Source organism: Diadema setosum, chromosome 16 (assembly GCF_964275005.1).
Source record: "Diadema setosum chromosome 16, eeDiaSeto1, whole genome shotgun sequence".
Taxonomy (NCBI): domain Eukaryota; kingdom Metazoa; phylum Echinodermata; class Echinoidea; order Diadematoida; family Diadematidae; genus Diadema; species Diadema setosum.
In genome coordinates, this window is record NC_092700.1 from 32,847,213 (window position 1) to 32,991,391 (window position 144,179).

Genomic DNA, 144,179 nt, shown 5'->3' on the forward strand with positions numbered 1-144,179 from the left:
CTCATTGTTAAATGCATTCCAAGTGGCCACCTGCTGCTAGGGGTTTGGTCTTGTTTGGCAGTAACTGAATTGTATAGGATGGATTTTACATGTTATGAAAGGGTTGTATACCTAATGAAGAAAGCAGATGTATTTAGGAATTTTGGTTCATGTTTCAAACTAGGAGTTCGTAATTTGTTTTTGTCAGTTTCATTGAACTAGTTTTTTTTTTTTTTTTTTTTAACCTTTCACGAGTTTGGTTGTGTAGGCCATGTGGCCCTGTCATTGGCTGTTTCTACGCTGTGTTAGGCCATGTGGTCCTCTCATTGGCTGTTTCTGCATGCGCTGCCTTGGGTAGCGCGGAGACAGTCAGCCACGGAATATGTAAATTGGATGAATGTTTATCATTGAAGGCATAGTGGGTGACAGGTTAAACAAAGGAGTCGACTCCTATGGTATTTTTGTTGTGTCTTTGAATAGACGTTTGAAGTCTTGGGAATGCCTGGAGCAGTGCGGAGGCAGCCAGTGACGTAATGAGATGAGGGTTTCCCGTTTTAGGCATAATGGGGACATGTTAACCTGACGTTTTCCTTTGTTTGTTGTGGAGTCATTATGCTCCGAAGGAAAGATCATATTTTTAATTTACATAAAAATGTGATTTCATGCTGTCAAAGTGGCTATTTGCCACTACAGGTTTCGGTGAAGACATTGGTTTGCACAGGTTGATTTGTTTGTTTGGTAAGCCATGTCGTTATCTTTCTTTTTTTTTTTCCTTTTTTTTTTTTCATGAGATTGATTCTTCAAGATATTTTTGCTCCTTTAACTGGTTGTTTCCCGTGCTGTTTTGGGTAGAAAGAAAACGGCCACTCACTGTGGAGAGCGTAAATTTACAAGAACGACTTAGGAAAAAAAAAAAACTAGAAACAACTCGTGAATGAGGATTGTTTAAGTATATATATTATGTGCTTTTATTGCAACTTGAATGGGTAGAACGGATTAGTATGCCAAACGTTTCTTTTTTGTGGGTGTGGTTGTTGTTTTTATGTATCACATGTTGCAAATGAATGTTGTCGGTTTGAGTTTTGATTGTACAAGTACGTACAGATTTTGATTGCATTGAAGAGAGTCTATCTTTTTTTTTTTCTTCTTCTTCTTCTTCTTCTCTGCCATCTAGGTAAACTCAGGAATTTGTTAGTTTGTTTTTTTTTTCTTTGCTGAAGGTTTAGTTTGTGCTCAGTGTAATAGGAAGAAGAGTATTCTGTCTTTCCGATCCTTTCATGAGGATTGTTGTGTATACCAAATCACCCTCCAGTCTGATTGTTGTGTCAGATTGGTTTTCGAGTGTTGCCTTGGCAACGCGGAGGTAGCCATTAACGTGATTTTATATTGTTTATATCACGTGCGTATAACGTAGATTCCACTGTCATGTTTCTTTTTTTCCCCTCTTTTTTGGGGGGTTCAGACGGTTTAGATTGAATAAGCTTTCAACATTTTGTTTTAGGAATAGGAGGAGGGGATATAGAATATTTGTACTTTCATTATATTTATAATTGTCGGTTTTTTTTTTTTTTTTTTTTTTTTTTTTTTTTTTTTTTTTTAGTTTAGGAGGTTTTGGAAGACAAAGATCAATAATTAAGTGGGAGAGATAGGTGTGCGGGGAGTGGATGTCCTAGTTGTTTGTGTGAAGGGAAGCAGGTATACCATGCTTGGGATTATTCGTGACAGTACAATAGATGGGGTAACTTTGTGTGTGATAATTATTTGTGACGGGATAGAAAGTATAATGTGGGAGGGGAGCGGCTTCAGAAATGTGTAGGTGTTAATTTTTGACGGATGTGGGGTAGAATGAGGATGAATAGGATAAGTTTTGTGTTGTCGGGGGTGGGTCGGGTACGGGTGAGTGAGTGTGTATTGTGCTATGTGTGTGGTGGTGTGAAATGGAAGTGGTGTGTGGGATACCATCTTTTTTCTTGGTCTTTTAGACTTAGCTTCAGTAGGGTACGGGTGAGTGGGTGTGTGTTCTGTTGTGTGCGTGGTGGTGTGAAATTGAAGTGGTGTGTGGGATACCGTTTTTATCAATATCATGTAGGTAGGATTTTCCCTCTCGGTTACGTAGATACCGTTTATCATACATCATGGCGGGTCTGAATTTAATTTCACTTAATGTGAGGGGGGTACGGGATCGAGTAAAGAGAAAGATGATTTTTGATTGGGTTAGAATGAGAAAGGGGGATATGGTTATGTTACAGGAAACGTACAGTACCCCTGATATTGAGGGAGAGTGGGAAGGAGAATGGGGAGGACGTATCATTTTTAGTCATGGGTCAAATCATAGTAGGGGAGTAATGATTTTGTTAGCCCCTGGATTGAATTTTAAGATTGATCAGGTTATGAAAGATGATGAAGGGCGTTTTGTGGTTTTAAAAGGGGATTTGCTAGGTTACAAACTGCTTCTGGGAAATGTTTATTTCCCAACAAGGGATAGGGTGCAAAGACAAATTGATTTTCTTGTGAATTTTAATGATTGTTTGTCAAATTTATATTCTATGAATTATTCGTTAATTTTGGGTGGAGATTTTAATGTAGTAATGAATAAAGATTTGGATTATATGGGTGTAAGTACTAATTTGAGAATGAGTGGTAGTAAAGAATTAGAGGGTTTTTTAAAGAAAATGAATTTGATTGATATATGGCGGAAACGGAACCCAGTGTTAAAGCGATTTACTTTCAGGCAAATCGCTCCGCTGGTTCAAAGTCGTTTAGACTACTGGTTTATATCACAGGATTTGGAAAGTTCAGTAAGAACATGTGAGATTATATCATCAATAGCACCTGATCATTCTGGGATTTTTTTACAACTGAAATCTATTCGATATAATGAAAGTTATGGGAAGTCTTATTGGAAATTTAATAATAGTTTGTGTTTTGATAAGGAATTTGTACAGGGAATGAATGAAGAAATAAAAAGTATTGAATTACAATGGTTGACGGAGTTTGATACTAAATCTTCTTTCTGGGATTTTTTAAAGATGAAAATGAGAAATTTTGCAATGAAATTTTCGAAGAAAAAATCAAAGGAGAGAAGATTAAGTATACAGCAATTGGAATATGAAATAGATATTTTGGAGAAAAATCTTCTGTCGTCTCCTGATAGTGGTGGAATTTTAAAGGATATAGAGAGTAAAAAAACGGAATTGAAGAAATTGTATAATGTGTATACGGATGGATTAAAAGTTAGGTCAAGAGTGGTCTGGTATGAAGAGGGTGAACAGAATCAAGAGTATTTTGAGCAGTTGCTCAAGTCGAATAAACAGAAAACGGTTATACGGGAAATGTGCGATGATAAGGGAAATGTGATTAAAGAGAAGGATGTAATAATGCGATTAATTAGAAATTTTTATAGAAATCTGTATTCAGAAGATGAATCAGTGTGTGATGATTTCAGAGAAAGTGTATTTTGTAAAGACATTCCTCAATTAAGTGATGACAGTAAGAATTTTTGTGAAGGAAAAATTACTAAGGAGGAATGTTGGGAGTGTTTAAAAAGTATGAAATTAAATAAATCACCTGGGAATGATGGATTTACAGTTGAATTTTATCTTACATTTTGGCCACAAATAGGAAGTTTATTGGTTGAAGTTTTCAATGAAGCTTTTGAGAAAGGTTGTTTAGCAACGTCTCAAAAACAAGGTGTGATAACATTGATTGAAAAAGAGGGCAAAGATCCATTATTTATAAAGAATTATAGACCGATTACTTTGTTGAACACGGATTATAAGATGCTTTCTAAGATAATGGCAAAGCGAATAAAGGGAGTTTTATATGAGATTGTTCATCTGGATCAAGTTGGTTATATAGAAAACAGGTATATTGGTGAGGCTTTGCGTTTGATAGATGATATGATTTTCTATTGTAATAATTACTGCGAAGAAGAGGCATATTTGATAGCAGTTGATTTTGAAAAAGCGTTTGATTCAGTTTCGCACAAATTCTTATTTAAGGTGTTAGAATTATTTGGGTTTGGTGAGTCGTTTTGTTCTTGGGTGAAAATCATGTATAATGGAATAAGTAGTTGTGTTATGAACGGAGGTGTTTCGACAGGTTATTTTGATATAAAGCGAGGGGTGAGGCAAGGCGACCCATTATCACCATATTTGTTTTTATTGGTAATGGAAATTCTGGCGCAGGCGGTGAGAAGGGATAATGGGATTAGAGGTATTCAGTTTGAGAATTTTGAGGTTCGACAAGTTTTATATGCTGATGATATGACTTTATTTGTTAGACATAGGTCATCAATTATCAGAATACAGGAAATATTTAAGGATTTTATGAATTATGTGGTTTGAAGGTTAATATTGATAAAACAAAGGTAATGAGTATAGGGAAGAAAAAGGGAGAACGTGAAAGATTACCCATGGGTAATGTTGTAACTGAAATAAAGATTTTAGGAGTGTATTTTGCATTGGATATTAAGGTCAGAGAAGAAATGAATTATAAAGAGATACTGAGTAAGATTAAAAGACTTTTGGGATGGTGGAGACAAAGAGATTTGACTGTAATGGGAAAAATATTTTTGCTCAAAACATATGCTCTGTCTAAATTATATTATGTATCTTCATCAATAGAGGTTCCAAAGTGGGTAGTGGCAGATATCAATAAAATTTGTTTTGAATTTATATGGAATGGTAAAGATCGAATTAAAAGGGTTATTTGTTATCAGGATTATAGTGAGGGCGGTCTTAGAATGACAAATTTTGAATTGTTTGTTAAGAGTCAACGAATTATGTGGTTGAAGCGATTGTTATATGGTGAGAAGCTCATGGGATGGAAACTTTTCTTTGATTATATTTTTAAGACTGCGGGAGGAAGATTCATATTTTTGTGCAATTATGATATACGATTTCTAAAGTTTAATGTACCATGGTTTTATTTAGAAATTTTGAGGGCATGGCAAGAAATGGAGAATAACCGGAATTATCAAGAAGGTAAGATTAATCCAATTTTTTTTAATAATAAGGATTATTTGTGTAAAGGGAAAATGATTTTTTGTGAAAATTTATATAGGAAGAATATTTATTTAGTGAAGCAAATTATGGAAAAAGATCGTATGAGATCAGCAGTATATTTTCACAGGTTAGGATTAGATAGTGAAAATATAGTTAAAGTTTGGGAAATAGGGGAGGTTGTTGTAAGAAGCCAGAAATTTGAGGGAAATATATATGATTTTTATTCTGTTGATAAAGAGGAATATAATATTTCTTTGAAAATTTTTGAGAATGTAATTTTATTGAAAGATGTTTCATTTAGAACGGTGTATGAACTCTTTGTTACAAATTTACAGCAATTGTATGTTTTACGAATGAAAGATGGCCAAAATGATTATTTGTTTTCGAAAAAGGAAATTACACATATATTTTTAAGACCAAGAATGACAACACTTCTAACAAAACTTAGGGAATTTCAGTATAAATTATTACATGGAGTTGTTTATACAAAGGAAAATCTTTTTGAGTTTGGTTTTGTTGCAAATAACCGGTGTTCTTTTTGTGAGCAATCGGTAGAAACATATAAACATTTATTTTGGGATTGTGTGTATGTTAAGAATTTGTGGCAGGAAGTGATAGATAGGTTTGAGATGGCAGATCTTCGAAATATAGAGTGGAGAGACGTTCATTTTGGTGTTACGGGAAGGGATCCAAAAGTAAAATTTTATAATACAATAATTTTTATTTTGAAATATATTATTTTTAGATCTAGGTCGGAGGGAAAAATTCCTACTTTGGAGGAAATTTGTAAAAGAATAATAAGTTTTCGGGATGAAGAAAAAGAAATTGCTATAAAAAGAAATAAGTTGGGATTACATTTGCTGAAATGGGAAAATGTTTCTGAATTTGGAAGTCGTTTTTATTAGGAAGGAAGGTGGTATCGCTTCGGGTGTGTTTTGTGTGTGGGGTGTATGTGTGTATGTGCGTTTTTGGTGTTGGTGTGTATGTGTGTTGGTGTTTGGGGTGTATGTGTGTGGTGGTTGTGGATGTATGTGTTTGGGGTTGTGGTGGGGGTGTGGGATAGGTTTGAGTGCATCGGGGTTGGTGGGGGATGGGGATTTGATTTCAATGAAATGATTTCATTCTAGTTTGTATAACGTATTTTTGTTGCTTTTTTATGTATATACCCTTGTATATATATACCCTTACATACTCGATTTATAATCGAGTTGTTATGTTGAAGAGAGATGATTGGCAGTATAAGTATACCATAGTCAAAGATACATATATATATATATATATATATATATATATATATACATTTTTTTTTTTGTACAGGTCAATATTTTCTCGTGAAGAAATGGTCAGTAGGTTTGATTTATAATCGAGTTATGTTTGAAGGGAGATGATGGGCAGTATAAGTTGGTAATGGATTTGTCTTTTGAATGGCATTTGTACCGTTCTTATGTTCATGTTACACCCAGAATGGGTTGATTTATGATTAATTTGAATGAAATCAATAAAATATCATTGAAAAACAAAAAAAGTGTGTCTGTCTGTGCGGGTTTTTGTTTCTATACAAGTGTTGGCATGATAATCATAATAACTTGTTTCAATTCATCATGTTCAGTTCTTTTTTCAGGAAAGTAATAATCATTCAAATGCTTATCAAAATAATGTGAATAATGTGTGTTTTCTCCAATAACAGTATGACTTTAGATTTGTCAAAAAAGCACGGTCGGTCCCTTATTGTCGATAATGATATCATACCGGTTTCGCATTGGTGTTTTATGTACCGGTCCTAATTCACGTCTGCTTCGTTCTCGCTCTTTCCTGCGTCTGTCAGCACTTGGTTACGACAAGAGATTTTACATCTCCTGCTGCTAATAGCCATGTCGACAAAGCACGCGAATCGTGCGGGACAGAAATGACGTTCTGCCTTGAAGAGAAACATGATTATACGCCACCGACATTCTCCGTTCAATAACTTTTGTTTTTTTAATTTTTTTTTACTCAAATTTCGTTCAGTGCCACAAAATCCATTGAACAAAAACAAAACATGGTACAGAGATCACGCGTTGTGTCTGAAGTGAAGATACACACGCGCGCGCACACACACGCACACACATTAATGTGCTGATAAAATTAAATGATTCACCCCATTATAAACTGTTTTCCCCACACCTTCTTCATGCACTTCATCCGTTACTTTCCTTCACTTTCTCTGTTCATTGTTTCTCTGTCTTCCTCTCTCTACTCTCTATCAATTTACAATTTCTCTCTCTCTCTCTTTCCCTCCCCCTCTCTATTTACAATATATATGAAATACCAAAACATTGGCCAAAAATAATGACGACACCCCGACAGCAGTTAGCCAAAAAAAAACCAAACATATAAAAAAACAAACATATTATATATCTATATATATATATATATATATATATATATATATATATATATATACATATATATATATATATATATATATATATATATATGTATATATATATATATATATATATATATATATATATATATATATATATATATCCCTTCATATCTTCTTATTACTATTAAAGCTTCCCTCTCTCTCTCAGTCTCTAAAACTTCCCGCATTGTTTTCTTACCCCCATCCCCACCCCCACGTGTGTGTGTGTGTGTGTGTGTGTGTGTGTGTGTATTCTGTATATGTGTGTCACTCTGTTTTCTCCTTCTCTTTCTCATTTTCTTTCTCTCGCGAGAAGCGAAATCTCAAACTTTACGAGGGCCTCCTTAATCAATCAATAGCAGTTGTTGCAACGAACGTGCTGTGTTGCGTACAACCTTCATGGACTTGGAAATCACCACCGGCCCTAATCGCCTCGGCCGCAATCCAAAGAAAGCCTTGATTTGAGCCCGACAGGACGGACCTTTTAAGAGAACCCTGACAAAGAAATCATGAATGCACTATTAAACAACACCCAACACAATACAACTTTCTTAGAGGGTGTGACAGAGGAGCAAAGAAAGATATCAGAAGATAGAACAGTGTTGATGGTTCCAACATATTGATTACTCGGGTAGTATTTTGTCCAATTATCGTAATTCGCTTGAAACCACGGGTCGCTTTTGCAACAAGACGAAAATCAGATTCCTTTCATAAGCTGGTATATTATAGAGGAAGGCAATTCAGAACTCTTCTCGGTATGATAAAACTGGAAACTTCTTTATGATGAAGGTGGAATAAATGTTATTGGTTTCCAGTGAACTTATTCGAATTCCTGGAAAAAAAATCAGTCGTTATTTTTTGCACAAAATTACAAAAGGGAAGTGTATTCTTGAATGACAAGGGGTTATACTTTTTATTCCTAGAAACTATTACTCGTGAGGCGTATTATACCGTGTAAGATTTCACGTGATGTTGGAAACATTCTTCAACCATACAAACTTTTGTGATATTTGCAGAAAGGATATCGTAACCTATATATATATATATACACCATGAATCGAAGAGATTCGTATAAACGGACTATTATTGTATACACACAGCTTGATGTTAACGAAACTTCACTAACTGATGATAAATGTAAATGTAATGAAAATGAAATGAATCTTTGCCTAGAGTATAAAGTGTAGATTTTGCCGTCATCAATGGCATAAAGTCAAGAGATTCGCGTTTTGTTTTGCTTCTCGCATCGTTTGCAAGTAATTAATGGTATATAAGAGATTATTATGAGTTGAATGATGCCAGTGTATACTTGAATGTGTCTAATAATTACGATATGCGGATTTATTGATTTGGCAGAAGGAAATATCCGTCTATATCGAAGTCCTTTAAACTTCGCCAAATGGCTTTGGAAATTGATAACTTCCCACCACGGACAATCATTCTTTACACGTCACGATGAAATTGATATCAAGAAGCGCATTTGGCAGACCTTAATCGGTTTTCCACAAAATATCACACCTACGGCTGCAAATTGGCAACAATTATAGCTCCGTATACGTCAAATCCAATTTCATGTCATCTCGTATAGAGTAACGAAGAATGTAAAGATACAAACTACTTTGCCAGAGGGCCTTTAACACTATGAAGTCTCCTGCTTTAATAATGCACAATTATGTCATATTGGCATCATCGGCATCTAAAAAGGTGACATGAGCTCTCAGCCTTTGCCCCACCCAAGAAAACAAACAAACAAACAAACAAACAAACAAACCCAACAACAACGACGAATAAAGCAAATAATACTCATAAACGAATAAACATAGTATGCTATGATGCGCATTTTGTTTTTGTCTTTACTGATCTGCCCTTTTCGAATATGTTAAAATAATGCACCATTCAGTGGATGCATACAGTTCACTCTAAAACCATTCGGGTCAGATTTGACTAGGAAAAGGGTCCGTTGGGTGAGTCACACTCCGTTCCAGGTCAAAAATGACTTGGAATTTGGTCATGGAGATCCAGAATGGGGTCACCCTGACACAATTCATGACTCTGAATGGGGTCATATCTGACCGCATTCCCTTGTCATTTCTGACCCGGAACGGAGTGTGGCCCAACAGACCCTTTTCCGGGTCAGACTGACCCGGATATTTTTAGAGTGTTCAATTAAAAACTACAATATAGCACACACACGCATGACAATAATAAAAAACTATATTCATCATCATCACCATCATCATCACCAACCATCACCACCACCACCACCACCACCACCATCACCATCATCATCATGATCATCATCACCATCATCATCATCATCATCATCATCATCATCATCATCATCATCATCATCATCATCATCGTGAATTGGCTCTCGGAGTTGCTGCAAGACCCCGTCGTTCGAAACTCATACAGCGTTATCATCGCTCCTTGCGCGGTCTTTTTGTCGCTAACTAGCGACTGCTCAGTGCAACCGACGCCGACGGAACGGCGCAAGAGAGGCAGCATTTTCTGGCACTGGTTTACATTAATGCGTAACGTGGGGTAAAAACGGTATAACAGTTACATAATTATCTTTTTGTATTAAAAAATTTAATTCCGTCTCGAGCATAAACGTCTTCTGTGAAACACATGTAAAGATATGAAGCAAATCGTGATGTAACAAATAAGTGACGACACGAATTAATTTGTTCGTCCCTATTATGTTTATCATGTCGGTCGAAATCTATTTTCTTTTATTTTTCGAAGTCTATTTTTTTCTTTTATTTTTCTATTTTCTTTTATTTTTCTATTTTCTATTTTCTTTTATTTTTCTATTTTCTTCGTTATTTTTCGAATAAGTCGAAGTCTATTTTCTTCGTTATTTTAATAGATTACAATATTCATGCAATGTTGTTCTACCATAAGTTACCATACTTAATATTTCCAATTTCAACTGGACATTGAATTAGAAGCTAACATACCGTTTAGAGAGCTTAGAATTGTTTTCTGTGTATGCGTGCATGTATTGTATCATGCTTTGAAAACCTTTCATCTATGTATGTGTGAACCTTCTATCGCGTAAGGTCGATTTTGCCATTTCCCTAGGGGGAAAAAATCTTATCAATCCTTGGTACACCCCTAAGAAATAAAGGAAAATAAGCAAATGAATAAATTGAAACAAAGTGAAAGAAAAAATACATGAAACAAAACAATGTCCTATACTACCACGTACAGCTGTCGGACGGTACTAGTATGATTCACTGCAGTTTGTTTAAGGAGGAGACTAAATTTAGATTGATAATATCCGCTAAATCTCTAATCGCTAATGTTTCTTTCGTCGCTATTTATCTCTATGCACGTGGTCTGGCAGATTTCGAGTCTTTGTGTATAGCAACATACTCACCGCAGTTATTTTGAGTTTATTCGATTATTACCCGCTGATCCGTCAAGGTAACAATAGCGATTGTATTGATTGTATTCACAGTGATGACAAGCTTAAGCCCCTATGTGAAATCATGAGTTAATATTAGTGTAATAATGTTCATTCGTTTGATAATTATGTCCCATCTAATCTGTCCAAGGCAAAGCATTTTTATTCATTGATTTTTTGACTTGAATTGTTCTCCCAAACTAATTGTTCCTTCAGTCTTTTCGCATGATGTCAGGTAAATAACTATTCAGATTTGAGCCCGGGTGTTTACAGAACATTATCACTTACAATCGATTTGTCAATGCCCCCCCCCCCCCCTTCCAAACACATGAGGGTGAGGGGAGTGTCTTTTCAAGTCGTAATCGTGGTCAATTTTTATTCGAATTAAAACAAAAACCGCAGAAAGACACATTTTATACTTTTTCTATTACTGTTTGTCTGAGCTGTTTGTTGAGTGGAAGTTACGGAGCTTCATTTGCAGAATTTAGAGGTAAGACACCGCAACGCAAAGGCCCAAATTCACGAAGGTGGTACAAATAATGAAGCCATGGTTTAAACCATGGACAAAAACCATAGAGCGCCAAGTCTCACATGGAATATTTCGTCGCGAAATCAGTCATTTCGTCGATGAAATGATTATTTTATAACGAAACGACAACATTTTGTACCTAAATGAACATTTCGTCCACGAAATGATAATTTCGTTAACGAAACGGTCATTTTGTCGACGAAATGACCAATTTCGTAACGAAATATTCCATGCGACACTTGGCGCTCCATGGTCTTTGTCCATAGTTTAAACCATGGTTTCATTTGTACCACCTTCGTGAATTCGGGCTAAAGAGTTGAATACCGAATGCTGACCACGCGCGGTCATTGGCTATTCGGAATCGACCAATTAGAATCGAGGAGTTGGCGAATGGGGCAAGCACTTCTTCGCAGAAATAGGTATTTTTCACCTTGGAAACCCGCAAAAGCAACTTTGTGCATACTGATATAGGGTAAATCAAATGGAAATGGCGTTTGTATGTTCACCCTGAGCAACAGACCATTCTAAAAGGAACTTAACACAGAAGGAGATGTATTATTTTTGGAACACACTGTGAAGAGATTTTTCAATGCCCCCCCCCCCCCCTAACCCCCCGTCAACAAACTCAGCGGACAGTGAATTATTGCAGTCATTATCACAAAACTGTAACTATAACTTCGTACGTCTTCAGGCTCGAAGTGGCGAAGAAAGAAATATGTATTTAGATATTAAAAAAAAGACCTACATAACATTACATTGATTTGCGTTAATTGTCCGAACTTAACACTAATTAATCTAGTTAGTGATACTGTAGGCTACCACTCTAAACTTAGTAATACGAAATTCAAGTTTATTCAGTGATACCTGCTGTACGTCAGCTACGACGGATAGACGCATTATCTTTATCCCCCCCCCCCCCCGGGTTTGTCAAGTAGCTAATCATGATAGACAATTCTTAATCAAGATTAAGGACATGTTGTAATAGTGGTTCCATTATAGATTAACCACCTGTTGTCTCCGAGATGTGATAATTCGCTTTTAGCATACCCGGTTCCCGTATCATTGTCGGTGGTGGGTTTAGAAATCAACACCATTTATGAACGGCATATTTAACAGCATGCGAGATTAGCGGGGAAGTAATCTACAGCATAAGGGCAAGGGAAAGCAATTACATGTAGGTCTCTGCCATGCCATGGATTAATTCGTTAGACCAAGGAGCTATAGCTCCATGGTTAAACTATAGGTTTTCCCCGGCCACTTTCGGAAAACTATATTATCCATTTTCGTTTTACGCGCATTCAAATTGGTTACAGCTCGTTATTCCGAACGTTCGTTATTCCGAAGGCTCTTCAGTCCGAAGATTCGTTATTCCGAAGGTTCGTTATTCCGAATTTCATTTTCGGATTAACGAATCTCCGGAATAACGAGCCTTCGGAATAACGCCACAAATGTTCGGATTAACGAACCCTTTTTCATTTTCGGATTAATAACGAATCTCTAGGTATACGGAATTTGCGTGTTTCAAATTTACGAACCTTCGGAATAACGAACCTTCGGAATAGCGAACCTTCGGAATAACGAACAGCACCCTTCAAATTCGTGTTTGCAGCGGTGGAGTGACTTCGGTGCAACGATTTTACGTAGTGCTTTCAAGGCACCCAAATAAACGGTCACGGAGTTCAAATTCGGATGTGAACACTCGATTTCGTGTTTGGACACGACTTTCCAAATGTGTGCTTTCAAATTAATACGATTAAAATGGGTTAGCTCTTCAAAGCACTTTCAATTTCGTTTTTGAGCAATTGATTTTTTCACAACTGAGCATTTAACTTCGTAGGCCTATATAATATATGTATATAAGCAAGACTGATTTGTCCAGTTAATAATTGAATGCGACTTGTAAGTTTTTCTTAAATTTCATCATCATATTCAGCGTTTGTCTAGTTTTACATCCATTTTTTCTATTGCTCAACTTTTGATGTGAACTTCAATAAAATCATTCTTTTCAACACAATCATCACAACTTTTTTTTTCTACATCTTTAATTTACATTTTTATTTTCACCATGATCATCATGTTTTTTAGGTTACAGCTCGTTATTCCGAAGGTTCGTTATTCCGAAGGCTCTTTATTCCTAAGATTCGTTATTCCGAAGGTTCATTGTTCCGAATTTCATTTTCGGATTAACCAATCTTCGGAGTAAACGAACCTTCTGAATAACGCCACAAATTTTCGGATTAACGAACCCTTTTTCATTTTCGGATTAACGAACCTCTAGGTATAGGGAATTTGCGTGTTTCGGATTAACGACCCTTCGAAATAACGAACCTTCGAAATAGCGAACCTTCGGAATAACGAACAGCACTCATTTTTTACACCTCTATTTGAAGTCTTTATTTTCATAGGATCTTCAAATTGTTTTTATGATCTTCATTCTACATAATTGTTTTCTATCATCATGTGTGATTCACATACCGACGTTTTTAACATTCAAGTTAAAATACAGTTCAAGAAGTGTGCTTTTAATGGACATCGTACAGGTTTAATGTCAATGTTCCTTTTCTGAACTTGTTTGCCCATATAAGCGAATTTAAATATTTGGAATGAGCTTTTTTATGTAAAAATAAAGCACAATTTGTTCTTTCTATGGGTTTAGTGAAACATACAATAATGTTTTAAAATAATTATACACGCGTATGTTTAACGAAAAACGTGGTAAAGTAAAGTAGTTCTTTATCTATCGGTATCAGAATATGTACATTATATTTTCACACTTCTGTTCGATTGCATGTTCACTTGTGTGTGTGTGTGTGTGTGTGTGTGTGTGTGTTTTGTTTTTGCAGTGTCATTTATGTCGGGTCTCATATTACATCATATTGACCTCGGGTCGCATTTAACATTTTATTCCACGTCTGGCTGACGGCAAACCCCAACCTCTATGATAGTCACTGCAATGTAATACAGTAGTTTATTGCATGAGATATGCAGTGGTTGAGCACAATGGCAAAGTCAGATACAACGTCATGTATGTCATTGTCGCCGCTAAGTAATATTAATCAATAATTCTTACCCCATCCCCTTCTCTCCCCCTCTCTCTTTATATCTTTATCCATTGATATCTATCTATCTATCTATCTATCTATCTATCTATCTATCTATCTATCTATCTATCTATCTATATTATACCTTTCAGTTCAATGTGACTTTTTGAAATCTTTACAGCATTGCCTGCTGTGAAAACATTGTTTAGTTCACATCTTAAACTCTCTCTCAGTTCAAAGAACTTGTTTTGTTTTGTTTTTCTGTGACGCCGCCCAAATGAAATAATTTTCATTATGCTGTGACGTTATGCATGGGCATACATACAATACCATAATACAATTCCTGATCCTTCCCTTCTACCGCACACACACACACACTCACTCTCTTCACTTTACACTTTTCTTCCTTTTTCTTTCTTTCTTTCTTTTGCTCTAACTCTTTTTGACATTGCCTGCTGTGAAATTTTTCTCAATCACCTACTCTAAGGTTCACAAACTTTAAGGCCCTTACGCTTTATTTGCAATGACCCATGCATAACAGGTGCAGATATGTCCGATCCGATACACATATACTTCTGCACTTGTGTGTGTGCACACAAATGCATTGTGAAGTGATCACTTACAACTTTTTTTTTCCTCCCTGTGTATCTCTCATTTTCTTTCACCCAACAAATAAAACAATTCTTGCCAGTATTTTTTTTCTCTGTCTATAGTGCATTTAATTTGGCAGTGTGTATTAACACATCTATTTCATCATTTCAAAAAACTCTATGTTACATAATATTACCTGTACATGTACTATATCTCATTAGTCTAGACAAGAAAAAAAAAAGAAAAAAATAGTAAAAATTTCACCTCTTCATATCAATTCAGCTCCATTTTTTTTCATTGACCTTTTCCTGTAGGTCAACAGAAGAAAACATACAAGCACAGTGCTTGTCCTCATATGTTGCAATACCTATTGCAGATAAAAAATAATTATACCATCATCTGTTCAAAAAGTGATTTGTCTCAACAATCAAATTCATACTCAGCAGCTACGCAATCAACTAAAATGCATTTAAAAATTCCGTAGAACTTTGGAAAATTCCTATTTGGCTGTCACAAGATTTCTAAGCACATCTCGGTCAACTAAAAAGCATAATTATGCAACATGACAAAGCAAAATTAAAGAACTACAATACTTGACCAGAATTTTCACCGGACAGCTAGTCTACGCCTGGCACTGTGTGCAACAAAATCATTCTGAAAATGAAAGCTGTCAAAAATTCAACAAATCTCCCAAAACTGTAAGTCTGATGTGACATTCTGTTGCAAACTTGCTTTTCATTTCACCTTCAGCCCCTCTCTAACTGCTGCTATAAGGGCTGCTGCAGGAACATCAATGGTGTATGAATTTTAGAGTGAGACTAGCATACAGTGGAGGATTAGCAAAGTACAGGGAGATTTGAAGACACTGAGACATCCTTTGGTAGAGAACAGGGATGGATCTCAGTGCCAGACATCATCAGCTGTGAGTCAGGACCATTTTTTCAACTCCCCATCAGGTTTCTTTTCTGCCTCACCATGTACATCAACAGAAACATACACAAAATGTTGAGAGCATGTCGAGTTATAATACCCTTTGTTTTGTAACGGGACTTTGCTAAGCATGAAACCCTTCATTATCATGTCATCATCAATTTCATAAAGCTATGAAAAAACGCTTATACCCCCCCCCCCCCCCACCCCCGGGAAAATATAAACTTTATGGTATAAATACATCCAAAACTTAGAGCGAGAGAACTATATATATTTATATATGTATATATCTATAGATATATTTAACTTTCTCTCTCTCTAGGTTTCACATGTATTTAAAAGAACATGTGAGAGCTCATAACTTGTGTCAATATTCATCATGTCTTTGACAAAAGGTCCCCGAAGAAGGTCTCTTATACAGTTACAGTGCCCCCAAAACACACTGATAATATGATTAATTTGTCCAATGTACTATTACCCATTGCAGGTGCTTTTACAATCTTTGACAAAGTCTTAAAAAATAGAAATCGATGAATAGTTTTGATCTACTTGGGCCTGGTCACTTAATTTGAATTAAATTTCAGAATATATGAGTGATCACTTGCTGCACAGTCAGCCACTCAGATCACACGATTGTGCATATAATACTTTTTGAGCATTAATAGAACACTTTGCAAGTGCACAGAGATGCACAAAATTAAATGACTACAAACTCATTGACATTCTTTACTCCACATAACACTACATGCAGATTTCGACACTAACTTTTTTCTCAGTTGGCCCGTTTAGAACACTGAAAATCTATAAATCTGAAATTTTGCTGACCCAAAACTGCAATGTAGTGGCCTGAAATAAAAGGAAACATAGCAATCCATTTTGAATCTTAGCTGCCCTATCAGGCCATCAAAAGAACCTTTTTGAAAGTATGGTGGCCCCGATATCAATTTTCAGTGTCTATCGGGCCGCCCCTAATATTGAGCCCTGCTACACGACAAAGTGGTGCTATTAAGCTGCCAAGTAGATAGGCAGTTTAGGACATCCCTTCTTTCCTGTCTGTGTGCTTTTTGTTATTTTTTGAATGTTTGGCACGACAATCGAGAAAATGATGAATTCGTAGAGGTGTGATGGCAGAGATGCCTGTTAAATAACAACATCCAGTGTCCCATGATTGCTTTCATTCTGTCATCATTAAATACATTCCATAGTACACAATATGTCACATCATTACTAGGGGATTAACAGAGAATGAGTTTACATGTAACAGAGATGACTCGGTACTTGGGCAACATATACATGATGCAAACAATTGCCCAAACTGAGTTGAGATATGAGTCTGAGAAATTAAGAAACAGAACTATCAATAATGTGCTGTCATTATATCTCCTTCAAAAATCATTTACAATTTAACACAATTTAACATGAATAGAAAATAACTCAATGTCTGACAGTGCACCGTGCACTGAATAGGTATTACTGTAACTGTCCATATTGTGAATATGAACAAATAAAAAAAAGAAAAAGCTACACACACATTTAAATAATGTAAATAAATTAGATACTGTATTTCAGAGCAAATTATAAAATCTAAGAGTATTGAAATATAAGCTACGATCAGTGATTTTGAAACAGTTCAGAAACTAGGCCAAACCTAAGTTGGCAACCAAGCACCTTGTTACTACACTCTTAATTCATCCATCTAACGTAATTCAATTGTGCTCGCCATGTTGAGGTCTCCGCCCAGTTTAATCTGACCCACATATTAAATCATCAATACAGTACGAGAGACTCTGGTAGCACGTAGGACATAGCAGTCTCGCCCTTTTTAAACTGAAACCATTGTTAAACAGTATATTTCACAGCACAGATTAATCAAACCCACAGAAATTTAAATCTCGTAGCTCAGACTGCTGTGGAAATGCTTGCTCAGTGAATCAACAATGGACAATTGAATAAAATGACACTGTCAATCAAAAAACAGGGTCCCTCCCCATCCAGCCCCTGTCCCCTCCCCCCCCCCCCACCTCAACAGTCTCACCTCAAGCTTCTTCTCCAAATTACACAAAGTTACCTCCCCTTTACACACCACAAAGTTTAGTAATGTTAACTAGTCGCAATTTATACAGACATTATGGTCTAATGATCCTTGACCACCAAAAGCTTTGCGTAATAACCCTGTGCAGAGTGACAAAGACAAGCAACATAGATTTGGTCCACACTATACAAGCTGAGTAATTACAAACTAAAAACGTTCGCAAATGAGAGAAAATAAAAACTTTGAGGGATATTAAAAATCATGTTCACTTTTCTGGCTATTGCACCCACACTGAAGGCATCCAAACACAACTCTGACATACATGTAGTCTAGTTCAAGTGATGTGTATATCACATGGATTAGCCATGTCGAACGGGACTTCAAAAAAACAAAACAAAACAAACAAAAAAAAAACAAACAAAAAAACACTGTAAAATGTTAACATGCCCTTGAGCAGACACTCATGTGACTGATTGTACAGCAATCAAGCACCAAACTTGCCAAGATTTGGTGATTTTGGCACCTTATTCTGTGTAGCCTCTGTGATTATCCCAAGAACACGACCCCCCCCCCCCCCCAAAAAAAAAAAGAGATCCCAACAAGCATAAGTTTGGTAAAGTGCCAATGAGCAATTTCCTACTCATTTATCAGACTACTTTAAGCTGCCGCCGGTTAAGAACAATTGGATTCTCCACATCACCTACCCTTTCTAGATTTACAAACTTGCACACGTGAGAGGAAAAAAACGGAATGAATATCTTGAACTAAAATAGAAGTAACAAGAAGAAAAGGATTTGTGCACCATAATGACAGGTTAAGGTCTTTAATCTAAGGCTACTCTGATTGTACTAATTTCTATGAAGCATTGCATTCACATTTTAATCTGGAGACTACATGTGTACCATCCTGTTCCTGTAAACCAGTCATACAGACTAATGTTTTATTGTTGCCAGGCTTACACTACTTGTGGTTAGACCACAAGTGCAGGTATAACACAACAAACAAGTTTCTGAAGAAATACATGTCATAATTCTTTCACTGTGTTTATCATAGCAACTGCAGTTGTCATAGTGAATATGACCATGGCATGTTCTGACATTTTTTTTTTTTTTGCATTCTTGGTGTCATTTAAACAAAAAAACAAACAAAATACTGATATTCTTGCATTGTCTCCCCTCCAGATCACAGGAACTGAAAAAAAGTCAGTAAATATAAATTCTAATAGATTATAGCTTACAAAAAGTACCAAAACAGGCTAAAATAATCTGTACTTGCAAGTAATTTGTAGAAAATCCAAAGCAATTGATTTTTGTAAGTGTGAAGATTTTACTGTATTAGCAAAGTGAATTTTGATCATTAAAGTTACATTGTTAAAACTTGGTCACTGAAAATCTACATGACTCCCTCCCTCTGGAAGATGTAAGATGAACTTCTTCTTACTTAACAAAAGCTGCCACCACCACGAGCGAACAAGTCTTCGATGAAAATTAGCCGCAGATCAGATGACCACAAACCGAAGATTGCTGAATCCCGAAATAAAGCCGACGTGGTCAGCGCCGTGCGCATCCTCGTCAAATTTCAACACTCGATGCCTCGAACGAGATATCGGTTTTTGGCATCGGCACAGGGGCAGAATAGAGATTGTGTCACCAAAACTTGCTGCTTGATGGCTAATACACCAAAAAGTCACTTTCAGAAAAAAAGAAAAGACTGGTGCAGGCGGTCTTAATAGGAAAATCCACAGTAATGCGCTCTCCTGGAATTCGCTAATGACTTCTTTTGAGGGGCATAGCAAGGTTGGAAAATCAAATTTCGTTGATATCGCTTCCCATAATTAAACATCATTAATATCATTTGGCCACATTTATCCAACGAACAGATCTGCTTTCAGTCGCCCTCCACATGCTGCTAATTTGCAAGTTCATTCCCACTGTGCTACAGCTAATCGAAGAATAGGTTTTGTTTGTTTGTTTGTTTTTAGTGGAGAGTGAAATCATGACTTTAATCAAAAGATGAAAAACGCCTTTCAAGTTTTTGCTTCCAAGCATTATTGTTCTGAAAGTCAGGTCACACAAGTTATGAATTTAAAAGAAAAATGCACATCTTGTTCGAAGCGTAAAAATAAGCTTGACCAATCAGGTGACAACTCATACAGATGTGAAAAAAAAACTTCAGCTACAATTACAGTATTTTGAGCAAGTGAGAAATTAGTACTTATGAAAAAAAAAAAAAAAAAAAAAAAAAAAACCAAGGGTGTTTCACAACATATCTATCCATGGGAATGCAATGCCATGATAACTTTTCCTTCTCACATGGAGCAGATGCAGAAATGCAAAGTGTTTTGTTCTCTTCACAAGCTACCATGTCTCGGCAAAAAGACAAAACATAACTATCATATGCATACTGAATTAGGAAAAGTAGGAGTGTGCCAGACGTTGAAAAACACCTTGTGCATCATTTGAAGAAACATACACATGGAAATCCCCAGAAAAAACATCAACACAACCTTTGTTTTATTTTCTTGATTATCCATAATGAGAACATATCGAGAGGGAATTTCATATGAATGCACTAAAAATGGTCCAAGCATTTGACAGTTCATTTACGAACAAATTTCATTCATAGGCGTAAAGCAATATTAACAGTTGCACTGGAACCCATTTGCTCTTTGTAATTAATTGAATCTAGCTTTATATCTGTGGGATTTCAGAATTAAAGGGAAATCTGTCTGTGCAGAACAAATGGTGGCAAGATTTTCTCAAAGGAAATTTTGATTACAAACTTGTACCAGGTATGCAACAAACGATCTAAGTATAAGATGGATATTCACTGCGGTATACAGATATAATTTTGCTTGTTTGAATAATGTCATCCAGCAAATGTGTATTGCTGTATTAACAATGTTCTCCACTACAACAAAGAAGTGTTGTTCAGGAGGGTTACCATGGCAATGTGCCGCAGTCTTCTGATTTGATTGACACCTGGCCAATAGCGATCATTGCAAAGGAATATAAGGGTGTCAGTGCCAATCATATTTACTGGCTTACACCCATACACACATTAAAAAAAAAACAACAACCCAAATCAAACATGACAATGAATGAATAAGTCCAATCCATACAGTCAGTCTCAACTCTGACAAAAGCAATAGTTTCAGAAACAGAAATAGCTTCATGATTTTTTGGAAGTGCCTCAAAGAAAGAAGAGAAGTTAATGTTGGCTAAAGGTGTACTTTGAAAAAAACAATCATATGATACAAGGGGGCATTCCATCATTAATTCCCGAAAGGGTTTTCTATGATTGTCACAATGAATACAATAGCATTTCAAGTCATTACTAAAAATGAAAATGCATTTTCATTAAAACTTCAGGTGTGAAAATAGCCCTTGGCTGACAAAAGCTTATTCATCTGCTAAATACTGTGTGGTCATGATGATTGTGTGTGGGAAAAAAAAATCAACAGGAAAAAAAAAGGCTTGATAAAGAACATTGAGTGATAGACATTTCTTGCAAGATTCTAGATTTCTCCATGATTGGAGAATTCAATTGTTTCTTTGATACAATAGATATGAGTCACGACAGCTTATATCTAGCAAGACAGAAATAATCGTGTCCCAAGATTTGTAATACTCTCATATAGTGGGGGGAGGGGGGGGGGGCGGTAGAGAATGAGGAAAGATAGAAAGAGAGAGAGGGAAAGAACCAATGGCAGACTCATCCTAAATCCAAGAAGTACAATTCTGCAAGAGATCACATTAAAGACTTTCTCTCTTTTTTTTCTCCTTTCCTAATTGGAGTCATATACACTTACAACTTACTGCCAGCTCAGGAGGGCTGATCTACGAATTGGAGAGAGAGAGAGAAAAAAAAAGAACTGTTCATCGATGACAACTTGCAATGTGGGAGAACCTCAACGAGATTAGTTTGCAGAAAGGAAAATCTATCTTGTCTGGACTGCATTTTACTTGCTTTCTTTCCTGTTTTCTGTTTTTTTCTCCTCCAGCGAAACCTGTAATGCTGACGGGTTATGTGACCCCATCTGGTCTGGGATTAACATCGCTGTCGAGGCGCTACGCAAATCGCGATATCCAATAGCCTCTTCTTAATCTCTTGACTGAGGGCAGATATAAAATCAGAATATGTGTACACAGAAAAAAAAGAGGACATTTTTTCAAGACACAAGAGACTTCTGCGGATAATATTCAAATAATGAATCAGGACAGCATTAACTCAGACTGAAACCAAACAGAATTGTGCTACAGTGAATGAGATAAACCTGCACATGGGGACCCAAAAGGGGTAACAGAGAAGGCAGTCTTTACAAACAGGTGACCACAGTACACAGGTTGTCTGCTATCAGTATTCACAACTATTTGATTACATGACATGATATCTGTTAGATAAGTCAGGCCTATGTATCTGACACATGTACAATTGCAAAAGGGTTATTTCAGGCTTCATCTAAAACTGTCTATCCAAGAAATAAATCAAGAAAAAAATAACGATACAGGTATCTAAGATTTGCCTTTAACTCTCAGCTCCCAATTTGACTGATTGTTAAAAAAAAATAATAAAAAGAGGCATAAAAGAGAATAACAATGGTTGATATGTGAAATTCCCTCGCACTGGAAAAGGTGAAAACTAACTAAAATGGTGACATGTAGGGCTGCTTCTGCAGTCTGTGGCAGCTGTACACGATAAAATACTGTCCATGGGAGCAACAAATTCAGTGGCTGCATGGGCATGATATTCTTCAGGTGGCTGCTATACACATGGTTCTCAAAGCATTATGTTACTGATCCGGAGGAATTCATACTGGCTGCATGGGGCAGGTGACCACTACACACAGGTGGCAGCACTACGACGGGTCTGACTGAACTTGCAATGGGTCACATATTTAGGGGTCTTCTCAAGTGTATATAGGCATACATAAGTACATGGCACGGCTAAATGATTGTATGATGATTCAAATTTTGATTGTCATAGGAAGGGAGACATGGTTTCCGCTCAAAATGTGCCCCCCCTCCTCCAACCCCCCCCCCCCCCCGATATATTCATGACACTCTCCACTTGATATACTCACAAGGATCTTGATATCTAAAGGCAATGATGCATTAATCATGTCAAATACACACTTTGTGTACGATGAAATTTGTGTGGAAGAGTTTTGAAAATGCATGCCCCATCTGAACATCAAACTCAATGGCTGGCATTACTTTTTGAGTATGGGGGAAATTAGCTTTGTGAAACTGACAAAGTACAACAAAAACTATCATATAATCATGAAAATATATAATTCATGTCTTATAACTGCCTCAATGAGATGAGCCTCTCAATTCAGAAAGTCATCAAAAAAATTAAAACAAAACCCCCAATCCAAGTGACTACAGTTGCATTTAAAAATACAAAGAAATAAAGACAATACATTCAAAAAGTGTTAATCTCACGGTCTGAAAATGATGTAAAATTCTGAACATTACAAACTCATCATCACTGTCTACGCTCAGTGAAAACTGCAAACAAATAGCTAAAGTCATGACCCGACATGTTGTGTCAGCAACGGAAAAACTCATTTCCTGAAGGAGTAAAATTCGGAGAGCATGAAATCCTCGAAAAACTGCATTCATCACTGCCAGGTATTATTTCATTCTTCACCTTATGGTGTCATAAAATGTATCCTTTCTCACACAATTTCCTTCGTGTGTGCATAATATTTTTTTTCCCCTTCCCTAGGAATTCATCTGAAGTTGGTTTAATCCATAGCTTTCTCTCTCTGTGATTGTCTTGTCTCTCGACGCTTAATATTCACGATGCCACATCCCTATTGCCAATTTGAAGAGCGCTCTCAGAAGCATGACACGGGTAAAAATGTGACGAATACAAGTGTTCAGATGCGATGCATCATGAAACGTTCAACTGTCCACGCAATGGCGCTGCGGAACATGAACAAGCATGAAATCGCCTACTGAAGCCAACCTCTACATTGAATGTTTTATGAGATGCGACATATCATTATGATTTTAAAGCATCGGCTTTATTTCTTTCTTCCTTTTTTGGTTGCTAACTTTATTAAAAGTTTTGTCAGGGGAAGTAGAGATTAAACTAAAGAGTTTGAGCTATAATGGTCTCCAAGACAGAGCACTTGATAACTGCTGAAGACAAACTATGAGACAGTGCAGCATTATGGCATATAAAACAGAGTCTGCCAAACGGATTAGTGGAGAAAGGGAGTTGTAAATGGCGGAGCGCGATAAAGTATCCTCAAAACATTTCCCATCGCCGGCTAAAACAACAGGAAGAATCTCCAATGCCTCCCATACATCCTGCACTCGTCAACTAATAAGGGTCTAGTCATTTATATCCCCGATGAAAAATGCCACGGTGTGATTTGATGGGCTTTTTTTTATTCCTCCCAAGATTGGTGCTACACCAAAGAGGGAAAAGCGTGCTGAACAAGGCAGCCGGCTTCGCACTCCGAAAGCCGGCACTTCCTCCGCATAACGACACGCGTTTAGGCGCGCAGGAAGTTGTTTTTGATGTCGCACGAATCTGCACAAATCCCGGCCGATTTTCTTCACGTTCTCTTCTAGCGAGACGGGAGGAAAGGGAGAGAAAAAAAAAAGCAAAGAAGAAAGGGGTGGGGTAGGAGTTGAGGGGAAAAGAAAATGTTTATTTTGCAGAGCTCCCTAAATGCTTATCCTCGTTTCCTGCCGCTCTATTGTTTCATCAGCGCCGCAGGAAATCTCAGGGATCAACTCATCCCCCGTCGATGCCGCAACCGTTAAAGTAGCCGGCTCACAGCTCGAGCACATCCACTCCTCTCTTTCTGTTTTCGTTCCCGAAAGGCGGCCGTCTTTGACTGTCGCCATTTGTTGCGTCGAGCTCATGAAAGAATTAGCGAGGGGAAGCGAGGGGTGAAAAATGAGAGACAAGGTGCGTAGGTGTTCTCATCAGAGGCCAACTCTATCCCCCTTTCCAAAAACAACCTGCCTTTCTCAGACAAGATACATCGCTGCAATCTCAGAATCATCAAAAGCCCACAACTAGCTAGCCTTAGCAACTTCTGTGGCAGCATTAACTTGGCCAAGATAAAAGTAGAAAAAAATAAGAAGTGATACTTCAAGAGGGGAAGTAGTAGATTTCACCATGAGAGTATATCGTCCATGTGTGGCATAAATTCCAGACAGCTTAAAAAGCTTGACAATCAAGGGCTTCTCGGAGTTAAACCTTCCGGGGGGCACCACTTTCATAAGGATGACGAACAACACAATCTTAACCTCCTTCCAACCACTGATTTCAAACGTCTTAGCTACCATATCTGATGCATTTGCTCCTTGGCATGACAGGGTTAAAAGAACATGTGGTAAAGCCGCTAATCACTTTTTCTCCTGTATCCTCGTCTTCAAAGGGCATTTCCAAACGCTGCGATGAAATCTTAAAAAACATCTCGCCCACCATTACAGATTCCCTTGGCTCATTTATAGAAGAATTCACAACCTTCAAAACAGAGATGAAACGAGTACTCGAGAACGCATGCAGCAATACCCAGAAACACAAAAGCGTAGAGTTTCAGAACATAATCGCATCCACATCCAAATGGACTCCATTTTACTTTCCTCTTTATGACATTTGTTCTCCCATGGTTACCAGTCAATCACCTCGACCACTTCAAAGTTATTTGCCAAGTGGTATGCATGTGTGTTTGAGTAACATGAACATCGTTCGCCTGGGCTTCTATGAAGATGGGGGGGGGGGGGGGGAATGAGAGCTAAGAAACGTCCTGGGCTGCCAACGTTACCTCATCAATGTGCAGGGATGTTCCAGAGAGTATTCAGGTAGATGCTTGTTCAATTTATACATATATCGTTGGCCTAGAACCAGAAGGGCGTTATAACAATTTTGAAGGGTAATGAGTTATTGGTATCATGCTGTAGAGCTTGATCTCTTCATTATGGTGCCGATTTCAAATTAGTTTCATTTTCGGTAAAATGTTAAAAATCAAAACCACACGGGCACTGTTTTCCCCGATATATATGGAACAATGCTTATAAATCTCCCCACTTCTCATTAAGTTAACTTTTTATTTCATGAAAATGGATTATTTCGAATTTAGTCATGCTAAAACTCTTAGAACGCAATAGCGCCCTTTTGATTCTAAGCTGACGACATCTCAATATTCAAACCTAATTTCTGAATCAAAGAGGTTCTTCAAATCATACTTTTGTCAATACATCTAGAGATATCGAGGAGAATCAAGAAGACTTGGCAGCTCTATAACACTGTTTTCACATTTTCTTGTCAACTAGACCGTCATGCCCACACAATACGGTGATTGGAAGTAGTGCACCCAAGAAGATCCTCGCAAAAGCTAGAGGATGAACTGTTCTAGATTAATCCTTTCCGGTCCACCAGCCTAAACTCACAATGGCTTGTGTACATAGTTATGTTGACGATGGGAAGAGAAGAGTTAACTGAAAGATTTTAGACTTAGCAACATTGGCAGATACAAGCTTGTGTATACTCAATGAGGCCCAACTTGGGAATTGTGGATGAACAGTTAATCTGAACAACTAAGTCACATTCATGTATGATATCCCTTGAGGGAGAAAAGGTAACCGAATGAGTTGGGGGGGGGGGGGGGGTGGAGTGGGGTTTAGCAACATCCATTCTTTTAACTAGCTTTACAAACAGTTTAATCACTCAACATGCTGGTCTAGGTGTTAACTTCTCTAACCTTCTTCAAATAGAAGCATTAAGTGTAACCTAACATCAACCCATTCCCATTAAAAAAAAAAATACAAAAAAGAGAAGAAAAACATATATCTATGCTTATCCCACATGATGTAAAGTTACCAAATCTGGCATATGATTAAGCTCATGAAAAATCAGAAACATTAAAATTGCAAACATCTAGGAGCATATGTGCCTTCCTACACACTTTCATTTGCTTGAAATCAGAGACCTGTCAGAGAATGATGTCATTTCAAAGGTCCTATATCGCTCGATGAACGTTTGCACACTTTAAGACTTGCAAATCCATATGTGACTTGCAATATCCATAACGCTGATGACTTCAAGATAGCACCGGAGGCATCAACGGAATGCTTTACATAGACACTTGATGCTATTTAAGATGAGGCATCTATAGAGTTGTACAAGGACACTTAGTGAAGTATAAAACCTGCAACATATTAACTACCTTTGATAGTATCCTTTCATATTTCTTGTTTCTTGCTTCATTTGAAGACTATTCTACATGATTCATTGACAATAAAAAGGAAAAAAATATCAATGATATGTGAATGCCATTCGATGGCAAAGTTGCATTCATTTGCTTCTTCTCTTTGATACAGTGGTATCTTGTTTCAATTCCAAAAGTTTCTAATGATGACAATGGCTTAGTATCTAGAATACTCTAGCGATCATCTTTTACCATCCATCACATCAGACAATTTCCAAAATAGTGCACCTATGTGTAACATGTCACACATTAAGGATAAAATCAAAACTTCCAATACATTTTTCTTCCAAAATGTGCAGTGAAATAAAGAGCATAGCAAAAGTGATGGAACAGTGACAAGATCAACAAATTTTTTACAGGATCTACATAAACTACACATACATATGAAGAACACCTCTGCTTCAACAAAAAAAGAAAAAGAGGAAAAAAAAACACAGAAATAAAATATAATTCATTTGAGAAATGAAGTTAGGAAATTTATGACAGGAAAACCATCTGGAAACTAGAAAGTGCAGATAATGATTATGTTTCAGCACATAAAAATTGCACAAATAAATGCAATTCATTTGATTGTCCCCTTCAATTTGACCCATCAAACAAAGTTTGAGAGCAAACCAACACGCCACCTCAAATACTTTCACTTGGCATTGGATGACTTCGAGCTATTGACAAACTCCAAGCGAAAATGTTGCAGTACTTCTGAAGAAACGATTAGGTATACTCGGTGAGATGCTGGTTGGTGGCGCACACACGCCGCTCGCACATGGTACTGTAGAAATGAGATGTATCGCGCAAGTGGTCATAGATTATCAGACGTGGTATAAAAGGTACCAAGATATTAGTTCGTCTTCTACAAAATTCTTTCAAAAAATTGCTATTTCAAGACGACGAAATGTCTGCGTCTTCTTCTTTGTTTTACCAAAGGAAAGAAGAACTTGGCATGATGGACAAATTTCGAAAACCTAAGGCAAAAGTTCATGACATCTGGGCTTCGTGATGCATCCTGATTAGTTCTGAGCGCCTCCTTTCTGTCTCTGGGTCTGTGGCAATCGACTGCATCTTTGAATACTTGGCACGAGCATTTTTGAACCAGACATAGACCACTCGATTGTTGTACTTGGGCTGGTGGCGGCGCCACTCGCTGGAGTTCAGTTCCTGGACATAGCGTTCAATGGTTTGCCGGTCGGGCCGCGGGTCGATGGCAAACCATGATTGAAGTTTGGGCACCTCAAAGGTTGGGTCAATGGTGAAGCGCTTGCGGGGAATGCGCGCCGTGGGCGTCTGCGAGGTGGTCGTTTGCGGCGACTTGGCCTGCTTCGGGGAGGACTCTGACTGCGATTTGTGCGATTGGGGCGTTGACGTCCTGTGCTGCGATGCCGACGAAGTAGTCAGGGAGAGAGGAGTTGGTTTGGGAACGGACAGTGCTCCGTTGTGGTAGTCTATCCTCCCCGTGGGGCAATCCTTCTGCATCAGCTCCACCGCCTGCAGGTACTGGGAGTGGGCTATGGCGTTGACGGGCAGCCCATGTGCCGCTGCGGCCATTTCGGGGGTTAACGAGATTCCAAAACCTGACGCGATCTTCCGCAAGTCTGGCACCTGGAGGGCAGCCTCAGGCTGCTGGTAGCCATTTGGTAGCCGACTTGGGACGATCAGACCATTGCTGACAATACTGACAGGCTGGAGGTGTGGCTTGGCCTGCATGTGCAACAATGAGGGCAGTATGACAGGCTTGGGGACAGCCGCTTCCACGCGGCTCTCGCTGCGTTCCGAGTCCTCTGCCTCCACTATGGGCTCCTGCTTCAGTTGGAGAGGTCTCACAGGACTCTTTGCGGGGCTCCGTGCGGGACTTCTCGCGGGGCTCTTTGATGCATTCCTGGACGGTCCCTTGGTGGGTGGTCCCCGTTCCCTTTCCTTCTCTCTCTCCTCCACCTCCTCCTCATCCTCCTCATCCTCATCCTCTTTTTCCACAACCATTTCTTCTTCCTTCTCATCATCCCTCTCTTTGTCTTCATCCACCACCAGTTCCTCCGGTGATCGCATGGATGCGTATGTCATGTCTTCATGCATCTGGGCAATGGCACTGGAGCGGAGCAGGTGCCGGTACTTCACTCGGGCATTTTTGAACCAGATCATGATGGACGAGTACTGCAGGGGGGTGCCATTCTGGCGGAAGTCCGACGAGTTCAGCTCTGCCAGGTACACCTCCATCTCGGCGCGGCTCGGGCGGGGGTTCTGGCGGTACCAGCGCAAGAGGCGCGGGAGCTCCGTGCGCGGGTTGAAGAGGGTGCGGGGGCGCCGCCAGTGCCTGGAGCTGATGCGAGGCAGCGTGGCGCTGTCCACCTTGTCTGCTGGCAACATGGTGTTATCCGTCAGACCGTTGTAGATGTTGTACCACTGGTAGAAAGCTTGGATCTTCTCTATGGTCAACTGTTTGGTGTACTTGCCCTGCAGGATCTGCGAAACAGTAACCTGTGCATGACAAACCAAAAGAATTTAAGGATCGGATTAAGATAGCTATATAATAAATCAGAATGCTGGTGAATAATATCTCTTATGAAATGTGGGTAAATGGTAGCTAACCAGTAAAGTCTTGTATGATATGATAACAGCAACTTGTTGGAATGCAACATGTTTGCAGAGTGTTTGTTATCATGGAAAACTGCTTGTTGAACTGATTGTTGAACTGATTGTTCCTTCTTTATTGGATACAATAAGGCAAAAACAATCTTTATAAAAATGATTCTCCACAAGTGCAAAAATACAACTTGATAAAACTGACACATACACGCACAAATACACACACACACACTATCAATTGTAAACACACATTCACAAACACACACACACACACACACACAGACATAGAAAAAGTATCAAATGTTAATCATTCATCCAAACTAGTTATTCCAACTGGAGTCTTTGTGAGCAAAAAAATGCAATGCATGTTCAGAGTCTACCAACATTACCCTAGGATCTACACCCACCAAATACACATAGAGGTTCAGAACATGACGGAAGAATCAAGCAGATTATCTGCAAATTTTTTTAGAACAAAATTTTTCAAACTGCCCCTATAAGAAAGTTATCATCTGTGATAAAGCACCGAAAGTTATGACCATTCAAATGTCAATTAATCACCTAATACAGTGTCTTTGGGGTTCCTTAAAATAACCGTTCTAGTCATGTGATTGTGATGTTTGCAGCGCATGTGTCACACACTTCCCACAACCGGGATAACATCCGTTACTTTCATCAGAGCTTGTCGCATTCTTCATGAGTCAAACATTAATGTACTGCACTACATATTTTGCAGGCATTTAGGATTTTGCGCTTTGGAATCTATGCAAGACACTTTTGTAAGCAGCTAGATTCGCAATCAAGGACTCTAGCAGCTGAATGAGAAATTGGTCTTATGCCTTTGTAGGAAGTATATTCACTGATCTCCAACCTTACAGAAAATATACACAAGCCTCTGTGCTTTGGGAGGTGACGTCTTCTCAATTTCAGAAATATTGGTGGCATTACAAAATGTTGAAAAAAAAAACTACTACGAAATGTATATGTGAACGCTTCCTACTCAGTTCTTGGAGAGGAAGGGTCCACTCTGCAAATGAAAACATCCATCATTGGTAAAAAAGCACACAAGTGCAAGCTTGAACACATGTATCTAGACCCCCCAAATTTCTATTTTTGCTTCTATTGTTGCGTAGAGTGGCATAGTGTTAAGTCAACATACCATCCCTATCTTTAACATTTTAATATGATTTTGTTTTTGCTGAAGTCCCATAGCTTTATTTCACTTTGTTTTCAGTTTGGGGTTTGTTTGTTTGTTTGAATTCTTTTAAAGAAATGTTACTTAATCTTTGTCTTCTTGACTTTACATGGTACTGCTCGCTTACTCAAAGGAGCAACATTCTGTTTGTAAAAACGCGAAGTACAACTTTGTATGCATATTTGCATCGGCCTGCGCTTTTCGTCACCACATTTACCTTCAAGAGCTCTCTAAATCTGCAGGAACATCTCCCCAGGATCGTTAACAAAAAGGGGGGAAAAAGGCAAAAAAAAAAGTTTACCTAGAGACCCCGGCTTTCAACAGAGAGGAAACAATGATTCACGTCAAACGTCCAAGTAATTGACACATCCCAGCTCGGCAAAGCAATCCATCCACGTCGTATTGCCAATTTGGTGACTCACGACGCTATCAGAATAGGCAGTGGTTCTCCACAGATCGGCAAAAGCACGCCACTTTTCCCTCATTCTCGTTCTGCTTCTCGTCCACCGCAAACGTCTAAATTTAGATCAATCAAACCTAATCCGGATTTTTCCCCCCTCCCTCTTTATTTTTACGACTCTAAGCCTGTCATTTCAGCTTCAATTGGGATGCCATATACAGCATCCCATGTTCTTTGTCTTGTATGTATTTGCATTCAATTCACCCTTCTTATTTTTCCGTACCAAGGACGATGGTAAGACAATATCTCTAAAACATAGATGCTACTTATGAATATTCATGAACCATGACATCATGTGTTCAAAAGCGAACCTCATAAAACCGTATAACAGCTCCCGCCTCTGGTAGTTATTCTTAAAAATCTAAAATCTAAAATCTTAGAATCAATATTTTGCTCTGCAGAATGTTTTGTAACTTCTTAGTGTGTCATAATAGCAGTTCTTTAATGTAAGATATTAGATAACGTGACATTATCACTCATTCCACCAAACTCTTCACAACGCCCTGGCTACTCTGCTCTACTATAAACTCAACCCCCTCCCCCCCCCCCCCCCCAAAAAAAAAAAAAATGCATGGGTGGGACTATTACTAGAATGCTTGCAAGATATTTGGGAAAATCCCTCTCTGACTACACTATAGACAAGACAGAAATCTTGTATACATACGTGTACATACAGACTACAGAAATATGATTATCACATCAATGTTGAAATATATGAGCATTATAGTAGATTAATTCAAGTGCTTTCGTGGTGTATCTTTTTTTTCGTATCAACGGATTAGTTATTGTCATTATTATATTGGTTTATCATAGCTTCCATTGATGGCAACCTCTAAGAAATTTTCACAACACATTGCTTTAAGAAAAAAGTCAACATCTTAAGTTAATATTCACCTATGCCAGCGGAACCCAAAGTGGGAAAACACCTTTTTTTTAGATTTGTTTGTTTGTTGTTGTTGTTGTTGTTTTTTTTTTGGGGGGGGGGGTGGATTAAGACTTCATGATATTCTTCATTCTTCATTCATTCATTCATTCATTCATTCATTCATTCATTTATTTATTTTTCCATTCATTCATTTATTTATTCTTAAGACAGACAGATATTTAATGGCAGGATACACACTAAAAATCATATTCTGTCACTAATGGCCACTAGCCAAACATACATTTTCTATTCAACATTATGAGGTCTTTGTAAAAAAAAAAAATGATAATAATATCATTTGCTTGTGTGTGTGGGTATACAGTGTATGTGTTTCCCTGCCTGTGTGCACCTTAGTGTTTACATAACACACCATGGTTTCATATACAGATCAGACATACACGCAGAGATACACACACACACACACACACACACACACATACACACTGATTGCCTAGAAAGAGATCTTTATCTTCTTTCCTTATATAGTACATCATACACACAAACACACACACACACACACACACACACACACACACACACACACACACACACACACACACACAACATGCTGGGAAAAATGAGCAGAACAAGTGCAATGTAATCAAATAATCCTTCCTCAAATCTGTAGAGAATCACAAGGCAAGCTCACACACAGGTAACGCCTGGACTGCCCTACTGGCTGCTACGACAATGGCCCAAGAAAAAAAAAAAAAATGCATTATGATATTGGGTCTATGCGTCGGTCATGGCCATCCATTTTTTCTCACAGTGGTCATTGTGACACTGCACAGCTTTGCCACAGCCAATTGAAATGGACACTAGCTACACTTTTGTAGTATCGAAGGTCTTGATCGTGTGGTTGCTGAAAGCAGCAAACAAAACAAAGAAGAAGAAGAAGAAGCAGAAAAATACGATGGACCAAGCCTCTAATGCATAAAGAAGTGAACGTTTGCCCACTTGCGTGACAAACAGGTGGTTTAGGCGAGATTTTTCAAAGCCTTCATTACTATCGGGGTGTTACAACTCACTCCCCCACTTGCCCCCGACAAGTACAAGTCACTGTTGGGCAGGCGGATTAAATGGATACCAGTCTGTCTAAAAGTATTAAGGCGCTTGCCTAAATGCCTACTTGGAAAACGACAGAAATATCTTCTGTAATGCCCATATATGCATAGAGTTACAGGAAAGCTAAGAGGAAAACGAAGATATTGGGGTTGATAAATCTAAGTGTTCTACACAGGATGAAGTAAACAACAAGTATCATAAGAGGGTTTGGACATTTTTGCCACAAGAAGGCCTGAAAACCAGTTTCTGCCAAAATCTGGAGGGGGCAATCTGAAGGACTGTCACTGAATTGTTGATGATTTTTCAAAAGGTTTATGTGTTTGCCTATCATGATCCATATACCTGGAAATTCAATGAGAAAATTTTTTACCATAATCATCATAATCATTACCATCATCACCACCACCACCACTAGTCACCATCATCACCACCACCACCATCACCACTAGGACCACCATCATTATCATCAAGACCACCACCACCATCATCATCATCACCATTACTACCACCACCACCAACACCACACAGCTTCACCACCATCATCATCACTACTACCATCATCACAATCATCACCACCATCACCACTACCAACACCACCAACACCATCACCACCCCTAGCACCATCATCACCACTAAAAACACCAGAACCACCGATATTAGCACTACTCAACACCAGAACCATTATCATCATCACCATCAATACCATCATCATAACCATCACCATTATTATTTTCATCATCATCATCATCAGCAGCAGCAGCAGCAGCAGCAGCAGAGGTATCATCTGTGGTAGAATGGGACACCAGGAGGAGAGGTACAAACGTGGATACCACTCACCTGTGAGAATGGGCATCCATGGCTGACCAGCAGGGTGGGGCCTCTTTTCTCCAGGATTTGCAGGAGCTTGACCCGCAGTTCGTGGGCTGGGTGGGCGCGGCCCGCACTTCGCCCGTCCCCCGTTTTCATGCGCCGTGCCATCATGCCGAACGGAAGGTCCAGGCCCCGCCGTAGGAGGGAGTTGATGCTGGCTGAGGAGCTCCTACCGGTGGGAGCGGAGTGTTTGGGCGTCGCCGTGTCACTGGGGGAAAGCAGAGAACTCCGCCATCTTGATCATTTCAACCAAAGGAAGTGAGCGTATATTGTCTCTCTCCTCACACGCACTGACAACCACACCCATAATCATCTTATGCAGCACCTTTGCCAGTTTTCAAAAAGTCACTATATGAGAGCAAGACAATGCTACCACGCAAAAAAAAAAAATCTTTCCTCTCCTATTTCATCCATATCATAAATAAAGGTTACAAGAATCATGCCATTTGGTTTACTTTGTCTTTTTTTGTTGTTGTAACAACAGTGGATACATAGCTGTATCCCATACAACATACTTTCAGCTTAGTAGTCAGTTGTGGGATTTACACTATTACATGAAATACAATGTTAAGTTCTTTCAGTTTCTCTTAATAAAATTCTTCTGGATTCATACAATGTAGTCCTACCAACAAATTGCACTATGGTGTAACAAGGGAATGCCAAGAAAAAAAAAAAGAGTGTTTTAGCAGCACAAGCAAATAATTGTTGCATTGTATAATCCACACTTACAAAATAGGAAGAAGATGGAAAAAAAACATCACGATTGCATTAACCACTATCTCACAAGCTGCTGAATACCAAAGATGACATATTCAATGGGAACTAAAGAGCTGGCGTCCTTTTCAGCTACTAAACCATCAAGTCCACCAGGAAGACATATTCACTAGAAAACTCTCCCCAACTCTCCCGGAAAAAACACAATTCCTCTCACTAGTGGAGAGGCAGACATCACACGCTAATCCGCTATGAACTCTAGCATTTCCTAATCTTCTTACACACTGCCGATGCAGTGGGGGGAGTTGGCGAGATGGAAAAACAACAATGGAACAACCAAAGTGTTCACCGCGCAACTCGCGATAGGCATCGCGCCTTTTTCGTTCTCTTGTAACGGATCGCAGGAATGAAAAGACATCCCCAAAAAGTGGATGCACTCCCATCACACCTATACAGCCTAAAAATTGACAGCAAGAATGGTCGCATTTAGCTGCATTTCTCATTGCTGTTTCAGGGTATGGTAGAGAAGGCAAGAAGCAAATACGCTTGTAGAGACAATGCCCTTCGACTTGCACCATCCTAATCCATGGACAAGCCAGCACAAGGAGCTAAGTAGTAGCATCAAGGTGCTTCCATTCAATACTCCCCATCCTCAAAAGGATAGACTTCTGGAGGCTTACTGTAAAACTCTAGAGATTTCACACATATCAGTATAAGTGACTGAGAGCTGTATAATTTGAGTCAAATGAGCAGGTTGCAGAAATACCCATTTTGAAATTTCACTTACGTACTTGACCTTCATTGCATGGAAAGAACTTACAAGACTAGAATGTTTTTGTGATTCCATTCCCCATCAACCTTCAGATCTCACACAAATACTTCCCTCCCCCTTCATCTTTAAGGAAACACATGAGCACAAAAAGAGAATGTAAATCTGTCAGAGCCTTGAGAGAAGACTAATTACATGACGTGTATAAAGCATTTGAGGCAATTCAGAAAAATGAAAATAAAACGTAGATGACTTGATATTTGCTTTGATTCAGCAAAGTGATGACATTCATCGCAGCTTTTAATACTGAGACCCATTTTCTCCTTCTTTTTAACAAAGATGAGAGAGGCAATATCTTTCGCTTCCATGTGACTAAAGACAGGCCGCAACATTAGTGGTGACCTGGGGCTACTACAAACTGATACTGGGCCACCAAATTTCTAAAAAGATTACTTTTAGTGGCCATCGGAGAAAAAAGTTGGTGTCATGCCCTGATATAGGCTAATAGCTGCAAGGGGGGGGGGGGGAGGATTTCATTAAAAACTAACTTAAAGTTTGACAGATAGCACTGGTCATTATCGAAATCAGATTCTTTTTTTAAACATAATGCATCTACAGTGACCATGAACACAGTACAGCCATGATCCCCAAAATATCTGGCAATATTATGCAATAATGCAAAAATATTTTTGGGGAATGGGTAGGTGTTATCAAAGACTTCTCCTGAATTGCTTTTTACCACAAGATCTCTTGGTGGGGCTTCCAGGAAATATGTAAGTAATTACCAGTAATCATGAACATGATCACGATGATAATGATATTGATGATGATGATGATGATGATGATGGTGGTGATGATGATGATGATGATGGTGATGGTGATGATGATGATGATGATGGTGATGATGATGTTTACCAACCCTCTGTTCTCCCACTGTCTTTAGGGTAAAAGCCTTGGATACTGTGCTTACTAATGTAATCTTCTTTTCTTTAAATTCATGTGAAGCAATTTTGGGGTCTTTTAGTTTGTGTTTGTTTTTTATAATTATGTGTCTCATCACTTCCTACAGCTACACAAAGTCTTCTGGTGTGACCCATTCTTCACCATGGTAACAGTGCATAATGTAACCTGGCCACAAAATAGCAAACTGGTCACACGATGGCACAGACAAGTCAGTCGCTTTATACGGCAACCTAACAACACTCTGATAAACGCGGGAGACAAAATATGGCTGGGGGGATGGAAAACAGATATTATCTCTTCCTTCTCTGTGTCCATTTCAAGAGGTGAAAACATCAATAAGCAATACAATTGTTGGATGTCAAGATGCTACAAATCTACTTGCCCACTAGCCCTGGGCAACTTTAACCTACTCTTGGGCAAGTAAAGACCTAACTAGCATATCCCTGATTAAGAGTGGCTCTTGCAGGCAGTCCCACTTGTCCCAAATATAATTTACACAAATAATCTGTGAAAAAATATGCCACACATTTGTATATAGCAGGGCTGATTTTTTCACAAATAGGGACTTTTCCACAATTTCGCGAGTGGTTAAATTTTGCGATCATGGAGAACAGCAATGAACGGAGAAATGTACACGTGCACAGCGCATTCATGTTGCGATCAGAGCTGATCTTTTTTCTGCCATGTTGTTAAATTTGCAAATAGCATTTGACTCCCGAAATTCAGGAAAAACAAAAAACTTGCAAAATATATGGCATCTATATACAGTATGCTGCAATGCCCTGCCAGGAGAATATGGTGTTGTTCATGCTCACTATGTACAAAGGCAAAAACAAAAAAAGGTGACAAACACTCATTTAAAGGGGATGACTAGCAACTGATCAGAGGGGAATCCACTCGAATGACTGTTCCAATCTTTGTGGTATTCATGTAAGAGTCCATTATATATCTGTTGTTGTGTGAAAATTATTTGCCTCAAACTGGTCTCGTATTCAAGTAAGGTGCAGTTCAATGTTTCCAGGCTAGCATCACTGGACAGTGAAGGTCCGATCGGTAACGGCCCAGAAAGTCGACAAAGAAGAAGAGGCAAACTTACCTTGAGAGGATGGAGATCTTGAGGGTGATGTGAGAGAGGAGATCGCCGAAAAGCTGGCCGACTGACGACTGCTGGTTGTCGGTGATGGAAGAAAACGGGAGGGGTTTCCAGTTCCTGACTTGAATCACACCTGGAACAAATGACCACAAGAAAGACAGAGACATTTAAAACCCTCAAATTCACCAGTCTCCTGCCTGTGATCATTTCGCAAGTGCACGAAGCTTTCGGGTAGGCTTGAAAATAATATACAAATTCACACAAAAAATGTTTGTTTGAAGAGAGAAAAAATCTCTCTACAAGCCATCTTGATAGCAATTCACTGGGTCTCTTTGTCTGGTTTTTTTCACGCTATCTATCTATCCATCTATCTATCTATCTATCTATCTATCTATCTATCTATCTATCTATCTACTTATCTATCTATCCATCTATCTGTGTCTCCATCTATCTCTATCTATCTGTACATCTATCATCTATTTATCTATATATTTACTATCTATATATCTGTCTGTCTATCCTATCCTATTGTATCTATCTATCTATCTATCCATCCATCCATCCATCCACCCATCTATCTATCTATCTGTTTCTCTCTAGATAGAGATAGGTATCTATCTTAAGTATCTATCCTATCCATCCTATCTATCTATCTGTTTCTCTCTAGATAGAGAGAGGACATACTGCATAATGACCTTTCCCCATTATGAGGGGCTGGGAACCAGGGAGAGATTTGATTGACTTTAAGTGCCTTTCCATTCTGTTAAACTTATCACCCTGCATGTCCTCTATTTCTCTCCCCCCCCCCCCCCCCCCCCATTCCTTCTTTCTGGCAAGAACCCCATCCGAGGAAAGAATTAAAGGACAAGTTCACCTTCATTAACATAAGGATTGAGAGAATGCATAGAAATAGTAGAACACATCAATGAAAGTTTGAGGAAAATTGGACAATCGATGCAAAAGTTATGAATTTTTAAAACTTTTGTGTAGGAACTGCTGGAGAGGAGACTACTAAGGCTCATGATGTCATGAGTACAACAGTATAAAGAAAATGTAAAGAAAATTCAACATATTTTCATTTTTTTCGCATAATAAAAGAGCACTTGACTGGCCTCTTTCTAAAGGCAATGGGAATAATACCCATAACATATATGTCAGTAATGAGTCAAGGGAATGTGTACTTTTTTCAAAAGATGAAATTTTGTGAAATTCTCTTTATATTTTCGTTATATTGTTGTACGCATGTGACATCATACACTGCAGTAGTCTTCTCATCCAGCGGTGACTGCACAAAAACTTCAAAAATTCATAACTTTTGAATGGATTGTCCGATTTTCCTCAAACTTTCAATGATGTGTTCTACATTGCTACATTCTCTCAATCCTTATGTTAATGAAGGTGAACTTGTCCTATAAGAAGCTACCAAAGGTTTCAGACTTACAAGAACCTCTAAATTTGTATCTCAAAGCATGTTTCTTGCTTATCACGTTCCTTTTTTTTCAATTCTGGAGTCCAATTAGACAATCACATTTCTTCCATACATGCTTGGCTCATTGAGGTCAAGAAGTGTTTTCCATTCTTTTCTTTTTTCAAAGTTCTCTTTTCATGTCACATTGACTGCAAACAAAGGCTTATGTTCAGATTGTAAGAAAATGGTGATAGAGCATTGTGTATGCATTGTATTTGTTGCATATTTTCATTTGAAATGAAAATATATAAACAATTGAAATGATATGAAACAAAATGAGACTAGCCAGATTCTGTGCAAAGCATTTCAGTCTATATGTGACCCTGCACCTCAAAACAAACAAAAAGTCGCCAGACATGAATTTTTAGTTAAGACAATATTCTGAAAGAGCAGACTTTAAGCTTTAAAATGATGTATAACTCAAATCCAATGGACTCTCCTAACCTATCTAAATATTGGAAAGAAAGCACAAACTCAGGAAAAGTGTGAACTGAGAAAAGAGGCTCTGAAGTACAGTGTCTATTCAAGCGCTTAATCTTTACCAAACCGTGCTGGCTGTGCAATGAATGGGACAAAAAACAGGAAGTAAACCACCAGAGTAACAACAATGAAGGGATTATCAGAGTAAACTGAAATTAAGCATGCCTCATTAACACATTCTGTCCATAATTAATGCCAACTTTCAAAGCAGTAGCACTATCCTTTCAAAAGTTATTAGAGTTGAAAGTGAAGAGTGTGGACAAGGTTTTTCAGAAATGAAAACGGGATTCTGAAGACACACCTAATCACACTTTTCTACCAAAAATGTTCGAGATAAAACACACTTTCCTCCCCGTTTTATGACACCAAATTTTAGCATAATGTAAAAGAAGACCCGTTCTTTCAGAAAATATGAAAAAGTTAAGTTCGGCTAGGTTGACCCATTTCATTTATTTTCAGTCCTCACGCAAAATCAGTGTGTGCGACTTTATGTTCGTTTTGAGGTGCACGGTCACATATTACCCATAACATATGTCAGTAACGAGTCAAGGGAATGTGTACTTTTTTCAAAAGATGAAATTTTGTGAAATTCTCTTTATATTTTTGTTATATTGTTGTACACATGTGACATCATACACTGCAGTAGTCTTCTCATCCAGCGGTGACTGCACAAAAACTTCAAAAATTCATAACTTTTGAATGGATTGTCCGATTTTCCTCAAACTTTCAATGATGTGTTCTACTAATATTGCTACATTCTCTCAATCCTTATGTTAATGAAGGTGAACTTGTCCTTTCAGAGGCTACCAAAGGTTTCAGACTTACAAGAACCTCTAAATTTGTATCTCAAAGCATGTTTCATGCTTATCACATTCTTTTTTTTCAATTCTGGAGCCCAATTAGACAATCACATTTCTTCCATAAATGCTTGGCTCATTGAGGTCAAGAAGTGTCTTCCATTCTTTTCTTTTTTCAAAGTTCTCTTTTCATGTCACATTGACTGCAAACAAAGGCTTATGTTCAGATTGCAAGAAAATGGTGATAGAGCATTGTGTATGCATTGTATTTGTTGCATATTTTCATTTGAAATGGAAATATATAAACAATTGAAATGATATGAAATAAAGGCTGCGTTTATCATCTTTCCCCTGTTTAAACGGCTTTCAAAAGCCGTTTCCAAAGCCCTTTAGAAACGGCTTCCAAAATAGTTGCGTTTATCAACTCTTCGCAAACACGATAACTGGCCTGTCACTGCACAGCTGCAATGTGCAATTCGACCCGAGGAGAAGAGGTCATATAAGGCGTGCATGGTTCGTAACTGCAGTACAAAGCTGTTTCAAAACAGCTTTGCGTTTATCTCGCTTCAAAAGGCTTCTAGAAACAGGTTTCTTGAAACCTGTTTAGGAAACCTGTTTCGGAAAGCACAAATTTTCGGCTTTCGAAAAGGCTTTCCGAAAGGGCTTTCAAAACAGCTTTGCGTTTATCATCTCGTAAAAATTGTCTGAAAACCGTTTGGAAAACCTGTTTCTGCCGAGAAAAAGAGTTGATAAATAGTTTGCTTGCACACACGACTATAATTACTCTCATGTGTAAATACATCCCAAATTGTACATTTGGGTGACAAGCTATGGAGTTTGTGATACAGCTGTTGTATCAAACTTCCTTTGAAATTGAAAAGCTAGTCAGCTTGGAGTCTCATTGCAGTGTGGGTATAGCCCACAGCCCTAAACATGATTAAGAATGAGGAAATCTTGCAGTGTGAAAATCCTCCATGAAGAGAATAAGCCAGATTGTCAGACTATTAAAGGGGGAGGGGGGGGGGTAATGAATGGAAACAAAACTGCAACAAAATGGCTGGGATAAACTTTGTACCCATTTCAGTGGTTTCTTTGTGCTTCCAAATCCCTGTGATATGTGTAAAACCAAGAGAATCAAATGTCACAAAGTTTCACTGCTGGTTCAGGGATATCTGAGTAATGGATGTAGATGTTTACCAAACGATAGCCTCTATAATCTCTCATTGGATGTAATGCGATATGAATTATTGTACAAATTACAAGGTTCCATGTACTTTGTCCCTGTGAATACTCTATGCTCACTAGGGCAAAAGGATCAAGAAATGAAATGACAAATGAATGTGGCATTTAGATTTATGAAATAAAACTTAAATACTGCTGAGAATAGCAACTTCTACAAAGTGATTCAATGCTAAAAAATATGAATGATATGCGCATGAAACTAGAACATCCCACTAGACACCATGCATTATCTTTGCCCTTTTTTTTTCAATCATAAGGAACTGAATATCAAGAAGATTTAAGAACATAAAGAAACTGTATTTATCTGCTTTGTGGCAATTTATTTAAAAGATATATGAAATGTGGCATTTGCGCCAAAGATTGCCTTCAAATCAAGACCGCCGTTTTTCAGTAAACCAGTTAGGGGAGCGCCAACAGATGTCTAAAGTACAGCAAAGTCCACTAAAAGCCTTCAGTGGTTTTGTAATTGCCCATACCCTCAACGACACGCTTAGGCCTCGGTCTCAGCTGAACCCTCAAAATACGGACACAAAGCCCAGAGATTGGCTAAAAACCTGTAAAACAATATCCCACTTCAGGCAGAATAAATTCCCTATGTACACATGATTACCAGGTCTAAATCTCTTATATCTACAGGCATTAAGCTGCAGCACAAACTCAACTTTATTTTGTCCAGTTTTGTTTTTTTTCCCTCGCCTAAAATGGCTCCATTTGTATGATTTCTCATAGGCCACAGAAAATAAGAAGAAATCCATTTGTAACTTCCATGTCATGAGAAAATTCAGATTTCTACAGGCAGATGTGACAAATGCTAAATTAGGACATACATACAGTATGTGACGAGTTTGATCACAAAAGGAGTTAAGAGCCATTTTTAAACATTTTAAAGAATGTCTGTCATCAGATAGAACAAAATACCACTTTCTAGCGATACCTCACTTGTTACATAACAAGATAACAGGGAATATTTTTCAAGTTATGGTGAAAAAAAAAATCCCATATTCTATTATCATTTGGTCTTTTTAGCAGCTTTGATAGCAAATATCTCAAGTTAATAAGAACAGAGTTAATTTGTTCTGCAATCAAATATAAATCAAGAATTCCATAGCGGGTGTATATCTGTGGTGAAAACAGGGAGAAATACGTATACAGTAGATCAAATTTTCATGCAAGCTTCAAGTAGGCACACTACCCTTCAGGTTCAAAGCACTTTCTCAAACACCTAGGTTGTTTTTATGACCAGCAATCGAAAGCTATCGCCGCAACCTTGAAAAAGGGCGCCATCAGAGTTAGCTTAAAGACATTGTAAGGACTGCTTTGTCAATAAAAATTGATGTCTTCATATTCACATGACCTTTCTGACAATTACCGGACAGAAGGTGCAAATTATCATATTGCTAAGTGAATGTATCTGTCGTATCACAAACTTAAAGGACAAGTTCACCTTCATAAACATAAGGATTGAGAGAATGCAGCAATATTAGTAGAACACATCAGTGAAAGTTTGAGGAAAATTGGACGGTCGATGCAAAAGTTATGAATTTTCACAATTTTTGTGTTGGAACAGCTGGATGAGGAGACTACTAAGGCTCATGATGTCATATGAGTACAACAGTATAAAGAAAATGTAAAGAAAATTCAACATATTTTCACTTTTTTTCGCATAATAAAAGAGCACTTGACTTGCCTCTTTCTAAAGGCAATGGGAATATTATTACCCATAACATATGTCAGTAACAAGTCAAGGGAATGTGTTCTTTTTTCAAAAGATGAAATTTTGTGAAATTCTCTTTATATTTTCCTTTATATTGTTGTACGCATGTGACATCATACACTGCAGTAGTCTTCTCATCCAGCAGTGACTGCACAAAAACTTCAAAAATTCATAACTTTTGAACGGATTGTCCGATTTTCCTCAAACTTTCAATGATGTGTTCTACTAATGTTGCTACATTCTCTCAATCCTTATGTTAATGAAGGTGAACTTGTCCTTTAAGCATGCTCAAAGGACATGAACAAGGAGAATATATGTTGAAGAATTGCCGTTGAGAATTCATTTTGCCGACAATTCATGCTGACAAGAATTTATGCTGAAGAGAATTCATATTGAAGAGAATTGATAATGTCGAAGGGAATCGATGTTTAAGAGAATTTGTGTTGAAGAGAATTCATAGTGCCAACAATTTATGTTGAGGAGAATTTATGTCAAAGAGAATTACAGTAGAAGAAAACATATGTGTTGGAGAGAACATTCGTTGAAGAGTTTATGTTGAAGATTTATGCTGTGATGAATGTATGGTTGAATCAAAAAAAAAGAAATTATGTCAAAGAGAATTTGTTGAAGAGTAGGCTGCTTTGAGAGGCGAAAGTGAAGGCAAGGGCTTACACAACTTTCAGATGAAAGTGGCAAAATATTTACAGAAACTAGGCCCAATGAATGCTGATACTATGTCCTCTGAGATCACATTATGTGTAACTGAACAAATCAAGCCACAATTAGTTGTCAATAAAATGACAGTGACAATTCTTATAAATGCAGCTTTTTGAAGAAAAAAAAAATGGCATTGATGATGTGTACATTACAGCATTCTCCTCATAGTTCAAACAACTTTCTGAATACAGCGTGTATATATTATACATACCAAAAAATTATTGATTCTTTATTATTATTATCAACATTATAATAATAATAATTATTATTGTTATTATTATTATTATCATTATTATTATTATTATTACAATTATCATTAATCCTCAAGACCTATCCCAATGGGTCGAAAGTCTTCTTTCAGATAGGAAATTTAGTCAGTGCCTGCTGACTTACTATGAACTACATAAGCTTCAGATATCTTTTTTCACCTATTTATTTTGTTTTATTCTCATAGGGTAGCCCTTTTAGATAAAAAAAAAACAAAAAAACAAAAAACAAAGGGGCCCTGCTTAAAAACAACACAAATAGACCCTACATACCAAGTTACATACAAAAATACACAAATGAAAATAATACATATTACTTAGATATTCAGCAAGCTTTCCACACAAAAAAAAAAAAGAAAGAAAAAAAGCCCAGGTCAAAACGAAATGCAGAAATTCACACTTCAAATATGTTATACACATGTACGTATGTATGTATGTATGTATAATGTATATATGTACCTATAAAAATGTCTATCTCAATACATAGATACAGATATAGACTCATATACATACATGTACACAATATTCTTGAAAGTAGCCTCCTTTCAAGACCTGGTAACATGGGGATTCTATGGAATGGAAAGGCTGGTCCAGCTTGGACACATTAGAGAATCCCCGTAACGAATTGAGTACACCTTTCTTACTGATCTCTATAATCATCCAGCCAAAGAGTCTCTACTGGAGCAGATTTTTACCAATGAGCATATCGATTCACATACTATCCTGTATGTATCCTGTATGTATTCGCTGACCACCAAGCCAGGTGCTTTTCACAGCTTTCAAATAAACCCAATGGAGCAGCGAATGGAGATCGATTTAATCGACCATCCACGTTTCTCCACACCACTGGGTTTGAACACCTCCACAATTTCTGCTGAATTGGTAGCCCTGTTGTCGGTATTTGATAAAAGCACAGGGTTGCTCTGACTCCAAACCAAAACTGCAAATCCAAGGTCTGGAAAGCAGACGAGAAAGAAACTATCCTGTGAAATTTTTTGCACTCTCCTCGAGTGCTTAATTGCCTCGTAATTAAAAAAGAAAAAAACCCTCTCAGTTTCAAAACTGTGCTGCAGACATATATGCTACAACATATGACCAAACATACAAAGGCTTGGAGACACTCACAACAAGTCATAATTTCTTTTTACTTCAAAGAAGTTGCATCAAATTCACATCTGCATCACATAATTTTGCTAGAAGGAGAGTGCCTGTAATGAAACTAATATTGTGGCAGTTTCTCAGAAGTCATTGAAAATTCATGATCAAACCATGAAATTTGAACCATTAGAGGTACACTGTTTGTGACAAAGAAAAGGGGTTCGGTCTTAGCTGCATGCTTCACGTATAATCACATGAAAAAAAAAAAATACAAATGAAGTCATGTCCAATGTTACAATGACAAAAAACTGATTATCAAAGGGGCTTTGTTGTTTCAAAGATCAAACACGGAACACAGCCAACATTCGCAGCATGAAACTTTGTCAAACTGGAGCCTACAACCTTTTTCTTGGCATGAAACTCTTAACGAATCTCTACTGGCATTCATTGCATTGTGCAGAAAAAAACACTTACTTGCGCGCATTTTACTTCTGCAAATCTTGGTTCCTTGCGAAATCTGCCAAAGTTTCATGCACACGAAAACTGCTAGGTTTACAGTACTCATAAAGTGTGCGCAAATCCCATGTGTTGAAACGAGTAAACCTTGAAATCTATGAGACAATGATCAATCTACATGACTACATCAGTCTATTTAATACAATCCCTGAAACAAAAGCATTGTGCTGTTTCTACCAGTTTGATGATTTTTCTATCTAAACTGCACCGTGTCGCTTCAAAAATGTACGCATTTAACACTCGTGGAAAACCTAACACGACAGAATACCAGATATATTCTTCATTCCTTCACATTCTTGGTAGGCTTTTGAAAAGCAGTTTCCCAAGGAAATGGCAACTTTTTACTCAACTGCATGCACATGAACACTAAATTGAAAAAAAAAAAAATCCCAGAATTGAATTTCTCCTATCATCAAGCGAGAATTGTACCTGACTGTATACATCAGAGACTTCATGAACAGTGCAAAGTCTAAAGAGGACCCTCCCCCCCCCCCAAAAAAAAAAGAAAAGAAAAGAAATGAAAAAGGCTCAATTACACAGCAGACACGCTGGGGCACAAAAAACAAGGTCAGACTACATGTACGTCTCTCACAGCAGGGCACAATGAACCAGGAGATTAAAGTGGTCACATATGAAACTTTAGAGTAGAAAAAGAGAAAGAGATAGAAAGTAAAAGAGAGTATTAGATCATTCAAACAGATGTTGCTGCTACAGGGAGTGAGTCAAAAATTAGCCCCACATGTGAGAGAAATACATTTCTTAATCTCTTTGTCATTTTTTCTTTCTTTTTTTTTTTCCTTCGGGCATACGATGAGCATTCCGAGTTTCGCTCTAGAAACGCCCGTGTTGATGATTGTTCCAGAGCAGTAAAAAAACACAGAACGACACTGTTTCTTTTTTTTTTTCTCGTGTGCGTGTTTTTTTTTTCCCCAATGCCAGTGTCAGTTTTGTGTGATTATAGTGAGATTTCTTTGGGTGCAAGTGCGTGAGTATGAATATGCGTGAGTGTGTGTTTGGTCTAGTTTGGTCAATATCTGTCTCTAGACCATGAACTCCACTTGCTTTTGTGGAGCTTTCTGTGCAGAACATGTGCACTCATTGCAAAGTCTTGGCAAGCTTTTGGGGTGACTCTGTGGCAGTGACACACAGGCTTGCCCAAATCTGACACAGCAGACTCAGAGGACGGTGAGCGTGCAGTTAGCCGCCGCCGGTCGTCGATGGTCACAGCGCAACCTGCGCAGTTCGTCGATTCCCAAGCGCCGGATTCCTTTAAAAGGCCACGGGGAGCACTTTAACAAGCCCCTGATGCTCTCGCTCTGCAATGGAGGGAACTAATCCGGAATGTGCAAAGTCAACACGGCTTTTTAATCCCTCCCCCAAGAAAGCCTGGCTTCTGCTGTGCCTTCTCCTTATAATCCCCCCAATCTACAATTGCTAATCCTTAATCTAGAATTCCATCTCAAAAGTTGACCTGACATTTCTCCAAGCCTGTGCAGTTTGCTCAAGAGGTTTAATTTCTTTCTCTTGTCTGTGTGTGTACTTCTTAGTCCCTTCTTCTCTTTTTTCTTTCCTCTATATCTCTCTCTCTATTAGCCAAAGGGCTTTAGCATAAAATATAGAACTCTTGTGCTAATAGTATCTTCGGAAGAGGCTTATGGTTAAAGCAGAAGCTGGAGAATAAAGAGCAAGCGGCACATGATCAAGAAATATGTGAGAAAACCGCTTGTCTCGTTTGATGTGGCATTAACATCTTATTAAAAAACTTCATGTTGGCATCTAAGCCACGTATAATGCACAAAAAGAAAAAAAGTTTCTCAGAACGGCTTTGCCGGCTGCACAGCTGGCCAAAGCAAACCTCATGACGTACATGTACTTCTGAGATAGATGTTCCCAAACTATACACACGTGTGCTATTATAAAATCATCTTCTGCAAGCCAGTATTCAACAAGGGCATTGATCAGCCTGAGTGCTATGTGCCTTAATATACAACACATCTAACATGTATGAAGTGGAGTTTGCTAACTTGTTAGAGTATCCGCGATGCCAACCTCTGCAGATCCAAAAACATTCTAAATAGAAAGTACCAGAAGGCAATAAGTATGATTTGGTTTTAAAATGAAAAAAAAAAAATGCACACATTAAGAGTGCAAAAACCAAATTTCATAGAGAAATAAGATTTATTTGTTTACAAATAATTATATTGTCTTTGATGAAGAAAAATCATATATCACAAAAAAGATATAGTAATTCTGAAGCAGCTTTGGAGTATAAATTGTACATCTTGGTCACTGTTTCTGATAAAATGGCATTTGAAAACTTGAAAAGAAAATATAAGAATATGGCTTTTAGAAACAATAACCACAAAAATGTAAAGAACCACTTATCAGAGATGCAAAACTTTGCTTTATGAGTGATGAACCTTACTGACTGAGACTTGGTGTAGGTGTATGCTTATATCTTCACACACCTACAGCTGTAAAGTGTGTTGTACGTCTATGATTTGTCTCATGGTGCTCAGAACTTAACGAACAAACGTGAATAATGAGTCAACTTTTTTTTTTTTTTTACAACCGTCTGGGTGAAAGGGCGATATTTCATGGAAAAGCCGCAAGGTGGACACAACTCCATAAACTACAATTTTAAGAGATCACTTTTGCTGAAATCTGATCTAACTTTGTGAATGTGGGATGTTGCGTATTCTCATGTATCACGTTTACATCAAAATGATTTACTGTTACAGCACCAAGATTTGGATTTTCATGCAATAATCTGCTAGATCTCTGTCTTCTGGTAATGATTCTACGGCGTTTTTCTAAAACTACACTTTACTTTAATAAAAGAGCATAATCTTGGTCAAAACATTCTGTGCTGAATCCATGATAAATGGAAGAACATGTCTCAGAAGTTACAGATCTCAGATGCTGGAATCAACACTTCTTTAATACAATTTTGATTGTTAAAACACAACATGTCACTCAAAATGTAGAATGAAGAGTAACCTATTCATTTGTTTCTCAAAAATGAAAATGACAGAATTAGAGACAGTTAATACACAACAAGGGCTGCTTCCCCCTGAACCTTCAAGATCAAATTATGGTGCATCAAAATATTGGCTTTGAGGACTAATGAAAGTTAATATCCCTCTTCCACTCTTGGCCTCAAAGAGGGCTTGAACAAGGACGAGAAACTTGTAGAGACTTTGAACGCTTGATGTCCTACAGACACAGGTTGTAATATGGCCACATGTGATATGATATGATTTATATAGCGCCAAATCCACTCTGCAGAGTGCTCTAGGCGCGGAAGTAAGAGAAAGTGAAGGAGATAAAGGACATACAAATATCAAGTACATGTAATAAGTAGTCAAATTGAGGCTTTAAACAAGTGAGTTTTTAGACTGCTTTTAAAGGAGTCTGATGAAGAACAATTTCTTACGGCTGAAGGTAAGTTATTCCATAAGGTGGGAGCAGCATGGCCAAAGGCACATGTGCCCCATATTGTAGTGAATCTTGGAATTATCAGAGAACCGGAGTTAGATGAGCGTAAAGATCTAGCAGGGATGTAATTATGGAGTAAGTCAATATTATACTGAGGAGCAGCGCCCTGAATGCAATGAAAAGTCAAAAGTAAAATCTTAAAAATAATGCGATCTTTGACTGGTAACCAATGAAGTGATCTCAAAATAGGGGTGATGTGAGTGTGCTTCTTGGATAGTGTGATGATGCGTGCTGCCGCATTTTGAAGCCTCTGTAGCATGGAGAGCTGAGTTTGTGGTAAGTTAAATAAGACAGAGTTTCCAAAATCGAGCCTAGAAGATATCAAGGCATGGACTAATTTTTCGGTAGAAGAGCGGTTCAAATATTTTCTAATGAAGCCGATATTACGAAGTTGGTATCTTACATATCTACAAATGCTAGAAACTTGATGAGACATAGTCATATTACAATCTAGCATTACACCCAGGTTGCGACAGGTTTGGGACACACTAATTGACATGCCGGAAAAAGAGATGAAATTAATGTCAAGTTTACCTAATTGTGTCTTCGAACCAAACATTAAAAACTCAGATTTATCCGTATTCAATTTCGAAGAATGTGAGTTCAGCCATGAATAAACATCGTTCATTGCATTCTCAAGCTGACTCAAAGCATGTAAGGCATCGGCCTGGTTAGGTTTGAAAGACAGATACAATTGAATGTCATCAGCGTATATGTGATAATTAATTTTTAATTTTGTGCATGTAATGTCTGCTGTCTGTTGTGTGTAAATACCACTTCATCAAATGCAATCACAACTTTTAATGAAGAGAAAAACAATTTGACTGATAATGATAATGATTAATACCATTTCTGCTACTGACATCTAAATACCAATGATCCAAATCTGTGAATATTGTATCTAAAATAACATGGGGATGTAGTATTCTCAAAAAGAGATAGAATAAGGTCAAAGCTTTGATACATCCCATTCTACCTGTGAAAATGGAACTACTGTTTGTCTCATGTCCTTTTGCTCAATGTGAAATTTGTGAGCTGATGACGAGAACCGTTACAGAATAGAATCGTCAGTATCACCACCATTATCAACTTGTTGCTTTTCATACTTTGGGATTTTTGGAAAAGACTAAATACAGAAAGGAAAAAACAAAAAAAGGAAGAAAAAAAGGTTACAGTAGACAAGTTGCAGAGAAGTTTGAAAGAGAAAAGCCAATTACCCTCTGCAGTAAGCAGCACTTTCAATAAGTATGTGGTAAACAAAAGAAGATATAAAGAGTTTTATAACAACATGAGCTAACTCCGTTTTCCTGTTAAGTAGAGATATACTGTACTTGTGATTAAAGCTGCCAAAAAAAAAAAGAGAGAAAATTCCAAGAAAAGATGGGATATCATTAATCATAATTTCACAAGTATTTCTTGCTACGTTACAAGTGAAGCATCACTGGCAGAGGTTTTATGTGTTGTTTGAAGGTTTGCATAATGAAGTAAATGAGGGGAAGTGGTTTGCAGTAACAACATGCGTGATAGGTTTTATGCTGCTCTATCTGATGATGCACTCACTTTAAAATCTTTTTTAAAAAATGGTGCTTAGCCCATTTAGTGACGGAACTCTTCATATTTACATTTATATATTTATATATACATATTTTTGTTTGATAATGAGCAGAGAAGGATGAGTCCCCTTAAACTATGGAATGAAATGAAGATGATACCACACAGAACAGGAAGTTGCTCCCCTCCAGAGTGAAATTTCAGCCCACATTCAGTTTCACACACACACACGAAGAAAAAAAAAAAATCGAGTGAGATACGCTGATAAGTTTTTGACCTCCCGAGTATCAAGTTGGACTCGCTGCGCCATGTGCTTCACATATATGTACATATGTATATATTTCCAACAGCCATCTTGCTTTTCATGGTGTAGCAGATCAGGGGGTACAGATACCATGCTTAAAAAATACTGCATATGACACAGTTCCATCTAATTATACGCAAATGACTCAGTCAATCTCATGGAACATCATATATTTTTTGATGGGACATATTAAATATCAAATATAAATCAATAGATGTATCTATATGTACATGTATCTAATAATATCTATCTATATAAATCAATCTATATATGTTACTTATCTCACTCAGGCAACAATTCACAAACTCTAGAACTTCCTCATCGTGTTTTGTTGTAGTCCCATATTGCCGAAAGTTGAATTTTTCTCTATGATCTCTTCAACTCTGTTCACTGGGGAATATAAAAAATACAAACACGTTTTTGCTTGTGTTTTCTGTGCGAACTTTTTTTTACCTGTCGCATTTCTCGCTTTCTCCGGGGGATAGTCAAGCTTGGACAGCGCCACCCTGACCAGGTCTCTGAGTTGTAACGATGACGGGACGATGGCGTACCCCTCCTTCTTCTCCTCCTCCTCCTTCTGCTTGCCCTCGCCGTCCTCGCTCGGGAGCCCCGGCAACGTGTCCAGCAGCTCGACGACGCAATGCACGGGCAATTTCTTGCCGTCTGCTGACAGAGAGAGACAGAGAATAGGAACACAAGAGAGAAAGAGAGAGAAAAAAGAAAAGATGGAGAACAAGAACAAAGAAATTAGCATTATCAAAATATTGAAGAAGATAGAACAGAAATCTTGAGATAATTCGTAAGAGGTAGATTTTCACTCAGCTGCAGTTCTACAGAGTGTATACACATGTGAAGACTTTAAACGCAAACATTGGTATAATCCATGATTATAACATTATATCATCATAACATATATATGTATATTATATGATTATACCATATGAGATGATTTTAATAATAACTCCAAAAACATTTCTTATGCAGTATCATTTTAAAAGACTTCATTTCCCTCTATTTGCTGATAACCTAACTTAAAAAAAAACTCTGGAAAAGGTACAAGTTTGTATACCCGTTTTTGCATTCAAACTCTTCATATGTACAGTACGATTCTACATGTGCTCAGGAGAAGACTATACGCTCAGGAGAAGACTATACAAGATCTGATGCTCTGACTTTTGTTTAAAATCATAGCTTTCTTGTTACTATTCATTGTTCATGTTGATATAGGCAGATTTTAAAGAAGTCTACCGATCGAATCTGCAAATGTCTATTTCAGAGTTAGAATTTTCAAAAACCTCTTAATCACTAATCTCATGACTGATTCTCCAGTTGGAAATACATTTTGGAAGATTTGAATTCTTATTTTTCTCTAAAATTCACAATTTTGTTTAAATTGCCTTTTGACTTTGCACTGACCTAATTAATTCAACCAGTTTTATCCTAATCTTTTTCTGTGCAGGAGGAGATAATGTATCGCTGCTAAATTCAGATGTACCAATCATTCAAGTAGATAATAAGGCAATGATATCTGCAGCTAACATCCCCCGTACTTGGGGGAAATGTATGGCTAGCACATTTATAAACACACATGCCGTATGAGCTGTACAATCAGATGGTAATACAACAAACAGAGAAATGAGAAGGAAGTAAATATGTACATTTTCTGTGTTTACGACCATTTCTCATATTTTTTTCTGTTTTTTTTGGTGTACATAATTTTCTAGGACTCGCGCTGGATTGGTACAAGCGATGGCGAACTGTTCCCCTTATCTGACGGCTAATCTTTTTCCTGGTGAACCGAGCTCTCATACCAAGGTGCATCATTAGCATTGTCGGTGAACAAACCCTTGAAAGAAAAAAAAAAAAAACCCTGAAAATAAACTTTTTCCATCCATGCTATCGCTGACAAAGGAGCGGTTGTATTTTATCTGCATTCCATCTAGAAAACTGGACAAAAAGAAGGAGAAAAAGGTTCGGGGGGGGGGGGGAGAGAAAGCTTGGATTATCCCACTGGGGAGAGGATAAGCTTGAGAGAGGACTGAACTTTGAAGGAGGGGATTAAGATTCTTTGACAGAATATTTCTACAGGAAATAAAGGGTAAAAAAGGGGGCTGGAAACCCACTGCCCTGCACATCTGGGCAGCTGGTTAGAAATGGCTGAAGTACATATAGCAGGCTTATTTCCTCATGTAAAAGCTCACAAACCATAGGCAAGTGTAACATAAAGCAGCGTACGTATAGTCAGACCATTTTAATACACAACACACACTACTACTGCAAAGCAAAAAATATTTGCGGCATGAAATGTTTGTGAATTGGAGTCCACAGCCTTTTTTGTGGCATGAACTTTTCTTGAATTGCCACTGGCATCCAATGCATTATAGTGTAGACATGAACTTTTAATTTTGTGAATCTTGGCTTTTGCAAAATTTGCAAAATTATAATGCATGCTAAAATTTCTGGTTTTACCATGCATAATGATTCTTTTTCCACCAAAGTAGGAATTTGAGCAATTTAACAATAGCTCTGACACTCAGCATCTACATGTATAGTGTCTCTGAGCAGACATTTCTTTATTTCTACAACAAAGCATACAGACCATCTCGCTGAAAGTTTAATATGTTGTGGGTGGTACAGGTTTGAGGCCAGCAGCATAGGTAACAAACATTACATTAAAGGGAAGGTAAACCCAAAGAGCAATGTGGATTGAGTGAAAGCAGCAACATTAGTAGAACACATCAGTGAAAGTTTGAGAAAAATCGGACAATCGATGCAAAAGTTATGAATTTTTAAAGTTTTGGTGTTGGAACCGCTGGATGAGGAGACTACTAGAGGATATGACGTATGAGTGGACAACGATACGAAGAAAATATAAAGGATATTCAACAAAAATTCACTTTTCTAGAATTATGAAAGAGCAGTGGACCAACCGCTTTCAGAAAGCAGGGGGAATAATTGCTACCCTTAACATATGTCAATATCAAGTTGATGGAATTTGTAATTTTCATGAAAAATGGATTTTTGTAGTATTTTCTTTATATTTTCTTGATATTGTAGTCCACTCATACGTCATAACCTCTAGTAGTCTCCTCATTCAGCGGTTCCAACACCAAAACTTTAAAAATTCATAACTTTTGCATTGATTGTCCGATTTTCTTCAAACTTTCACTGATGTGTTCTACTAATGTTGCTGCTTTCACTCAATCCACATTGTTCTTGGGGTTTATCTTCCCTTTAAAGGGGCTTGGAGCATCGTAATTGCTGAAAGATGTTGTTTCAGAAATCATTATAATCAATATCATTATTATCCACCTCCTCCTTCTTCTTATCATTATCATTGTCATAATAATAATAACAATCATTATCATCACTTTTAATAACTACTACTACACTACTACTTTTACTACTATCATTATAACTATCATTTTTATCATCATTACTATTACAATCACATTCATTGTCATTATTACTATCTTTATCATCACCAGAACTATCTATCATTTTCGTAAATCATCAATGATGATAATCAGTATTTTACAATTCAGAGAAAAATTATAGTGCTCAGCAGTTACAATATCACACGCTCTCCCTGGTACTTGAATGATATCACAAGGTTATAGTGAATGGTACCCAGATCTGAGATGTTCAAATTCTTCATGATCTAATATATGAATGCAAATATGCCTTAATTGTAAAGATGATATCATATGAAAATGCTTTTGTTAAAGGTGCATCCACATTGAATGTAAAATTGTAAAGGCGCAATTTATTGGACACAGGAATATTTCCCTCAGAGAATTTTACTCAGTCATGTTGTCAATTCCAACCAATGTCTTCATAGTCTAAATATTTGAAAGATACTTTGATCAAGGCATGCTGAATATGCAGAAGGAGACAAAGATCTTGGTCCTTGCAAGAGCTTAAGGATACAAGAGCTTTCCTTAAGCTACAAGGAAGATTACTTGCACAGGAGATGTTTCATACTTATCTTTTAATCGTAAGCTCACTAACACTGTCATCTTACACTTAGCATTTAGCCTCTCACAACGATGCCATTGTTCCGACTCACAAGAGCTTTCGAAATCAAAGTCGCACAAAGAATGAGATAGGCTGAACAGAACAAAAAGATAAATCTGCTCTCAGAGATAAAGGATGTTACCAAAAAATGCCAAAAAAAAAAAGGAATTGTAAAAAATGAAGAAGAAGAGAAATCTGTCAATTTAGCTCAGAAATAGTGCCAACAATAGAAACTAATGCCAGCAAAGTGCATTACAGGCTGCGCTGAATGGCGCTGAAAAGAAGAGTAATGGCGTAAAAATCGCAGCTTTTCATTCCACGAGGAGCGCCCAGCCGGGGCACGTGGATCTGTACCACAGCGTTTGTTCTTTCTGTTTAATCTTTCTCATTGTCGTCTCCCATCTCCGCACCCCCCCCCCCCCCCCCCCCCCCCCCCCCGTCTCTTTCTCTCCTTTCGCTACTAACCACTAACTCTTTCTGGTCGTCCATTTCAATAGGATTTTCTGATTTAAGAGATTACAAATCTGAGTGGGCATTTGAAGAGCTAGAGAGATGGGAATTTGTCATATCATCCAGCTCAGTGAGATAGAAGGAGAGAGGGAGAGAGTAAGAAGAGTAGAAAGAAGGGGAAAGAGAGAGTGCAAAGGGGAGGGGGGGGGGGGGCGAGGGAGTTAAGGGAATCGAGAGAGATGAGAGGAACCTGGGGAGGCGAGTGGATTACATCAATACCCAGTATATCCACTGCTGCGACTTCACAATGAATAAAATATTGGAGCATGATTCGGCATGGTCCTAGGCTGGTTTCCAGACTCTCTGCTGGACTCTCCCACGTCCTGCATCACGCCAGGTCCTCATCAGTACCACTCTCACTGAAGGGGGTATCTCACTGAGCAGCGAATGTTTGCAAATGTGGCGATTATAGGTTTCATCTAGGGTTTGTAAAAAGTTGCAATCAAACTCGCAAACAGTTTTCATTGTTGCAAACAGTTTTCCATGTCACAAGTTGTCATAAAGAAATTCTGACATGTTCAAAATTTCTTAGCAGCAAGAAAAAGCCGTTGCGAATTTGATTACAACTTTATACCCTTAACAAATTTGGATGAAACCTTAACTTTGTAAAAATTCACTATGTTCATAAACATTCGTCGCTATGTGAGATACTTATTACCAAAAAGCTGTTATTTTTGCAAGGGTTACATTCTTGTGTTCACAAATCACTATTTGACCATGAATTTCATGTACCTACGATAGCCTCAGCGTCAAATTGCAAAAACAACCTCTCACTTAACTAAGATCTCCTCATTAGAGAAAATATCTGTATGTGAAAATAACAGCTTTTACAGAAGTTACTAATAATTGACCTAATAGGAACAGCAAGTCCTGAGGTGTTTCTTTTTTTCCCTTCATGATCTGCAAGATTAACATCAGCTTATCACAGCTGGATTGCTGCAATACACACGTACATAAAAGTAATAATAATTCTATGCATACATGTTTTTCATTTTCCACTTCAAGTCACATACACAAACATACTCACACACACACACACAAAAAGAAAATGGTGAAGATTTGTGTGTTGATCAAATAGAGACATTCGATTCAATGAAATCATCACCTCAATGAATTTGCATGAAATGCAAGTGCTGCTCACTTTACTGTAACATGCAATGTTAACATTGTCTTTACACAAACAGTGCACATGGCAAATTATCATAGGAGTTTTAGAAAAACAATTGGGGGGTGTTTCATAAAGCTGTTCGTAAAGTTACGAATGACTTACGAGCGACTGGTGATCAGTTCTTGTGCTGAATTATGGAAATTCTGATAAGTATAGCACATCAGAACTGATCACCAGTCACTCGTAAGTTGTTCGTAACTTTACGAACAGCTTTATGAAACAGGGACCAGCTGAACTGATTTTGCGTAAAGTGTATCATGAGAGATAACAATTCTTGTGTATCCATGCACAAGAATTTACGGGTTTCGCACTGGTTCTCAAATGAAAAAAAAAAGAAAGAAGTTAATTCTGGGCATGTGACTCTGAAGCTAAAGGGAAAAAAATTCTATACGAAATGCTGCTGCAATGGACAAAATCCACTAGTCCTGCGTGGCATGGAATTTTATAGAAACTGAGTAGAAAAAGAAAGAAAAAAAAAAAGAAAAAGACAGAGAGAAATGTAGAAAAGAGAAATCTTGGTGGAGAGGGGAGGTGGTCAAAAACAGAAGGCGATAATCCTGTAGCAGATCAGACATACACCTGGCTTATAAAAATACCTCTGAGCTCTGAAGTTGACGGGGGAAAAAGCGAAGACGTTACATGATTTAACGAATCTAATACAGGAGATGCATGGAGACATACATACGACTCCTGCAATCATTCGGCGAGAAGAAGAACAGAGAGCGAAAGATGAAGAGTACGAGACTCTTAGCTCCCACAAAGAGATTAGCATTGTCATTTCAAGACTGCCAAAGGATCATCCCACTATATTACACCCGAGAGGGGATTTGGCAGATTTTAGAGAATCAGAAAAGAAGAAGAAGAAAAAAAGACAGGGAATAAAATGAGGGAAAGAAGAGTCTCCCTCACCTCAAGTGCACCTGACCAAAATGAAGCACCTCAAGACTTGTACGACGTAGGTGAATTATCAAAGGGAATACATGGTGTAATTTTTTTTTTTATTATTTTTCTTTTTTTTGGGGGGGGGGTTCTTGGATATAACTCCAATATTTTTATTTGTTTTTGTGGTCAACTTGAACATTGAGTGTTTACACAATTAAAAAAAGAAGAAGAAATTGCCCATGGAATTATGACTTTAAAAATAATACACAATGATCATCCATGTTAAATGCCTCACACCTAATACCTATGGAATACAAACAGTGGAAATACCATAGTTGCCAACCTCTATAAACACATACAAAAACACACACAAAATATTGATGTTACATTTGCACATATAAACTTACATACAAACTTTGGAAGATATATGTTCTGATTTTAAAAAAAATGATGCTATGGTATTAAAACAAAATTATCCTTGTTTGAAGTTCATTAAGTTTATATCTAGCTGTTCAAAATCATATTTTCTTCTTTTGTATGAAGTAAAGCAAAAACATGATTAATAGACAACACATTACTCATTGGCAGCCTTACAATACACAGGGTATTTTGTTTATCAAAAAGAGGATTATTCCTCCGTATTCATCATAATCATATTCAACTACTGTATATCAGTTATATTCAAAGGTATATCCCTAAATGACTATTGCACAAGATTTGTCCTGATTTTTGTTATCTATTTAATCTAGTTGACCTAAATAGTGCCTGTTTGCATATGAGAAAGAGAAAGAGAGAGACACAGAGAGAGAGAAAGAAGAAGGAGAGAGAGAGAGAGAAGGAGAAGAAAAACTTGCATCACTGATCGTTTCAAATTGGCTACAATGCAACAGTGCTGTGATGGTCACTTGGAAATATTCCCTGGCAATTTCGTTCAAAGGGGAAGGCGTGTATGACAGTTGAGACCTCGCCCTTAGGGTGAACAGCACAATGCAAATTGAGCGCGGATCTGTACCACGAAATTCCCGCGATATATTTTCATTTGGACGGTCATTTGAATAAGTGTAAAGCATGACTGTGTGCACTTCGGCAAAAGAACAAAAAAAAAAGGTCCAAGCTTCATCCGAGCTATTCTTCCCCCGTTCATCGTGGCGTTACATCCCGCATGCACCATTCCAGTTTGCATTTAAAGTTCACGTTACCATCTTACGCTCAACAAGATTCTACCTCTTTCTCTTCTTCGTCTACTCCGCGGTTTTTTTTTTTTCTCCGCTATAAACTTCTTCTTTTTCTCGTTTGTTTCTATCATGGTTACCTTGCCGTAGAGCCATACAGCAAAGCCCATCGATCAAAAATATCCAGCCGCCCATCTTTCAAACTCCTTGCAACTCCCTGGTATGCTAATCCACGCAAAAGTCAAGAGCATGCCTCCCCCTCCCCCCCCCCCACACCCTACTCCAGTCCCAGCAATCCGCGGCTCAAAATGAATCATGGCAAGCCCAGTAGCAAAAGACGAAGAAAAAAACGGGGGGGGGAAAAAAAATCAAAATCGGGAGGGTACGAGGGAACTGCTATGGCCCGCAAAACTGTGTGAAAATTAGCCCTGATCTGGGGCGATTTAGGAGCCAATTTGCTCGGCTAAGTCGAGTCAACATTAGCCCGATCCATTGGAGATGCTACATCAGTCGCCAGCCAAATTGAATGATCACATCGCCGGAGAAAGCTCCCCCTGATGCTTTAGTGCGTTCACCTGCTCGGCTGCGGGGAGATCAGTCTCCCGCCCAGACTCCGCAGCGACCGACGAGTTCTCCGCCCACCCAGGTGGGCTGCGGTTGGCTACTGGGCTGCGGCCACATGGAGGCTGCATCTTTTTGGAATTAGTTTGTCCAGTGTGTTGCACTGGAGTGACCAATCTGACCACATACAAAGGAGTTTAACACTACCACCACTACCACCACCACCAACACCACCAAAAAACAAACAAACAAACAGCAATCCATGTGCAAAGTAACATTTCTAAAAAAAAAAACCACATTTGTATTTAAGATTAGATCAACGCGATAATCACACATTGACAGGAGAATTCTTTAACTGACCACAAACAGCTAACGACATTCCACACAACACTGTAGACATCATGAATTCAATAACCTACAATGAACCCTTTGTAACATATGGATATAAAAACATGCACCAATAATGTTATGGAAGAAAACACAGGACCAAGCTAGGCTTCACCCGCTCAAGATGCAATAAAATACTTCTTTTGTTTCAGCCTTTTTGGTCAAATGCCATATTTAATTCAGTTGCAGAATGATGGAAAGACCACTTAATCACTAAATTTATTGCTGATTCTTCCAGCAGTGACACATTTTAGAAGATTAAAATTATTTTCTTTTCTGTGTAAAATAAGTAAAATTTATGTTATGTTTGATTTTGTGCAGATATCCTAATGTGGATGAATTGATCATACACACGTAGCTTATTGTCCATCATCGTACAGCCAATCCCCCTGGCATTTACAACTTTAGAATAACCACAAAATATTGAAGCCATAAATTTTTCCTACCAGAAGAACTTTGTAGTTGCTTTCATTTGCTTTGCTTTTGAAATCCCCTCTTGAGTTTTATCTATTTTATTTTTTATTTTTTTATCTTGGGGCTTTCTCAGGGTTAACTGTTAGTTGCCTGGCAATAGTGAACTCAAGCCAGGATTTTTATAGGATTTTTTCCTTCTTTACCCTTCCATTTTTATGATTCTTGTTTTTGTTTTTGTTTTCTTTTTCTTTTTGAAAATATCCCTTCAAATGAAAGACCTGGGACATTTGTGGGAAATCATTGGCTTCCTCTCTCATTCCCCTTCCCTCCCTCCCCCCCCCCCCAAAAAAAGTCTACTTTTTACATGCAATTGTACAACAGTCCCTACGAATATTTCACAAGATGATCATAGGCTTCCTTGGTGGATATAAACGTGAAGTTTACTCAACTCAGAAAAAAAAAATTGAAGCAAGACAAGATGTTTGTGTAGAAAGTTTTCGCCCCTCCAGCTTCCCCATGGGTCGATATTAAAAACTATCGCAATATCAAACGGGGATTTTCTTCTCCCGATCTCTCGCAGGATCTCCTGACTTTTGGAGGCATGTTTTAGCGTCAGATTTATAAACCACACATCAATTAGACAAAATGGGGAAAGTCCCGCATCCTGGAAGCTGTGGCTTAAAACAAGACAGCAATGTGAGGTCTTTGAAGGAATCGGGTAGTGTTTTTTTCTTTCTCGCTCATGGATTCTCAAAGAATCTCCGCAAAGAATCTCCTAGTTTTAGAGGCACGTTCAGCACGAGATAAACCATGGACCTATTGCACGAAATAGGGAATTACTCATTTTTGGAGGCCACGGCTTAAAGCAAGGCAGCAACACGAGGTCTTCAGTGGAACACAGACAACATCTCCAACACACCTGAAGACCTCTGCGTGTCTTGGAGTGAGCAATTTAACAAACCTGGATAGAAGCGGACAGAGGATAAGGAATTAAACATTTTGGCAGGCACTGCATAATGCTTCTTACTGTGCACTTCTCTTTCGACAACAGAAAAGATGTACTACAGCGACACGAAATATATGCAATGGCAACATATTAAAACACCATGGTAACAGTCTAAAATTGACCACCATGGCAAAGACTTGAATAACTTCAAAAAGCAGTCTTCACAATTCTCTTTTTTCCGACTATAGAATGATACTGATATGCCACGTCACTGGTTTGAAATCGCCGGACCCCATCGTGCACATTTGAAGACGACCGCGGCGAGCAGTGTGAACGCGGTCGCGGGGAAGTCATCAGCCAAGAAAGTGCTACCTCAAGGCCACTCCGGCCCGCTAATACTGCCTCTGCGCCACTTCAATTGGATCTAATCGGGATTTGCGAGAGACATGGTGGGGATTAGGCTGTAGAAAATGGAGAGCGCACCGCCACGGCAGAAATCGTCTCTCGCCGAAACCGCTCTCCTTCCTCGACTCGCTCCCTTGTGCCGTCTCTCTCTCCCTCCTCTTTTCCTCTCTCCCCATCCATCTCTCTCTCTCTCAAACTCTATTCCTCTCCCTCTATCCCAGAATGGTATCTTCCCCTCTCATTATAATTTTTTTTTCTTGCATCCTTCTTCCCCAAACTTCAATCTAATTGTAACTCTTCGTATCCTCTCTCTTTCTCTCTCTCTCTATACATTTAATATACATGCAAACAACCGATGAATAATACTCACCCTCCAAAAACGATTACGTCTCTATACTCTATCCCCTTCTTCAGCACACAAACTCAAATCTTGCTTGATCTAATCCAGCTCTCAAATTTGGATACTCTCATAACTTTTTTTTTTCACATCTTTCTTGTTTTCATTTTTTTCATTTGACCCCCCCCCCAAAAAAAATAAAAAAATAAAAAAATAAAAAAATCTTCTCTCTTCATATCATATTGTCCCTTTATATACAACGTAATATTGTTGGGTTAGTTTTATGACATTTGCTCTGACTGTGACAATTGCTCCCATGAAATATCTGCACGTTATAAAGCCAAACATAATTTCTACCAACATAACCCTAGCCCTAATCCTAAGTTTCACATCAAACTAAACCTATAACCCTATCACAACCCTAACCATAACCCTAAGTCCTTGAAGAAAATAAGACCAGAGTAAAAACTCAGCTTTAAGTGCTTCAAAATAGCTCTAAAATGTGAGGTACAGTGTAAGGAGATAAACAACCAATGTAAAAATTTTAATCATTATAACCAATGTTAAGTATTGTTAAAGGGGAAGGCTAGTAACTGATCAGTGGGAATCAGTGGAAATGCTGGGAGATGATTGTTCCAATCCTTATGGGATTCATTCAAGAGTTCATTGTATATCTATTGTTGTGTGAAAATGATTTGCTTCAGAACGGTCTCATATTCAAGTAATGTGCAGATTAATGCTCCGTCACTGACCAGGGACGCTAACCTGGAAGCATTAAACTGCACATTACTTGAATATGAGACCATTCTGAAGCAAATCATTTTCACACAACAATAGATATACAATGAACTCTTGAATGAATCCCATAAGGATTGAAACAATCATCTCCCAGCATTTCCACTGATTCCCACTGATCAGTTACTAGCCTTCCCCTTTAAATATACAAAATATGAACAGTAGTTATAATAAAATTGTTTCTAGACCAAACCATCCACAGTTATGGTTTAGTGAGAAAAACATACAATACATCCTTATATTCTAGGCTTTATTGCAAAATTTTGTATGGTAGGATGTTTTGTGATACAACTGACTTACGCATATATGCATCAAACGTGATAACTCGAAACATTTTTGAAATTATTGCTCCCAATGGTAAACAGTACCTTTAACAAACGATACCAGATGCAGGCTGCTTCTTCTTCTTCTTCTTCTTCTTCTTCTTCTTCTTCTTCTTCTTCTTCTTCTTCTTCTTCTTCTTCTTCTTCTTCTTCTTCTTCTTCTTCTTCTTCTTCTTCTTCTTCTTCTTCTTTCTTCTTCTTCTTTCTTCTTCTTCTTCTTCTTTTCCTTCCTCCTCCTCCTTCTTTTTTTCTCCTTTTTTGTGGGGGGGGGGGCATATACTTGATTAACTGCTGATGTTGAAAGAAAAAAAAATTAGAAATTTATCAGGGAGATCATGTGTGTGCCCATTCAAATATTAGCTGGCCATCTGTGGTATGTAGTCTTTTACTGCCATCTCAAAAACGCCAAACAGATCCATTACTGCGACAAATATCCGTACATGTACGTCTAATAAAGCTGTACAGAAGATGACTACAGTATATGCCTGAAAAAAGTTGAATTTTTGTTCCCCTCTTCTCGAAAAGTACACTTATAAGATATGTGAACTTTGTTACTAAAGCTGAAAAAACAAAACTATAAGAAAAAAATGCTGGCATGAATTTGTTCATTTTTACAGAAATTTCACAGATCGATGGCAACTCATGACAATTTGATAAAAATCATGCAAAATAAGTAACTATAAGCATCTCCAAAGTTATGATGCCTAGAAAAAGAAATATTCCATACAGGCTTACCAGATGCCACCTAAATTTTTTCCAATAACAATCATAAAGACTATGTCAATGACGACAATTAACAATAATGATAATTAATGATATTTGTATGATTACAAAATAAAACCCCAGGAGATCCCATTAAAAAAAAAAAAAATGTCTATCACAATGCTTCTCTGAATTTGATCTAGCTTATCCAATCTATTAAATCAAAGCAAATTCAGAGAAAAAAAACACTTAAATTGCGGGATATATTGTCAGGATTAAAATTCAATTTATATTGGAAGACACAAGATCCATAATTAGAGGAATTTAAAGATTTTTATTGTGCATTTAAGTAATTCAAAGTACTGGCATAACCATTCAGAATTCATTGTTGAGTTTAAATCACTATTGGAGAAAATAACACATTTTTTTTTTTTTTTTTTTTTTTGCATGAAGCACTAAATATTATTTTCATCAAATTTGTGGGGTATCTCATGGTACAACACACAAAAAAAAGAATAAAAATAGAAGAAGTAAGCAAAACGTCAAATTTTTAGTTGGTACCCTTGAGTACCAAATAGAGAATCATATACAGTGTTTATCAAAACCTGATATGTGGCATTATTGTTTCTGCTACTTTCCGAAGCTTGACAGTATAGTATCACAACCAGACAAAACTTCGCAATGGAGTTGATAAAAACGCACTGTATAGGGCTAGGAACTGTTTTTCTTGCTCGAAAGACAGTGCCATACATTTGAAAAGCAGCCAAACTTGTGACTGCTCCACTACGAGGTATCGTCCCGGAAGTACCATAGGAGGTACCACATAGAAAAATCAACGCATCACACTTTCTATTAAAGCCTGTATCTCCAGCACACTTAAATGTCATCTACTTGTGCTGCGTAATTGAGAGACAATTATTGTTCTTGGTTACATGGCCCTCGGCGATCAATGTACATTTTGACGACACATCTATTTTCTAGTGTTAACAAGCAAAAAAGCATGTTCTAACTCTTTTATTGTGTCTCATTCTCCTATCTCTCTTTCTCTCTCTCTCCGTCTATCATTCCTTCTCTCTTTCTCTTTCTCTGTCTCTCTCTCTGTATGTTCCTTTTCTCCGAAAGGCCCTCTCTCTTTCTGCCCAAAGCTGCGTGGATTTAGCCCTTAATCTTTCTAATGGGCTTCTTAAGCTCCCACAGGATTCAAAGCTTAATCTGTTAATGGAAAACCCAGGCAACCAAAGAGAGATTCTTCCCCCAATCTCCAGCTGATACTGGGAGAACGAGGGAAAGATGGAGAGATGGCAAAGAAGGAGAGAACGAGAGAGAGATGGACAGACAGACAGACAAAACAAGACAACGTCCGAGCAGTTTTCTACTCGCCTCCCCCCCCCCCCCCTTCCAATCTTGTCACCCTCTCGTCTCCATTTCGGATGAAATCCTTCCTTAAAACTTACTCTTTACCGTCCGCCACTTGATGCCAATAGGAGAAAGATGAGAGCCGATCGCAAGGTATTAGGACTCCCTCGTCCAAGTTTCGCAGTCCCCAAACATGGACCATGGGGGGGGGGGGGGGGTGGGGTAAGGCGCGGGCGTGGTTAGAAGAAAGTAAAAAGACTCACGAGACATTAAGTGAGGACGAGGCAGAAAAAAAGAGATAACGCAAAAGAGATAGAGACAGACGGATAGGGAGACAAGAAGACAGGGAGCTTTAAAGCGGGGCAGATCCTGAGACTGTACTTTATGATAGTTGGTTCTGACTACACAGCGATACCAATGCCAGGGAGTATCCCCCTCCCCTTACCCCCGTCTGCCTCTCCTAACAGCATCAATCGGCGCCCATGTCATCTCGCAATCGTCTCAACCAGCTCTTTCATCCCCTCATCCGCCCCGCAAATGAATGAGCTATCAGCGGGCAATTACTTAAGTCTCTGCATTACGCCACATCCCCTCCGCGAGAGATAGAGGGAGAGTTTTCTGACATCATCCCCCCCCCAAAAAAAAAAAAGAAAAGAAGAAAATATGGAAGAAAAAAAATGTAAATGCGCTCCCCACACCAGTCTCTCTGAGCTCTCCTCCCCCTGCACTTAGCTGCTAGTCCCCTGTACTCTGCAGCTTGCTCACTCCCGTGTTTGAAGCTCCTCGTTCACCCATTACATGCCAACAGTTTTCCCTCGCATCTTTTTTTTTTTTTTGGTCATCCTACCTGTCAGCTACACGTCAAGACAACTATCAAACAAAATGACATCAAACTGAAGAGGAAGGGGGGGGGGGGGGGAGAAAGGGGGAGGGGGAAATATATGAGTAAAAACTCCAAGTGACTGAAGTGACAGAAAAGATAACTTTCTTACCAAAATGATACACTTTTCAAAAAAGTTTTTCTGCAACACGATATTTCGTGTACGGCAGGAAAAATGAGTAGAATCCACATGGGAGATAAGTCCAGCGCTAAGTAGCAAATTCTCATTGTTGACTTCGACATTTCTCCCCCCGCAGCCTCCAAGAAAATACATCGAAAAATGAAGTAAACCTGACTATGGGCAGCGTATGCCAAGGGCAAGAAATGGGAGAATTAAGTGCTCATCTAGGATAAATATTTTGCTCTCACCGCCTCTCCAAGTAGCTCCCTTGCTTTTCAGGCTGAAAATTCATATTCCGGATTAGGCCGCCAAAACAAAGGCTAAACACTCCTGCAACTGCGCATTATCAATCCCTAGAGGATATATGTTGAGGCGAATGGATGAGAAGCAAAAAAATGAAAAGAAAAAATCAGCGAGAGAGAAATAATGTGATATATGAAGCAAAAACAAGAAAGAAAGAAAGAAATGAACGAGTACTCAATACATAAAATGACTGCAGAATTAGCGCATTTGCTATCTGAGATGAACATGGGGCGTACTCGTTGGCAAAAAAAAAGAGAAAAAAACCCTTTGGTTGGCATATATGTTATACGTGAGGAGAGAAGAAAACAGATCAATTCAGACGATCACACATTCCCCAAGAGACATGGAAACCTAGGGGAGAGACTTCATTCACATCATGGCTAGCAGACAGAAAAACATCTCAATAAAGCATATTATTATATATAAAGACTTCAAGTTTTTTTTTCAAGAATCTTTAAAAAAATATATCAAACCTTCTGACAAAAAATGAAAATAAGAACAAAAAACAAACAAAATGATAAACACTACACATCTGAATTCTCTGTAAGATTTCTGACCACGTTGCCTTTGGAAAGTCGCAGACAGTGCGCCAGAGAAAACAGCAAAATTAAGGCGTTTTGACAGAAATGCATGAAATTCCACATATCTGTGTGAAAGTTTCACAACTTGATTACCTCAGGTCTGAATTTCAAACGCCTACAACTGACGATGAGTTTGATTGCAAAAATAGACATATTGCAAATGCCATTTTCAAATTTTTTAAAGTTAGGTAATTATTGAATAAAGAAAGATAAATCTTTTCCATGATACTGCAGGTGTTTCAAAGCAAGAAATGTTTTTGAAGGTATTGAAAAAATTCTACACATATCTTCAATATTTTCCTTGTTTTTCTGAAGATTTATTCTCAAATATCTCAAGTTGATTAAAATGGATATACCAGTTTTTGCATTCAAACTCTTCAAATGTCCCAATATTCAATTTTTTTTTTTATTTGTTCCATTGTGAGAAGCATGTTTTAACACGGTGTTCTGATTTAAAAATTTGTTGTGCTCTGGTACCAAATTTCCCTCACTTTTGATTGTATCTCAGAGACCTCTGTAACCACCTGAAGCCTTCAATCAGAAGAAATAGAAATAAGCAAGTTATTGCAATATGTATACAGTGTTTTTTTGTTGTTTTTTTTGTTTTGTTTTTTTTTACATGTGTTTACCTACCTTGTAGAGAGTTATGAGTTGGTAGGTTTGGTAACCTTTAGATAGAGAACAACTTTTTGATCAGAACTGTCTTTTCCATGTCTTAAAGGGGAAGTCAAGACCAGATACAAGTTAGTCTGGTAAGAATGAGTAAAAATTTAACAAGCACAACACAGAAGATTTGATCAAATTGGATAAAATTTAGGGAAATAATGAAATTGGCAAGTTTCATTAATTTCCACCAAACAGTTCTCAAACAGTTGGTATGAATGCATATGTGAGCTGATGAGCTTGCTTGTGTCCATGATGGCAAGTGCTGTAGTTCTTTTTTTTTTTCTTTTTCCTTTCTTTTTCCTTTCTTTTTCTTTTTTCTTTCTTTTTCCTTTCTTTTTCTTTCCTTTTTCCCTTCCCAATTATTTTGATTTCATGTCAGTTGACATCGGTTCATTTTATTTTGTTTTGTATTGCTGTCTTGTGTATTTTCTGAGGGTCCCATATCGTACAAGCTTTGCCTCTTAGTGGGACCCTCCATTTCCATCCCCATCCTTAGTTAACTTGTATTATACACTTTATGTATATATTAACAAAGATATAATTGCGTTTTTTTTTTATCTGCGACTCATTTTCATATGTACTTTGTTAAATCACATTCTGCAATTATTACAAATATCCTGTACATATGCATTGTATATTATTTCTTTGTTTATTTGATGGAAGTGAAAATAAATTTGAATCTTGAATCTTGAATCTTGAATACCTCACAAGTTTCCGATGATTGTGAAAAAAAAAAAACCTGCTATGTGATTATAAAATCATGTCATTCCTAAGCAAATAAAGTTTTTCAAAACAATCATATATTAGGATTTGAGACTGGTCCACAATTGGGTTTGTTGAAGTAAAAAACTGGAAATTTCAAGATTTTTTTGTATAAAACTATATGGCCAGTTGTGAGGTGATGACGTCATAAGTCAATCCTTTCCATATTGATATTGACTGTTCAAGAAGTGTTTTGTGAAGATTAGAGAAACTTTAAAATGTCAAAGCTTCCTTAATTTTATCTGATTTTGATCAAAATCTTTAAATCTTTTAAATCAAAAACTTTTAACTGTCCCATAACTCTCCTTAAAATCATCACAAATATTAATTCTCCTGGACTCTCGATGAGTCTGAATAGATTTTTGGGGAAAAAACAAACATCCTGTAGACTGCATTTAATGCATTAAACTACCAGCAAGTGTACTTGTATGGAGTGTTGAATTCCATTGAAGCAATAATAGTGGCAATCAAATATTCTCAGAAGGCGTATACTGATCGATGGCTACACACTGAAGGCAGATTTAAGACATGAACATCTTTAAAAAAGCAGTGCGCTGAGCAAGTATACTGACAAAGCTTTTATTTCCTCAGTTGTTTTGTAAGATATTGGATCCTGTCTTTTTGGTGGTACACAGGTTTGTTTTTCAGCATTTTTTCTTCTTTTTTTTTTTTTTTTTTTTTGGAGGGGGAGGTGACTATAAAGGGGATACATAGCTAAAATGTGAAGAAGATTTATTATCTCATTACATGGGAATTCTTCAAAATTGAATTCTTTTTGTATTCAATGAAAAATTTAATGAAAAAAAAAATTTCACCTAAAATGGGATACCAATTTATGACAAAGTTACAAATTAAGGAATGAAGATGCTTTGGAAAATGTGGTATTCAAAATGGGCAATTATAAACAACAAAGGGCTCAAATCCAATAGGTGTTTTTTTTTTTTTCAATCTACTGTACATGTGGAAATTTTCACAGTACATTAATTTTTGCGTATTTTTCGCTCTTTTTGGCTGGCGCGAATTCTAAAAAATATCTTCACAATTTTCTCTACACATTTTGAGCGGGTTGACAATTGCACAACACCAATTCAAACACGCGCTGATATATTTCTGAGCCACTCCGCGCGAAAAATTAATCACACGAAAATATTGATGTTTACAGTACCTTGTTAAACACTAACACGTGGCTACAGATATTATGATAAAATGATGTAGCATCAAATCGCAGAAATGTGTGTTCTGGGATTCGATAGGTTAAAGTATTTATTGGGGAGTAACAAAGTTACTCACAATGCATTATGGGATAGCTTGAAAGGAGCATTCTCTTGTTTCCACAGTCTCTAGTGTATTTATCAAGTCACTTCTGGGCCATGTTTCATAAAGATATCAACTCTTGCTCGAATAGCAACTTTTCATGGCAAAGGCCAATCAGGAAGCTGGATTCCTGTCATTGCCATGACAACTGCCTTTCCAGCAAGAGTTGCTACAATATATGTATCATAGCAACTTTTTGTGAAATGGGGCCCTGGTGTAGAATTATGGCTTCCAAATAACTTTCGCAGAGATATGGGGCAGTTGGTAATATGCAAAGCTGTTTTGATTATGGGGTCAGAAGCGTCTTTTTTTAAACAACGAAAAAAGTGCCATTGCAAATGCGTGTGAGCCAGAAAAGCGTTTCTGTGGAGATGATAAGCGTAAAGTTGTTTTGAAACATGTTTATGGCTCGGATCTGCCCATGATGCCAACCACTACCAACTACACATCGCTGCTCCTCGGGTCAAACTGTGCAATGGATGTGTGCAGTGACAAGGCTGTTCACTGACAAGGCTTTCCTCTTAACTCATACATGTAGTTACTGTAGAGATGATGAACACAGCAACTCGAAAAATACGATCAGAAAGGCCTTACCAAATGCATTTTGATGGTGGGCATTGAATGCTGTTTCACACATGGGAAAGATGATGAATGCGGCTTTTAATAGCCACAATACGTATTTCATTGCCATGCAAACAAAGAAATACTTTGAAACAATGACAAGCGGCAAAATATCTTGACGGGCGACGACGCAAAGAACAGGAGTGGTTGAGAAGACACCTGGTACAAGATGTACACTCACCTGAGAAACAGGAAAGATAGAGAGAGAGAAGAGGGGAGGACAGGAATGAGGAGGAGGAGGAGGAGGAGGAGGAGGAGGAGGAGAGGGGGAAGAGAGAGAGAAAGAGAATAGGTCTGCGTTTTGGGAGCGGATTATTGGCGAGATGACTGCTAAGGAGATTCACACGATGAGTTCGGTAAGAGGATTGGAGCCCCCACCAGGTCCTCTCCAAAAAGACCCCGACAACGCTCGCGCGAGACCTGGCAACAATGGTTGGGAGAGCTAATTCAGGATGGTGACGATACAGTTCAACTTGAGATGTACGTTGCGACACTCTCCCTTAACCCCCTCTCCCTCCACAACAATAATTGCACTAAAGTCTTTGATGGGCTTATACGCTATACTGCTCCATCATATCACTTCAAACATAGCGGGAATATCTTATATATTCCATGGAAGATGAAGGGAAAAAGAAATGCAAGAGACCTTGCCCCCTAGAGCAAAAGATAGAAACAATATTGCAAAACAGCAAGATTCCAAGTGCATTCCTTTCAGACATTTTTCTAAAAATACACATTATACACTATCTACATGTAGCTCATAATTCTTTAAATTTTCCTACTTTTCAAAATGACATAAATTTGTTTGATGTGGAAGTATAAATCAGCCTGTGATATTATGGCACTTTATACAAATACATGGAGCAAGTGGCAGATAAGAAAAAAAAAAACACCTATGACTTGTGTTTAATATTTGCAATAAATTGTTCAAGATGTGCCCTAATAACGCACAGAGAGAGGGCTTACATCCCTTCATTTCCCTCCAACATGCTCACCATGCACTATCAGGTGCAGAAGGTCACTAATGCTCTTGCTGGTCATGCTATGAGTTTACAGCTCCACGTTTCTTTTACACTCATCTGGCATTACACTGTACTTGTACCCCCTCCCCCAAAAGAAACAAGTTTATGAACAAACAATTGTTCCCATAAAATATCTGCATGCTACAGATATAGAATGCTAAACATAAATTCTACTAACAAACATAACCCTGACTCTAATTCTAATCCCCACTTCACAACCCTATCCCTAGCCCTAAAATCCTTGGAGAAAATAAAACCAGAGCAATAGTCACAGGGGCAAATGTCATGTCACTGTGTATGTCACACTTCCATTCACCAATACTTGAAAATCACTCATCTATTCATATACCACAAGAACTTTTCCCCCATAAGCTGTAGGCTTGTATCTACACTATCTGAAATGCAACAAGGTTCATCCTTCATAATGAATCCATGTCTATCATCGCAAATTTGCTTCCATTCTGAGGGAATGCTCGGGCAAAAAACAGAAGATGGTGATGCATAATTTCCTGTCAAAACATGGAGTACATCCCCCGGGGGATTTTTTTTTTACACAATGTAGTTATAAAGAAGAGTCATCCTTGGAACTATTCTCCTAACGAGAGAGAGAGGGAGAGAGAGAGAGAGGTACAAACTTGATGCCAAATGTAATCAGGGTATTATGTAATATGCCAATGGCAAGTTCATCGTCTACATTTCGGATGACAAACACCGCTTCCTGTTCTTCTTCGCGCGACCTTGGAGCCCGCATTCCTGCGCACCCTCACGAATCCGACGTGTTTACTGACTGCGCAAAACACAACACAACAACAACAACAACAAGAGGAAAGATAGCTCTCAAGCTGTCACACAGACTGAGGCATGAAAAAAAGACATCAAGTATGTATCTTGGGGGAATAATACATGTGTATGGTGACGACAAGTGAGAGATATATAAGTGTCTTAATCCCCTTGGTTGTTTGTTGCTTTTTTTTTTTTGGTGACCCATTACTTCTCTCTTCCCAGCTTGTGCTTTGACAAGATCCACCAGATACACAGGTACTTTCCCCCCTCTCTCGACTCATACCATGTCCCCTCCGGCAGCGGTGACGCACTCGCAGTGTCAAAATGCGAGTCGGATGCGAACCAAGAAGAAACTGGATTAATTGCCATCCTGTGCAGGAAGTGCGTGGAAAGAAGAAATAAGGAAAAAAAAACAAGCTTAAGAGATCTATTAGCTCTTTAGCCTAACCACATAGCTATCAGTCTATCCTCCCTTCTCTCCCCTTCCCCCCCCCCCCCCGCCCCACCTTCGCTTTCTCTTTTCTCCCTTTTCCCATGAACAAATTAGCAGCGTCGGTAACAGCCATTGCGTGATCCCGCGAACAGAAATATCCCAGGAGCAGGAAGGAAGCGCAGGATTTTTTTTTTCTGCTTCTTCTTCGGCAGCGCTAATCCCGCTGTGATTGGGCTTAAAGTCAATTCTTCCTGAAGCAGCTTCTAGCAAAAACAAAAAACAAAACGAAAAACAAGACAGCAGCATAATAAGCATTCGTCGTTACACACGTTTCTGAACTAAAATCTCATAGCAGCCGCGGACGCTGCCAACTAGGTGATTGGGCAGCGCTGCTCTTTCCGTCTTGGCGTGCGCGCTGGCTGAATCAGGGAGCTGGGGGAATTCTGTGACACAGAGCTCATGGTTCAATATCGTACAAGAGACTGCCATCTTTCGTAAGGTTTGGTAATATCTGCTACTGCTGCTGCTGCTGCTGCTGTTGCTTCTTGCAATTGTTGTTTTCACAAATGTACACATTGATTTGCAGTGCGGGGAATCTAGTGTGATCCTATAAAGCATTCTAGACAACCTTGGAGAAGGCCTGCCTCCAGACGACTAGGGAAGTTCACTATCTTGATCGCGCAGTTGAGAAAGCCTAATCCTGTCCACCCACACGAACAATGCATTAACCCAAGCAGGTCCCCAGAACCAAATTTCTGAGGTTTGGTGCTGTATTTGATTTTTTATTATTATTATTTTTTTTTAATCATAATCAGGTGCTACCTAACTTTCTTTTATGACTTGCCAGGTTGGGCAGGTAGGTTTTTAAATTGTTGCAGAACACTTGCCTGAACCTGAATTTTACTTGCCCAAAAAGCAAAAAAAAAAAAACCAACAACAACAACAAAACAAAACAAAAAAATGATATAGAAAATCACTTGTAAGTCTACGGTTTCATCTGAATAAACAGCACACGTTGATTCTCATGCTTTTATAAACACACTGGAGAAGCAAACTTGGTTCAATCTAGTGTTGGCATTGCATTGCATTGGGGCTTCTGTACATTAGTGACGGAAAGTTGTTGCAATGAATTTAAAGTGCATTGCATTACTATCAAACAGTCATTATCTTTGCGCCTCTGTATGGTTGATTTTATGTGTTTGAAGGGGGAAGTAAAAAAAAAGAAGTGGCTTTAAAACTTTTTGCTTGCCCAATTCTTGCAAGCATTTTTCTCTTATTGTTCCAAACCACTTGCCCAACTTTGATTTTCATTTGCTCCGGGCAATCGAACAAGTGAGATAATAATAAAAAAAAAAAAAAATATGAAAGAGCATACAATTCTAAGAGGAATTTAAGGTTTATTCTCAGAAAATCCACTTTAAAATGGCTGAGATATCCAGAAACAAAGAGGTTCTATTAGGACCACTTTGTTTTACTTTGTTTTTGGATATCTTGGTGATTTCAAAACCAATTTTCATCAAATAAACTTTGAATACCTCTTAGAATTGTATGCTCTTTCAAATTTCATAAGCTCTGGGTTTCTAATCATCTCACATTAAAAAAAATTAAAATCTGAATACCTCATCTCAACCAAAACTACACCATCCCTTTAACTCTTTATGTGCCACGTTCGTGCCAACTTCGCATATTCTGCTCAACAAACAAAGCCGCCAAGACCGATCGATAAACCGCTAATTACTGCTAATCCCGCGGCACAATGAAAGCGTTTCTCGTGCTTTTGTTCCTCTCATATACGGCTTGCATTCTATGTGGTGATCGACTATCAAGCGATGTTTCCAACGAGATTTACTCGTACATTCTATGTTTCTGTCACGGTTTAATGTGCAAAAGTCATGCCTTTATAGTAATGTAGCAACTGGTCATTAAAAGAAAAAATTGAAAATAGGGTCGGCATACAATTTATATCGAAACAAAGCTTGGCATTCCTCTTTAACTTTGCCTTCTATTACGCCCATATTAACAGAAATTTGTAGAAGTTATACAAATTGGAAAAACAGAATTCTTTCTCAAAGCATGACTACCTTCGTGTCTCAGAATAACGTGGCACACAGGGGGTTTCCACCATGACACATAAAGAGTTAAAAGTCACTGTTGATTTTTTTTTCATATCACAATAATTTGACAAGAGGAGTACATCTTTCTCTCATTGATTTCACAAGTCACATCAAAGAAGGGACATTTAGTGAGGGTTTGTATACGTGGCCATGCATCCCACAACCAACAAAAAGTCGCACCCCTTGATTTTTCATGAGGACTCCAAAAGGGTGAAATGGGTCAACCGAGTCAATCTTGAGTTTTTCATACTTTCTGAAAGAGCTATCCTTCTACATTATTCTTTAGTTTGGGATCATAACATGAATGGGAAAGTGTGTTTTCACCAGTTTTTCTACAACCCCCCCCCCTTTTTTTTTGGGGGGGGGGGGAGGGGGAAGTAGAATGATCAGGTAGAGAGGGCCCTTTTCATTTCTTGAAATCCTTTACACACTCTGCACTTTCAAGTATAATAACTTTTGAAAGGATAACGCTTCTGCTTTGAAAGTTGGCATTAATCAGGGACAGAATGTGTTGATAGAACATGCTCAATTTCAGTTTAATCTGATAATAACTTCATTGTTGTTGCTCCTGGGCAATTCCACGGTAACTGACGTTACGCGTAAGGATTTTCATGAAATTGTTTATGTTGTAGTTTTGTGAATGAAAGCACCCGGGGCCTGTAATTAGCATTGATGAATGAGTTCATGAGAATGAAGAAATAGGTGGAAAGTTTTTCTCTCAAACTACATTCCTTATCACATAGCAAGTGAAAATGTGTCGGTAACTGACGTTACGGAAAAAGGACATGGGAAATTATGGTGTAGATTTAAATGGAAATATCTCATGTCCCTGACTTCTAAACTCTATGTGTTTTATATGGCAATATACCTAGGTTCTTAGGAACAGTCGTGCAAAATAATGTGCACTTTAGATATTTCCTTTTAGCCCCATGCCAATTTCAGTGAAGGCATGACGGTAACTGACGTTACGTAACTGACGTTACGCTTACATTTGCCATAGGGTTTACACATGGAAAATCATGATTAGGAATAGTTTTGTGATATTTTATAATTCTGACCTTTCAGAGTGATTTGTTTGATATGGAATCATACCTTGGTTCATCAATTACAAATACCCAAATGAAATGAAACATTAGTCTATTTTCTTTGTGTTTCATGAAAACTTAAAGGGAAACATGTCAGTAACTGACGTTACGTAACTGACGTTACACATACTTTTCCTATGGGGTTTACAAAGAACTAATTTATTTACAGGTTATACTGCTGCAGTATACCAGTAACAATCCCAGGCATTTACTTAGCAACAAATTAAAACAAAATCTAAAGACACAAATGGGATGGGGTCCTTAGGGGGCAAGCTCCCCCCCCCCCCATGCCATAGCACAGTTGAGCAAAAATAATGTAAATGCACCAGAGGATATTTCTTGACATTTGTCTTAAGATTGAATGCTTATTCAACAGTTATGATTACACAGAGCCATTTAGATTCAGCAGTTCCAAGTATGAATATTGACATAACTAAGGGGTTTTGTTTTGGGTTTTTTTTTTTGTTTTTTTAATGAACAGGAAAATTTCTATCTAGAGTACCCCACCCATAATGCCCTGCAGTACTACACAAAACACAGATATTTTTGTGTTTGGAAAAAAAAAAAAAAAATCTTTCAGGTCATGGGGAAAAAACACAGACATACAAATAAAAATATTCATAGGGCCTATATATGTATGAAATCTACGGTGATATATTCTTTCTTCTTTTCTTTATTTTACTCCTTCTCCCTCAAGGCATTGTTAGGGCCACAAAAAAAAAAAAGATCTCCATTATCAATAATGATTTAAATGAATAGTGTTACACTTTTAATATTTTTTCTGTGAAGAAGAATCATGCTATTTTGGTCAAAAGGGCATTATTTGTTTATTCCTTGCTTGAAGGAATGTAATTGTTTTTCTTTTCCTTTTCACTGGTATATCAAGGCTTGCAAATACATCCAAGATATCAAGAAATAGAACTTTGCAACGAAAGAATTCTAAGATCAATATAAACGAATCTTCCTGTTCATAATTATCATGTATTACAAAAATGTCCCTGCATGAATGAAATAAAGTGATAAACAAATATGAACAGTTTTTTATTTTATCCTAGAATCACCTCTCACTTTGAGCAACATCAGTGTTAAATGCTGAGCAACATCAGTGTTAGTTACAGTACATGCCTTATGTCAGACCTGCTTATGTACCATTTCTAGATGTGCCATATTAACTAAACCACACATTTAAGTGCAAGCGAAGAAATATATCTGTTCCTGCATTTGCCTTTAGGTAGAAACTTCACTAAGCTTCCAGAAAAAAAGAAAAATGCTAGCAAAAGTAGTCATTAGTAAAGATTATAAAACTGTTGGTATACAGCTGTACACAAGCTTTTTAATAGAAAAAGGTGGTTACCATGCAACAACATCATTGATAAGGCCTACAAATTTGGTAGCTTTATCATCCCGTAGGACTGTGAATGTACTGTATAGTAATTTGAGTGCATTATATATTGCATGTGGTAAACCTAAACTTCCAGATGCTTTAACCTTAAACTTGTGTTGAACAGAAAATCAAAAGCTCAACCCTCCCACCAACAACAACAAAAAAAGATAAATAAATAAATAAGATAAAATGAACAAAAAAAAAAAATGTATCCATGGACGTACAGTGTACCATGGTGATGACATCATTCCCTATCAAAGTTCCCAGATGTATTGAAATGGCCTAAAGTAATAACATTTGCCTAAGTTATAATTACTGACAAGGTAACTGACGTTACATACTGGTATATGACGTTTCGGTAACTGACGTTACACATTTTGATGTGTTCATTTGACTCTCCAGTATGCCAAGTATCCTTATTTTCTGGTATTGAAAGGAAGGCATATGGGCATACATTAGAAATCCTAAGTTACATCATACAGCTCACTTTCTTTGATGAATAAAGTTAAAAATTCCTTGTTTTTGGTAACTGACGTTACATCCATCATTGTCACACTAATTAAAAGTCTTTATAATATTCTTTAAAGCAACCAGCTTTTTCTTTCTATCATGTGGTAAAAGACTCGTCTGGTAACTGCATACATATAAAAGATTGTTGTTTAGAGTACTAGTAAAGTGGATATACAGAGGGTAAATTATGTGACAATACACTCTTTCTTACCATTGAGTTATAGGCATATTTTGGCAGCCATTTTGAAAATCAAAATGGCCGCTTTTATTGAAAAACATAATGATTCTTAAAACTTCAACTCAAGTATTGTCTGAAAATGTATGGTGTTTGAAACAAATATCATTTTGAATTTTCGGCATCTGTGTCCTACATACCGTGGAATTGCCCTCCTGTGGTTTACATCCTGTGTTTTGTCCCTTTCATCGCCCAGCTAGCACAGCTTGGTAATAAAAGATTTAATAAGCGCTTGAATAGACCCTGTACTTCAGAGCCTCTTTTCCCAGCTCACACTTTTCCAGAGTGTGTGCTTTCTTTCCAGTATTTAGATACAATTTGTAGGCTAGGAGAGTCTACATGTATTTGAATCAAGTTATACATCATTTTAAAGCTTTAAGAGTCTGCTCTTTCAGAATCTGCTCTTAATAACTAAAAATCCATGTCTGGCAACTTTTTGTTGGTTTTGTGATGCAGGGTCACATACAGTTCAATGGGAAATATTAACATTCAAGTCAGTTATAATTACCACTGCCAATATAAATGTGTGACTACCACTAATATCACTGTATTGGGAAAACATGGGGAAACTTTTAAACTCTTTTTTTTTTATTACTTATTTTGTTCCTATTTTCATAAAACAATGATTTAACTTCCTTTTAAATCATATTTTACTCTATTAACAACATCAGTTTGAGCAGGGTTTTAAACAGTACTTTCAAGTAGCAAGTTCTACATATATGGCTTATCTGTCTGAGAGACCTGAGCTCCTCAGTTTTGCACAATCACTGTTGCCTTCGAGCTTGCCTTAGATTACAGGATGACACAACATTTGCTCCTGTGACAATTGCTCTGGTCTTATTTTCACCCCAAAACTTTAGGGTTAGGGGTAGGGTTGTGATAGTGTTTTAGGTTCAGTTGATGTGAGGATTAGGATTAGGGTTAGGGTTATGTTTGTGAGTAGAATTTATGTTTGGCTTTAATCACGTGCAGATATTTCATGGGAGCAATTGTAACAGGAGCAAATGTCATGGAACCATAATATTGAACAATCTCCATATTACAAATAAAGATTCAAAATGATTCAAAACGGGTTAGGGTTAGGGTTGTGATAGGGGTTTAGGTTTAGCTTGATGTGAGGATTAGGATTAGGGCTGGGGTTATGTTTGTGGGTAGACTTTAAGCTTGGCTTTAATTGCGTGAAGATATTTCATGGGAGCAATTGCCACAGGAGCAAATGTAAGGGAACCACATTACAGATCTCTTTGGCTGCATATACAAGTATGGCAAAAAGGTGTCCCTTCACATTTTCATTTTCAAATTATTAGTACTGTACACTATTCCTCTTTCTAAATGACGCCTCGATACTTTCTCCTCACTTTCATCTTCAGTTGGTTATCATTCAGTGTCAAGACTGTACAATTTTGATAAAATGACAGTGCTACGATTATGGATGTTATTTGTCAGTTGTTTTTGTTCAAGTCTGTTAATCCACACTCACAAGTCTTCTACCCACAGCACTGCTTACTAGAATGTAAATTTTCTTCAAACACTGTCTGTGAACCACTGCATGTCGTGACAATACTTTTTCCCTCTTTTGGCAATTACGTGCATTTTGTTATTATGATGTTGTTGTTTATTCATTTTCAGTTCTTTGCTGTGCAGAGATATGGCTTCCAACAAAAAATTAATGAGAGAAGCCCGAAACCTTTCACTCCTTGACCTTTTTTAGCACTTAATTAATCATTTTTATCATCATTTGACAGTGTAGTAGTCAGGAGAGAAACCCTGTAAAGACTTGCACGACATACAAATCAAACGGAAATCCCATGAACCCCACTTTCTAGGACTTACATTTTATAATGATCATCAGGGTGAAATATTTTAAAGAAAAAATGCACCATATGAACAGAAAGGTGAAATACAAACTTATTTTTCTAGGAAAGAAATATGTGGTACTGAATTTCAAAGTTTCACTTGCTTTGACACTACAAACAGCAAAATAGTGACACCCTAAAAAATTATGTAATATGATAGTAGATCTACATGTTTTTTAATGCAAATTAAAGAGTGATAAAGGCTTCATCTCACAAGTGTTCTGTTCTTCACTAACTTTCCCTTTTGATTGACGTGCTATTGGTTATAAATCCATCTTTATGTACATTAAGAAAGTTTGATTGTTCATATTTCCTGCTGTTATTTTTGTTTCTCAAATCAATTAAAGCATTAAAAAACTTTCCTTTTTGAAATGAAGTAAACACAGAATACACTTAATCTTCCACATCATATTAAGTACTTGTGATAACCTAATAGCAATATAGACTTTGGGAGGAAACGGTTGTACAATTATAGTTGACATAAATTCCAGGTCATAAACATGACTTCCACAAACATTTTTATGAATAATGATCAATGAGATTAGTTGTGAGATAATGATAGTGTCACTTCATATATTTTGCATTTTAAGTGGTTATTAACAGACCTTGCTTCTTCATGAAATAACAAAAAATTAAATTCTGCCATTTCCTTGAGTTATGTCTGCTCGAAATGAAACTACAGATACCACTCTGTTTATTTGATCTTTCTCATGACCCATTCACACTTTATAGTCCTTAAAGATCAGTTTTTCTGCAGCGATGCAAAAGTCTTTTCTATTTGCTCTCGTTTGCACGTGGCAAATTTACATTAATTACTCAGCTGCAAATGACATGCTTTAAATCTCTAGACTGCACATGCCTATAACGATGACCAGAGCATGCCCCTGGACACCGGAGTGCTGGCGAGTTGCATTATGGGATTTTATAAAACTGGTGGTCTTCGGTCTGTCATTTGCACACGTCACTCTAGATTAATTATCAAAGGTTACACACACACACACACACACACACACACACAAATGTAGCTAGACCAAATTTCATTGTGTCCATGAAAAAGAATGAATGGTTTTCGTGTCACACTGTACATATATTCTCAAAAACAATTGATTTCAGGTATGTGTTCAACGACGAAACTTACCACAGTCAACTTGAACATGGAGGGGTTTTTTCCTTTCTTCTGGGTGGAAAATGCTCAATGACCCCATTCCTTTCTTAGAAGCACTTCACAATACTTGCCACTTGCCAGGCGATACAATTACTGTAAAGTGGATATTTTCGCGCGACTTATTTTTCGTGCTCGGCTCAGTGAGAAGAGTTTCGTACGTTTGTAATTCCGCGGAATCAAGACAGTAAGTACGGGAACATATGGCGAGCAAAAATATTCGCGTGCTTTTATTTTCACGCTAGTTTCTGGTTGTGCGAAACGCGGGAAATTTCGACACCGCAAAAATTTCCACTTTTACAGTACCATTGCCATGGGAGGCACCGTAGCAATATGATACCATGGACCAAGTCAACTGTGAGTGTTGTAAGTTGTCATGGAAAACATGATTCATCATAAAAATAGTACACTGCAGTTTGTTATCAGGGGTGTTTTTTTAATATAATCGTGCTTGGATAAAAGGAAAAAAAAAAAGATGTTGGACTTTTTCTGGGGGTGGGGTGCAGTAAAGGGGCTGGGAATAATAGAGAAAGACAGGAAAGTACAGGCAGCTACTGTACTCCGTGAATCGGTTTGTCAAGATGCATTCTTTCACCTGTGTCTTTGAGGGCGAGCCGCTTCATGGGTGGGGGATCCCCCTTTCCGGAGGCTGTGGCTGATAGCGGCGGCGGGGAGACGGACTCGGCCCCTTCCCGTCTCTGCTGCGGGCTGGACTGCTTTCGCTTCCGGCTGTGCGACGACGTCAAGTTGCTGTCTCCGCCCGGCGGCCCGTGAGGGGGCGAGGACGGCGTCGCCACGGCGGGGTTGAAGTCGCCCTCACTGGACGTCGAAGGTTCGGTCCCTTCTTCGGCTTCCTCTGGTGCGGTATTCCCGTAAACCTGCAGATGCTGCGGGGAGGGGAGAAAGAAATATCCATGGAAGAATGAGTTTGTGGTATTAAAGAGGACATTATAAAAGAAAGAAAAATGTGTAGGATGAAGTGAAAGCAAAGGATCAATGAATCTGAAACAATATAAAATACAAAAGTTGAAACTTATTTGTGAAAACCGCCAGTACAAATATGTAGGAATTCATTTGTGAGAATGCTATACTGCTGATAATGATTGAATTCAGTTGTGCAATTAAGGTGTATAACAATTCACCATGAGGCAGGATTGAAAACTTTAAATTACGAACACGCACACAGACATAAAAAGCAACGACATGTAAGTTTTTCAAATTTGCCTTTAAAAAGTTAAATTGTTCATTTCAAAAGTCTTGGATGATATTCATAGACCCTCAATGAGGTCCTTGTCAAAATACATTTTGTACCGCCGTTGTCGAAATCTCAAGAACAAAAACAAAAACAAAAATATTTCTTTCAAGACAATGCAAGTGTGAGTACGATATTTGTACAATGTATCATACCACATCATGCTGAGTGATTCACAAGCGAAGTCGCACATCACCATGGTAACCAGGAGAGCTACAGCTGTACAATGTGTACACCATAACACAAACAGGTGTACAGCTGTTGGGTGCTGTCATCATGAAAACTTTTAGCCTACACTATGTTTTTAACAACATGTACAACTTTGAATACTGGTGCAATATGCACGATGAATCTCTAACTCCAGATTTCATAACTCTTGGGCAGTCCTGTGAAATATCTAGATTACCAGCTTTTAAGTAGTAATTGTAGATCCATACCCTAATCCATTGTAGATCCATATCCTAATCATAAAAATGCACTGACTTGTACAGGGTATCATACATATAGTCAATGCGTACAGAAGCTCGTTCATAAAGCAAGCAGTTTCAATAAATGGTGTACAGGTACCGTATGCAATGGAAATACTATACAAATGAGACTGAAGAGCTCATAGTCTCAGATAAATTAAGACTATACAATGTACTCCTTTAAAAAGAGAAAAAAAAATGTTTAAATGTGCAGGATTTAGAAGGGGAGCTTTGATATCAACATGCTTCCCATGTTCTGCTTTTGCTCTTGATGTACTGCTCTTCAGAGAACCTCAAGTACCGTACATGAGTGGACAAAAAAAACTCTGCAAATGAGAGCTTTACAATTTACAAGTCATACGTATATGACTGGAAACTCACAACTTGTCATTACTACATTATTGCACAATGCAGGCTAGTCTTGTCCTTAAAGGACAAGTTCACCTTCATCAACAAGCTTGTACATGTAAGGAATAAGAGAATGCAGCAACAACACATCAGTGAAAGTTTGAGGAAAATTGGATAATCCATTCAAAAGTTATGAATTTTTGAAGATTGAATGCCACTATCGCTGGATGAGAAGATTATTACAGCTTGTGAAGTCACCATGGAATTCATGGAGAAAATATAAAGAAAATTCAACATACAATGTATTTTCACTTTTCTCACATAATAAAAGTGCACTTGATTTGCCTCTTTCAGAAGGCAGGGGGAATACATGTACATCAGTAGTGAGTCAAAGGATACAGACTGTATGCACTTAAAAAAAGATTGTGGAATTCTTTTTATATTTTCCTTACAATTGTATATTGTTCTATGCATGTGACATCATACATTGTACATGTAGTAGTCTTCTTATCTAGCAGTGACTGAGCAGAAACTTCAACAATTCACAACTTTTGAATGGATTGTCCGATTTTCCTCAAACTTTCACTGATGTGGTCTACTGATATTGCTGCATTCACTAAATCCACCATGTCTATGAAGGTGGACTTGTCCTTTACAAAAAAAAAAAAATCAAAATCAAAGTGTGATTTGCTTCATCAGCTGACGATAGAGTTTAATATTGTGTACTATGGCGAATCATGAAACTACTGGCATACAGTGTACACATACTGTATAAACTGTACGTACAGTAGGAAATTTTCTTCTATAGGCACCCTTTACTGAGCACAAGATGAATGGAAAATGAAAGGGAACACCAAATTTAAAAACAAACAAACAAACAAACAAACATCGAACTTAAATATGAACATTCCTCAGATGCCAAATGTGTGTAATGACAAAATTTGCTATTCTCTCTCTCTCTCTCTCTCTCTTTTTGTGCCAAGTTTATGAAAGTATCAGTTGGGATTCATATTCTTTTTTATATCCCCTACTGTTGTTTGTTTGTTTGTTTGTTTGTTTTTTTGGAGGGGGGGTTGACATTATCAGAGGTGTACTGCTATTGACCAATGGGTTTATTTTAAGAGCACAAATTACATGTAACTGGAACTCTGCTAGTCTAGAAAAGGCTGCGCTGTTCATGGACTTTATTGACTTTTTCCCCTTTTCTTTGCCAACATTATGGAATAGCCTCATAGAAAGATCAAATGCCACAATTAGCAAAGAGAATATTAAAATATCCCAAAAGAGTTTGCAGAACTTTGTAATTTCATTCATACAGACATATTCAATTGAGGTAAAATCATTCTACATGTATTATGGCTATTAAAAGTCTTGCGCTCCAATAAACTCTTCAAACCTCTTGGAAGAAAAACCAACTTCCATCTTTGCCACAAGCGAGGGTTGCGAGACGCATGTATCACAAACAAATTGTGGACAATAATTCTTGTTCTTACACTGCTAGTGCAAGAATACAATATGTAAACAGACACAATTGTAAGGTACATGTATCAAGTACAGCTATATGTATTAGGAATGAACAACTGACCAATCATACCTCCCAACAAATCATCAAAATGCATCAAATATATTTAAATAAAAATGAGTACAAAAACAATTATAACAATAACAATGATCATGTTATGCTTTAAGTACATATTTTGTAGGCCTAAGGATTTTGTTTAAATAGAGCAGAATAGATTGTTTTTGTTGATATGCTACTACACAGTATGATCTTAGCCAAAAGGCATGCATGTTATGTACTTTGAAGCAATGTATAAAGTACAGTATTAATATTTTTCTGATATTTGCTCAATGTTGTACAAACAAGTTGTATGCAAAGTGTGTATAAAAGGCCTACACTTATTGTTCATTTCAAATGTATCATTCAGCCTCATGCACATGAAAATGTGATAAATGTGCACTGACAAAAAACAAAAAATAATAATAACATAATCCATTTCATAAGTGAATTGTAGCAAATGTTCGATTCCGGTTTGATGCACAGTTCATATAAATTTCAGCATTCAACAAACTGAATATGATATATAGGAGCCTATCATCACGCTTTAAAGTCACAGAAAAATCTGCTGATTTGAAAAACGTAACAAAACAAAATTACAAGGAATTAAAAAAATAAGCAAAGTGTGAGTGACATACAATGTACAATGTACAACTACTAGTAGCAGTAGGGGACTAGAAACCTTCAATAAAATGAAATATAAAACTACACATCAGTATTTCAAAATCAATGTACAGAAAACGAGCCAGCATAACTGTTATCCACTAGACAGGGGTCTAGACATCATTTACCTGTAGGTTTTGCAATAGAGCTGGAGTAGAAGTTATTTTTTAGAACATATATTGTGCATTGTGCTACACATTGTGACATGACATGTGTACTAATCAGACTAATTTCTGTATGAGAACATTTAAAGTTTATGAACACTATACCATATGCATTCTAAACCCTTTGGTATTCTACCAAGAGGTGTGAGAAGGCAATTTCAGATAGTGTAGTGTATATTTGCACTGATCCTCGTCACTGCACAGGGCACACTGCACGGCCACATCACAAGCTGCCCTTATCTTACGAGTGGCGTAGGCTGGAGCAGGCGAATAAGCATCCACCGTGACTGCGCACCACACCACCGGAGTTCCGGCGGAATGAGCAGCCAGTGATACGATAGGGAGGCACAGCTCCAGAACTGAATCGAGGAAATACATTCCCTGCAAGACACTATTCACCATACAAAAGAGGGATTTTTCGATATATTTCCGTAAGATAATGATTCTTTGTGTAGATGAGATCATCACATCTCTTAAAAATCCCGCAACGTTAGATGATTTTGTTTTGCAAATACGTCATGTTTTTATTTACCTGCGTACGGCTGAAACTCGTATCTGTGTTCGCGGCCACCCATGCTTCCGCGAGATCTTGCACAGTTTGCTGCAGATCCATTGCATTAGGCTTAGCTGTCCGGCAAGATTATCGGAAACATGCAAAATCTACACCAAGTTTGCACTTGAAAATCTTCCGATGTGTAACTCCGAAAGAGCTCGAATGGTCGATGAAAGTTGGAGTTCGCTGCAAGTCGACCGCTGTTTGTGTCAAAATGACGCAAACGGCGAATTTGCCGCTTCTATTTCTGTCGCTCGACGAGTGAATCTCGGGCTTTGTTCGGCGATCAGCTTAGCTAAAGGTCGCGGGGATTATGGATTAACGCATAGTTCAGTGAATGCAAATGCGCGAGTGAATATAGTTCTTCCCGTAACATTTCCTTGTTTGCGTAATAAATGGCAACTGGGCAAGTTATTTCAGGTAGATGACCCTTCGATACATGAAATCTCATTTACATGCGACTATCGTGATGTTATATCAAGAAAGAGTCAGGCAGCATCAGGAGCAATATGTAGGAGATATGTTATGATATTTATACACAGGTTCGCACAATTCATCCCCACACACACGAAGCTCAACAGAGCCAGTAGAGTGGCATGCAGCGCGGAGATTGATGCAGCAGTGCTTGCGCTTCGGAAGGTACTTTTCGCTGCTCCTCCTCACTGTTCCTCTCGTATACAGCTTTGTGTTAGTACTTATAGATTGGAAAAGCGAAAAGGGATTATCTTAAGCTTTATTTCCTGTGTGTCCATTTTTACACCTAGTGTTTTTCAAGGAAAATATCATCGACAATTATTGATGATGATGCATACATGTAAAATCTGAAAAAAAATCAAATATTAAGAGATATCGTCAATCATCTTTTTAACGTTTGCGAACGAGGTTACTGTAAACTAAAGATGGCGACTGTCGTGTTGGCTAGAATTATCGCCGCAATCTCACTATTTCAACTTGTTTCTTGTGGGGGAAATCACTTCAAAGATGGAGACGAGGTATGATAGGCAGTGAACGTGCCCACTGTTTATTTGGGCGATGATATTTTCTCGTACAACTATTCAATATTAAGATAAGATATACAATATAGTTGTAGAAACTCGGGATAGTTAGGGAGGAACGGGCCCCTTATTCCCCGCTGGCGCTGGCTCTAACGTTAGCTGTGCGCTGACCGGTACGCGGTGCGGATGCGGGTGCCCGCGGTAACCCTATTCTCTACCTGCCTACACATAGAAACTGGTCAAAGGGGCCACGTCAAGTCATGACAATCATGTCAAGTGGGTGGAGAAACAATCTGCAGAATGAAACGAAACACTACGCTATCGCTAAGATGAAGTCTGTTTGTATGAACTCTAGATCTAACAGTTTGGCCTATAGGCCTACCCATAGATTTTTAATTTCTAGAGACCCTAGTTATGGACCTAACGTTAGATTTAATAAATTTTACATGTTATTGTTACATGTAGGCCTACGTAGCAAGAGAATCTGATCCTGCGAGTGCGATCTCATTGCATAAATGCATTGGTCGAGAACTCTGTGACACCACTGTCTGTGTTTAGATGAAATTTAATTTAAAATTGTCACACTAGATTCTACTCACTAATGTTATCTAGGCCTAATGTGGTTAGGCCCTAACACTTGTTAGCTAGTGTTCTTATCCTCTAAAATCAAAATGTGAATCAAGAGCATAATGTGTGTCACCAGGAAAAGAGTCCCAGACCCAAGCAGTCTGTATCATAACATTCTTGGCACAACCCTTGAAGAGTCTAGGGTAAGGGCACCAGTATTCGGTCAGGCACCGGTATTCGGTCACTTATCACTAGTCACCAGCAGCCAGTAAGTTCAACTGTCACAACACACGCAAATCACACTAATTCACATACTTGCACACTCATTCACAATACTAACAGGAAACTCCCTTAGCCCCCTCCAAAAATCCATCCAAAATCCCAAATTTTACCGTCAAAAGTGCAGAATCGGCGCTACTTTCCAAAAGCGTGCGCGGATAAGGCCCAGTTTTAAGAGTACGGGTCGCCGAAAAAGCTCTAAAAATCGAGAAATACGCCGTTCTCTCGTGGGAATTTTCACTTATCGCAAGCATGAAGTGTAATGGTATCCTCAAAAACGCAAAAGAAAAACAAAATGTCCATACCATACGTGCCGATACAGTGTCCCAATGTTCAAGGGTTGAATGCAAGTGCCGAGGCCCCAGTATTCGGTCACCAACGGTCGCCGCAACTTCCCCGATGCAATTTTGCGCCAACAAGGTAGCGCGCGCGCGTTTTTCAGCTGCCTTGAACACGCATTGACTTTGAACGCGCACATCGCGTGACCGAATACTTGAGCCGATGACCGTATACTGGGGAATTTTCAAGGTGAAATATTTCGCGATTTTGTGCAATTCTGTGAGATATTTAACGAAATGAAAGTTGAGATTAAAGAAATTTGATATATTTCACATTCATTGCTGTAGATATGATGTATGTACCCGGTATGTATTATTTTAGTTTGAAAAATATTGCAAAAAAGCTTAAGTGACCGAATACTGGGGATGTTACCCTACATGTAACTTTGTTGAGCAAATGAAGTAGGTTCTACCTTGGTATCAACATTGTAGTAACGGGTAATACTTACAAAATTGTACCATACTCGGTTCACTCAAAAAAAAAAAAAAAGGGCAGAGCTCCTTAAGTCAGAACTCGGCACTAATAAGTATGGTATTGGGGTCTAGATATCGCGCACGAAAATTTGTGATGCTCTTATAATAGAAATTATTCCACAATCGTACCTGAATTTCTCAATAAATATCACGAAAATGCAGAAAAATCACCTCCCAGAATCTCCTGATGATACGATGACGGAGTAGTGCGCTGTCGCCGTTTGTATGTTGGACTTAATTTTATGCGTTCAATTTCTCGGGGTATGTAAAGGTCGCGCAGCTGCCCTATGTAGTTTCATGCGTGAAAGTGTCTGCCCCTCTCTGTGGCTGTAACGTGCTTCGGCTTTCGTAGAATATTATAAACGATCGATCGAACAAATTACGAATTCTATCGGCTACGATCATACGAACGAGACAAGTGAGACGACACGTCTAGGCTACAACATCCTTTAAAAAGATTTTAAGCTAAGGTAGGTAAATTACAAGGTAAAAAATTGGAAATTTAGTGAAAAATTTGTTCGAAAAAATTGGAAATTTAGTGAAAAATTTCTTACCTGCTTCCTTCTCATGTTTAGCGGTTGTCAGGTATGTTTATTCCATGGGCGTATCGGCAAATTTTGCGCTTAGTCCTACGCGTAATATTGCTTGCTATACGCAGTTACGCTATGCGCGACCATTAAGTCCCTGCGCGAGACCTAGTACCCTTACTATACAAGTGTACTTTGGTCTTTGGTATCTGGACCCCCCATGTGTCTATCTTGAATTCCACAGAACCAAATTGTACCAAAATTGCAGGATAAACTTAATAGATTATCCAATCACGTAAATTTGAACCAAATCATACATAGAAGACCTCTGGGTCGTGGTAATTGCATTTAGGCCTCCATGATACCTTTTCTTGCCTTTGACAGCCCCGTTTCTCATGTTGCTATACAGTGTTATAGATGTCTAGGTGGTAGGCCTGTTTTTCCATGTCTGATTAATATGGTTGTGTTATAATTTTATTCTTTGTCATGCTGAATCAAATTTGTGTTGTGTTTGTACACATGTCTGAAATACTGAATAAATAGTAATGATAATGATAACAGAAAATACCACCCTTGGGGTCTGTATCTTTGGAAAAATCTAGTGCCCTCTTTATTATGTATTTGTATTGTATTCTACTTGAACCAGAGTTATCCATGACAAAATTGGAATAATATATCAAAAGATGACAAATAGTGCACAGCGCAAGTATGAAGGTTTCATGTCATTTGACATTCTAAAATAGTGGAGAAGGGATAAGTATCTGAGAAAAATAGGTGGCTTATGAAGTTCTGCTGTGTGATTGTGATTCTTTCAACACTGTTTAAAGGGGATGGCTAGTAACTGATCAGTGGGAATCAGTGGGAATGCTGGGGGATGATTGTTCCAATCCTTGTAGGGTTCATTTAAGAGTACATTATGTATCTATTGTTGTGTGAACATTATTTGCTTCAGATTGGTCTCATATTCAAGTAATGTGCAGTTTAATGTTTCCAGGTTAGCATGCCTGTATAGTGATGGGGCAATTAAACTGCACATTACTTGAATATGAGACCATTCTGAAGCAAATAATTTTCACACAACAATAGATATATAATGTACTCTGAAATGAATCCCACAAGGATTGGAACAATCATCACCCAGCATTCCCACTGAATCCCACTAATCAGTTACTAGCAATCCCCTTTGATAGTATTACTGATATTATTACTGATATTACTGATACATGTGAAAAAAATGATGCAAAGTCAGGTTAGTGTCACTTGTCCTTTGGCAAGCTTTCAAGTTGTCATACAGTAGATATATACAGTGAGTGAAGAAAGTTTAGTCAACATTTGAATGCATAATAACTAGTCACCAGAGCTGTATATTCCATGCAGAGCAGATTTCATAATGTTCTACTTTCTTTTTCTTATCCATCTCTGCCTGTCTGTCTGTACAGGTTCCACTCTACGTCAATAAGGTTGGGCCTTACTTCAACCCTCATGAGACATATCACTACTATCAGCTGCCGGTATGCCGGCCAGAAAAGGTAAGCATCAGGGCACTGTTTCATGAAAGTTGTTAGCCCTGACAAGTTGTCAGTCTCTGACAATTTCAGTAGAATCCTTGGTTTTGATTGGATGAGAAACGCTGGTCACTGACTGTTGCTATGGTAATTGTGGTCACTGACTGTTACTATTTTGTCAAAGACAGGCAACTTTTCGGGGCTGACAACTTTTAAAAAAATGGTGCCCAGATATGAAAGATCATCATTGTCATCACCATCATCGTCATTACCATCATCACCATCACCATCATCATCATCCTCACCAGCATCAGCAACATTGTCATCAACATCATCATCATCAACATCCTCATCATCATCATCATCACTATCAACATCATCATCTTCATCACCATTACCATCATCACCATTATCGTCGTCATCATTATCATCATCATCATCATCACATCATCATCATTATCATCATCATCATCACATCATCATCATTATCCTCATCATCCTCACAATGTATTTCTCTTTTGCATTTCTCATCTACCTTTTTGTCAATGCCCTCTTCATTCTATCATACGTGTGTAACATATGGTCTTTCTCATCCTCCTTCTTCATCTGTTATGTAATATGCCCTCGCTGTATACCAGACTTTGTCCCTCATGATCTTGCACATTGTCCGTAGCCTGAAGTCATCTACACGTTTTCCAAGAACCCCCTCCCTCCCTTCCCTGCTCATCTCTCGTTCTCTTTCTCTGTCTCTTTACCTTGATATTTCTATTCCTGCTGCTTTACCTTCTTCTACTTCCTCCTCTCTCTCTTTCTCTATTTTTGTCTCTTCTCAATTCTTTTTTTTTTTTTCTAAGTTTGTGCACATATTTAAAGTTACCCCTTGCTTGTTTGAAAATAAGCAGTCATTGTAACCCAATTCACAATCATCTGTAACCTAAATTTCTTGCATAAATGAGGTATGGCACAACTTCATACAGGGTACTGGATAAACTGGTATTTTCGCGAATTTAACAACATGCGAAAATATCTCGTATTGACAGTCATTAGTGCACTTATGATAGCCTCAGAGTCAAACTCGCGAAAACAACATCTCGCGAAATTGTCCTTGACCTCCTCATTCGCGAAAACAACAGCTTATACAGTATTATATCTAATAGGATGTATTCACTGGGATGACATGTCAGAAGAGTATTTTCAACATATTATGTTCATTATAGATAATGCTTTATATTTTTCCCCTAAAGAGTTTTTTCCTTTTCTCCTTTAAAATGGTGATGTACATGTAAGTTTCACTCACACATACACTTTGTAGATGTTGCAGTTCAATAATCGTGGTACAGTGCACTCCTGTTGTAACAAAGTCCTCGGAACTGGGGGTTTTCTTTCATTATATCGAATTTCATTGTAGCTGAACAGTAAAGTACATAAATGTATAGATGATAATATTTTGACCTGAATTTTTACTTTGTTGTAATAAGCATTTCGTTATAACTGTGTTTGATATAATGGGAGTGCACTCTATTTGATTCGTTTCTGCTCCAGGTAGAGACAAAGAGCCTGACACTGGGTGAGATTCTGGATGGAGATCGTATGGCGGTGTCTACCTACAAAATCAAATTCAAAGGTGTGTGCAATGGTGCTTTTTGTGGTCGTGGTTGACAATTCTAACGGAAGGTTTAAATAGTGGATCTGCTTGGAACCATAATGCCCCACAGTACCTAGAAATGTTAGTACAAAATGTGATATATTGTGAATGTACGTTGGTGTTGTTATTATTATCATTGTCGTTATCATTCAATGCTATCATCACTTACATGAGGTGCTACTTCCTACCATATGCTATGCATTTCCTCTTCTTTTTTTTTTTTTTTTTTCACTTGTTTATGTTCTTTAGCATTTACTCGTTTTGTAGGGACGGTTTCTGCATGAATACTGGTGAAGGTTAACTTGTAGTAGGACTGTTGAGTCTTTAATAGTATTTATGATTATTCATGTAGTCCTTTCTGTGTTTAATATCAAGCTTTTTAGACATTTATCTATTTTGTACTTTATTTCCTCTTTATTCATTTTTTTGTCTAGTTTTGTGTGCTAAAAGTTTGTCACATGTGCTCAGATTTGAAATAAAATCAGAATAGTGGTGAAGTGACTAGAAGCCCAAATCCAGAAGGAATGTTTGCCTGAGGGAAAATGGGAGGGGAAAATATAGTGACTGCTATAAAACTGTAGAGGGGCAAAGAAATTGGCCATGAAAATGACAAATTCACCCTGTCTGCTAGGTTAAGGTATTGGGAATGCCCAATCTTGTTATTCTGTTCTGTGTACTGAAACACGAAGCCATAGACTTTTGAGCTGAGAAACACGGCAGTAACTTTTGAATGGACAACTCTCCAAACGTGGTCGAATTGCTGTCGCTTGTTTCGCAGAGAATGCCGTCAACAGCGAGCTGTGCGTCATGAAGCTGTCCGAGGCCGATTTGAAGCAACTGCGCGAGGCCATCGAAGATCTCTACTACTTTGAGTTTGTTGTTGGTGAGTTAACAAGGACGGGGGTTGTCTTTAATCCCATTATTTGCGTATTTCAGAGCAAAAACAAACAATAAAAAACAAAAACATTATTGTGTGACCACAGAGGGATATCTTATGTACTGCAAGGATATGAATGCTCTTACTCTTTTCATGCATTCAGAAAAGTTCATAAATGTAGGTCATGAAAAGAAAAAAACAAAACAAAAAACAACATATCTCATCTTAATGGTTAAAGGACAAGTCCACCTTCATATACACGTCGATTGAGCGAAGGCAACAATATTAGTAGAACACATCAGTGAAAGTTTGGGGAAAATCAGACAATCCGTTCAAAAGTTAAGAATTTTTAAAGTACATTTGTCACATCTGTCAGATGCGTACAAGAATATAAGGAAAATAAAAAAGAAAATTTCACAAAACTTCACTTTTTGAAAAAAGTGCACATTTCTTCGACGTATTACTGACATATGTTAAGGGTATTATTATTCCCCCTGCCTTCTGAAAGAGAGAAGTCAAGTGTTCTTTTGTTATGCGAGAAAAATGGAAATATGTTGAATTTTCTTTATTCTTTCTTTATATCGTTGTACACGTGTGACATCACAAGCTATACTAACTAGTCTTCTCATCCAGCCGTGACTGAGCAGAAACTTCAAAAATGCATAACTTTTGAATGGATTGTCCGATTTTCTCCAAACTTTCACTGATGTGTTTTACTGATTAAATATTACTGCATTCACTCAACCCACATGTCTATGAAGGTGAACTTGTCCTTTAAGGAAGGAACAGTAGAAAGAGCATCCACTTTACATTCAGCTTTGCCAGTATTTTCTTTGAAATGTCAACAAACTGTAGTGTGAAAAAGACACTGTACAGTACTCTTTGTGTGACATTTGAATCAAATATGATGCATATTCATTATCGGAAGTACGGCATGACCATCTCAAATATCAGTATGTTAACTCAAGTTGTATTTTCCAACAGTAGTGAACTCTCTCTTTAACCTTCACAACCTCATGAAAGTTTAATGTGCTGCAGGTTCTGTTTTTGCCATTGAACTTGATTACACACAACAATGTGATCGTAGTTGATATCTGCTTCTGAAAAAGAAAAAAAAAACACACATGCTAGCCATCTTAGAAATATCTTCACTAATAGTGATAATTTCTGATAATGTTCTTAAAGTATGCTTTGGTAATCTGTAAATGTGTCAGTATTTTCATGACCTAATGTTTCTGCAGGAAGAAAGTGCAATCTCTACCATGCAGGGGTCGCACTTAACTTTTTTTTTTTTAACTAGCCAGGCGGACTACTTAGAATCAATTTTAACACTGAAGCAATATTTTGGCTAGCCAGACGGACTAGTAACTTCAGAATTTTATGATTTTTATCTAGTCCGACGTGTTTTTGGGTGGCCAATGGCCAGTGGACCATCGCCAATTTCGAACCCTGCCATGGTAAAAGTTACACTGCAACCTACAGAACATTTGACTCAATGTGGATACTCCGGAACATGCAAACAGACCCGCCGATACCCCCGTATCACTGCAGTGGACCCCCCCCCCTCATTGATTTTATCTTCTTCAGTCAATTCCTATAGTCCAGTTACAAATGTAGCAGTGTGTTTGTACGCATACACAGTCAATTATTTAGGCTCAATGGTGCCAATAGGCTTAAATGCTCAACCAAAGTCACTCTACATTGATTGATTATGAAGATACTTTTATGAAGAGGTGTCATTATTTCAGGCCATATGGGTTTAGATTCACAAGGTGATACATGTTCATGTAGCTTTTAACAGGGGCTTCTTCTACTGACCAACGATGCTGATTCAGACTGTGTAGTTTAGTGGTAAGTACATCTGCTGATAGGAATCGGTATATCTGTGCTTTACAGTATTTGATGTTCCTCTTTTTCCCCTTTTCATTCATGTCTTTTCTGCCTGCAGATCAGATACCACTCAGAGGATTTGTGGGCCACTTCCAGGAGAGTGGTTTCATACCACACACTCATAAAATCTACCTGTGGGTGCACCATCACTTCCACATAGAGTACAACGGAGATCAGGTAACAGTCTCCTCTCTGCTATGCACTGACTCCTGTCCATTAGAACTGTCTGTCATGTAATGAAAATTGTTTAACCGAAAACTGAAAACTGCAAGATGCTGTGAAATGAATGAAATGTCTAACTTTCCTCCCATACCAGTTCAGGCAAATGGACAAGAGAGAAGTGATAAGAAGAAATGGGTGCCAAAGCTAAATCCGCCTATGACCAATACCTGGGCCCCATTTCATAGAACTTGTTATTAATAATAACAAATTTGATAGCTGATGTAAGCTACTAAAATTCTTGCATCTGATTGGCTGAGAGCAAATTGGGGGGGGGGGGGGGGTAGCAATTTTTGCTCCTCACAAGAGGGGATGACTTGATAACACACCGCATTGCTTAGCCGGGGCCTCTTGCTTGACCACCACACCCTCTGAGCTAGTTGTTGCAAGGCAGATGTGCTACCAGCTTGGTTGACTCGCTGCCTTTATGTAATTACAGTCAAAATCAAATGCTAGTATGTGAATGTCCAATTTACAAGACACATTTAACAAAATATGGGAGGGAAGAAAGGAGAGTGCAAGGTATCTTTCAATGGTACAAGCATGTAGTTGCCATTTCTCACGAGACACATGTACCAACCTTTTTCTGAAAGTTGTATGATGACGTCAAATAGCCTGTCAAACGAGATGAGAGGGGAAAAGAAGAGAGAGAAAGTTTCTTTCAAGGCAGTCGCCACATCTTGCAAGACATCACCACATTCAAACTCTTTTCTGAAAGTCCCACGAAGACAAAGATTGAAGGGATTTGCTCAGCGTAAAGGTTTACGTACATGTGGCCTTTCTCTTGATTATAGCGACCCCTATGGAAGCACTCACGTAGAGCCAATGTAAAATGGTAGATACATGGAGGAAGCTCTAGAACATCTGGCAAAGCAAGACTGTCACCTCTGACATTATCATTCAAGGATTGTTTGCTAGCCAGTCATGCTTCGTAGTTTGCATACTACGATCAGCGTGGACACGTAGGGACACCTTAGAACGAAACCCTCTGGCTCTCATTTTGGCCCACCCCCCTCCAAGAAAAACCCCCTCATTATCATTTTTTTTTTCACCCGTAACGTCCGCATCACCAAGAAATGAAACCAAGTACCTGTAGTTGCAACTGTTTGACAAATTGCCCTACATCGACGTAAATAAGCACTGAATTGATCAGTGTTTTAGTAATAGCCATGATTAAAAAATCATGGGCGGACATACTTGAGCGGGATTCGAACCTACGACTTCCTGATCTCTGGACAGGCGTCATCTCCACTAGACCACCGAGCTTCCGCCCCGACAGCAAATGTTGGTTCTTATCCTTAAAGCATGCAGCGGGTACTGCGTAATTATTCAAATGAATTTCATGAATCTGAAGTACCTGTAGTACTGGTGGAATTGGTCATCAGGTAGAGCACTGATAGCCCTAATGAGGTTATATCTGACGTCATCTTCGTCTTCTTCTCTTCTTCTTCTTCTTTTTTTTTTCCTTTGTCCTCTAGGCTTTTTCTCTCCTCCATAGTTTCCTTCTTTTTGTATTCTCTCTTTTCTCTTGTCTTCTTTTTCTTTGTTTTCTTTTTGTTTCTGTGTTCTTCTTGTCTTCTCTTTTTTTTGTCTTTCCATCTTCTTTTTTTCTTCTTTTTATCTTCTTTTTCTTTTCCTTTTTTATCTTTTTTCTGTGTCATTCATTCATCGTCTTATTCTTTGTCTTTCTTTTTTCTGTCATTACTTTTCCTGCTTGTGTATCTTCTGTGTCTTCTCATTTTTCTTCTACTTTGTTTTTCCTTTTTTGTCTTCTTTTGTCTTTGTTGAGTTATTCCTCCTCTTCTTTGTCTTGTTCTCCCTCTTCTTTTCTCCCTTTTTTTTTATCTCTTCCTTCTTCTTTTTTCCCCTCCTAGTTCCTCTTTTTGTTTTCCTTGTGCCATTGTATGCATCACCATCTGGTCCAAACTTGGTATTAGACAACCCAACTATTCCTTTCTTCTTCTTTTTCTCTCTCCAGATCATTTTTGTGAATGTGACGACGCGAGACAAGCAGCCGGTCAGCCTGGACGACGTCACGCCCCCACTCCAAGTCCAGTTTACGTACAGCGTCACGTGGCACGAGACTACCATGAAATACAGCGAGAGGGGGCGCCGGCTCGTGAAGAACGCCAACTTTTTCCCGAGAACACTGGAGGTCTGTAATTTTCATCATCTATCCCTTTTCTCCATTGAGAGCCAACACTATGTACAAAGCTGCAGATTCTCTCTAGAACAGACATAAATAAGTAGTTGGTTAATGAAATATATACTCAACAGTTTGCTTGCTGCTTTTATATTTCTTGTAGTGCAGAATCTCGAGCCCCGTTATATGTAAATCAGACATTCGTGGCTTGAGGTCTTAGGGTTATTCAGTGGAATGAGGTAACCACCACACTCTTTTCCCAGATTTCCTATCTCTACCATATAATATACTTCCAAAGTAATACCAGTCTCAGGACCATTGTATCATTAGATAGCTGTCTAGATCATCATTTGTGGGGGTTCCGGAACTTATTTGCATTTGAAATAAGACAGTAGAAGGGACGGTATTTATATGTAGGGCTATGCATTTATTCAATACAAATATAGTGTATATCCTCCATTATATTTTCCCTTTATATTTAATTTTATGTATCTATAAACTGTATATCACACATGTATATTTTGTTTCCATGACATCCTCTATAGGTCCATTGGCTTTCCATCATCAATTCCATGGTGCTTGTGTTTCTCCTGCTTGGATTTGTGGTCATTATTTTGGTGAGTGTTGGAATGAACTGTATCTGCTAGATTCCCCTCTCATTTTTTTGCGTACACAATGTCATGGAAGTATGTTTTAGTCACATACATGAGTGGAGCTGTTAAAAGAAGGGAGTGAAAAATGTTTCCCTTCACTTGTTGGACAGTTAAACCTGTTGAGGACGGGCTGATTTTGCTACAACAGGCATTTCTCATAGACACTTGCCCTAGTATACTCAGTACTCGTCCTCAACGGGTTAAAAAGGACAGTTATCAACATGTTATTTTTGAAAACTTAAGATACCAGGTAAGTTTCTTGTAGTGCCTTCTGTAGATGGAACTGAATGACAATGTGTGATGTCCCATTAGTACAGGACCTAGTGTCTAATTAGTCTCTGTCAAGGATTTTCTGTTTAAGAGGGATGTTGTAAAAGTGGATATTTTGTGAGACTAATTTTTTGCACTTGGTTGGGTAAGAAGAGTTTTGCAGTTCTTAGTTCCATGGAATCAAGACAGTATCTGGTTGCATTGAATTATATTTCGTGAATGGCACCCGACCCACAAAATTTGCGAAAATGAAAACCTCACGAAATACAAGTCGCATGCAGTATTAGATAGCCAGAGAGCGAATTTTAAGCTAAACTTTGGGGGAGGGATAATGATAATTCTAGCCCCAGACTTGACAAAGGCTAACTCCAAAAGTTACTCATTCCACTCCTGCACAGATGCGGGTTCTGAAGAACGACTTTGCCCGCTACAACCTGGACGATGACGAGGCGGACGAGCTGGACCAGGAAGAGAACGGATGGAAGATCGTTCACACCGACGTCTTCCGATTCCCACCGCACAAGAGCTTACTGTGTGCAATACTAGGTCAGTGTGTACCTTTTGTGTACATGCATATGATTGAAATCACCCATATTCACTGTTTGATGATGCACACTTGTGTGTAGCATTTGTGTTAAGCTTTTGCGTTATTCCTAGTGTTTGTGCATTATTTATATGTATATATTAATTTTTTTTTTCATCCTGTTAAAAACATTTTCCCTTTGAATATTTTCCAAATTTGTACATACAGATATAAAGCTATGAAAACTGTGAAAATGAATTACTATGTATATGGTATCATGGCAAATGCTCTCGAAGCAAAAGCAAATGAACATCAATTGATCAGAATACAAATACTCACATAGGCTCTATGTATGGTATTTTGGTGAAAGTTACAAAACATGTGTCTTGTGCAGACCTCATTAGATGCCGCAGTGTTCTGCATATTTTGTGAAGTTTTCATGCAAGTCAAATATCTTTCTCCCTTATGATGTCCATGTTAAAAACTGTTTGGAGCCAGAAAAGAAAAATTCAAGTCAAATTTTAGTTCATTTCATTGATTTTTACAATTGGATTAAAAACAAAAAATATACACAAGAAAAAGCAGATCTGACCAACAAGTCAAGTAAATAAGAATCTGCAAACCAACATGTACCCACAAAGGCATGTCAGATACTAGTGGAATCAACAAAAACCTAAAGGCCTTTCTAAGGTTGATTTTAAATAAAAGGATTTAAAGGGATCACATGGAAAGTGAGACAAAAACATTAAAAAAAGACAATGAACATTATAAGACCGAACATGCAAGAAGGTAGGCAAGTATTCTGAAACTAAGTGCATGTACTGTATATGTCATATATTTTCATAGCGAGTCTTAAATTTTTTGCAAATCAAGACTCTCCAGCGATTTCGTGAGTGGTTAATTTGTGATTGTGGAGTCCTGTACTGAACGGAAAAATGTACACGTGTATGTCACATTCATATCTGGATCAGTTTCAATATTTTTGTGTGTTTTTAATTTCGCGACTGGCAGCTGACTCGCAAAATTCGCGAAAATAAAAACCTTGTGAAATATTTGGTGTACACAATATACGGTACAAGGTTATCATCCTAAGTGATGATGCTTTGATTTCTTTCTAAACTGATGAAAAACTGGTGGGTTATATTTGTCGAGCTCACCGGAGGTGTGGGGAGACTAAGGGATTGCCTACAACGTCTGTCTGTCCGTCCGTCATCCGTCGTCCGTTCATGATGCTACAAAAACTTGAATAACTCTTTCCTGAGGACTTCAATTTCAATCAAACTTGGAGGGAAGAGTGGTTATACAAAGTTACACATTTTACCAAACATGAAGGTCACATCAAGGTCAAAGGTCACAGGCAGAGGTCAATGAACAATGTTAATTTTTACGGCGCATTTCGATTATGGCTCATAACTTTTGATCCCTATGTCCATTTGTGACCAAACTTTGATGGTAGATGTCCCTTGGGGAATTTTTTTCGCAAACTTATTTTTCTTGTTTGTGTTATTTGTATACCATAATTGGAAATGACTTATGTTTGTATGCTAATAGTTGAAATCAATAAAACATAAAAAGAAAGAAAAAAAAAATTGAAGGTCATCACAGGGGTCAACGAACTTTTATGGCCCAATGTTAAGTTTTTACAGTGCGTTCCGATTATGGCTCATAACTTTTGATCCCTTTGTCTGTTTGTGACCAAACTTGGATGGTAACTGTCCCTTGGGGAGTTGAAGGTCACCACAAGGCCAAGGTCATAGGTGGGTCAGTGAACTTCCGGGAGTTAGAAAAACATTAATTTCTTCTACGCGAATGGGCGAGACACAATTTGGCATTTGCCTTGTGTATATGTTTTGTTTAAGAGACATTCCATAGGAGAGGACCTGAAAGAGGAATTGTTGCTTTTATCAGTTTCTTTGACCTGCTGCAACACTTTGGTCTCTTATCTCTCATGTCCTTCTTATTTTGATAGGTGTCGGAATGCAGTTCTTGACGCTGGCAACAGCTATCATTCTTATGGCACTTTGTGGGATGTTCAACGTTCATCGGCACGGGTCAATGAACACAGCTTTCATTCTACTCTATGCCTTGACGTCAGGTAATGCAGATCTTTTATTCCTAAAACAATCTCTCAATTTGTAGTCCTACCATGTATGCTTGTTGCTGAATTTGCTATAAAGTGTGTTCGGAACATTAAAGAAATGTGCAGCAGATGACTCAGTGTCTTAATTTTGTGCCTAAGACAAATGATTTCTACAGCAGGGTTGAATTTCTTCAGATTTAGAGAACAGTGATGTGCAGGTTGGATAGTTGAAAAGAGAATTAAAACTTGTCCTGAACAGGTAGGAGCTTTTTAGCCCCCCAAATGTTGCTAATATGCTGAAATTAGGAGGAAAACATGGATGACATAATTTCTGAAGAAATGGAATCTTGGCTGTCACATTTTTTTTCTGCTTTGATTTTTATAGTCAATTTCACTTGATTTAGATTAAATTCAAATCAGCATTGATTGGATTTAAGGTCAATGAATTTTTGACCCCAATCATAAATTTGCTTCACAGGTGTATCAGGGTATGTCTCCAGTAATTTCTACAAGCAGATTGGAGGGGAGAACTGGGTCTGGAATCTTGTTCTCACATCAAGTATGTTTTCAGGTGAGTACCAGATGTCCTTGGATATGATGACATAGTGGGTTTTTTCCCCCATTTCTTCAAAATTCATAGTGTTTTGTAGTATTAGTCTTGATATTTGGGCTGTGAGATTGACGGCAATTATTAAGATGAGAGCAGCGCTGGTACATGTAAGATCTTCCTTACATTGGCAGTGTAGTGATGACTGCAAGGCAAATGAGAGTGGTATTTTAACATTGTGATGTTGACTGTGATCGTGTTTGTGGCACTGATGATGAAGCCTCCAGACCCTTGGGATAATGATTCCTTGATGAGGTCGATGGTGTTGATGTTGCTGGTGGTGTTACTGGTGATGATGATGATGACAATGATATTAATGATGTTGGTGGTGATGTAGTGGATAGTGTTGATGATGAAGATGATGATGATGAAGCTGTTGATGGTGATGATGTTGATGGTGATGTTACTGGTGATGATGATGATGATGTTGGTGGTGATGAAGTGGATAGTGTTGATGATGAAGATGTTAATGATGTTGATGATGATGATGATGTTGATGATGATGAAGATGTTGATGGTGATGATGTTGATGGTGTTGGTGATGATGTTGATGGTGATGATGTTAATGTTGATGGTGTTGATGTTGATGATGATGATGATGTCAATGGTGAAGATGTTGACAGTGATGTTGATGGTGTTGGTGATGATGTTGATGCTGATAGCGATGTTGATAGCAATGATGTTGATGCTGATGATGATCTTAATGGTGGTGATGTTGATGGCAATGATGTTGATAAAGATGATGATGTTAAAGGTGACAATATTGATGGCGATGTTGGCAGTGATGATGTTGATGGCAGTGCTGTTGATATTGCTTCTGATCAGAGCAGAGATGACATTAAGTTTTTGTGATGATTGAGTCACCAATGGGGTGAGATGCAGCTTGATATTGGCTCAAATAATTCACAGACACATTTTCACGTACTGGTCCTCCACACTCTTCCCAATTCCAGTTCCGTCCTTCATCATCTGGAGTATTGTAAACACAGTCGCCTGGCACTGGGACTCTACCATGGCCCTCCCGTTCACCACCGTTCTCCTCCTTCTCATGATATGGCTCTGCAGTAAGTCAACATCCAATGTCGTGGCTAGCCAGACGCTTGTCCGTCATAAGTGAAAAGTAATTCATGAAACTGGGTTCCAAGTATTCAAATATGGTGACAGTTTACAGGTGGATGAAATATCTTGGTAGGAAGACCTCGGAGGAAAAATGTCAGTACATTTGAATAATAAGTAGAGTAGGTATCTCATTGGCCTGGAGACTAAGCGGTGACCTATGTGTAGTGGAGACTCAAGTCTCCACTTGTTATGGAGACATCCCTGTGATGTCTCCTGGACACTAGTGAGGTATCTAGGAAGTCATGAGAGAATTGAGCATGACCCAAGTTCAATTTTTTTTCAGAGACTTTTTCTAGGTTTTTTCTTACTTAAAGGACAAGTTCACCTTCATTAACATAAGGATTGAGAGAATGTAGCAATATTAGTAGAATGCATTATTGAAAGTTTGAAGAAAATCGGACAATCCATTCAAAAGTTATGAATTTTTGAAGTTTTTGCACAGTCACCGCTGGATGAGAAGACTACTGCAGTGTATGATGTCACATGCGTACAACAATATAAGGAAAATATAAAGAGAATTTCACAAAATTTCATCTTTTGAAAAAAGTACACATTCCCTTGACTCGTTACTGACATATGTTATGGGTAATATTATTCCCATTGCCTTTAGAAAGAGGCAAGTCAAGTGCTCTTTTATTATGCGAAAAAAAGTGAAAATATGTTGAATTTTCTTTACATTTTCTTTATACTCTTGTACTCATATGACGTCATGAGCCTTAGTAGTCACCTCATCCAGCGGTTCCAACACAAAAATGTTAAAAATTCATAACTTTTGCATCGATTGTCCAATTTTCCTCAAACTTTCGCTGATGTGTTCTACTAATATTGCTGCATTCTCTCAATCTTTATGTTTATGAAGGTAAACTTGTCCTTTAAGTAGGACAAGGTTGGTAGGACAAGGTTGGACAAGCTTTCTGTGTTCTGAGGTTGTGCATTACACTTGAATACATTACCAACTTCCCTTTTCCAGAATGTCCCCACTAAATATATTTCAGTGCTGAGATTTCAGTTTCCAATTTCCATTTATTTATCTCTGCTGTTTCAGTTTGCATGCATTAGCTCTTACCCTGTTTCCCAGGCCTATGACAAGCATTTTTCTAACTCTGAATGACCTTTACTTGTCAATTTAATGAAGATGTAGGTAAACTGTTCTACTGAGTGATGTGTTTGAAAAATATTTGCAGAGATAATTTGGGCCTTGAGAGTTTGACATGAGAATTTGTTTCTTGAATTCCACTGGTAAAAAAAAAAAAAACAGAAGAAGAAAGAAACATGAACAAAACAAAGCAAAAACACAGAAGCAAAGTTGTTGAAGGACACGTAGACTTATGTCATATGGGTAACTTCCAGGTTTCTTCAATTAAAATACTGCACTGGCCTCTAAGGGAGACTGCCATATTTGACTTCCATTTGCTCTCTCTGTTAGATGCTTGCGCTGGACAGTTTTGCATGGGAAATACGTGTCAAAATGTATTCAGAGGAACGAAATTGCTGTGTGTGGATCTCTTTACCTGTGCAATATGCGTTGTTGTTTTTATGGCAGTGTTCACTTTTTGTTGTTTCTTTTCATAGATATTACTTTTCATTATATTAAACAAAGGATGGTAGTTGCCATACAATAAAATGGACATTTCTACACTCTACTGAAATAATTTGGAAATGACAAGCAAAGAATTTTTATTGGAGATATACCCATGTCTGCAAACTTATGACCAAGTGAGCTTATTAATATTTGCCCGGCTTGAAAGAGTAGTCATGCACAAATTTTCCATTTTTACAGTCATAAGTATCCACACTCGTGGTTTCGCTGTCATTTTGGATTGTCATCATCATTGTCATGAATGTCTTGTGTCTATTATGCTCGCTCCGCTCCGCAGTCGGCTTTCCGCTGACGGTTATAGGGGGCATCATGGGCAAGAATATGGCTGACGGATTCGACGCGCCGTGCAGGACGAAAAACATAGCAAGGGAGATCCCCTCAGTGCCCTGGTACCGGTCGTGGGTCGTGCACTGTGTCGTGGGCGGATTTCTCCCATTCAGGTAAGGGGCAAACTTTATGCATGCCGTTCTTGCAGAGGCAGTTCCAATTTAAGAAATGCTGTAAATAAATTTCCTATCGGAATACCAAAGCTGTGTCGGGAATGTTACTTTTAAGATTATCAAGTATTTTGGGATAGAATATATAAATGCAGTGAACATGTTGGCGAAAGACGTAACAAAGGAGGTGTGCACTTGTGCAAACTTTGTGTCTTTTCCATGAAATTTTGATCTATTTACTTACGACATCACATGTACAATGTATGCATGCACATATGTACAAAAAACAAAAAGTGAAGTATCTTGTAAAAGTTTAGGTCGTTGCGTGACATGAAACTAGTGCAAAAACAAAATTATGTGAATTTGTCGCTTGTTATATGTAATACTATTTAATATTTTGACTCCGCAGAATTAAAAAAATGCAAAATTCATCTTAACCAGTCAAGCGGCAAAGAATTTTACAGGAGTAGAATATTGATGTGGGGATGTGGCTGACAGAATGTGCCCTTTACTTTTAGAAATCATCTGCTCATTGGCCCCCATTGTACGAGTTTTACGTGCTGGCATTCAGTACCACTCAAAATTCTTGCTCTCCATGCAGTGCAATTTCGGTGGAGCTGTACTACATCTTTGCCACCCTGTGGGGGCGCGAGCAGTACACCCTCTACGGCATCCTCTTCGTGGTCTATGCCATTCTCCTCAGTGTCACGGCGTGCATCTCCGTGGCCCTCACCTACTTCCAGCTCTCCAACGAGGACTACCGCTGGTGGTGGCGCTCCATTTTCAGCGCAGGGTGAGTTCCCCCTGTAATGTCCGTCCCTTTGCTAAGGTCACCCTGGTGGTATGTGGCAGGCTGCCTTGGTGTTGAAGTTTGTACTCTGACTGATTCTCTTCAACATCTAGAGCTGCTGCCAACAAAAGATGAGGAGAGCAATATGTGACCCTGCACCTCAAAACAAACAAAAAGTCGCCAGACATGAATTTTTAGTTAAGACCATATTCTGAAAGAGCAGACTTTAAGCTGTAAAATGATGTATAACTCAAATCAAATGGACTCTCCTAACCTATCTAAATATTGGAAAGAAAGCACAAACTCAGGAAAAGTGTGAACTGAGAAAAGAGGCTCTGAAGTACAGTGTCTATTCAAGCGCTTAATCTTTACCAAACCGTGCTGGCTGTGCTATGAATGGGACAAAAAACAGGAAGTAAACCACCAGAGTAACAACAATGAAGGGATTATCAGATTAAACTGAAATTAAAGATGCCTCATTATAAAATGGGTTCAAGAATGTAGCCAATAGGAAGCTCTGAAATGAGACACACCTCCTTCCTTTACTTCAGTACTATTGCACTGCCTGTAATCCTATGGTAGATTGCCGATCGTCTGTGCGCGCGGCGGCTCCTTTGATGAATTGCATGCATACGCGTACGCGCTGTCAATCCTGCAAACAACTTCTAGTTCGGGCTGCCGGCCGGCCGGCCTGTCTTCCCTTGTGCATAACATATGTGGCGTACGTACGTATACTGTACTATACTATACATATACGTACACTTTGTACAGTACAGTAGACCAAGCGTTATGGGACCGGACGCGTACATGGAGTCACTTTGAAGAGCAAATCCAACGATTTAGCAGGTTAATTCTCACGCCGTTTTCAGAGTATGTTGTCTAGTAGGCCTATATGAGGAGTCTATATCAAGTCTTTAAGGTAAAGGGTGCATATTCTATGTAAAATAAGTAAGTTTTCATGCGGGTGTCCGGAAACCCAACCCCCCATTATACTTATACTGTATGTGCGGGACTTCCGCGAGTGCGACGTGCGTAAAAGTTTGGGACGAACATCTTCGGACGTCTTGACCCACAAAGGTACGTGAAAAACGCTGAAAAATGATGTTAGTTTTCGAATTTTCGACCCATTTTATAAAACAAATGATGCACAGGATTATTTCGTGGCGTTAGTGTAGGCGTAGCTCACTCTCGGGTATTTACAATGTAGTGCAACATGCACTCGGCTTCGCCTCGTGCATGTTTCACAATTGTAAATACCCTCGAGTGCACTACGCCTACACTAATGCACTCTATCCTGTGCATCATTTGTATATTAACACACTCTGTCCATAATCAATGCCAACTTTCAAAGCAGTAGCATCATCCTTTCAAAAGTTATTAGAGTTGAAAGTGAAGAGTGTGGACAAGGTTTTTGTCCCCGCCGAACGAGTTCGAGCAGGGGACTATGAAACGGGCTCCGTACGTGTGTGTGTCCGTGTGTCCGTCCGTCCGTCCGTGTGTCCGTCCGTGTGTCCGTCCGTGTGTCCGTCCGTGTGTCCGTGTGTGCGTCCGTGTGTGATCAAAATCTTCAATTTGCTACTTCTCTGTCATTTATGAGCCAATTTTGATTCTGTTTGCTTTATATGATAGCACTACATGGGAGCTTTGAAACTTGTACACAGAATTTCAGTCGTGACCTTTGACCTTGACCTTTGACCTATATTGTACATTTTGCTACAAAATGCTACTCCTTCGCCATTTCTAACCCGATTTCGATTCCGTTTGCTTTATGTGATGGCACTAGGTGAGGGCTTCAAAACTTCTACACAGAATTTTGACCTTTGACTTCTTTGACCTTTGACCTTGATTTTTTGACCTATATTGTACATTTTGCTACAAAATGCTACTCCTTCGCCATTTCTAACCCGATTTCGATTCCGTTTGCTTTATGTGATAGCACTAGGTGAGGGCTTCAAAACTTCTACACAGAATTTTGACCTTTGACTTCTTTGACCTTTGACCTTGATTTTTGACCTATATTGTACATGTTGCTACGAAATGCTACTCCTTCGCCATTTTTAACCCGATTTCGATTCCGTTTGCTTTATATGATGGCACTAGTTGAGGGCTTCAAAACTTCTACACAGAATTTTGACCTTTGACTTCTTTGACCTTTGACCTTGATTTTTGACCTATATTGTGCATTTTGCTACAGAATGCTACTCCTTCGCCATTTCTAACCCGATTTCGATTCCGTTTGCTTTATGTGATAGCACTAGGTGAGGGCTTCAAAACTTCTACACAGAATTTTGACCTTTGTCTTCTTTGACCTTTGACCTTGATTTTTGACCTATTTTGTACATTGGCTACAAAATGCTACTCCTTCGCCATTTCTAACCCAATTTCGATTCCGTTTGCTTCATGTGATAGCACTAGGTGAGGGCTTCAAAACTTCTACACAGAATTTTGACCTTTGACTTCTTTGACCTTTGACCTTGATTTTTTACCTATATTGCACATTTTGTTACAAAATGCTACTTCCGGCGGGGACATATGTTACGCACCGCGTAATTTCTACTTTTCCTTGTTCAGAAATGAAAAAGGGATTCTAAAGACACACCTAATCACACTATTCTACCAAAAATGTTGGAGATAAACTGCTAAAAACACACACTTTCCTGCCCGTTTTATGATACCAAATTTTAGCATAATGTAAAAGAAGACCCGCTCTTTCAGAATATATGAAAAAGTCAAGTTCGGCTAGGTTGACCCATTTCACTTATTTTCAGTCCTCACGCAAAATCAGTGTGTGCGACTTTATGTTCGTTTTGAGGTGCATTGTCACATATATCATTCCTATCCAAAGCCATTTGTATACTTGAGTAAGGATCTCTATGTGCCACAATTTTTGAATGATTGCCTGCCCAATGACTCAAATACATTGCACTCCTCACATAACGAACACAAAAATAACAAAGCCCTTGATGCAACAAAATGAAAATTTACAATATGTAGGTTCCAAAATTGTCACCTATATATCTAAATATACTATACTGTTTGACTATTATGAAATTTTGATATAATAAAAGAAAACTGCTGCTCCTGAGGACTTTGCTGTAACAGGAGTCGCCTGTGCTCATTCATGCAAAGATGCATATTTTTGATGAATGACAATCGATGAAGCAAGTCAAAGACTGTTCATGAACATCCGCCAAGCAGACTTAAAACGCATCTCGTGACTTGTCTCTTCCAGATCGACGGGCGTGTTTGTGTTCCTGTACGCCATCTTCTACTACAACAAGCGGTCCAGCATGTCGGGCGGCCTCCAGACCATCGAGTTCTTCGGCTACACCCTGCTCTTCTGTTACGTCTTCTTCCTCATGCTGGGCACGGTGTCCTTCTTTGCCTCGCTGCGATTCATCCGCTACATCTACGTCAATCTCAAGATGGACTGAGCGGTGGGAGCCGGGAGGTAGTGGAGGGCATCAGGAAGGGAGGGGTTGCCTAGCAACAGACTTCCCACCCCCTTTCATCTCTATCCTTCTTCCCCTCATATTGTTTTTGTACTGTAAGTTATTCTATATCTCGATATGCTTCAGAGCAGAGTGCTATCTGGTAGATCCTGTCAAGATATTCTTTTTTGTGTCATCTCAATTCTGTACAATAGCAGAATGTCTTTTGTGCAGAAGGTCTAGGCTGGTTGATGAGGGGCGTAGTGATCCCACCTCAGAGCATGTTTAAATATGGCAGCCTCTGCTGCTCACAGCTTATTTTTGTATTACTTGTGGCTGTCTACTTCATTAGTTTTATACGGTCTAGCACAAGGCATGACTGCTGATGTAGTGCATTGACAGCAAAGAGGAGCGTATGCTACGTGATTTACTTACTATCCCATATCCCGTTTTCTTTGGCCTCTCAAGATCAATCGAGGCCATTTGGCAGTGGCATATGCATTTGTGCAGGATGAAGTTCACATACGGCAATGATCGTGCATGAAGTTCATGTGCTAGCCTTTATGCTTGGACATCTTTCTTTGATAATACATACAGCATTACACAGAATAAATCAGAAAAACTTTTTCTCAGCATATCATGTTGTTATTAGGAGAATTTTTCCCGAGGAGGTTGATCATAGTGTGGTAGCAGGAGATTTGACAGCAAAAGGAGGTGTTTTTGTTACAGTTGAGTTTGTTGGTAGTGACTCAGTTGAAATGACCATGTAGAATGAAGCTGTGCTTAGGCCAGCATCCAGTGGACTGACCGTGCATTTTCAGGACACTTTATGTCCAGCAAAAAGGGGGGGGGGGGGGAGAAAGGAACCAGATTGTTAACTTTTTGTATGAAGGGAATAATTTGAGTGTGTCTAAAAGTAATGTATGCGGGCAATTAATGAAGCTTGAATTATGACTTCCACCTTTCCACTGATGTCCTGAATGAAGTATTGAGAAGACTCTTTTTTTGCCATTTTTTGCTGAAAGAAATTGAGATCCGTGGCAGAATCACTGTAACAGAGCACTTGATACTTAAAAGATAAATGTTGTTATTGGGGTTTTTGTTGTTGTTGTTTTGTTTTTTGTTTTTTGTAACTGTCCATGGCATTGTATTGTTGCACTATAAAAAGTTGCTGAAAAAGTTCTTGCACTTTATACGATGCTTGCTCCCCAGCCCAGATTAATTTTCAAGGGATGGAGTTAAGGAGTGGCATTTTTCATAATCAGGAATTCAGAATTATGCAGTTCAGTGCACGCATGGACTTTAGCTTTATTCCTGCCCGAGACATCCTTCTTACATTCAAAACTGCTACCAGATTTATATAGCATAGTTCAAGCACTATTGTTAACATTAGAAATGTACTTTTTAAAGTCATCTTTTGTGTGTGTGCATCTCGTTTCAGTGTTCACATGAAGGTTCTACAGGTGACTATCAATATATGACTAGTTTTGTTTTGTTATATTGAAATTCTGTGATAGCTGACTATGAAAATAAAGTATATAGTGATATTATAGAAACCGACTTTAGGAACTGATATTTTTTACATCATCATAACGAAATTTCTTTACAACCATTTTTGTTGTGATGGGAGTGTACTGTATTGTGTTTGGTTGTGACAAATTGCATTGTCACGCTTGCAAGATGTGTTGCCGGAGGGATAATTTTTCTCAAAGGGGACTGCAGTGGCATTTGCCAGTCATTTTTCAGACTTAATTGCAGTTATAGCACAACAGTGGGTGTGTATGGAGATCCCTTCTTTTGCCAGGCAGATACTAAGCAAATTAATCTGCGAAAACTCATCTTTAGTGGTGTAGGTTCCATTGGATTCTCTGTTCCTTGTTTTGTTGCTTTTGAGCAGAAGTCAATGCAGTTTGCCCCCCCCTTCGACACACTGTAAAGATGGATACTTGGGCACCATTTACGCTTTCGAATGCTCCTTCCGTGCATGGCTATCGTGCATGTCAGATTTTTGCTGAAGGGCGCCATACAATTTCAGCCGAACATCACAGTTTTGCCTCAAATTTTGAAGAGGACAATCAAACAAATTGCGGACACAAGTCATGCCTCTTGACCAAATGCCACAGCCAGTTAAAAGGTAGCCATGAATGTGACAAGGACAGTGTGCTGTAATTCAATCGAGCATCTTCATCAAACTGTTAAGCAAGAAATTTTTGTAGCATGGCATTTTTGCGAAATGGAATGGACTTCCATTTTCGCAGCATGAATCTTTGTGTGTGTGTGTGTGTGTGTGTGTGAATTGCCACTGGCATTCAGTGCATATAGTGTAGACAAGAACTTTCATGTCCATCTTAATTTCACAACTCTTGTCTCACAAAATTCTCGAAATTAAAATGCATTAAAAAATTTCTGGTATCACAGTATTTTTTTCTTTAATGAAACATGAAATCGACACAATTTCTGGGAGTTTTTTTCACATTTTCATTTTCAAAGCATGTATGTGTTTTATGAATTGCATGCTATGTTCATACCACAAAATCTTCCGCTTGTAAAGTAAAAGCCATTCTAGAACATGTGGAATTCTGAAGACATATCATCCATTGATACGTCATGCGTCTGTAAGAGACCACTGGCTTTATCATACATGTACATGTATTTCTGCAGAAATATCCACTGAGGGCAGATTTGTCATTGTCTCTTAATTTTTGTGATTTTATATTGTAGACTGTTATCTGGTGTTTTGTTTTATTAATTTTGCAGTATTTCTGGATTTTTTTGTTGTTGTTAATCCTAACCTTTGATCATCAGAAAGCTGTGAGAGTTTGCTAATATTGACTGACAAGAGGGTCTAAAAGAGATGAAGTTTTCGTTTTGTTTAATCTGATGTGGACTCATTTCCTGATCTTGGGCTTTTGCATGTCTTCTGGCTGCCTCTCCAAGTGAAATAATTCTTGGAGAGAGGAAGAGATATTAAACTGTAAAAGTGTATATTTTCGTGCAACTAATTTTCGTGCTCAGCCGGGTGAGAAGAGCTTCACATGCTTTTAATTCTGCAGAATCGAGACATCAACTACAGAAACATATGGCAGGCAAAAATATTTGCTTGCCTTTATTTTCTCTCTAGTATCTGGTTGCGCAAATTTTGCGCAACCAGAAACTAGAGAGAAAAAAATTTCCACTTTTACGGTATCTTTTTCTGTCCTCTCAACCCGTTTTGTTTTTGTTTTTGTTTTGTTTTTTGAACCACCTTGGCTGAAGAAAATCCAATTTGTGGCTTAAGCACACTTATTTTTGTGTGTGTTTTTGTTGAAGATGATGTATGCCTTTAAGTACAAGCTTTGTCAAACAAAGATGTGGATTTGCACATTTAAATGGATTTACTGTATTTTGATTGAATGCTGAGTGTAAACAAAAGACAAAGCCCCATGTTGTTCACTTGCACTGTGAATGCACTGTGATTAATGCAGACTCAACATAATGCTATAAAGCATGTTACGTTTGATCTTTTATTTCTCTTTCTGTAGACCGAAGTTGAAAATGCACTGTGATTAATGCAGACTCAACAGAATGCTATAAAGCATGTTACGTTTGATCTTTTATTTCTCTTTCTGTAGACCGAAGTGTGTCTGAAAGGTCGTGTATTGTAGGAAATTGACCAATCCTGTGTTGTGGTTTTGACCAATGGAAAATATTCATTGAATGAAATAATTACTCAGCGTGCTGTTATTCTTAAAAGGTTGCGTGTGTGTTTGAAGCTACCCCTTTCCGAAATTAATACATGTTTTCTCTTGCTCTTTGTATGTTCTTCAAGGGATGTGCTGAATATCAAACTGGTGCTGCATTCAGTACCAGTTTACTATGCTCTGTGGGATGATGGAACATATTGATTGCTTCACAACATGTGCTCTTGACCAAAGCTTACATACCGGGGTATGTAGTCCCATCTATAGCACTTCACCCAGCTCCTGTGCTGTGCTTTAAACATCATGGTCAGGATTTACATAGGGTAAACCCTTAGCCTCGGTGGTGTAAAGAATCAGATGTGTTCAAAGTGGTGATGACAGACATCATTCAAAGTGAGAAAGGTGGAAATGCAGAAGGCTGTAGGTCTTGGAAGGTTTGTCTGTTATTCTGATTGTCTGAAGAGGAATGACATCCACAACTTCTCTTGTGCGGCAGACTGCTGTTTACTGTATATGATGAATATTTCGCTACAATTTCATGAATTTTGCGAGCTGGGTGCTACATGCTACAGGCAAATTTAACAACATGCGAAATTATTAACTCTGACCTTGACATAAATGTAACCTGCGCAGGTACATGTTTCCTTTCATTACTCAAGTCGACGATTGCAAATTTAACCACTCATGAAATCGTTGGGAAGTCAAATTTCGTGAAAGATTAGACTCGCTAATTATGATGTATACAGTAACCCTTCTGGCTGTGCGGTGCTGTTGGTGCCAGTCATCAAAATACGATGCATATACAGCTCACGTAATCAAAGGGTTAAGTGGCATAGGACCAGTCGCAGCCATACATTGTACGCTAAATGGGACTGTAGTATCCACACACTGACACTATCGTCAGGGGTAGACTTGCCCATTGGCTAGCCATGCAGATGGAAAAAAAAAAGTGAGTGACATTTACAGGCTGCCCAAGTTTTGAATCAACAGGCTTCACTTTTAAGATCCAAATGTTCTTTCCCCAGTCAACAGTTTTTCCTCTCTTTATGTACTTTCCTATGGGGGTATGGCAGTGAAGCAGTCGAACCCGAGACTTTTCAGTATTGAAGGAGATTCAGTACTGAGCGCAGGACTAGCTGTTCATAAGTTCATTAACAATAAAAACTTAATGAATTGTTTTGCTATGGATGGGTTTTGATTTTTTTGTTTAGTATTTTTTTTTTCACTTTCATTCATTGAAGTAATTGCATGAATTGTAACAAATTTACATGTTTCTGTTGCATAGCACTGATACACACACACAACTCACACAACACACACATACATGCACTAGCTCACAATAAAACACAACATTGCTTATCTTAATTCCCCGGTCTTTCTCTGTATATAAAGTAAGCAAGGTAATATGGCTGAATGATGGCCCAGATAGGAGCTATGCATTATTACAAATAACGGTGTGCACAACAAGCGAAATGGAGTACATGTACACCTTTACCGCCAGTATTTTAGGTGATTTTCAACCTTATGTGTCTGTATAAACCCATGCTGTCATCCATCAACAAAAATGCCCTGCATGAAAAGGGTAAAGAATGCATTTTGTTTCGTACCTGGAAATGGAAATGTGTAAATAATGGAGATAAATGATAGTTCTGTGATCTCTAAAATTGACACTCGCTACCGATAATTTGGAGTGTGATGCAGAAATAATGGAGGTCTAGTAAGTGCCTGATTCTAAAGTGCGATAGTGCCACATTTTCTCAAATGCAAGCATGCGAATGCACACAGGGTTGGTGCCTCTATGGAGCCAAAATTGTTCCATTACAATGTGCTACATCGATACATATCAAATAATGAATACTGTTGAAAAGTACGGGGAAGAGTTGTGTGAAAGCTTACTCTTAATGTAGGATTAATCTTTTTCTTTAAAAGCAGAGGTTCTTGCATTAGAAGTTTTGAGGAATGTGGTGCAGCAAACGGTGCTCCCAAATAATGAAAAAAGGTTGCTTTATATTTATTGGGAGCAAAGAAATGTGATAGGGCTAGAAACCTGAAATACAGCAAATGATCTGTGGTCGCCATATGGAAATGGAAGGAGGACGTTGCTAGGAGATGGCAACGAGAGCACTGGAGGGAAATTTTCAAAGCATTGCGAGGAGCTTGCTCGTTGCACGCTGTTGAAGTTGGTGGTGGCAGGTTGTAAAGTTTGACAGTGCTGCTGGTGCCACCTACTCACAACGTGGCGGTGTGGAGGCACAGCGAAGTGGGCTTTGCAACGAGAAAGTCGAAGGTTCTATTCCTGCTTCTGTCACTCGTGTCCTTGAGGTATAGGACATTATCCTCTACGCTATTGTGCATGCCTGCCAAGTATTCCCATCATTGTAGGAACATTACTGTTTCTTTGGAAAGATGAAGTTTCATTCAACCATGTGTTCTTATATTATAGTCACCACCTGCTAAATATGTAGGGCCTATGTAGTGATGTATGGGAGATGGATGAAAATTCCTATTTTTGAATTATTGTCTCCCAGTTGCTATATTCATTTCCTGAATTTTATGGCTGGCAGGTATGTGTTGTGTATAAAAAGGGACCTTGCCGGGAAGCTGAACACCGATGTGGTTGGATGTTGTATGTGTGTTTGTGTGTATGTGTGTCATAAACTAGCAGCACGACTGAAATGCTGACCAAGTAATGAAATTATGAGTGTACTGTGCCCACAGGTGTGGCTTTCTCAACAGGTGCCCAGATACTTTATATTAGGTTGGAATGTACCTTTTGCACTGAGTAGCACAGTGAAAAGACACTCCTTTAGAATCTGGTATCATCCTTACAGTCATAATTGCTGACAAAATTTAATTAATTGCATACAGTGCATAGAAGGTCAACCAAAGTTACAAGCCAGATTGCCTGCAGATTGAGTAGATATTTATTTATTGTTAGGTAGTAGTGGGTTGATAGGAGGTACAGTTGTCATGAAGTAAAAATCTAACCATTAGCTGATACCTGTAGTATGTTTCAGTGCTGTATTTTGTAACACTTTCTTTGTTTGCAATAAGATTTGTGTGTCCATCAAAAACTAACAATTACAGAAATTGTCAAAGCTTTACAAAATTATCCATGAGCTGCATGTAAATTGTAATTTTTGTTTGAAAAATTATTATTATTGTTATTATTACTATTATTATTATTATTATTATTATTATTATTATTATTATTATTATTATTATTATTATTATTATTATTATTATTACTATTATTATTACAATTTGTATTATTATTATTATTATTATCATGTCTTGTCTGGGGATGTGTTCCTTATAAGGATTGGATCTCGGTCGTTGGCGTGCTTTTGTTGTCTCTGTTTGTTTTAGTTTTGTGCCATTATATTTCTAATATATAACACTATCATCACGTATCTCTTGACTGAATATTAAAGGTTCTGATATGTAGATAATGAACATGTAAATTTGTAACACTCTGTATTGAATTGAGAGATGTAAATATACTATGTGACTGTGACCATTCACTTACACAGATATTGTCGTTGTTTACTGTAGATGTCAAACGGAAGTTTGATACAGCAATTTGTGGTCCCATCGAGTCTAATAAGAATGTATTGCTTGCGCGAGGTGTTTCACAAAGCATGCTCAACTTCCGATGACTGAGGAATACGAACCGAGTCGATTCATTGTCATATACAACAATATTGTACATTTCCTTTCTTCATTACTGCAATTCTGAAAAATAAATCTCGGAATTGAATTACGCCAAATTGTATTCTGTTCTCTACTCCTTCTCTTTGTCATTTTGGATGTTCATATTTATCATAGTACTACTGTATGTAAATCAAAGTGTTGAGGTGCTGGTCATTTTCATGTCTCAAATTTAGGTGCATTTGAGCACAGAAATGTTTCTAAAGATATATATATATATATATATATATATATATATATATATATATATTATATGTATTTGTGTGTGCACTGGTGTGAGGTTGTGTTGTTTGTTTGTCCCCGCCGAACGAGTTCGAGCAGGGGACTATGAAACGGGCTCCGTACGTGTGTGTGTCCGTCCGTGCGTGCGTGCGTCCGTCCGTCCGTGTGTGCCTCCGTGTGTGATCAAAATCTTCAATTTGCTACTTCTCTGTCATTTATGAATCAATTTTGATTCTATTTGCTTTATACGATAGCACTACATGGGAGCTTTGAAACTTCTACACAGAATTTCAGTTGTGACCTTTGACCTTGACCTTTGACCTATATTGTACATTTTGCTACAAAATGCTACTCCTTCGCCATTTCTAACCCGATTTCGATTCCGTTTGCTTTATGTGATGGCACTAGGTGAGGGCTTCAAAACTTCTACACAGAATTTTGACCTTTGACTTCTTTGACCTTTGACCTTGATTTTTGACCTATATTGCACATTCTGTTACAAAATGCTACTTCCGGCGGGGACATATATTACGCACCGAGTAATTTCTACTTTTCCTTGTTTTGTTTTGTTTTGTTTTGTTTTGTTTTGTTTGCATCCACCCTAAAGGGTGGCAGAGATATGTTTTCAGGTTGTGTGCCCACCCCTTATCTCAGTACAATTAAAGGGGAATGCAAAGTCAAAAGATGAAGTGAAATAAGATAAGCACAACAGTGACAATCTGGTCAAAATTGGGTTAAAGTTTGGAAAGTTATGAAATTTCAAAGATTTGCTGAGTTCAAAAAAAAAGTTTTTGAACAGTTGATATGAATATGTAAACAAGTGAGCTGATGATGTCATCACTTCACAATTTTCTATTGACCTTGTAAAAAAAAAAGAAATGACACAAAATTATTTTTCTGCCATGATATTGTAAACCATAATGTTATTCCAGGTTGAATAACTTCAAAATAATGATAAGTCATCTGTGTCAGGATTTTAAGACTGGGGCATAATTGCATTTGAATGGAAATTTTCAAAATTTTATGTACAAACCATATGGCAAGTTGTGAGGGTATGACCTACCAATTCACTATTTGTGTATTCATGATTGACTGTTCAAGATCCGTTTCGTGAAAATTAGCAAAACTTTGCAATTTTATAACTTCCTTAATTTTCATCTGGTTTATATCAAAATTTCGTTGACCTGCTTGGAATACTTGTATTTAACTCTTTCTTTCAGACTAACTTTCAACTGGTCTAGAATTCTACTTTAATAAAGTAGCAAGAAAAGAATTCAGTGGATTTTCTTGATACCCGGCCCAGGTACGCTACCTTAAGTCTAGATTTGCTGAGTAGATCCGTGGTAAGATCATTCAAGGTCGAATGTCCAAGGAGGTTCAAGAGAATGGAGTCACAACTGTCGTATTTCCTTTGAAGTCACGTTTGATGCCGCCACTCGAAAGTATTTGAAGCATGTTGCAAACTGGATCTGCCGCGCAGATAGGAGACAATTGACTCATGTCTCATTGCATAATCATCAGCCACTTTCTAACGAAAATATGTCTTTGTGATGGTAATTACTTTTCGCCATCCCTACTTGTAAAAGATAGATGGTATGTACTGGAAAAGACACGGGGATGCGCGAATAGAAATTGCGCAAAAAATGATGAAATGAAAATGAAAATTACTCGACTGGCCGTGCCCGGCCACTAATCTGATATATCTATTAATATACAATTATACTCGAAGATCATTCCATATCAGTTTTATTTGGAGGAATCAAGTGGAAAAGCGATAAAACCGGCTTTCCAGGAGGGTACAGTTTTAAACACTTTCACATGATACAGCTCTGATTTACACTTTTGCACATATTTCTTGAAGGAATTGACCTTTGTTTAATGAGCTTTATCATTAAGTGAGATTTCGTTTCATTTAACAGATAAACAAGCAAAATATAGCCAACATTAAGTTAACGTTCAAAATGAATCTTCAGATTGCTCAGCAAGACGGCGGCATCAAACCTCGTCACCAAAGGCACAGATGCACATGTGGAATTCTTTTGTACATCAATAGAAAAGTGACCACTGTTTGAATAATTACAGCCAGTTGAACTCCATCTCTTAAACCTCCTTGGAATGTCAAAGCTCACAAAACTTCGGATGAAAATTGCATTTCATTGGAAACAGTAGTATCTATGAAAACATTTTATACAACATTTGGAAATACAGGATTTATAATATTGTTTTTGTATACAACCGTAGGCCTATTGCAATTTCTCTGTTTATGTGTATGAATGACCTTTGTAATGGGGAGGGGAGGATGAAAGGAATCAAAATATTTCAACGGCTTTCGACAGTGAATTTTGGAAAGCGTGCAGAATTTGTTGCAGAAAATTCAATGATCGACTGTCAATACATTGAGCGACATTTGGGTAAGCTCTAGGGGGCGCCCCTCAAGATTGAATGTAAACGTGATTGGGATGAGGATCGAAACAAGATTCGATTCACGATTTGGATCGTGCGGACTGTGCGGGCTGTTACAATAACCAAACTACCAAATGCGAACCAATTAGTCTTCTTTGAATATCAGTCTGAGAATCAATTGATTTTTAGTATCATCACTCATCTTTAGGACGGTCCTGCCACACGTTCGTACTCATTATTATACGTTATTAATTCCGAAGCTCTTCGAGATTTCACTGGTTTCGCTCAGACAGAATGTGCTGCAGGGCAACGTGTGTTTATAATATAAGTATCTGTTTTGCATCATTTAAACTCGTTGTAAATATGTATATATGAAGAATCTAAATGGAAAAACAGATATATCCATTTTGGCAATTTGAGATACTTGGGATTAAAGCTGCCGAAAAAAAAAAAAAAATATATATATATATATATATATGAAATGCAATAATTTTGATCTTCAGAAATCCTTCTTATTATTTTAACGTGTGCAGTATCATCGAAAATGTTTTATTTTTCCATATTTGATGAGGACGTTTACTTGTTTAAGCATTCAACTCTTCTTGTATCTTATGCATATAATTTGGTCTCTGTGTGTGTGTGTGTGTGTGTGTGTGCACGCTAGGGTTATTTTTGTGGGTGGCCTGAACGTGAACTATGATAAGTGCAGCACGAATGTCTGAAAAGGGACGAGTGCGTAAACAAAATGGCCACAACTTGCGCCATGTGGACGTGATTGTCAGGAGAATGTATGCCAAGTGGTTTGTTTTCTTTCACGCTATCACGTTTTTACCTCCGAGAGCGAATTAATTCGACAAGAGACGGCGAATGTATGAAGTGTAAACAGTATTCATTGATATTCTTTTTCTCCTTTTCAGGGATCGAGTTTTAAGCACTCTTGCCTCCTAATTCATTCGGAGGGTTTTCGTGTGCGTAGTCTCATGAGTATCACAATATCTTTCACCACCGCAGAGATACGTCCTACATGTATGAATATTATTTTGTCTTCTTCAGTGACTTTTGTTCCTTGAGGCTTAAACTTTGAAAAAAAAAAAGCGTTGGTGTTTGTACAAAGACCAGTGCCAAGAATGTTACCACTAAGAGTTTCTTATACAATGGTCCGCTATTCTGCATGTACTAAATTCGACGTACTAAAGTTTATATATTTCCCATACGTATATATGTGTAAGGACATACCACAAGCTCAGAGACTGTAAAGTTGAAATTCATAGCTCATTTATGCTTTTCGACGCATTGGGGAGTGTGAGTGGGAGTGGCCCTTGGCATCCGGACCGCCAATGAAGATGGCGGACTACGTACAGACCATTGTAGCTCCATGTGAAGACAGATTGTCATAAATTTTAGAGTATTATAACATTTTATTGTCTAATAGGAAACAGGTACATAGCAATTAGCGGCCATTACATGACGCTAAGAATTCGTGTGTTAAAACGGGAGAAATAAAAACTCGGAACAAATATTGTGAAGTCGTTCAGGGGAAAACCAGTTTTATAGATTTTTTTTGACAGCGTTTACGCTTTAAAGAAATTTGGCGCGCATTTTTTACACCCTGACTTTCTTCTTCTTCTTCTTCTTCTTCTTCTTCTTCTTCTTCTTCTTCTTTCATGTTTTTCATGACTTCAAACGTGGGATCTATCACTCAAAATATATCAGTGTGGACTATTCTTAACTTAAAATCACGTGATGGGTTCAACTAACAGGCATCTCTCACCGATTAACATTGATTAAGCCACGCCCGTGGACAAAATGATGCATGGGCCTATAAATAGTCGTGTATATTCTAGACTTTGTTTTACAACACTTGAAGCAACAAAAAGATATACAGATTTGAATACACAATCTGAGTATATCCAAGTGCACCATCATTTCGCTCCTTCACAACATGTTAAAAATCGTTCCCGGGGAACTAAGGAAGTTGACATAACTGATTATTTGACTACTTGACAAGACGGACGGAACCATGTTTCTAGATAATATCCAGCGATTACCGCTTCGATAAACTGACGATCATCGAAAAAAAAATCATTAAACATGGTAGTCTCAGTATGAAGATGTTACTAGAGAATACTGTCACAAATGAAAATGACGAATGTGGCAAAAGTGTCACGATAATTTCATCCGCAGGTATATCAGAAGTACTTTCCTGAAGTCTAGTTCACCCTCCTCCTGTGATCTTAAAACGGGAGAGAGTACACTGATCCTAGTAACATATAAATCAGATAGTTACAACGAAAGAAACATATGATTTCCTCGATGCCATGAACGTGAAGAATCTTCGATACGATATTGTCCTACACAGGAACCTGGTATCAAATTTATGATTGTATAATTGTGTCGCTTGTCACAAAGTTAAAGGAGACCTCCGGATGATTTTCATATCTTTACATTTGAACAACTATAAATTAGTTATACTGAGGACAGAGTTTCAGAATTTGTGATGACTGGGAAAGAGAATAAGAGTAATTTCAAAATTTAGAACAAATTACAATGAACAAGGATGATGACATGGCAGAGTCACCATAAGAATGCATGAGTTTGGGCTCACGGAAGCTGAACAAAAGAAGAAGGCATGCATAGATTATACACAGGTGAACTCGCAAGCAAGCGGTATTTAATGGAATTACATTGCTACATTTTATTTTCTGAAATATGTGAACCTCCTATGTCATCATCCTTGTTCAGTGTAATTTATTTAAGGTTTTTCAAAGTATTGTTTCTCTGCTCAAAAACCACAATAAATTCCACAAATCTATACACGGAGTTGTCGATTTAAGTGCTACATGGTGTGAAATTATGAAAATTGTCTGGAATGTCCCTTTAAGAGTTCAAAAGTTCCAAATCCTGTGAAGACATCCTTACTTTGAAAGGGGGAAAACACATGCATTCCGTATGACCTATAAAAACTTAATTTCTTCTCCTTTTTTTTTCGCTGCTAGTTTGTCCATCACTAGAGGGTTTGACCAGATACAATCCGATTAAGTGTGACAGCATTGCACCGTGTCGTGAAAGTTGTCCAGTCTCTGACAATTTCAGTGAAATCGTTGGTTTTTGTTTTTGTATTTGTTGTTATTGTTGTTTTCTTTTTTTTTTTCTTTTTTCTTTTTAATTGGCTGAGAAAAGCTCTAGTCACTGACTGTTTCTATGGCAATTGTCAGAGCCTGGTAACTTGTCAGTACTGACAACTTTCACGAAACGGTGCCCAGCAGCATAGTATGTGTGCTAGATGTAGCCTTTTGTTGTTGTTGATAATGATGTTGTTGCTGTTGTTTTTGTTGTTGTCAGAATGTTTGGGGATTATTACGCCCATGGACAAACAGGATCTCTTTTTCTTTAAGAGGGGTTCTTGACACTTGACAACAAAATTTACTCTATTAATTCGTATTTGCTGCTATTATTCAAAGAAGTAAAGACATACTAGACACACTGATGTTGTTGTTTTTCTTTTCTTATCTGCAAGCTTTTGCACAAAAAACATTGTTTGAGCTAGGATTAGACAAAGTGCTGATCTTATAAATGCCCATGCCTTATTCCTCCTAAAGCCTCTGTGATCATCCTGGAAATTGGACCAAAAAACCGACGCAACGAAACGCATTGAAGTTGGCGGCTGCACGTACGAACCTGAACCTAGATCCAGGCCAAGTATCACAAAACTTGCGATTGTTGCAGTTACCCAGTAATAACTCCCTGCGGTTACTAAGGTAGCAACCAACAAACGACAAATCATCTTTGGGCATTCAAAGTCGTTGCCGTCCATAGAAACTACGATCATCACAACTTTGCATCATTTACGAGTCCCAGGTCTTGGCTAACTCGCACGCGACAGAAATCGAAGGTCAAGGCAAAGCTAGGAAGGTAAACCACATTGATTGGCCTTGGGCGGTTTGGACCAAACGATAAATCGAGCCTCCAGAAAATGTCACCCGCCGAAACAAGCAACCAAAACACGAGACTTCGAAGCACACCATGTCTCGTGGGCATCTCGTGACGACGATAAATTGTTTGCTCTCGTTCAATTTCTCTTTGTCCCCCATCATTCTTCACGCTCACTCCCTGTGATCTAGGATTTGGCGCATTAGCCGCGGTGCCTTGTGTGAGTTTAAAATCATGACAAAACTGATTTTGAGATGGATTTCGCGACAAAAGTGCACCGCATTCTCGCGCCTAAGGTGAGAATGCGGTGACGACAGCAATACAATATAGTGGGCGCTCCGCAAAACTGGTCCTTTCTTATACCAATCACAGATTCGATATCTAACGAAGCAAATTCGGCATTATTTAACTCTGAACTTGAACTTGGATTTTCCAGACACTCTTTAAGTTATTTCTATCATTCCTTTGCGGTGTTATTCTCTTTCTGTATACCTCTGTTTTAAGCGTTTGATATGTTTTTCTCACAATCGCATGGCACTATATTTTCTTTGGTAACATGCCGCATTCCTTTTCATATTTTCTCTCGTTTTTCCTCCTTTTTTTTTTTTGATGAAGGTTGGGATAAGACAATTTATTGCTTTCACGTTTTTCTTCCTGCTTTCTATGATGTCCATTAACTTCGAATATTTCAATCTTTCTTTATTTCATTCTCCTTTCCAGTTTCTGTCTTGTTTTCTTTAAGCCCCTTTAACGTTAGGCAATCATTCCTTTGCGGGAGATCCCTGAAGTAACTGTCTGCAATCCAAGCCGGATGGCTGTTAGTAAAAAATTCATCTGACCAGACATCAACGTATCCCTATATAAATACCGCAAAATGACCACTGACCTTCCCTTTGCCTGAACGAGAAAATAACCTGATATAATAGCACTACACGAATGTGGGTATGTGGATCTTAGGATGCGATTATATTTGTTATACTTCTTTAAAACACACGTAAGTACGTTTAACTTTGTTTAGGGAGGGGGAGGACACCGTGCAATACGTAAACTTCAGCATCTTCCAGCATTTGTATCATAATTCGTCATATTACGATATAAATTCTCGCATGATTGCGATTATTCTTCGTCCAATTTCAATGAAGCGGCTATTATCTGTTTTTGGTTGGTGTCATGTAGTTTATTAATGTTAAGTTAAACACGGAGTGCTTCAGACTGCACTCGAGAATGTCAAGAGGTATTCGCAGGTCATTTTTCTAGGTACTGTTAAATGATCGTGCAATGAGTATAGATTATAATGTACACATAATCTAAAATCATCTGAAGTACAATTTAATCACTGATTTTATGTATCATATTTAGCGCATCATCTAGGCTCTGAACTACGCACCATGGCAGAGTAAATGAGACGCTTGACTATCAATCGGAAGGTCCCGAGTTCGAATCCCGTCAAGTGCCTGTATACGTCCTTGGACAAAATTTTATTGCCCACAATGCCCATCTCGAGATTCGACCCATCATTTCTCGTGTCAACGGGTACCGACAACGCTAGGGTAATTGATAACGGCATGGCTTTCTGGTAGAGCAGTGTCAGCACTGAAGTGGCTACCCTGGGTAAAAAAAAAAGACATTATTATTATCAAATCTTTTTTTATTCTCAGCCAAATGTCTACCGCCATATATCAGAAACTTCTCCCTGTAGTCCCCGCCTTTAGATACCTGTTTTTGCCCATTTTCTTCTTTATTTTCAGCTGTATGTTTTTTTTTTATTTCCATCGACCTAAATAAGTAAAGAAAGCAATCAGAAGAAGAAAAAAAAATAGAATGACTACATTCTCACGCCCGTTCACCTCTTTAATCCATAGATACCTCGCTCAATGTCATTGCCAATATCTGCAGCCATCGCATCAGCCCCACACGAATTTCACAAAGGGGACGAGTCGGCCACGGCCGGGGAGAAGTCGCGTGTATCGGGGCGACTCGCAAGAAATAAACCAGATAATTAATCATATTGTTCAATTTCCACTTGTAGCGCGGCTCACGCAGTCTTACCCCACGTGGTTTCTACCTGTGGTAAACAACCCAATTCTCCTCCATAAAGGCTTCTTTTCATTCTCTTCCTTTCTTATTCTTTCTTCCTCTATCTTTCTTTCCTTTTTTCTGTCTATCTCGCCCTTTCCCCTCTTACAAACGCATGATTTTTCTCGACGTCATTTTGTAACTGCTGAATGTGAATATTATACCTTTCAACCATCGCATCGCCCGTATAACGACCGACATAGGCAGACCGCCGCGGCGTCGCCCGTAGCTACGTGACAGCTTCTCTCCCCCGCTTCGAGCCGTTCCAGGGGTTGTCAAAAACTCTTTGGACAGATGATAACTTAATGCTCAACGTCTGGGCCCTTTGAAAAATAATGATCATATATTTTCTGCATTCAGCATAACGATATATAATCATGTTGTGCTCTATATCTATCGATATCTGTTAAGCACAGTGACTGAATCCCAATGAAAATTAAACGTCAGGTGGAACATTCGGCTTTAACAGTGGAGCGAGAGCGCGATAGACAGAAATTCTAGTCAGTATGTCAACTAAATGGTTTCAAACTGTAAAATAAAAATGGTGATAATAGTAACAAATATAGGGAATATTCTCAGATTAAGTTGTATAAGTATATGATGATGATGATGATGATGATGGTGATGATGATGATGATGATGATGATGATGATCCACAGCATTTGTATAGCGCCATATATCAGTTTAGGAACATTCAAAGGCGCAGAGTCCTCCAAGAGAGTTAGCAATTGATTGCCTGGTGAAAAATGTGAGTCTTGAGTGAGGCTATGAAGTGATCCAGTTTGTCAGTTTCACGGAGAAAAGAAGGGAGGGTGTTACGTAGGCGAGGAGCGATAGAGGAAAATGCCCGGTCTCCATCCATCTCTTGAGATGTGTAATGGACATCTGAAGAGTAAGGCCAGATGAACGAAGGCCAGGACGAGGATAACGGCTCTCAGTCTGTCAGTTAGGAAAGACAGGTATCCTGGAATCTGACCATTTGTGATGAGATGACCAAAAGTTAGATTTCTCCCTTAACCCAAGTAAAATACAATACTTATAAACAACATGAGTGGAAACTTGAGGAGAATTCTAATTTTCTCTCTTGCTTGAATTTGAGAAGTGAATTTCTTTCTTCTTTTTTTTTTTTTTTTTGCATTCGTTATTTCCTATACGGCTGTTATTAGCCTCATTCATTTTTCATGCTACCTGCTTAATGAGTATAACACTGTGATGACATTGAAATTTCAGCTGAGTGAATTTGTGCGGCGATGAACGCAAGTTTGTTTGTTTGTTTGGTTGTCATTGAGTCTCGACTTTTTGAATTAAAGGTGCACTACTTGTAACGTGCTAAATCAAATCAATGGAAAAAAAATCCTGCGTGACACGAGTTGAAGGCAACGATGAATACTTTGTTGTGTTTGTGATTCCAAAGATCGACGTCGACCACGCAATCAGTATAGGTGACGTCACTTTGAGAAGGTTATAATCATTGTGCAAATTCTTACAAAATCACACATCACACACCATGAGAATACGTAAGTTTCTTGTCGATTCAGGGCACCGTTTCATATAAGTTGCCATCCCTGATGAGTTGTTCGTCTCTGACAATGTCAGTAAAATCCTTGATTTTGATTGGCTGAGAAGTTCTGGTCGCTAACCGTAACAATGGCAATTGTCATGACACGCTGCCCTGAAGTGCCGAACGTTTCTGTTGTCTTCTTTCCGTTTTGAATTTTTGGTGCTTGCTTTGCCACTTTGTCATTGAGAGGATAGCAGAGATCAGCTTTTAATCAGACAGTGGTCACGTAACCAATGTAACTTGAATGTAATGATACGTTTCGCCCCATACGTCGTCATGACGTCATTACATGCTACAGTGGTGCCATTTCCTGAAGACCCTACCCCCCCCCCCCCCCATCCCTCCCACACACGCCCAAATCATTCAAACATTCAAACACATTTTACTACTGACGTTAGTGGTATGTTTTCAATGGCACAGACACACAGGGTGATTGTTGAAAGCGCCGTAGAATATGATGACAATGACCTTGTTTACCAGAGGAAGCGCCCTCACAGTAACTCCTCCTCTCCCCGAGGGCTCTGCGAGCCGTTATCAATACCCCCAGAAGCGTCAGACACCAATTCATGTAAGTAGATCAAGAGGAGCATTGTGGGTTTCAGAACACGTTGTAGAATATTTCAATTCAATTCAAGTCAGTTCAATTCAACTTAATTCAATTCAATTCAATTCAAATTCATTTCACATCTCTTCAAAATTGATAACATCACAGAGTTAAAACTACATACAAACAAGGTCAATGGCAAACAAACAAACGAACAAAACACTATAATCCAATAAATGCAACGGATGTGTTGGATGGCTATCACATAATGTATGCCCCTGTTAGGATTCGAACTCGGAATCCCATGTCCGAGATCCCAGAGTGTTACTCACCATTGCTCACTGTACCGCAGTGAATCTACGCGTCTGTTTCGCCAAGGATTTACTATGAGCGAGTGCTTGCTGTAGTAAATTGATAGTTTTACTCTGCAGCTGCAATTCCACACATTCTGAATTCGTCATCGGTGAACGGAGGAAAAAAATAACGAATAAAACAAAATGGTAGAGTGACTTCATCAAGGGTTGACAAGTGCCCTGGGGTGACATGAAATCAAACAGAAAAAATAATAAATATTTTAGGTTGTAGTGATCTGGCAGACAATGGCACTGCAGTTGCGAGATTATCGATAATAGATTTTTATTTCATGGTCCACTCTGATCACATTTCATCCATTCTGATCGTTTGATTTTACTCTACTTATCAAAATCCAGCAGAATATGGAGTGGAATGGCACTTTAAACATGAAGGAAATGCAGTAATCTTGACCTAAGCCAAGCAGACCTCGCTTAAGTCGAAAATAAGGCTAAGTCGTAGAAAATTCTTACCCGGATGGACTTAAACATGTGTTAATAATGATAATGATAATGATAATAATAACAATAATAATAATGGTAATAATAATAATAATACGAAATATTTATATAGCGCTTAATATAAACATGATGTTTCGAAGCACATTACAGTTATCAAAACAAACAAACAAACACATAAATAAGCTTCGAGTATAATAATCAACTACACATAATCATCAGTTCTGTTTTCGAAATAAATGAGTTGAAGTTTCTTTTTGAAAAATGATGTCAAATTAAATCGGTTAAATTCAAATCCACGCATGTCGAAGGATTTCTCCGAACCATTTTGATTCTGCTACCTAGTCGACGTTGACTGTTCAAGTACATAGGCCCCTATATAATGTACAATCTGGGTCCAGCTATGAGAGACCATATGAAACATTGTCGCAATGGAAAAGTAGAGCTCTGTTATCTTAGAAATGGTAGAAGAATTTTGTTCAAAATGTATAGTTGACCTAATCCATCTGCTTTCCAATGACAAAATCAAACGGGACGTGGCGATGGACCCAATTCACTTCCTACCCCCAACCCCCTGTGCCAAAAAGGTATCAAGGTCATTTGTGTATTTTGAATGATGTTGCCTGGGGTTTGAACTTTCAATTATTGTGCGACTGTTTACGCTCCATAAACTCCTGGTTGGAATGTTAACTGCTCAGGGATGTATGAATAAAACATTTGCCTTTCATTTGTGATGTGGTACAGAGAAAATGATAGGTAGATGGATAAGATAGAGTGATGAATAGATGAATAGATAGATAGATAGATAGATATATAGATAGATAAATAGATAGATAGATAGATAGATAAATAGATAGATAGATAAATAGATAGATAGATAGATAGATAGATAGATAGATAGATAGACAGATAGATAGATAGATAGATAGATAGATAGATAGATAGATAGACTGATAGATAGAGATTAGCAGATAAAGAGACAGACCACATAGATAAATACGATATAGATGAATAAAAGACTAGATAGATATAAGATATAGAAGACATGCAGATGATAGGTAGATAGAGTTACAGATAGATAGATAAATAGATAAATAGATAGATAAATAGATATATAGATAAATAGATATTGACTGATAAGATAGATAAATGGTAGATTACAGAGAGGAGGAGGAGGAAAGAGTGAATGAGTGTAGGAAAGAGAAGGAGAAAGAGAAGAAGAGATAGGGAGGGTGATACTGTCATTATTATTTTAAATCATATTATTTCTAAACTGTAATTTATTTTCACAGGTATTCCTACCACCTACCAATCACCTTCATTGTGCATTATGTTTCGTTTTGGTATAATATAATGACAACTCCTCCTCTCTCTCTCCCCCTCTCTTCCTCTTCTCTCTCCCTCTCTCCCTCTCTCTCTCTCTCTCTCTCTCTCTCTTTCTCTTTCTTTGAAAGATATAGAAGGCGTGCTTAATTTCACAGTCTCAGTCTCCGTGGGGTGCTACTCGGCACAATACCTCAACTTTTTTTCTCTTTTTTTTTTTACCCGCAATGATGATGGAAGAAATGAAATTTAGGGATTATCGCGGGAGGGGTGAACCAGCGCATGATCAATAGACCGGGAAATAAAAAGGGGGTTTCGCCAACTCTTGCCGAATCCCAGGTCCCTACCCCCAACAAAGACTAAAGGGACGTAGGGTGTAAGTCAAGAGCAAGTCGGCACTTGTGCCGGCATATCTATCTGATCGAGTTGTCGTCATTCTGTGCACCGCTGAACGAATATGTCAAAATATTTCTTAACCAGTATACTTTGCGCCAAACGGTTATCGCAGGCACAATTTAGTTTATGGCGACTAAAGGCGAGAACGCGTCAGAATTGTGACGGTGCATGCATGCGATGAGATCAGTTGCACCGGAGTATACTGTATTAAAGATTGCTTTCTTCGAGGAATGAATTTTGTCGATTCCTTCTGCTAAATTTGCAAACTACACAATTCTGTCTGAGTTTTGTGACGAATCTGGTTTTATACATGGAAGTTGTTAAGATCCTTAAAGGCACATTGTAGGCCTTTTGTGCATTTTGTGCAGAATGTATATCATTCCAGTGTCATTACAACAACAACAACAACAACAACAACAACAACAACAACAACAACAACAACAACAACAACAATGTTATATAAGCCCATCGAAAGAAAGAAATACTGTACATACTAAGCATGTAGAATTATCAACCTTCACACGCTTACTGTATATTATTAGAAGGTTAAGGATTACATTCCTTGCGATTTGTCAGTTTTCCCTTTTTTCTGTCGTTCTTTCTTTGGTATATGAAAATTAAAATAATTGCAAGTATGATGATAGTCATCAGCATCATAGGACGGAGGAAAGAGATGAAAAAGACGAAGGAGAGGAAGAAGAGGAAATGTATAAAAAGAAAAAAAGACGAGAAAACTAGAAAAGAGTGGGTAAATACGGAAAAATAAGTGATCAGAATATTTGTGGCACAAAAGAAAGAAAGGTCGGTGACTTGTGAGAAACCCGAACAGTCTTAAACACCTTCTTTTTTTTTTTTCGACGATGTTTGCGAAGGATTCCAAAGACACAATTTATTTATCTAGTAGGAATGAAGAAAGTTTTTTTTTTCTTGCAAAGGAAGACAGGGATTATTCTACTTGCAAGGATAAAATGGAATTCCTCCAGTGAAAAGGATTCTATTGTGAAGCTGCTTAGCCGCAAGGAAGGTGACACGCGATGGAGAAAAGGTGTTGAAAATTGTCCAAAAAGGGTGTTTGAAATCCAAACAAAACAGGTACGCACAAAATACGCCCCAATTTGAAATTGGATGTCAGTTAATGACAGGGTAATTTTCGTGTTTCCCATTGTTCCATTCTTGTTCTTTTGGATACGAGACACTTGTTTGGGATCGCAACCTGCGTGAATGACACGGGAGATACTGTATATGCGATGGGCTACAATTTCTGTCTTGGTGAAATGACAGTTTTTTCAGCCTATTCATTACACTAACACACACACTCACATATTCACAGAGACGCCTAAAATGTGTCTCTGAAATTTCATGAAATATTGATCTTATGTTGGAGGCATGCTGAGCTGATTATTACAGAATCATTTTTTTTTTTCATTACGCTTAGTGACTTTACGCTGCATTTGCAGAATAAGCAATATGCCTACATGAAGGAGAGAAAGGGGGGGGGGGTGGAGGGAGGAGGTTTAAACAAACAACGTAACCAAGAATGATTCATTGTTTGCTGTTTTTCTGCTTTACATTGAGACTGAGCAGCGAACGCTGATTTTGTGTAACGAAAGCATCAATTACTCGAGAAAACTATAACTTACTACTGGAAGCACAGATGTAACGATTACACTTACATATTTAGGCTCGGAACTTTCAAGCAGGTCGGAGTTCTCTGGCTCCAATCCTGTCTTTGGACGAGGTAAGCCATGTATAATTCTTCCCCGAATCTATTGTGCTTTAAGTACAGTTGTCTTGGCAATGCTAGGACACTTATCATAACAATGATAATAAGCATAATCATAGTAGTAGTTGTAGTACTAGTAGTAATGATAATGATAATGATAATGAAAATGATGATGATAATAATAATAATAATGATAATAATAATAATGATAATAATAATCATCATCATCATCATCATCATCATCATCATCATCATCATCATAATCATTATCATAATCATAATAATGATGATAATGATAATAATATCATCATCATCGTTATCATCATCATTGTCTTGTTCTGCTTTGTATGTATGTTTGTCTAGTTACATTGTATTTGTTTGATAGGGCTACGTTGCCCTCTTAGATGCCCTACCCTCGTAAATATCAATCAATTCTTACCATTTTCCTACGATATACCCCAGTATGATATGAATTTCATTTTGATGTCCAGTTAACACACATGTTGACTTTGAATTGCTGAATGATTGACGGACGATAAATATTATTATTAGCAACCCCCTCCTTTCCGCAGCTACCGTCTACCCAATCGTCATTTTTCTTATTTCTGGCGTCTGAGTAAAACTTGATATTCAAACATTTCTTAGTTACCTTTTTTTTTCTATGTGTGTGTGTATTCATTTGTTTGTTGTTTTTGGTTCTTTTTTTCATGATCGTTGGCAAGTACATAATGTTTGTAGATGGAAGTTGTCTCGGCAAGCGTAGCAAGCTCGCGCACTGTTCTATAAGCAGATAGAGCGCCATCTTGCGCCGACTTCGTTATGCTCCCTTTTCCAGCATTTCACCAAATGGGACAAAGCATGTTGTCAATGGCAAACAATGGTATCAGATGTGAACTGCTTGTCCTTTTCACTGAAAATAAATCTATTCATCATTTTTTCAGCAACTTAGTGGATAAACCGTATGAAGATAAGTATAACCCTTGCAGATGGATCCTTGGTATTCGCCTGAAAAGAAAGAAAAATGATTCATAGTCCAGGCCAGTATCGAAGCAACAACTAGCTGCATATCTTCAACTCACTTTTGATGGTTATTTCAACACCATCTTCAAACTGTGTAACATCAAAATATTAAAGACGTATGGATTGTGTGCTTGCACACATACATGTTGAACTAGAGATATCCACAAAGTAATGTAGGGAGGCAAGCTCAGTTACGTGACTGTGTAAAATGTTTGCTTTATAATATGTCAAAATTCTATCCTTCCGGGCATCGTCCACCTAAATTGACAAAGAGACAAAAGAGGAACGCTGAAGGAGAAAGGAATATCGCTAACATACTTTTATTGTTCAACGTGAATAAGTAGCTTGAATCTTAAGCTCTGATCCACTAGTTTGGAATAAAAAACCCGTAAACATGTATGAAGGTGCACATTAATACAAATGCTTGCTGTCTTTTCCCCCTTACAAATTGCAGCATTCACAGAATTAAATACTTGAGCTTTGAATAAATTACGTTGAATTGACTCGAATTGAATTGATTTAAGTTGTGTAAATTTGATAAGCATCATGAATTTGTCACATAAACTGTCATCTAAAATGCCAAAAATGTAAATTTCTTTATTTCCAGCTTGGTTTGATTTTTTAAAATATTGCAAGCTTCAGCTGCATGCTGCCATCAGATCAGACGATATTCTTGGCAACATCCACATGATGAGAATTGTGCTCCCGTGCGCATGCGCTATCGATTTTCTTCGATTAGTTTGGCAACCAAGATGGACGACTCGAGTGAAGTGATGAGCCTGCGGTTCTTCTTCGCAAGATACCAAGACATTCCTGCAGAAAGCCGTCTGTAAATGCCGTATTTTAGATATATAGAATACGACCATTCATGTGCGGACGTTCGAATGGAGTGAATCGACACATTTTCGTAGTTTTTATCGTTTGCGTTCGAGGTGATCAAGGTTTCTCCGAGAGCGCGCTTACAGTATACAATCAACGAAAGGTAGTAATACGTGAAAGGCATGCAGTGAACAGCGTTCTAGTGGACTTTGTGTTTGGTTTGTTGTACATTTTCTCTCCATCTGCAAAAAGAGGCCAAGAAAACATTGGACTCTACGGACAAGCGCATGATGAAATAAAATGCAGTGCCTTATGTTACGTTTTCTTTCATTTTTGTTGTGTTTGTTGTGTGTATTTTTGCTGTGTTGTTGGAAATAAAGATCGGTAGCAGTGTGTTCGTTCGTACCAATGTTCGTTTGAATCTCTCCCTTCTATTCTCCAGGGAACCAGACAGCGTAAACAGCCTGTAAGCTGCGGAGACTATTCTGCAACGCCTTCCTTCAATTCTCTTGAAGAATTGTTTTTGCTTTATAATTATGCATATTGAAAGCATAAGTCTTTTAGTTTGAAGTTTGGTATTTTCGTGCTATGCTGTGATGGTTTTCTCCTAACAATCTGAGTGTCGTAAGGGTGAAAGACAATATCGAAAAACCAAGGCTGCAGCGAATATCGATCGGTTTCTGCAAAATGGCGGAGAGTATGATCGCTTATGCAGCATGATAAGACCAGCGTTGAAAAGACGGAATGAATCCCTTAAAACGCGCTACGAGTTGAGCGAATTTATTCTCACTCTGTGTACATGTCAAGTGCAATAGTGGTCAATGATTTCAAAAGTGATATCAACGCATTGTAGTGTTAGAAAGAAACGTGTAGACATGGTAACAAATAGTGCTTACCTATTTAGGTTCATAAGGTACATATATCAGTGTTGTGTATGATATGCCTACGTGTACGTACCTGCAAAATCTTTTACATTTCGAATTGATTAAATAGACGAAAAAGATTATTACACGTAATATCGAAACAAGAGGGTTAGTTCTTGGAAATAATCTATGTCTACATGATAATGTGATGGTAGTTTGTGCTTGCTGATAGTAGTATATGTGTTGATTAGGATACTGTCGTGACTGTCGACCACAGCACAATTCTGTAAAGTTTTGTGTTGATTTCAAGTCTGCTGTACAAAGATAATGGGCCGAATGCATAAAACAAGCAATTGCTTGTAAGCAATTGCTTCAAGCAAAAGCAGAAGCTCGTCTAGCAAAAGGTCTAGCTCAAGCAATTGCTCAAATCCATATGCATAATCTTTTGCTTATGCCAATACCTTTTGCTTGTCCCGCACAAGCAATTGCTTGCGTTTTCAACAAAAGGGATGTCACGCCTGTGCGAACACAAGAACAAAGACGAGTGTGGCAGCATGTATTTGAAAGGGCATGTGTGTGCAGAAACATTTCCTGACATAGCAGAAGAGCTATGAAATGCACACACAGACACATACACACATCTATACACACACACGTATTACTGGCTGATTCCCATCACTGCAGCTTACAGCAGCCCGGATCTGCCAGATCGCACGTGGAGAGAGGTCTCCTCGCTCTCCACCGAAGTCAGACATCCTACCTGTTTTTCATCACATTTTGCGTGCTAGCCACCGGACATTCTCGTTGTTGAAATGAAAAAAAGTTTCAGTTCAGTTCAGTTCAGTTTTTATTTCTGCATTTCAAAATCAATACAAATCCACAAATCAACAAAATACTTAGATAGTCATTTACACAGCTAATATTCGTAACGTTTGGATCTTACATACATTTTTTTTTTTTTTTTTCAAGAACGAATATCATATATGAAAGGAGGCAATAGGAAATGATAAAAATGAAATGCAGGGGACCATCATCATAAGCTAAGCTTGACGAGGAAGATGGCCCCAGGTAAAGAGATACATAAAGAAAATCTTGCCACTCACTGAGTGGGGGGTAATTGTGCAAAGGGCACAACGAAGAGATACATAAAGAAAATCTTGCCACTCACTGAGTGGGAAGTAAATTGTGCGAAGGGCGTGCGGTGCAGTGCGGTGTGCATTGTGTTGGGATGAATCTTGGTTTGTACGTTGAGTGTTATTTTGTGTATCAGTGTGATGAGGTGAATATTACTTCAGTTATGGCCGTGAACTCATTGTTTAGGGTGTTTGTTGACCAGGTGGTATGAATATTTTTATGTGTCAGAAGTATACTGGATTATGAGGGTGTTTTTTAGTTCTCGTTTAAAAATGTTCAACGACGTACGTTGTTTTAAATTAGGGGGTAAAGAATTCCAAATATCTGGTCCATTGTGCTTTAAAGATTTTTGAGCTAAAATGATTCTGGGGTTTTCGAGATGGTAATCGGACGACTGACGTGTTGGATATGAATGAACGGTGAAATTTGGAGTGAAGAAGCCATCAAAAATTTTTGGAAGACAATTAAATGTATATTTATACATAAAAACAGCAGTTTGAAAGGTGTGAAGATCCTCAATTTTCAATGTTTTTAGTTGATGAAATAGGGGATTGGATGGGGATAAGTAACGGGAATTGGTAATCAAACGTACAGCACGTTTTTGGAGAGTAAGAATTGGATTAATTTTAGTTGAGCCACAGTTTCCCCAAACGATATTGCAGTATGTGATATGTGGTAAGATCAATGCATTGTATAGAATAGTCAGGGAATTTTGAGAAATGAAGTTTTTCAGTCGATATAAAATTCCTACAGTTCTTGAGACAGACGTGTGGATATTATGAATGTGATCGTTCCAAGTTAAACTCGAGTCAATTGTGATTCCTAAAAATTTAGTAGATCTTACTTCAGTTAAAGATAATCCATCAATATTGATATTATAACTGCTGTTAATGTTCTGTGAAGCAGTAGGTTTGAAACGTATAAAATTTGTTTTAGAGACATTAAGGGATAATTTATTACATATAAACCATCGGGAGACTTTGTCTATTTCCGTGTTCAGAGTATTAAACAGTGTTTCGAGGTTCTCATGGGAGTAAAAAATATTAGTATCATCCGCAAAAAGTATAAATTTAAGAGTTTTTGATGTATTTATTATATCATTAATATATACAAGGAACAGTAGGGGGCCAAGAATTGATCCCTGGGGAACACCACATACAATATTAGAATTCGGAGATTTAGATGACTTAAATAGTACATATTGCTTTCTGTTGGATAAATAATCAATAATCCAAGAAAGTGCTAAACCACGAATACCATATCTTTTTAATTTGTACCATACCATACCATATCTTTTTAATTTGTTTCTTACACTACTTATGAGTAATTTCTTGTAGATTTATACCACTCCTTCACAAGTGTGGTCTTTCTTTCATAAATATGAAAATGATACTTAAAAGGGAACGTTCCGGTTCAAGCAAAAGCTCAAGCTCATTTTACAGAGCTTGGAAAATCGTAAGCAATTGCTAGCAAGAACTAGCAAATGGTATGTTTTATGCATACGTTTTTAAGCAAATGCTTGGTCTCTAAGCAATTGCTTGCGGGCAGCAAAAGCTTCTGCTTGCAAGCAATTGCTTGTTTTTATGCATACGGATTCGAGTAAAAGGCTAGCATAAGCAATTGCTAGCGTTTATGCATTCGGCCCAATGAGAGACCAACTCACGACCAAAAAAAAAAAAAAAAGAGAGAGAGAAAAAGAAAAATGGGACTCTCTTAAACTCAACGTTGTCTTCTTTAAAGGTTTCGGAGAGCCCTAAAATGCAATGAAAGGTTTTCGTCTGAGAAGAGAGAAAAGTGGTACGTTTTAGAGTTATATCAACCCACTTATCCTCCCCCTACCCCCCCCCCAAAAAAAAAAATCAATACAAAATGGAAGAAATGGGGAAAAATACCTCAAATTAATGAATTTTTCACGTCGACTTGTTTATACTGCCCTACATCGACGTAAATGAGCACAAAACCATTCAGTATTTAGTCTAGCCAAGATAAACATAAAGATTAGAACCAGCACTGATTCTGGTTTTCGGGTGCATTTAAGCTCGGTGGTCTAGTGGATAAGACGCCTGTCCGGTGATCAGGAGGTCGTAGGTTCGAATCCTACCCGAGTATGTATGTCCGTGATTTTTTTTTTTTTTTTTTTTTTTTTTTTATCGTGGTTACTACCAAACACTGATTAATGCAGTGCTTATTTGAGTCGATGTAGGGAAATTTGTCAATCAGTTACAATAAAAAAAACCCCTGTAAACTTGCACTTGTTCGACAGTACGATTTACACCAACGATGTAATATTTGTTTATTTGTTTGTTTGTATTTCTTTCGAAGACATGGGTGATATTTGACGTCACGAAACGAAAAATAACGCGAACTATGAGTGCTGCGTAAAACTTTATTTGGCCATAGAGTTGGTAGATAAACTAGACCTCGCCTTAAATTCACTCGACGTGACCCATCAAGTTCATGGAAGTACACTTCTATGGTTTGGTGTTGTAGTTCCTTGTTGTAATTTCAGTAATTATTCGTAATAATGTCATACTAGTAAGCGATAGCAGAAATAATAAGTATGTCCATTTCATTGTTGTGTTCTTATATGTCAGAAAATGTATCTGCCTGCAATGATTCCAGTGACAAAGAGTTTGGGTTTTAGTTGTATAATACTGGGTGTATCATTGTGATGTATAAGCGATTGTCAGAAGAAAACAAAAGGAATAATAATGTATGTATACCTGTCATTATGCTATATCATATCATAAATGTGTATTTGTATGATATATAGCTCGAGGTACGTGATTGACCTTGAGTAGCGGGAATTGAGCATTTATTTTTCACTTCGGGTCGAGCACGAGTGAACGCACACGCACGCTCTGACTCACTCGATTTCTCATAAGCGCGCATTGTAAACATTGAAGGAGTAAACAATTTCCGATCGATTGCACTATCGATTTTTGATAGGAATGTTATCATAACAAGTGATCGTGCACATTGGCCATGCTATGGTCGTGATCACTGCCTGCTTGCTATTATATCGTTAGCTCATTGTCATTCTCGTACGTAATCATGCACTCGCCTGGCTTATAAAGACTGTGCGCAAGGCATGACTGTGAGGTTTATTATATAAGAGTGCGAAAACATTAATGATCGGCTGCTTTATATCGACAGCATTATTGTAGCCTTTGAGCATGTTTTCTAATACTGGCGTGTTTTTGCTCGAGGGAATCCCAAAAAAGAAAAGCCTGAGGCTATCCAGGAAAAGTGTTTGTTTCTTCTCACCTTTAGTCAATGGCTTGATATGTAACACACTGATACCAAATACGCCATTTCCCTTCTTCTCTCCCTCCTCCTCCTCCTCCCCTCCCCTCCTCCTCCTCCTCCTCCTTCTCTTCCTCCTTCTCCTCCTCCTTCTCCTCCTCCTCCTCCTCCTCCTCCTCCTTCTCCTCGTCCACCTATAATAGTCCATCCCCTCATCATACATTTCAAGTACTCTTCTTGTCTTTTCATCATCATCATCATCATCATCACCACCATCATCATCATCATCACCATCATCACCACCACCATCACCATCATCACCGTCATCACCGTCACCATCGTCACCATCATCATCATCATCAATACCATCATCATCATCATCACCATCACCACCATCACCACCATCACCACCATCACCACCATCACCACCATCACCACCATCATCATCACCATCACCATCAACATCATCATCATCATCATCGCCACCACCATCATCATCATCATCATCATCACCATCACCATCATCATCATCATAATCACCATCATCACCATCATCACCACCATCATCATCTTTGTAATCGTCTGCTTCTCCTTTCCTTGTACCCTCCTATTTCTTCTCTTTTCCTCTCCATCTTTTATCTCGTGTCTCACTCTTTCCCCCATTTTCGTTCTCTGTTCTTCTCATTGTTATGCTTGCTACATTACCCCTCTGCACCATTATTCAGTCCGGCTAGGCCCCTACACCAAAAGGAGTCCAGGAAGATAGCTGAAACTGAGGCTGAAACCAACTTCACTACTACTATTTTCTGATATCGTATAACTGCAATATCAATTGTAGTAGTAATGATAATCAAAATGGTAACAGTATTAGTAATAGCAAATGTAATAGTTAAAGTAAAGGTAAATTTTATAAGGACAGTAGTAGTAAAAGTAAAACATAAATAGCAATAGCAAAGTGATTGTAATATTAATGGCAAAAACAGTGGTAGAATCTCCAACTTTAGTTTTTTGCTCCTTATCGTACTGTTATAAAGTATTACGTTACTCTTGCCACCACCACAACCGCTACACCAACTACTGCTGCTGCAGTACTACACTGTAAAAATATCGGTGTTAGATTTAACACCATGGGTGTTAAATCTAACACCGATCAAACTTCAATAGAGGACCACACCCACAGGTGTAGAAAATGTATTGTGACGGTGTTAAAAAGTGTTCGCCTGGCACTTCGTGGTGTTAATTTGACACTGTGGCTGGTGATATTTTTGACACTGCGCTAGAGTTAATTCAATAATGACACCGCATGGTGTTGATTTGATATTGGTGGTGTTAATTTCAATGGTATAACACCCATCCAGCTTCAATAGGGGACCACACCAACTGGTGTTACTGTGATGTAAATGTATTTACAGATTTTTTCAAAAATCAAGTACTTTATCGGAAAATTCTTTATCGTCTTGTTGAAGTTCAAAATTAACAAGAAGTGCAGTAACTAAGAAACTATTCAAAAAACAATTTTAAATTTTGAAATGACACCGGGAGGTGTTAATCTAACACCATGAATGAGCACCGGAAATTTAACACCAGCTCGGTGTTTCATATTTAACACCGGACTTTTTGCAGTGTACCAATGCGGCTACTTTTACTTCTGCCATTACTACTACTACTACTACTACTACTACTACTACTACTACTGCTACTACTGCTTCTACTGCTACTACTGCTACTACTACCACTACCACTACTACTGTTGCTACTACTACTACCATCACTACTACTGTTAATTAAACCTCTACATCTTCAACTATGATAAGATGCTGATTTCTTAACTTACACCTGCTACTAATGTTTATACAACTACTGTTTTTCATGCAGCCACTGTACTGCTAATACTAAACTACTATCATACTACTGTTATTCTTTTGCTACTTATTTCTTTCTCTTCTTCTTTTTCCAGTTCTATTATACTTCTTAAGTTTATTCCTTTTGCTTTTTCGTTACTTTTTCTCTTTCCTTTAGTGATCTCTCCCTGACACATGCAACTGCACCACCGATTCTTTCCCTTGTATTTCTTTACTCTTTCTTTGGCTTTCTCCTCTCTTCTCGCTCTTCTTTCTACTTTTTTTTCCTGACTTTCGCAAACAATGTTCATTCCCACCAAAACAGACAGTTATCGATTGCTCAAGTATGCCATCACAATGGCCTATCGATCGATCCTTCAGGCCGATTACTATACGATTAATGGATAAACCGAATTTCGACCCACAGGACCCACAGCGCGATTGTTACGTCCGCAGATCACAGAATACTTCGCCGAACGCCAGCTATACCCGCACGCCAAAAAGCGCGCTTTGTTACCTCTTACAGAGACACCACATTCACGCATGAGGGCGAACCCATGTGGTATGAAGATATCTGAATCAAAGACTATTGTAAATTTCTAAACGAAGACCTTTTGCAACAATATCAAATTCTGTTCTCTCTTAATTGCAAATCCAGCAGCTAGATGCACAGTTGTAGCGTGAAAAGCGAGAATAAGAATGGAAGGGAGCAATTCACAAACTGCCTGTCTGATCATCAAATTTTGAAGTTTTTGGTAGAGCAATAAGCAATGATAAGGCTAAGCTGGACACATTTCAAAGTGAGGGACCATTTTCCACCTTGCACGAAAACCGCAGAATGTACGAGGATGTCCATCTCAAATATTCTCGTGTAATGTAATTGATATGCAGGGTGTAAAGCAGTTTTTCGACGAAATGATCAGACATACGCCACGGATGTATCTACTGCTTTGGTCAAAGGGATGGTATTAATTGGCTGAGATGAAGATTCAGGTTTTAACTTTTTACTTTCTTTCTTCTTCTTTTTTGAAACCATTTATATGAAAAATCAACGAGCATATAACTCTAAGAAGAATTGAAAGTTTGTTGGATCAAAAACAACAAAGTAGGTCCCAATAAAAGCTGGGCCCCACAAAACAAAATACTCTCAGCAATACCTTCATAAGTACCTCTTCCCCCCCCCCCCAAAAAAAAAAAAAAAACACACACACACACACAAAACAACCCACTTAATTAAACAGTTGTTTAAATACCCATCTTATAAGTCACTAGAATGAAGCAGATGACGCTATATACAGAAATATATACCACTTAATGAAGTCATTATATCATGCTTGTTGTTACTCTGTTTGCAAGTACACTGTATACGTTTTATTCCCGAGCAGGAGTGACTAGCGGAGAATAAGGCATTTTGTTTTTATATTTGTTTAGGTGTGTTTTCAAGTGTTTTATTACAAAAGTCCAAATGTCAGTGACATTTGCAAACACTTAAAAACACGCGATGAAAATCCCCTTAGACGGGAATCCGCACAGGTCAGAATTCGTTGCGATGTACAATGTATTTCCAAAATTGAATTGAATTGAACACTGATTGCCATATACAGGAATAATCTCTTCTCTCTCCCTCCACCTCTTTTTCTTTATCTCCATATCCCCTCTCTGTATGTATATATATATATATATATATATATATATATATATATATATATATATATATATATATATATATATATATATATATATATATATTTATATCTTTATATCTTTATATATTCATATGTTTATATGTTTATATATTTATGTATTTCCCTCTGCTTTCTGTGTCTTAGAAACAGTGAGTATAGAAAAAAATAATGTGTTGAGTTGTATCTGTTTTCGGTTCCAATCTCAAAGTGGGCCAACTTCAAAACAACATGATGATGGCTAAAGCAAATCAACCACCATCCCAGCGATTGAGATATTGCCTCACCGCCTTTGCTGGTAGTTGTATTGCGGCAGAGTGTAGAGCAAGATAAAAACAAAAGATCAGACGGGGGAAGAAAGAAAATATGGTTCGTATAAACGCACAATTTTTGAACAAATTAGGCGCGTAATTTAATGCGCGCTGCTCAAATTTGGTCGATCATTGCTGGATGCGGCCAGGGGTGGAAAGCCGTTGGCGTTTGAGTGAGAGAGGACAATTCGCGTGGGGGGACTAAAGCAAATACGTTTGTGTTCGAGGTGTGAAAGACTGGGTGTAAGAGAATAATAAGATACAGACTTCATTCACTATTCCCTCGGCGAGGTCTCCAATCTTTCTTCATCTCCTCTTTTTGTTTTATTATCTTCTTGTTCACACAATAAAAGAAAGAAAGAAAAGATTTTGGCAGAACAAAACCAGGGGATGAACGTTTTGATAAACGGGCTCGGATTCACCGTCCAGGGGAGCTTGGAGTTAGCTTCGTGACGTCGCAAATTGATACACGAAAGCTCCCAGAGTAAGGGCCTGTTGCCAGACGAGGTATCGTTCACCATGGTTGCCATGGAAACGCGTGGGCGTTAATGGCAAAAAGAGAAAATCTGGGAAAAGAATATTATGCACTTTTACATCCAAGAGACGTTACTAAGCAACTCTCTAAACTTTGCTCATATTATGAGACAAACTTGTATGCTTGGGAAGTCATTAAGTTTTGAAATGTCTCTTCATCTGTTTTCATGATTTTTAAGACCTATATTTAGTTGGTCATTTCTTTTTCTTTTTTAATCGTATGATTTTCTTGAATATTCTTTGAAGGGGGAAAGTTTGTTGTCATTTTTTGTCTATAAAAGCATACTTAGATAATGAGAGTGAACTAGGGAGAAAACTAATTTTACAACTTGATTAATGCAGAGATATAATGTAAACTTTCAAGGAGAGTGTTCAAGTTTAAACTTGCTATTGAACCAGGGCAAAATTATATATATAATTATATATAAAAGCATGAAGAGCATAAAGAATATTCAGATTACGTATTATTGATTAAACTAACCTTGAACATCCAGATTGGAATCAATCTTGTCTGGAAGTTCCATACCTTCTATTTTGTTGTAAGGAATTCACCCCTATCTGCTTGTTAAGCACCCGTCTATTTTTGTCTCTGTCCGAATGATACCGCGATTGAACTTGAGCTTAAACTCACAGAGCTTGCTACCACTTGAGTTTTTTCCCTCTCTCTCCTTGTATTTTTCGCGATTCGTAGGACCCCAAATTTGATCTGGAGGCAAAATAAAGATTGGGGGAATAAGATTCCACCGGATTCTATCGCCTTTCACGCCGGTACTTCTGCGAGAAGCGACGGGATCAAGAGGGGGCAAGTGCGAGCGGGAGGCTGGGTCAAATCGTGGATGGTCCGAATAGTTTCTTATAGTTGTAACCCTTGACTCAACCAAAGGGGAAGAATGAAAAAAAAAAGAAAAAAAAAAGAAAAAGAAATGGAGCAAGGTGCGGTGACGTCGAACAACCGCATGGGGTCATTTTGAAAGGCCTCCACAGGGTGTTAATGACAGTGGAACGGGCGGGGGGGGGGGGTAAATAAAAGTTAGAGAAACGACGGTATGATGAATATAACACCAAGAGAGATATAACAGAGATGAAACAGAAGATAAGCTAGTGGATGACTTCTGAATGT

General features: G+C 38.1%; 2 protein-coding genes across 2 annotated transcripts; one reads left to right on the plus strand and one right to left on the minus strand.

Moving 5' to 3' along the window:
* Nucleotides 1-28,137: 28,137 nt before the first annotated feature.
* LOC140239832 (uncharacterized) lies at nucleotides 28,138-86,475 on the minus strand. Its single transcript, XM_072319653.1, is given in 8 exon segments — nucleotides 28,138-29,637; nucleotides 34,228-34,468; nucleotides 35,766-35,770; nucleotides 36,616-36,676; nucleotides 37,803-37,932; nucleotides 51,904-52,113; nucleotides 81,853-82,144; nucleotides 86,242-86,475. Coding segments are annotated over 8 exon segments (2,514 nt in total). The 5' UTR covers nucleotides 86,323-86,475; the 3' UTR covers nucleotides 28,138-28,143.
* Nucleotides 86,476-87,161: 686 nt separating this feature from the next.
* Nucleotides 87,162-110,063, plus strand: LOC140239540 (transmembrane 9 superfamily member 1-like). The gene is made up of 14 exons (XM_072319373.1): nucleotides 87,162-87,254; nucleotides 90,882-90,971; nucleotides 92,490-92,571; nucleotides 93,371-93,475; nucleotides 95,418-95,536; nucleotides 97,557-97,733; nucleotides 98,267-98,338; nucleotides 99,043-99,190; nucleotides 101,137-101,262; nucleotides 101,726-101,818; nucleotides 102,808-102,918; nucleotides 104,851-105,013; nucleotides 105,612-105,803; nucleotides 109,033-110,063. Exons 1-14 carry the CDS (start codon nucleotides 87,162-87,164, stop codon nucleotides 109,232-109,234), a joined length of 1,773 nt encoding a protein of 590 aa, XP_072175474.1. The 3' UTR covers nucleotides 109,235-110,063.
* The last annotated feature ends 34,116 nt before the right edge of the window (nucleotides 110,064-144,179 follow it).

What these genes read in the sequence shown, in the direction of transcription:
- LOC140239540 (XM_072319373.1), top strand. Translation starts at nt 87,162, where the DNA reads ATGGCGACTGTCGTGTTGGCTAGAATTATCGCCGCAATCTCACTATTT. An exon ending in CTACAAAATCAAATTCAAAG is followed by an intron (nt 92,572 to 93,370) that starts GTGTGTGCAATG and finishes CTTGTTTCGCAG; the next exon opens with AGAATGCCGTCAACAGCGAG. An exon ending in CGCTCCATTTTCAGCGCAGG is followed by an intron (nt 105,804 to 109,032) that starts GTGAGTTCCCCC and finishes TGTCTCTTCCAG; the next exon opens with ATCGACGGGCGTGTTTGTGT.